Source organism: Bubalus kerabau, chromosome 8, assembly GCF_029407905.1.
Source record: "Bubalus kerabau isolate K-KA32 ecotype Philippines breed swamp buffalo chromosome 8, PCC_UOA_SB_1v2, whole genome shotgun sequence".
NCBI classification, from domain to species: domain Eukaryota; kingdom Metazoa; phylum Chordata; class Mammalia; order Artiodactyla; family Bovidae; genus Bubalus; species Bubalus kerabau.
Genome location: NC_073631.1, coordinates 23,766,867 through 23,911,045, shown reverse-complemented (window position 1 = coordinate 23,911,045; position 144,179 = coordinate 23,766,867). Strand labels below are relative to the sequence as shown.

Sequence of the window (144,179 nt, the reverse complement as noted above, 5' to 3'; positions counted from 1 at the left end):
AATATAGATCTTTTGGAATGTGTTTTAAAATAAATGACTACCAGTTTAAAACAAGTAAATATACTTTTAGGTCAATATATACAAGCCCCATAGTAACCACAAATCAAAAACCGACAACAGATGCACAAAAAAGAAAGGAACAAACATACAACCACTGAAAAACAAATCTAAACAAAAGGAAAGAAACAAAAAGAAATTCACAGAGAATTTTAAAAACAACCAGAAAACAATAAAATCATAAGTACCTACTTATCAATGTACTTCATGTATTAATTATCAGTAGACTAAATACTCTGACTGAAAGATACAGAGTGGCTGATTGTATGAAAAAACAAGAGTTTTCAATTTGCTGCCTCCAAGAGATTTGTATCAGAGCTAAAGAAACACAGACTGAAAGTGAGAGGACAGAAAAAAGATATTTCATGCCAACAGCAATAAAAAGATAGTGGAGCAATACTCAGACAAAATAAACTTTAAAGCAAAGACTATAATAGAACAAAAAGAAATACATTATATAATGATAAAGGTATCGATAAAGAAGAGGACATTATAATCATAACAAATATATACTCAATATCAGTTCAGTCAGTTCAGTCGTTCAATCATGTCCGACTCTTTGCAACCCCATGAATTGCAGCACTCCAGGCCTCCCTGTCCATCACCAACTCCCAGAGTTCACCCAAGCTCATGTCCATTGAGTCGATGATGCCATCCAGCCATCTCATCCTCTGTCGTCCCCTTCTCCTCCTGCCCCCAATCCCTCCCAGCATCAGACTCTTTTTCCATTGAGTCAACTCTTTGCATGAGGTGGCCAAAGTGCTGGAGTTTCAGCTTTAGCATCATTCCTTCCAAAGAAATCCCAGGGCTGATCTCCTTCAGAATGGACTGGTTGGATGTCCTTGCAGTCCAAGGGACTCTCAAGAGTCTTTTCCAACACCACAGTTTAAAAGCATCAATTCTGCGGTGCTCAAATTTCTTTATAATCCAACTCTCACATCCATAGATGACCCTGGAAAAACCATAGCCTTGACTAGACAGACCTTTGTTGGCAAAGTAGTGTCTCTGCTTTTTAATATGGTGTCTAGGTTGGTCATAACTTTCCTTCCAAGGAGTAAGCGTCTTTTAATTTCATGGCTGCAAAATTTGGTTTTTAGGATTTTGCAATTATGTAACACTGCAATACTCATCATCTCCCCATTAAAATTTTTTACTTACATAGAGCTTTTCTTGGAACTTGGGTTTGTTCAAATACCCATATTTCTTTTTTTATTTTTTGCAGGTTTTTAACAAATTAATTAATTTATTTTAATTGGAGGCTAATTACTTTACAATATTGTGGTGGTTTCTGCCATACATTGACATGAATCAGCCACGGGTGTGCATGTGTTCCCCCATCCTGAACCCCCTTCCCACCTCCCTCCCCATCCCATCCCTCAGGGTAGTCCCAGTGCACCGGCTTTGAATGCCCTGTTTCATGCATTGAACTTGGACTGGTGATCTATTTCACATATGGTAATATACATGTTTCAATGCTATTCTCTCAAATCATCCTGCCCTCGCCTTCTCCCACAGAGTCCAAAAGTCTGTTCTGTATATCTGTGTCTCTTTTGTTGTCTCACATATAGGGTCGTCATTACCATCTTTCTAAATTCTCCATATATGCATTAATATACTGTATTTGTGTTTTTCTTTCTGACTACTTCACTCTATATAATGGGCTCCAGTTTCATTCACCTCATTAGAAATCGCTCAAATGCATTCTTTTTAATAACTAAGTAATATTCCTTTGTGTATATGTACCACAACTTTTTTATCCATTCACCTGCCGATGGACATCTAGGTTGCTTCTCTGTACCAGCTATTGTAAACAGTGCTGCAATGAACATTAGGGTACACGTATCTCTTTCAATTCTGGTTCTTCGGTGTGTATGCCCAGCAGTTGGATTGCTGGGTCGTATAGCAGTTCTAGTTCCAATTTTTAAAGGAATCTCCACACTGTTCTCCATAGTGGCTGTACTAGTTTGCATTCCCACCAACAGTGTCAGAGGGTTCCCTTTTCTCCACACCCTTTGCAGCATTTATTGTTTGTAGACTTTTTGATAGCTGCCATTCTGACTGGCCTGAGATGGTACCTCATTGTGGTTTTATTTGCATTTCTCTGATAATGAGTGATTTGGAGCATCTTTTCATGTGTTTGTTAGCCATCTGTATGTCTTCTTTGGAGACATGTCTGTTTAGTTCTTTGGCCCATTTTTTGATTGGTAAATACCCATGTTTCTATTGAGTTTACGTAGAATATCAATAGGCATTTTGGAAACAGCTAGAAAAGTTTAATACAACTTATTATAAGCTATATGGCTATTATTTATTTTTTTATTTATTTTTAATTGGAGGATAATTGGAGTAGTAAGTGTTGGTTACTATGTACAACAATGTGAATTAGCTATATCTATATCTCCTCCCTCTTGAACCTCCCTTCCACCCCGACCCGTACTCAATCCCACCACTCTCGGTCATCACAGAACACCAAACTGAGCTCCCTGTGCTATACACTGGGGTCCCACTAGCTATCTTCTTACATATGGTACTGTAAATATGTCAGTACGACTCTCTCAAGTTTGTCTTACCCTCTCCTTCCCCAGCTGTGTCATAAGTCAATTCTGTACGTCTGTCACTCTATTCTTGCCCTGCAAATAGGTTCATTAGTACCATTTTTCTAGCTTCCATATATATGCATTAATATACAATATTTTTTTCTTGCTTTGATTTATTTCACTCTGTGTAACAGGCTCTAGTTTCATCCTTCTCACTGTGACTGAGTCAAATTCGTTCCTTTTTATGTATGGCTATTAGTTTAAATTCTGTCCAAAATGTTAGTATGAGAAGCATTGTATCTGACTTACAAATCTAAAGAAACTTTGACCACTGCAAGAACGTAAATTGTGATAAAATTGAAAATTCCATGAAATAGTTAATAGAAAATTTGAGATAATTCTGTTTGAGTAATTTTTTTGATTTTTTTTTCTGAATTTATTGCTGGGCTTCAAAACTAAGTTTAGAATGCTAATTAAATCAAGGTCTGATTACTATTCCTTTCTTTTTGAAGACTATATAAATTGCTTCTAAGATCTAGATTCAGTGCCCCCAGATTAAGTCATTAGGAATAAAATATAACTATTTAAAGATAATTTTTCTCTTTGGAATTTCATGATACTTTAATGATACCTTTTATGTCAACCATGCTTATAGTAAGACTGAAGGAAAGTGATATTTTTTTCCCATGGTTGAATAATAAATCTGACATATTTGGGAGTGGGATTCCCAGGTGTCTCAGTGGGAAAGAATCCACCTGCAATCAGGAGACACAGGTTAGATCCCTGGGTCAGGAAGAACACCAGGAGAAGGAAATGGCAACCCACTCCAGTATTCTTGTGTGGGACATCCCATGGACAGAGGATCCTGGTGGGCTACAGTTCATGGAGTCACAAAGAGTCAAACATGACTTCGCGACTAAACAACAGCAATATTTGGGAATAATGTCTACACTCTTTTTTTAAAAAAGAGAATTAAACTTTATTTTTTAAATTAAATATAGTTGATTTGCAATATTAGTTTTAGATGTACAACCTAGTGATTCACTACTTTTACAAACTATACTCCGTTATTACAAAATAATGGCTATAATTTCCTGTGCTATATAATATATACTTGTTGGCAATCTGTTTTATACATTGTAGTTTGTGTCTGTTAATTCTATACTCCTGTCTTGACTTTCCACAGTATTCTCTCCCCACTGGTAACTACTAGTTTGTGTTTTATATCTGTGAGTCTATTTTGGTTGCTATATACATTTGTTTTATTTTTTTAGATTCCACACATAATGAAATGTAAGTATTCGTCTTTCTATCTAATTTCAGTATGCATAATATTCTCTAGGTCCATCCATATTGCTACAAATGGCAGCGTTTCCATTTTTATGACCAAGTAATATTCTTCTGTGCATGAACTTGTGTATGTGTGTATACCACAGCTTCTTTAACCATCTGTCTGTTGAGGGACACTTTAATGTTGCTACAAATATTGGAGTGCACATATCTTTTTCAAATTAGTGTTTTAATGTTTTTTCCTGAATATATACCCAGAAATGAAATTGCTAATAGTTCTATTTTTCAATTTTTATGAGGAGCCTCATACTCTTTTCCATAGTGCCTGAACCAATTTACATTCCCTTCAACAGTGTACAAGGGTCCCCTTTTCTCTACACTTTGCCAACTTTTATTTGTGGACTTTTGATGATAGTCATTCTGACAGGTGTGAGGTGATATCTCATTCTGGCTTTGTTTTTTACTTCTCTAATAATTAGCAACTCTCTAATAATGAGCATCTTTCTATATGCCTGTTATCCATTTGTATATATTTTTTAAAAATGTATATTATGATCTTCTGCCTATTTTGTGATTGTAGGAGCAGTGTATATATTTTTGATAGTAACCCTTTTTAGGTCATGTCAATTGCAAAGATTTTCTACTCTTCTATAGGTTGTCTTTTTATTGATTGTCTCCTTTGTTATGCAAAAACTTTATAAACTTAGTTAGATTCCATTTGTTTTTGCTTTAATTTCTTTTGTCCAAGGAGACAGATTCATAAACATAATGCTATGATACATCTCAGAGAGTGTTCTGCATATATTCTCTTCCAGAAATTTTATGATTTCTGGTCTTTTTTGTTTGTTTGTTTGTTTGTTTTTGATTTCTGGTCTTATATTTAGGTCTTTGATTCATTTTCAGTTTGCGTATGATGTGAGAAAATGTGCTAATCTCATTATTTTACAGTTTTCCCAGCATCACTTGTTAAAAAGACTGTCTTTTCTCCATTGTCTATCCTTGCCTCCTTTGTCATAGTTTAACTGAAAGTAAGTGTATGGATTTACTTCTTGGATTTGCTTTGTTCCATTGACCTATGTGTCAGTTTTTGTGCCAATACCATGATGTTTTCATTACTGTAGCTTTATAATATAGTCTGAAGTCTCCTATTTCCAGCTTTATTCTTTGTTTTCAAGACCACTTTGGTAATTTGGTGTCTTTGTGGTTCCATATGAATTTTAGAACTATTTGTTCCAGTTCTATGAAAAATGTCATGGATATTTTGATAGATATTGCATTAAATTGGATTAGATGGCTTTAGGTAGTATAGCCATTTTAATGATATTAATTCTTCCAATCTAAGAGCGTAGGATATCTTTGCATTTCTTTGTATCACCTTCAGTTTCTTTTATTAGTGTATTATAGTTTTCAGAGTATAGGCCTTGACCTGCTTTGTTAAGTTTATTCCTAGGAAATTTTTTCCTTTTTGATGCAATTTCAAATGCTGCTACTAAGTCACTTCAGTCGTGTCTGACTCTGTGCGATCCCATAGACGGCAGCCCACCAGGCTCTGCCGTCCCTGAGATTCTCCAGGCAAGAACACTGGAGTGGGTTGCCATTTCCTTCTCCAATGCAGGAAAGTGAAAAGTGAAAGTGAAGTCGCTCAGTCGTGTCCGACTCTTAGCGACCCATGGACTGCAGCCCCCCAGGCGCCTCCATCCATGGGATTTTCCAGGCAAGAGTACTGGAGTGGGGTGCCATTGCCTTCTCCAAATTTCAAATGGGATTTTAAAAAAAAACTTTCTCTTCATTATTGTTCATTTTTTCATGTATATAAACACAACAGATTTCTGTATGTTAATCTTCTATTTTGCAACATCACTGTAATTCATGTATTAGTTCTAATAGATTTTTGTTGATTTTAGGGTTTTCAATATAAAATATCATATCATCTCCAAATACTTATAGTTTTACTTCTTCCTTCCCAATTGGGATGCCCTTTAGTTCTTTTTCTTGTCTGAGTGCTGTGTCTAGGATTTCAAATACTTTTTTAAATATAAGTGGTGAGTGGGCATCCTTGTCTTGTTCTTGAATTTACAGGAAAGCCTTTTAGCCTTTGTGTGATATTAGCTGTGAGTTTTTCATAAATGGCTTTTCTTATGTTGAGGTATATTCCCTCTATACCCACTTTGAGAGTTTTTTTTATCATGAATGATTATTAAATTTTGTCAAGTGCTTTTTCTGCATCTATGGAGCTGATCATGTAGTTTTTCTTTTTTATTAACGCAGTGTATCACATTGATTTGTGATATCGAATCATCCTTGTGGCCTTAGAGTAAATCCAACTTATCATGGTGTATGGTCCTTTTTATATATTACTAAGTCAGTTCACTATTATTTTGTTGAGGATTTTTGTATCTATATCAATCAAAGATATTGGCTTGTAATTTTTTTTTTCAGTAGTGTCCTTGTCTGGGTTTGGTATCACGGTAACGATGGCTTTACCCTGAATCTGGGAGTGTTTTGTCCTCTTCAACTTTTGGGAATACTTTAAAAAGTATAGGTATTAGTTCTTCTTCATGCATTTTGTTGAATTCTTCTGTGAAGCTGTCCAGTACCAAATTTTTGTTTACTGGGTGATTTAAATTACAAATTCAATTTAATTACTGGTGATAATTTGTTCAAACTTGTCTGTTTCTTCTTAGTCTTGAAAAGTTGCATGTTTCTAGAAAATTTGTCAATTTCTTTGGATTATTCAATTTGTTGTCATGTAACTGTTCACAGTACTCTTATGATTTTTTTGTATCTCGGTGGTATCATTTTGTATGTTTCTTTTTTGTTTGTTTTTTATTGTGTTTATTTGGGTCCTTTCTCTTTTCTTCTTGGCAAGCCTGGCTAAAGGTTTATCTATTTTTCTTTTTTAACTTTTCAAAAACCAGCTCTTTTAATTGATCTTCTCTATTCTTTTTGGTCTCTATTTTATTTATTTCTTCTCTGGTCTTCATTTCCTTCCTTCTGTTGACTTTTGACTTTGCTGTTCTTTTTCTAATTCCTTTAGGTAGTAGGTTAGGTTGTTAATTTGAGGTTTTTCTTGTTTCTTGAGAAAGGCCTGTATCACTATAAACTTCCCTCTTAGAACTGCTTTTGCTTGCTGTATCCTATTGATTTTGGAGTGCTTTCATTTTCATCAGTCTTGAGGTATTTGGTGAATTCTCTTTGATTTCTTCATTGACCTATTGGTTTTTTAATAGCTTGTTATTTAGTGTTTATATGTTTGTTCTTTTCCTATTTTTCTTTCTGCAATTTTATGTAAATTATTTCTAGTTTCGTACCATTGTGGCTTGAAAAAATGCTTGAAATAATTTCTGTCCTCTTAAATTTGTTGAGACTTGTTTTGTGGCTTAGTATGTGATCTATCTTTGATAATATTTGCATGCACTTAAAAAGAATGTGTATTCTTCTGCTTTTGGATAAAATGTCCTGTAGATATCTATTGAGTCCAGTGGTCTGATTTGTCATTTAAGACCACCATTGCCTTAATGATTTTCTGTCTGGATGATCTGAGCCTTGTATTAGTGGGATATTAGAGTCCCTTACTATTATTGTATGACTGTCAGTTTCTCCTTTTATGTTTGCTAGTATTTGATTTTGATATTTGTTATTGTTGCTTAGTCACAAAGTAGTGTCCAACACTTTGGACTAAGCCTGTCAGGCTACTTTGTCCATGGAATTTTCCAGGTAAGAGTACTGGAATGCAGTGCCATTTATATATTTAGGTGGTCCTATATAATACCAGACCACCTGACCTGCCTCTTGAGAAACCTGTATGCAGGTCAAGAAGCAACAGTTAGAACTGGACATAGAACAACAGACTGGTTCCAAGTAGGAAAAGGAGTATGTCAAGGCTCTGTATATTATCACCCTGCTTATTTAACTTATATCCAGAGTACATAATGAGAAATGCTGCACTGAATGAAGCACAAGCTGGAATCAAGATTGCCAGGAGAAATATCAATAACCTCAGCTATGCAGATGACACCACCCTTATGGCAGAAAGTGAAGAACTAAAGAGCCTCTTGATGAAAGTGAAAGAGGAGAGTGAAAAAGTTGGCTTAAAGCTCAACACTAGAAAACTAAGATCATGGCATCCAGTCCTGTCACTTCATGGCAAATAGTGAAAATGAATGAACTACAGTTTTTCATCTCACATAAAAGAATCTTTATAATGTTTTAAAAAAGCAAGTGCCAAAGAACACATATTACTACTCTATGTAAATTTCAAAAATTGCATATCTGGAAAACACTGACATGAAATTATCAAGAAAATAAGAGGATGATTAATTTCTGGAGCATGATGGTAAGGTGGAAAGATAGAAGACAGGCACATTGGAGACTTCAAAATTCCCTTAAACAGGTTTCTGGGTTAGTACTACCCTACATTCTTCATGTATATCTTTTATTTTATACACATGCAATATTTAATTTCAAAAAATATAAGTTCTAATAAGATCCCGTATGTGTGCAAAACAAGGCTGTTTAAATGGATTATTTCTAAAATAACTAAATATACAATTTAGTTATTAGGGAGTATAATTAAATAAACATTTGGAAAGAAAATTTAGAAACTTATCTTAAATAACAAACCAAATATATTATACTTCAGCTAGAGTGAAAATTTGAAAACCACTTTAGAGGGGGAATTTACAGAAATTTATAGAATGTTTATAGTATCTAGAAACAAATGATTAATTTGTCAGGAGAAGAAATTGCTTAAAGACATCACTGACAGATTAAAATGTTAAATTTCTATACTGTTATAAAAATAAAGATATTAAGAAAATATTTTAACAAATAAGATAAGCTTAATGGCAAGTTCAGGGTTCCTTAATTTAAAATAGTTTTTAAACATTCTATTAAACGAGTGGAGAATCTTACAGGAACATATATAATTATTTAGGAGAGACTTACAAGTTTGTTTCTTTTTTAATTTACTACTTCTGGGTTTTAACTTTCCAAGTCTATTTGTCTTCCAATAGAATTAAAACTAAACTAAAGAACAAATAGGCTTATAATTTCTTTATTATCTCATTTACACAGCTTCAGATTTCATCCACCCATTAAGAAGGAAAGTCAGTAAATACTACTGGTTCTTGCCACTAATCCAAAGAAAAAGCAGACCTATCATTTTGCATAATATTATGCTTACTTCTATTCCATTTATCTTGGCAAGAGAAAATATCCTTGTAAAGAGAATTAACCACAAAGATCACTTAAAGTCTATGACACATGCTGAAAGCTCTTTCCATAGTTGTCATTAAATTGGATTAACAACAACAACAAAAAGAAATCACATTGTTGTTTTTCTTCATTATATCATAGATTGTTGTTGTTTAGTCACGGAGTCCAGACAGACTCTTTTGCAACAACATGGACTGTAGTGGGCCAGGCATCTCTGTTAATGGGACTTTCCAGGCAAGAATACTAGAGTGGGTTGCTTGTTTCCTTCTCTAGGGGACCTTTCCGACTCGGTGTTTGAACTCATGTCTCCTGCTTGGCAGGCGGATTCTTTATGACTGAGCCACTTTATCCTAGTGTAAAAACATCACTCTGTCCTTGAGAGGCAAAGTTAAATTATGATGATTATGCAGAATGCATGTACAATTTATATCTCAGAATTCTGAGCTCCCCAGGAAAAAAATTAGCCTTAGGTAAAAAAGAAAAAAAAAAGTTACAAAACACTTTTTTATGAAACTTTAGAATTGAAATGCAAATTGAAGTTAATTACAAATAAACATATTGCTTCTCTAAGATTACTAATAGGGGTATTGACAATATATAAAAATGTATCTTTGCAATTTATATTAATTCATGTTTCATCAATCTATGTATAGAACACACTGGAATATTAAATATTTTATTGATTAATTTGATTTAATGCCATACCAACATTTCTTTGAATGTAGTATACCAAGCTATTAAACTATTCCTGATAACAGTCACCTACATTTATCCTAGTTGAGTAGTTAGGAGAGAAGAATTAATATGCAACTTATCTAAATCATCCAGGGAAGTATTATTAGCATCAATTTTGATATTCAATGAGATTTCACATTTACCTATAAATGAAGGAGATTCTAAGGGGAAAAGCTTTCCCCTTCATTTTTATATTGTATCTCTCTAGTTGCCAAACACAGGTTATTGTTTTATTCTCCATGCTTTATAAATGAACTACTGCTGTACAAGAATTTATTATGGTTGGGGTGGGTGGAAGGTAGAAGAAACAGGCTGAAGGACTGGGGTGGGATAATGAAGTTCACGATGACAAAGGATATAGTTAAGGGTTGGGAAGTGAGCTGTACAATATTCATGTGGAAATAAAGTTTGAATTTTGACATTTCAGATCATTTATTTTTGATCATAATATACTGATTATATTTATATGTAATATATGTTAATGACATTTACTGATAACAAATTAAAATCAATTTATTAATTATTTTCACCCATTGACCAAAGACAGGCAAGAAGTTAGCATGAGGAATACAGCATGAGATATGCTAGAAATTCAATACACATTAGCAAGTATATGTTAATGGGCAAGGAAAAACTGCTGACAGAAAATCCATGTACAGATTAGTTTTTGAAACACCTACAGGAAAGGAAGTCATCAGCATGAAGAAAATCTTTCCTTAGAAGGCAAAGCATATGACTACCCAACTTCAATAAGAGGAAAAAGTATTATATAAAAGTGGAGACACACATGAAAGGGATTTTAGGATATTGAAAAGAGTTTACAACAATGAAAAGGAGTTTATCAGGACAAACTACAGTAGGAAGAGATGAGCATACCAAGACTAATATTCCAGCACAGGGATACAGAAGTGAGGATTTGGGTACAAATACTGATGTTACAGGTTGAGTTTCAAAAAAAGAAACATCCTACAGATCATAAAATGGGAACCAGTCTAAATAGCGTGGGAAAGGTAAAATACAGATTGTAAGGCTGCTGCTGCTAAGTCGCTTCAGTCGTGTCCGACTCTGTGGGACCCCATAGACGGCAGCCCACCAGGCTCCTCCGTCCCTGGGATTCTCCAGGGAAGAACACTGGAGTGGGTTGGCATTTCCTTCTCCAATCTGTGAAAGTGAAGTCGCTCAGTCATATCCTACTCTTTGCGACCCCATGGACTGCAGCCTACCAGGGTCCTCCACCCATGGGATTTTCCAGGCAAAAGTACTGGAGTTGGGTACCATTGCCTTCTCCGGATAGTAAGGCTAGAACTCCTTAAAAACATCGCCAGCCCATGTTAAGGTTAATACTAGAAACAATAGTGAGTACTTAGACATTCAGGATTAAGTATACTCAGGTACTGTGAAGAAGATGCAGAAAAGCCCACCAGGTACAGCTTAATAGAAACTAAAGGTAGGTCTTAAAAATCAATTAGATCTACATCATCTCTCCTAACATGAAAAGTTCATCCACTTGTCTGCTATGCACCTTGTTATGTGAATAATCAAGAGTTTCTCCTGTGATAAATCATAGTGGAAAAGAATCCAAAAAAGAATATGTATATATGAATAACTGAATCACTTTGCTGTGTGGGCAGAAATTAACACAACACTGTAAATCAACTATAGTTCAACTGAAAAAAAAAAAAAAAGTAGAGTTTAACATACCAGTGGGTGAGGCAGAAGAAAACCAACAGAGATTGGAATGTGATCAACAATTTCTTAAAAGAGTAAGTGCGTGTAGGAGGGGTAGAGAGAATGTTTCTCTGAGGAGGTAGCTTTAATACTGCTGGCAAACAGTCATCAGATATGGAAACAAGTTAGATAAGGCAAATTTAGCTACAGCAAAAATACCTGAAAGTATAGCAAAATTATGGAGGTAAAATGGAGTGTTGAATAAGAAGCTTCTTTTTTTAATATTATTTATGGGCTCCAAAATCACTACAGATGGTGACTGCAGCCATGAAATTAAAAGATGCTTACTCCTTGGAAGGAAAGTTATGACCAACCTAGATAGCATATTCAAAAGCAGAGACATTACTTTGCCAACAAAGGTTCATCTAGTCAAGGCTATGGTTTTTCCTGTGGTCATGTATGGATGTGAGAGTTGGACTGTGAGAAGGCTGAGTGCCGCAGAATTGATGCTTTTGAACTGTGGTGTTGGAGAAGACTCTTGAGAGTCCCTTGGACTGCAAGGAGATCCAACCAGTCCATTCTGAAGGAGATCAGCCCTGGGATTTCTTTGGAAGGAATGATGCTAAAGCTGAAACTCCAGTACTTTGGCCACCTCATGCAAAGAGTTGACTCATTGGAAAACACTCTGATGCTGGGAGGGATTGGGGGCAGGAGGAGAAGGGGACGACAGAGGATGAGATGGCTGGATGGCATCACTGACTCGATGGACGTCAGTCTGAGTGAACTCCGGGAGTTGGTGATGGACAGGGAGGCCTGGCGTGCTGCGATTCATGGGGTCGCAAAGAGTCGGACACGACTGAGAGACTGATTTGATTTCATCTAATGGGTTTGAATTCTAATCCTCCTTCCACCAACATCATGCACAGCAACAAACATCTAATTTTATGATCTTAGAGGTATCGTTCTGTTCATTTTTGTCCAGGTTTTCTTATTGGTTAAATGGACAAAACATCTGCCGTACACATCTAAAAGATTTTCTTAAGGCTCAAGGTCAAAAATATGTAAAACACCATAAACATGCAACCTATTTTTATAAGGCTGCCTGTTTTTGAGATATAGATCTACACAGAATTCCAGAATAGTTCAACATGCCTTTCATTTCAACCTTCCCACACAAAGAGTGGGAGAAGGGGGAATCTAAGGCCACCTCTTTCTGGGATTGTCCAAAACAAGGGCATACATGTCTTAGAACTATCCAAATGACAGCTATTTCCAAGTTTAAAGATGGAGAATACCTCTGCACTCATATGCTTTATGATTCATATCCCAAGTTCAAGTTTCTTTTCAAGGTTTAGGTTCACTATTGCTTGGACCAGAGTAACATGGCAAAGCCAACAGATCCAGATGAAGAAATCAAAACAAGCTGTTGTTTACATAACTAACATCAAGTCTTCCTTGAAACTTATATAGGGCTTAATTACTTGCCAAGCATTTTTTCCTACATTAACTCACTTAGCCCTTCACCCAGTGTTTATAGTATGGAGGGCAAGTGTCTTTATTCCCACTTAAAGGGTGACTAATACAGAATCTTCTCAAGTGACTTACACAGGTCAGACTGTGGTGAAGACTATATATACTATATATATACTACGTATATACTATACATATACTATACATATACTATATATATAGAGGCTGCTCAGGGTCTCCGTTGCTGCATGGGCTTTTCTCTAGTTGTGGTGAGCAGGCGCTACCCTAGCTGCGGCGCATGGGCTTCTCACCGTGGTGGCATCTCGATGCAGAGCACAGGCTTTAGGCATACACACTCAGCAGTTTTGCACGTGGGCTCCGTAGGTGCCACTGCTGGCCTCTAGAGCACAAGCTCAATAACTGTGGTGCATAGACTCAGTTGCTCGGTAGCATGTGGCATCTTCCCAGATCAGGGATCGAAACTATGTCTCCTTCACTGGCAGGCAGATTCTTTACCCATGAGACACCAGGGAAGCCCTACAACTATTTTTTGCAATTAAAAGTTCAGGGGTTGTTTTTTCCTACTATGGCCAACATTCTGTCTAAATATTACTTTAATTATGAAAGAAGCAATGTACAGATTTAAAATTCCATTTTTCTTTCAAAGTTCACTTAAGTTTCTGCTTTCGTTTATTGGACAAGTAATTCATTTCAAAAGAGTTAAAGTGGATTAAAAAATGCTTTATTTTTTCAAAAGCACTTCGTATTTGTAAATAAACAGTGATCACTGTGTCATTCTTAGAGCTAACTTTTAAGAGAAGAACATTTGTCTTATGTTTAACCAACTCCTATGTAGTCCATGCTGCTGCTGCTGCTAAGTCACTTCAGTCGTGTCCGGCTCTGTGTGACCCCATAGATGGCAGCCCACCAAGCTCTGCCGTCCCTGGGATTCTCCAGGCAAGAACACTGGAGTGGGCTGCCATTTCCTTCTCCAATGCATGAAAGGGAAAAGTGAAAGTGAAGTCGCTCAGTCATGTCCGACTCTTAGCGACCCCATGGACTGCAGCCTACCAGGCTCCTCCATCCATGGGATTTTCCAGGCAAGAGTACTGGAGTGGGGTGCCATTGCCTTCTCCATATGTCCACAGGAGTAGATAAAGAGATGGATTGGGATCTCGGCCAATAATTTGTACTGTATTATAAAAGCCCAAGAGACGAAAGGACCAAATATTGTATTTAAATGTCATAGATTCCAAGTGGATAAGGATTTGCATCCCAATTGACACTTTTATAACCATATTTTCTGAAATACTTAAGTACCTTGGGAAGCAGAAATACTCTGCAGCTTGGAAAACTTTTATCTGCATCTTTATGTCTCATAGAATACCCCTGCAGGGGGAAATAAAAAAAAAGGACAACCAAGTATCTCTTGAGATGTCAAAATTTTGGTTTTTATGTAAGTAGATTACTCTTATTTTAGGTTGCTCTTAAAAGAATCCACAAGCAAATAACTCCCAGAGTTAGACAAAGATATTTTAAGCCCAGTTCAGGTAGGAGGAACTGTACAAACTTGTTGAGGTCCTGGCTGAGTTTGCACGTGTCCTTCATTAAGTTTATGGATCAGCCTGAAGGGGAGTCAGTTCTGCTTGTGCAATTTAGTATGTTTCTACCTTTCTGTTTGACAAAAGGTTGTTTGTTGTTTAACTCTACCTGTTCATGCAAGTCAAGGACAGATATAATTTCAAACTCATAAAGAAAAAATGAAATTGCGGTATCCAAATGTAGAACTTGGTGTGTCATCTTATGTTTCCATCTAGCTTTGAGATGCCCTCTTATTCATCAAGGACTGTAAAGTTGAATAAAAATAAACATATGTGTATTTCTAGAAAGCATCAATGTATTCAGAATTAAACATAGAATTACCATATTATCCAGCAACTCCACTTTTACCTGTATACTCAAATAAGTGAAAGCAGAGATTCTAACTGGTGTTTGTATACCAGTTTCATAGCAGTATTATTCATAATACTGGAAGATGGAAAACAACACAAATGTCCATTGACTGAATGAATAAAGAAAATGTGGCATAGAAATAGTGAAATATCATCCAGCCTTAAAAAGGAAGGTTATTCTGAAACATGCTACAACACAGATGAACCTTGAAGTCATTCTGTTAAGTGAAATAACCCAGTGGAAAAGCACAAATATTGTGCACAGATATTGGTACATTCCCCAGTCATATTTATGCTGTGTTTTTTTTTTCAACTTTTCAAAATACTACGAATTAATATTGTCTATTAAACAAACCTTAGCAATACAGGTAGAAAAAGAAATCACCTAACTCCTACCACTCATACCCAGGCATGCTGACGTTTTGAACTTTTCTTTCCAGGCTTCTTCTAAACAGGTCTTTCTTTGTTTATCATAATATAAGCACCTTTTTCATCATGTAATTTTCATGTCTTAAGCACTCTCTTCCTATTTTCCATACATATGAGTTCATTTCCTCATTCATTTATTGCAATCAGAAATATGGATTAGGTGTGAAATACAGGCTGGTACTCTACCAGATGCTGGAAAACACAGTTTTTACGCACACAGGGAACAAGCCTGTGAGTGGTAGAGATGTGTGCACTGGAAGTTACCATCCAGCTTGATAAGCATCAGAGGAAGAAAATTACAAGACATTATGGGGACCCACAGGCAGAGTTAGAGACTTCCTGGTAAGATAACAGCAAGTGTAAAGCACCAAGAGAGCACATGATTTTAGAAAACTGGAAATAAATTCAGCATGACTAGGTCATAGAGGTTAACTGGGGAGACTTCAACAACAGAAGGATCTTCCATAGCTCAGATGGTAAAGAATCTGCTTGCAATGCAAGAAATCCAGGTTCGATTCCTGGGTCGGGAAGATCCTCTGGAGAATAGCAATCCATTCCAGTATTCTTGCCTGGAGAATCCCAAGGACAGAAGAGCCTGGCATGCCACAATCCACGGGGTGGCAAAGAGTTAGACATGACTGAGATACTAATACCAATACTACACTACTACAACAACAGAAATGACTGGCAAAATAACCTTACTAGCTCATTCTTATCACTAGTTAGCAAATATTTATTGAGCATATACCTTATGCACCCGGGATACGTTAATGAAGAAAGTACCACCATGGTTCCTGCCCTTACAGATCCCCAGAGGTCATAAATGTGTTGATTCTTACCACAAGAGAGTGAACACCATTGCTAAACACGTAGCCAATCCAAATCTAGTGTAAGGGATGAACAAGTGTCTCAATACACATCCCTGATGACTCAGACAGTAAAGAATCTGCCTGCAAAGCAGGAGACCTGGGATCAATCCCTGGGTTGGGAAGATCCCCTGAAGATCCCCTGGAAGTCTTCCAGGGGATCTTCCCAACCCAGAATACCCACCCCAATATTCTTGCCTGGAGAATTCCATGGACAGAGGAGCCTGGTGGGCTATAGTCCACGGGGTCACAAAGAGTCAGACATGACTGAAAAACCAATGTATTATTGGGACTTCCCTGGTGGCTCAGATGGTAAAGCATCTGCCTGCAAAGCAGGAGACCCAGCTTCAATCCCTGGGCTGGGTTGGGAAGATGCCCTGGAGTAGGAAATGGCAACCCACCCCTGTATTCTTGCCTGGGAAATCCCATGGACAGAGGAAATTGTCAGGCTACAGTCCATGGGGTCGCAGAGTCGGATACAATTGAGTGACTAACACACACACGATTACCTCAAAGAAAGACTGGCAAACAATTTGAACCTTAAAATGGGGAGCCAGATCTGGCCAGGTAACTGAGAATTAAGGAAAGAGAAGCCAGAAGAAAGAACTATCTGGAGGCTTCTACATCATGTCAAAAAGCTCAGGTTTCATCGTAAGAGTTTGAGCATTTTAAGGAAACACATTACATCCTCCAGTTTCCATTTGGACAAAAATTGTGATGCAGAGATTGGATTAGAGGTGCAAGAACAGAGACAGAGGAATGGACCATGAGGCAATTGCACTGGTCCCAATGAAAAATGCCAGTAGCCTGCGCTACGGCTGTGCAGTGGGTTGGTCATATCAAAAACTATCCAGAAGACAGAATCAACAGAAACTGTAACTAACAATATATGGAGAGAGAGAAAGAGGAGAAGTTTAGGGTAAAGTTCACCCTCCTTAAAGGTAATGACTTGGGCCAAAGCCTGGACCACTCCAAAAGAGAAAAATAAGTGATACAGTGGTGTGGAGAAGAAGAAGGGTAGCTCAGCTTGGTGTGTGTTATTTCTGAGATTTTTTGAAACATTTGAGTGAAGTTGTCCAGTGTTACACTATAATTATTAAAAATAAGCACAATATGGGTAATGCCAATACTGAATTCCCTTGCATCTCCAAGAAAGAAAAAGAAAAGTTGTCTTGCTTTCTCCTTTAACGAGAAGGCGAATATGGCTAAGCAAGATTACGATCTTTGCATACCTTTGATTACTAAGATTGGGGACGCCAAGCTGTTTGTCTAGAGGTATAGTGGAACCCTAAATAGGGCCCAAGTGGACTTGAAACAAAAGAGGTGCTACTCTGCCATCCGTGCCTGGACTGGAGAGCAGTCAAGGATGTTTTGCACAGCACTGGTCACCTTTCCTCACAGTTCCTACTCCAGTCCACTGGAACCTCAGGAAAGGAACAAGCTGTGAGTTACCTTTTCCTTGCTCTTCCTGGATCCCCACGTCTATACCTGTCTGTGTCGTCCACGGGCCTCCAAGGATTGCATTGACCTTTAGTTTTGTGACTGCTCATTCGGCAGCAGTGACTTATGTGTATATATGAGCCTGAAGCTTAAGAGCGATCTTTTTTCAATGCATTTATTTAATTGGAGGATAATTACCATATTGCGATGGTTTTTGCCATACATCAATATGAATCAGCTATAGTATACATATGTTCCCTCCATCCTGAAACCCCTCCCACCTCCCTCCCCACCCTATTCCTCTAGGTTGTCACAGAGCATCAAGAGAGTTCTTATAGTGTAACATCCACCTATTTTTGACATATGACTCATAATTTTTATTTCTAAAAGTGTGAATAGGAAAAATATTTCAAAATCTTGTCAGTTTACTTATTGCAAAGTATCTGCTATCCTCAAAACATAATTATTTAACAATCTGACCTGGAAAAATTTTTAAATGTACTTTTTAATAACAACTATTTTCACTTAGATTATAACTAAAGGTAAGCGATTCCTTAAATTCACCTGAAGTTTTAACAACAATAAATAACACACACTACTTTATTCACTTGCTTGATTCTACTTACATGATTTGGACAACATTGTGGCTAGTTCAAAAATTAAATGTAACAAATGAATATGAAGAATACCAATAATCATTTCCATTTTTTAACAGCACTTCATGAATCAAATCTAATCAACTGAGAAAGTAATGAAATGCTTCCTTTACAATTATAGAAGGTATTTCAAAGGCTATAAATTCTCTGAAATGTAGTGAAGGCTTAAAGTTAGTCTATTGTTTTTAAATGTTTTATTCATCACACCAAAATATGAAGCTTTTACAAATAATTATATATGGAATCTCACATTTCCTGAAGTTAAGAAGCATTAATTTTCAGAATAATTTTTAATGTGACTTTTTATTCAGAAGGTAAGATATGGCTGAGAAAAAAACAAGTGTATTTTAGATATGCTAAGAATATTGTATATCTTTTTCCTCTTCTTTTTATTTATGTAATACATGAACATATTATGCTAAAGAATCATATAATTCACAGTTATACAGAACAAAACATGAAAGTCACTTCACACTATTATAAACTCCTGACTCTTTCCTGCAAGACCAACTATCAACAATTTAGGGTGTCCTATTCAGTCTCACTAGCTTCCCTGGTAGCTCAGTTGGTAAAGAATCTGCCTGCAATGCAGGCAAGCCCAGTTCAATTCCTGGGTCAGGAAGATCCCCTGCAGAAGGGACAGGCTACCCAATCCAGTATTCTTGGGCTTTGCTGGTAGCTCAGATGGTAAAGAATCTGCCTGCAATACAGGAGACCTATTGCAATATGGGAGACCCAGGTTCCATCCCTGGGCTGGGAAGATCCCCTGGAGGAGGGCATGGCCATCCACTCCAGTATTCTTGCCTGGAAAGTTCCCATGGACAAAGAAGCCTGGCTGGTTACAGTCCATGGGTTGCAAAGAGTCAGACATGACTGAACAACTAAGCATTCATTCAGTCTCACTCCTCTTTTCCCTACCCTGATTTTCTTTAGCATTAAAGATTCATTTAACATAGCCACGAATCTTCAAAGAAAAGCATTTTTACACACTGATTGCAAATATTTGCACCATCATTTTCATTTCAATCTCTTACAAAATTAGCATCTAGAATATGCAAATATAAACTGAAAAAGGAAACATTTGTGTACTCACCCCTTGCTTAAGCAATAGTTACCAAAATATTTCAAAGCTTGTGGATATATTTCCCATTTGCTAATTCTTTCAACCTCCTCATCCCAAAGGTAGTAGCTCTTTTGAAATGATTTCTCACATATAGAACAGACTTCCCAGGAGGTGCTAGTGGTAAAGAAACACCTGCCAATGCAGGAGACTTAAGAGACATGGGTTCAATCCCTGGATCAGGAAGATCCCCTGGAGATCATGGTTATCTGGGTCATTAGATCCTTTTTATATAGCTCTTCTGTGTATTCTTGCCACCTCTTCTTAATATCTTCTGCTTCTGTTGCTGCTGCTGCTATGTCACGTCAGTCGTGTCCGACTCTGTGCGACCCCATGGACTGCAGCCTACCGGGCACCTCTGCCCATGGGATTTTCCAGGCACGAGTACTAGAGTGGGTCACCGGTGCCTTCTGCTTCTGTTAGGTCCACACCATTTCAGTACTTTACTGTACCCATCTTTTCATGAAATGTTCCCTTGGCATCTCTAAATTTCTCAACAAAAGTGACCAAAATGCAGCACTTGGGTGCAATCTCAAAAATGACAGGATGATCTCTTTTGGTTTCCAAAGCAAACCATTCAATATCACAGTAATCCAAGTCTATGCCCCAACCACTAATGAAGAAGCTGAAGTTGAATGGGTCTATGAAGACCTACAAGACCTTCTAGAACTAACATCAAAAAAAGATGTCCTTTTCATCATAGGAGACTGGAATGAAAAAGTAGGAAGTTAAGAGACACTTAGAGTAACAGGCAAGTTTGGCCTTGGAGTACAAAATGAAGCAGGGAAAAGGCTAACAGAGTTTTACCAAGAGAATGCACTGGTCATAGCAAATACCCTCTTCCAACAACACAAGAGAAGACTCTACACATGGACATCACCAGATGGCCAACACCAAAATCAGATTGATTATACTCTTTGCAACCGAAGATGGAGAAGTTCTATACAGTCAGCAAAAACAAGACTGGGAGCTGCCTGGTTCAGATCATGAACTCCTTATTGCCAAATTCAGACTTAAAGAAAGTGGGGAAAGCCACTAGGCCACTCAGGTATGACCTAAATCAAATCCTTTATGATTATACAGTGGAAGTGACAAATAGATTCAAAGGATTAGATCGGACAGAGTGCCTGAAGAACTATGGACAGAGGTTCATAACATTGTACAGGAGGCAGTGATCAAAATCATAGCCAAGAAAAAGAAATGCAAAAAGGCAAAATGGCTGTATGAGGAGGCCTTACAAATAGCTGTGAAAAGAACAGAAGCTAAAGGCAAAGGAGAAAAGGAAAGATATATCCATCTGAATGCAGAGTTCCAAAGAACAGCAAGGAGAGATAAGAAAGCCTTCCTCAGGGATCAGTGCAAAGAAATCAAGGAAAACAATAGAATGGGAAAGACTAGAGATCTCTTCAAGAAAATTAGAGATACCATGGGAATTCCAAAGGTTCCTAATTTATTTTTAACCTGAAATTTGAGAGTTCGTTTTGCTCCATACAGTCAAAAATTGTTATTCTCAGAATTTATTTCTCATCAATTTGGTATGTAAGAAATGATTTTAATATATATTTTCTCATTATCTTTGTTAAACAGTATCTTTCAAAGTTAAATTTTAATGTAAAAACCTACAACGGTCCAATATTTACTAATCTCTTTTGCATAAAAGAAGAAATGAGTACATCAAATACAATTCTATGTTGCTTAACAGAGAATATTTAGATACTTGTATACCTGAGGGCGAAAGACCAAGAACTATACTTTTTATATGACCGATATCTGTCGGATATTGTTGCTTCCATTTCACAGATTACTTCTTTTGTGGCCAAAATTCTACAAGAATATTTTAGAAATGTAAAATAACATTATTTATCTGTACATCTCTTTTCTGTAGATTAAAATCTGAATAGAATTATCGAAAGCAAGAGAAATCTACATGACATGACAACTGGGAATCAGTTTTCATAGAATTACTTTAAAAAATACATCTAATAAGTAGGAGTTTTATCCATTTGTTTTATTTCATGAACCATTTGGATTATTCTTACAAGTCATATTCTGTTTCTGCCTGGATATGGCTTTGATGGAAAGAAGAAATGTGATGATCTATTTATTACTGAAGCTCCCTTTTTCTCGTTTTTCACAGGCAATTATTCATTTTGAAAAATAACCACACTTTCCAGTTTGTGTACATACACCATGCCACTGTTAATGTACGTGCTTTAGGCAAATGAAGCAACTGTTGACAGGCCTGATCACAGGATGCCTCTCAAGACCAGCAAACGGCAGCCTTATCTTTCACTTTGAGTTTACATTTCCTTGTTAAGAAATCCCCCAAGAGAACCATATTTTGAATGGTAGCCCACCAGGGCATGTCCATGGGATTTCCCAGGCAAGAATACTGGAGTGGGTAGCCATTCCCTCTAGGGCACCTTCCTGACCCAAGGATTGAATTCAGATCTCCTGCGTTGCAAGCACATTCTTTATTATCTGAGCCACCAGGAAAGCCATTCACATGCTAATGGTTAGCTACTCTATAGGAATATTGTCTACATTTTTATATTTATATAAATATATATATAGTACACTATATGAAAGTGAAAGTCGCTCAGTTGTGTCTGACTCTTTACGACCCCATGGACTATAGAGTCTATGGAATTCTCCAGGCCACAATTTTGGAGTGGATAACCATTCCCTTCTCCAGGGGATCTTCCCAACCCAGGGATTGAACCAGGTCGCCTGCATTGCAGGTAGACTCTTTACCAGGTGAGCCACCAGGGAAGCCCAAGAATACTGGAGTGGGTAGCCTATCCCTTCTGCAACAGATCTTCCTGACCCAGGAATCGAACCAGGTTCTCCTGCATTGCAGGCGGATTCTTCACCAGCTGAGCTACCAGGGAAGCCCCAGTATTCTATATACTTATAGTATATTTATACTAGAGATGGTGTAGTCAAATATATGCACTCTTATTTTTGTTTTCTATATGCTACATATTTTTCAGTATTCTTACATTCTATATAAACTATAGCCTATGGCACTGAGTAGTCCTCATAAATATTTTACCAGCAAGATGAAGTTCCTACGTAACTTTGTTACAAAGTTCATATCTACAGTCAATACGAAAATAAGTATTCCCAAAGTGTATTAAACAAAAAACAAACAAACAAAAAAAAAAACCTCTTTGGATGCTTAAAATTAAAAGCTTTACAATGTTGAAAAGTGATGCAAACAACTTTTCCTATGTGAAAATTGGAGTAATACACAAAATAACAAGGGCTTTGCTCAGAAATCACATAAAAATGGATTTGGAGAACAAAGTGAAAGAGAGTAGTTGCTGCCACTTAACCTCTCAACTAACCATTAAACCAAGGGCTAGAGCCTTGAAAATGCCTCTGCCTCACTTCAGAAAGGCAATGCCAAAGAATGCTCAAACTACCACACAATTGCACTCATCTCCCATGCTAGTAAAGTGATGCTCAACATTCTCCAAGCCAGGCTTCAGCAATACGTGAACTGTGAACTTCCAGATGTTCAGGCTGGTTTTAGAAAAGGCAGAGAAACCAGAGATCAAAGAGCCAACATCCGCTGGATTATCAAAAAAGCAAGAGAGTTCCAGAAAAACATCTATTTCTGCTTTATTGACTATGCCAAAGCCTTTGAATGTATGGATCACAATAAACTGGAAAATTCTGAAAGAGATGGGAATATCAGACCACCTGACCTGCCTCTTGAGAAACCTATATGCAGATCAGGAAGTAACAGTTAGAACTAGACATGGAACAACAGACTGGTTCCAAATAGGAAAAGGAGTACATCAAGGCTGTATATTTTCACCTTGCTTATTCAACTTATATGCACAGTACATCATGAGAAATGCAGGGCTGGAAGTAGCACAAGCTTGAATCAAGATTGCCAGGAGAAATATCAATAACCTCAGATATGCAGATGACGCCACCCTTATGGCAGAAAGCAGAGGAACTAAAAAGCCTCTTGATGAAAGTGAAAAAGGAGAGTGAAAAAGTTGGCTTAAAGCTCAATATTCAGAAAACTAAGATCATGGCATCTGGTCCCATCACTTCATGGGAAATAGATGGGGTAACAGTGGAAACAGTGTCAGGCTTTATTTTGGGGGGCTCCAAGATCACTGCAGATGGTGATTGCAGCCATGAAATTAAAAGACGCTTACTCCTTGGAAGAACAGTTACAACCAACCTAGATAGCATATTGAAAAGCAGAGACATTACTTTGCCAACAAAGGTCCATCTAGTCAAGGCTATGGTTTTTCCAGTGGTCATGTATGGACGTGAGAGTTGGACTGTGAAGAAAGCTGAGCGCCAAAGAATTGATGTTTTTAACTGTGGTGTTGGACAAAACTCTTGAGAGTCCCTTGGACTTCAAGGAGGTCCAGCCAGTCCATCCTAAAGGAGATCTGTCCTGGGTGTTCATTGGAAGGACTGATGCTAAAACTGAAACTCCAATACTTTGGCCACCTTATGCGAAGAGTTGACTCATTGGAAAAGACCCTGATGCTGGGAGGGATTGGGGGCAGGAAGAGAAAGGGACAACAGAGGATGAGATGAGTTTGAGTAAACTCTGGGAGTTGGTGATGGACAGGGAGGCCTGGCGTGATGCGATTCATGGGGTCGCAAAGGGTCCGACACTACTGAGCAACTGAACTGAACTTCTTATTGAAATCCAATGGTTTTATTTATATTATGCTTCCAAGTAATGCATGTGAACACACACACACACACACCACTTTTTCCCACCAATTTCTTCAGGACTGTTTGTTCAAATAATTTGAAACAAAACCTCTACAAATGGGCTCTCTGGAGAAATACTTTGATGAGCCAAGTTAGTTCTACCATTGCTGCTAGATTGACCCCCAAACTAACATATAAGTGTGTGTGTGTGTGTATATATATAAACATACATACACATATATAGCTTATAATATTTTACATTTTTATTTTGTGATAAATGTACATTGGTTTAAAATTACACACAGCAAGATCTTCAGGTTCCTTTATACCATGTTCTGATCATGTAATTCCTGACATACTCAGGAGATATGTTTATATTTTTCAACAGTAGACCATTCATGTCCGGAAATAGCCTCCTGGTTATATTGCATAACTGTTTTCAAATTTAGGCTTTAAAGATGGAGATAAACTTGGCCCCATAGTCTACATATGTAATAGATAATACCTGTCAGTTTTAGAAAATGAGCCTCAAGAATGAATTATATTTGCATGTCAGAAAACTGGCTAGAGTTCATTTTGCAAGAAAAGCATGAAGACAATTAATATTTCATATTTTCAACAATGTAAATTGTTTAAGAAAACACTCATTTGTTGTCACATATTTTAAAATTGTATTGCTATAGAGAGCAGCATAACATGTAAATTTCATAAACCTTCATATTTTGTGCTCTTATTGGTTAAGCACCAGAGAGTTTTTTTCAAAATTAAATCCTAAAACAACTAGGAAAACAGGTTTAACCATCTAGTATATTTTGACTCATTTGCTTAATGCAATAATATACACCATTATGAAAATGAACCAAATACAGTGAGAGGGGTCTTATATATCTAGTTTTACATATATATATATATATGTATGTACATTGTATATATATGTATATACAATATATATACATTGTATATATATTGTATATGTGTGTGTGTGTGTGTGTGTGTAATATATATATGTAAGCTGCTTATTATTTCTTAATGACAGTACTACCCTGGACAAAGAAACTGTATTGGAGTTAATATAATGCTGATGTAGTTAAATCCACATTTATTTTGTTTCTTTTTTCAGATACAATGCAGAATCTAGAAGCAAGTTTTTGCTCAGAGTACCTTACACATATACCTCCTGAGATCTCTTTCTGCAAAGATCTTTTTTGCTTCACCAGTACCACCCTCTATTCTCTTTTTAATTCAGTCCAGGATTATTGAAGCCTTTCCTCTTCTTCTTATTTAAGATTGGCCTTCTCCATACTTGTGGTTTAGCAGGAATAAAAGGAAGAATTATTTTTCAATTAACTGTTTCTTATTCTTTAAAAAATTAGAGTTAAAAATTCCCTTATACACAAGGAAAAAATACAGAACATTTCATCAAAATGACCCAACCAGAGCTCACTTTTCTTCTCTGCGTCCAATCCCTGTCTCATAACACCTTGCTTGTGTGTGTGTTTGCTCAATCATTCAGTCATGTTCAACTCTTTGACACCCCATGAACTGTAGCCCACCAGGCTCCTCTCTCCATGGGATTTCCCAGGCAAGAAAACTGGAGGTTTTCTTCAATTAGCTTTCCATTTCCTTCTCCAGGGAATCTTCCCAATCCAGGGACTGAACCAGCATCTCCTGCAGCTCCTGCATTTGCAGATGGTTTCTTTACCACAATGCCTTGCTGTTTGTCTTTAAATATGGCATGTCTTCCCAACCTCTGCTTCATTCTAAAGCCCATGAAATCAATATACCTAGAAATTCACTTTCCTTCTTTGATCTCAGATCATACATAATTGTAAGCAAATCATCAACTGACTTTCTAATCAGTAAAATTGGAGTATTGATACTTGCTTTAGTCCCTCATTGTATAAAAGAGATGACGTACAAAATGAATCACCACAGGGCTCCCCTCATGATCCCGTGGTTAAGAATTCACCTGCCAATTCAGGAGACACAGATTCAAACCCTGATCTGGGAAGATCCCCCCTGCCATGAAGCAACTAAGCCGGGGAGTCGCAGCTACTGAGCTTGCACGCTGCGACCACTGAAGCCCACACGCCGAAAGCTTGTGTTCCGCAACAAGGGCATGCCATGCACTGCAGCTAGAGAGGAGACCCTGCTCACCGCAGCTGGAGAAAGCCATGGAATGCAACAAAGACCCAGCACAGCCATAAATAAGTAAATAAATCTTTTTTACAAGTCATCACCACAATTATAACCATTTCATGAACAGTATAAGAAAAAGCCGTATGTTACATTCCCGGCCCCCTCTATGATATTAAGCCTATGTAAATTTGAGAGTTCCACCTTGGCTTGGAATACATGAACTAGGATACACTATCCATAAACATGCTTCTATTTGGGAAATTGAGTACATGGGATGTACATAATTTATTGAAGATCTCCTGGAAGGCTCTACACATTATATGCATCACATCAACCTCTGCTAAGTTCATTTGTCACCAGGGAGCAGCTGTGTCACATCAAGTTCGGGTGTGAGTTATTCACGTCTTTGATGCTGGACTACAGCAGAGTCTTGTGAGATAAACCCGCTGTCCTCACATCTCGATGAAATTCTGTCAAAGAAACTACAAAGCACTTTTATACCATTCAGTCTATGTTCTACTGCCTTTTTTTTCCTTCCCTTCCTAACAAAGAAAGAAAAAAAAATGAGTAAAAGACATCAGCTAGGAATGCAGATCCAGCAAGAATATGTTATCAGAATGATGTCAAACTATTGAGTTCGATGTAATGATCAAGGATTATAAACTTGATGATCATAATCATGTGAAAGAAAAATGATTTTTTTTCAACACTAACATCCTTACCATGTCCATCACTACAAAGTTACAAATGAATTCATTTATTTTTTTTCCTAAGGATCATGTTTCCCAAGAAAATAAATGGTATTTCTAGGCTACATTTCTAAATAGGTATTGTATGGTATCTACTTAGGCAGAGTTAGACATTAACACAAGTCACATAAAACAACCACAAGAGTTCAACTCAAAAATGACGGACAGCTGTACCAAACTTTATAGCCAAAGGACCTGGTCAAAGACTCAGACATGAAAAAAATTCACAGCAATTGGGCTTGACGGTCTTTGTCCTCTCAGACCTCAAAGTTTCCCATGTAAGGGTTAATCCTCTGTAGACCTCACACAGTGGTGGTTTCACTGAAAAGGACATTTGATAGATACTTATCTTCAAGCCGGAGAAGGCAATGGCACCCCACTCCAGTACTCTTGCCTGGAAAATCCCATGGATGGAGGAGCCTGGTGGGCTGCAGTCCATGGGGTCACTAAGAGTTGGACACGACTGAGTGACTTCACTTTCACTTTTCACTTTCATACATTGGAGAAGGAAATGGCAACCCACTCCAGTGTTCTTGCCTGGAGAATCTGAGGGAGGCTGGTGGGCTGCCATCTATGGGGTCACACAGAGTCAGACACGACTGAAGCGACTTAGCAGCAGCAGCAGCATCTTCAAGCCAGAGATAGCCAACCATCTCACTGGTTTCAACCATCTCACTATTTCAGTCCAAAGCCAAACCTGAGAGTCTAGAGGCCCTTCAACAATCTAACCTTCAACTGAAAGGAACAGAAGTTTAAAATAGCTTTTGACCTACAAGTAAGTTTGCTATTGATACTTTGTGGGATATACTTACACAGTGTTGTCAGAAGCATCTAGTAGACTATGAGATAGTGCATTTGAATGACTATTTCACTTCAGCTGACCTTCCCAGGTTTAGCACTGTTTCCTTGCTGATCATCAGTTACTCAGCTTACTGAAAGTGAAATTATCCAAAAAGGAAGTTTGAGAAACAAAGACACGCCCTAACAATATTCACAGGCCAAAATTCCAGCTAGTACAAAAACCTCACATTCATCTGTTTAATTATCAATACACATGAAAAAAAGGAGAAGGGGTCTCTTCTAGATTTCTCAGCTGTGACAAAATTCCTAGACTTCACCATCGGTTCATAGCTGTAATATTTCTTAAGTGAAGTCTTCTCTCTCACTCTATATCCTCTCTCTTCCTAGTGTTCTCTAGGTTTATGCATGCAGTATTTCTGTCTTCCCCTCTCAAAATTATCATTTCCCTGCAAATGAACCCAGAGCCAGAGCTGGGGTCTTTGTAGTCCAGAAGTATAACATTGTCTGCCATAGAGTATGTAACCATCTATGCGGAAAGGCATGACTTAATTTTGTTTGCCTTTCCCCCAGTATGAGGCTTGGAATTTCACGTCTATTATCACTATCCATAAGTAGTTTGAACTTAATGTAAGTTTTCATCTCTGTATGACATGTTTCAAATGCCATTTCAGGGCTCCTGAAAAATATTAATATATTTCCTATGACAGTGTGACTTGTTTTTCAGCAAATGAGTTTAGCTGCTAAGATCCCTGGAGGGTGTAGTGAAAGGAGTACTGGGTGAAGGAAAGGCAAAATGTGGAGTGTTGTGTTGCAGGGAAACACAAGACAAAAATCAGTATTGTAGAGAAGAGGAGTGAGCCCTGTGGGCAAAAGACGTGGACAGTCTCCACACTCACTGCTAAGCTTTCAAATTCAGACACATGCCCTTAGCTGAAGAGTCATTAAGATGTGAAGCCTCTTTTTTTAAAAGAACATAACCTTATTGAAGGCTAGTGGGATTCATTCTATTTGGATGTAAGTGGTTTTATCAAAACTAGATGGTGGGAGAAGTAATTTTGAAGTTTGAGTCATTCGAAGGGAGGCATGCCCGTGTGAGTGATCCTTGGCAGAGAGAGAACAAAGAAACTGGAGAAGAGAATATATTGACTTGGCAATTTTGCCCGCTGTTGGCAGCACTTTCCCTTGGATCAGAAGTCTATAGCAAAAAGAGCACAATCTAGTTTAGAAAGGAGACAGAAGACAATTCTATCACTTAAACAATAAAAACAACAACAAAGCCACAAAAGAAACACACTGCGCATCGGTAGCTTCCCCAAACCAGACACTAGCTTTTGTCTACTGTACCAGATGTTACTGTTTGATTTCTTTCTAAGTTCAGGTTGACCCCTCTCCACTTCCCTTTGAAAAATGCTTTTCTAATTATGTTGGTGGTGGTGGATGTGCCAGTCTTGGGATGCTGAGAGTCTACAGAAAGGCATGACCACTGAGCTAACGCTGGCCAAGCTTGGTAGTGGACCTTATCACATATAAAAAGAAAACGATTCAGAAATTGGCTGAAGGCCCAAGCAATTGGAACACTCGGCAGTATTTTCCAATCTGGACACAGAACAAAGGAAGCTTTCTTCTCTCTAACAGCAAAACTGTAAAAACGCGAGCCCTAGGGATGCGATGATTGTAACCTTCACCTCTTGGAGCCACATACACAAAGAAAGAAGCAGGGAGCAAGAGAGGATGAGAGGGGGTCTGGTGGGGTTTGGGCATATACTTCATAACCCTAGCGCTTTCCTAAGACCCAGCTCAATACTCCCTTTTCTACCCTTGGTTATGTGTGTCAGTAATTTCATCTTTTTACTCACTTTGAATCTAAGTCCTTTCTTCATTTACAAACGTACAAGGACCATCTCATTTACTCCTCACAACATTAAGCCCCAATTTTACCAATGAAAAAAAATGACTACTGAAGAAGGGAAAATAGTTCAATAACTTTCCTCAAGGTCATGCAGCTAGTAAGCTGTGGCCCACGTTCAACTTCCAGGCCCCTAGCTCTTAACTCCTAGGTTTGTCAACCAGATCCTTAACTATCCTAGGCTTTGTTCTTTAACGTCAATTTTATTGGTCTTTTCTTCTTTTTTAATCTCAAGAGTATCAACTACCAAAGAAAATAACTTTGACTACTGCAAAATGCCATAAGCAAAAGTACTTGTTTCCCCTGGTCCAAGTGCCTGATACTGTTGGGGGCTATCTGGCTTAAAACTGAATCTATTCTACTTTAAATTCGGCTTGTGAAATTATTTACTGATTCTACCATGTATATCTTGCTTGTCTGTTCAATATGAGGCTTTATTTACTCATGCATGACAATAAAAACATCACAGATGATAAATGATGGCAACATTCATTTAGATTTGAAATCAGAGACAGTGCAGACTTAAGTCAGGGCACACACAACTTTACATCTCTGTACTCAACATAAAAAGATGCAAGCAACAGGAGAGCATTAGAATTAATACCCTAGAACAGTGGTCCCCAGCCTTTTAGGTACCAGGGACTGGTTTCGTGGAAGAATATTTTTCTATGGTGGAAGGAGGGATGGCTTCAGGATGATTCAAGCACATTACACATTTATTGTGTACTTTATTTCTATTATTATTACATCAGCTTCACCTCAGGTCATCAGGGATTAGATCTCAGAGGTTGGAGACCCCTGCCCTAGAAAATAAATGACAGCTTTCCTAATTTCCAGGGGGAGAAAAAGGAATACTGCCTTGTTCCAAGAAGAATATAAAAATTCCTTACATACTATTGTTACTGACATGTAAAAGACAAGACAAATATCTGACAAATGTGTAAACTATGAAAGAAAAATACTGTTTCATATTTGTTCATGATACTACTCATGCAGAAAGGGTTAATTTGTCACTAGAGCATTAACAATCAATTTAGAACACTGAAATTACTTTTTCATTACACCTAGAGAAATAGAATGCAGTTATTAATATCTTATGTGCATGTCTTTGATGGAAACAGAAATTACATATGAATTGCCTGAGTCATGTACTTATTTAAATCATGGTCGGTAAACAGTTAATCATATTCTCTTGCAAAGAAACAGAAATGTAACTTTGTATCCATAATGACTAAACAGACAAATGGGAGCTAAATTTTATCAAAAATTTTAGGGTATTTCTGTTCAAACAATAAATACTGATTATGAGCAATATCTGGATATAAGAGAAATCAGCTTGACCCAAATAAATGAAATAAGCAAGGCTAAGCATCATCCCCAGTTGTAACAGAAAATAATAGTCCTTTTGTGTCTACACATCTCCTGTCTGTAAACCTCAAGATTGTGTAATGAAACCCTCTTGTACTTTCTCAGCCAGGCACAAGTTAAAACTGTCCTCAGATAGCATGACATGATTTCCAAAGCGGGAATCCAGTGCCCTGGGCTCTTCTGGAAAGCTGATAACTTTTCAACGCAGACAGTAGGGAAGCTCGCCCAGACTGCTTTCTCTGTGGATTTCATGCAAAGATACTGCCAGGTTGGATAGTGCTACCCAGGGTAGCAAAGTAGGACAGTATTCTTTCAAGAGTCTACAATTAGATGGAAACCCTTCTACATGCATATTTTATTGGCTCCTTTATTTATCTACACATTTTTAAATAAAGAATGGGTAATATGAGCATTGGGTTATCAACTGCTACCCTGGAAAAATTAGATTTTCTTCCATCTTTAATTAATTCAAATCTGAGAACATGTGAGGTAAGGCAAATCTCATTTATTTCTATGTCACCCCTAGCTGAGAAGTCTATGACGTAACTCATGGTAGGAAAGCCCCAGAAGCCACCAATTAGTTGCAGAAAGATGGTGTCCATCTGGGCAAGCATACTCTCTATAACACACAGCCAGCTTTCCTATCCAAAAATTATAGATCTGCTCTTGGTCAAAAATAGAGTATCTGAGTTTTAGAAACTTATTAGCTTTTGATGAAGCTACTGATTTGTGTTTCCAGACAAAATCCCAATTGTGAAAATACACATTCAAGAGATATTAAAAGACAGCTATTCAATTGTTTTTCAAGATCAGTTCAGTTCAGTTCAGTCGCTCAGTTGGGTCCCACTCTTTGTGACCCCATGGACTGCAGCACTCCAGGCCTCCCTGTCCATCACCAACTCCTGGAGTTTACCCAGACTCATGTCCATTGAGTCGGTGATGCCATTCAACCATCTCATCCTCTGTCGTCCCCTTCTCCTCCAGCCTTCAATCTTTCCCAGCATCAGGGTCTTTTCAAATGAGTCAGCTCTTCACATCGGGTGGACAAAGTTTTGGAGTTTCAGCTTCAACATCAGTCCTTCCAATGAAAACCCAGGACTCATCTCCTTTAGGATGGACTGGTTGGATCTCCTTGCAGTCCAAGGGACTCTCAAGAGTCTTCTCCAACACCGCAGTTCAAAAGCATCAATTCTTTGACACTCAGCTTTCTTCATAGTCCAATTCGCACATCAAAACATGACTACTGGAAAAACCATAGCTTTGACTAAAAGGACTTTGTTGACTAAGTAATGTCTCTTCTTTTTAATATGCTGTCTAGGTTGGTAATAACTTTTCTTCCAAGGAGCAAGCATCTTTTGATTCCATGGCTGCTGTCACCATCTGCAGTGATTTTGGAGCCCCAAAAAATAAAGTCTGCAGTGGTTCTCAAATTCTGTATTTTTGGTGAAAATACAGATATACACACTCACTGGGAGTCATATTAAAAATCTATATTTCTGGTTCAACAGACATCACAAAAGATGGTGAAGATTACATTTTGAGAAGCACTGCTAGGATCCTTAAGCTTCATTCATTTACTAAATCATATCAGAGAATCTACATCTGAACCAATTACTGTAATTTACCACAGAAGTGGCTTCACAGAATTGTAATTCATTTTTCTTTTCTGATTTTTCTTAGAGGTTATTTTGTGAAGTGACTGCATAAAGAACCATTTTACCTTCTGTGAAGCTCAGATTGACAACATTATTCATGTTTTATTCAATGTTCTTTTTATAATGAGCAGTATATTTCTCACAGCGCTTAGTGTAAAGAAAATGAATTTTTCTCCAAACAATCTGCTACTGAGGGTTGTACTTTATCATAACAATATTTACTTGGCTTCCTGAAAACGTTAGGAGAAACCCTGTTCTGAACCATCCTAATTGTCATCGACCCTTTACCCTGTCTTTAATACTGTTTGCCAAACTTCCCTGGTGGTCTGGTGGTTAAGATTTTGCACTTTCAATGCAAGGAGTGTGGATTCAACCCAGTCAGGGAACTATCCCACATGCTGTGCAAAGCAACCCAAAACAATAAATCTAAAAAAACAGTTTGTTTCTCTTTAATCATAATCCTTTTTGGATGTAATCATGTGAGTAATAATAACTAAAATGGCAAAGGCAGATGTCATATTGTGATGAATGTCCATTCACCAGGGCTAGAGGTTTCAAGCAAGTTTGTTGACCTACTTTATTATCTAAATACTCAAAACCACAAATTGAAGTGGTACAAACACAAAGTCAAGACAGCTTACCAAGGTACAACAATATGTTTAATATGTTTATACACTCAGTTCCATTAGCTCTGATAATGGCCTTTGTTATGTTTTTCTGCTAGGACCCCAGTAATATGATTACTAACCCTAGTAACGAGTAGATGAGTTATGTTTAACAATGCTTCTCATGTCCTCCTGTGTGGATGGGATTTTATATCCCAATTTGTATTTTATTCAATCCAAGGGGCATGACAAATTTGCACCATTCACCCAGATTCTGTCAGTCCTGTAATGTGTCTTCCCATGCCAAAACCCTTCAAACACTATGGCCACATTACACTTCCTGGGGACTAATTCCAGTAATACTCACATTATTTAGCCTGGCTTTGAAGGCCTTCTGTACTCTTAATACAACTTGCATTTCAATTTTTCACTATTCCTCCTATAAGCATTCTCATCTAGCCAAATTCATTTTGTCCTCTATTCCCCCTTGCTTTTCCAGTCCAAGGTAGAAGGCCATTTAGTTGGTCTTGCAACACTTCAGTTATACTTAGTCTTAAAGCCATCAAAAATCCTTGCAGTAGAAGTCTTTTCTTTTCCCTCTATAACTCTCAGAGCACCTTTTATATTTTTCCTTACCACGGGTATGTTTCATTAGCATCGTTAGGTTATAGATCTCATTCCCCCTGCCAGACAGAAACCAGGATGTTATAACCATAAGATAATCCAATATATTTTGTATTACACAGTGGGCAGACACTCCACCATTTGTAGCATGAATTGAACAAACTGCCTCATTTTCAGGAAGCTGCTCACTGTGTGTATTTGTCTCAGCAACACTGCATACACCAAAGATGCAAAGCAACCTGAGGAGCACTGTGCAAACAGGGGCATTATACAAACAGGGCACGCATGTGATTGTGCTCCCTGGGGGAAGGCTCGTGGATTCGGGGTCAGCAGCAGGTATACTAGTCTCCCTCACTCCATCACTCTCTCAGGGAGCCCACAGCCACCTCACAGGGCCAGACAGCTGACTCTGAAATTCAGACAGGCACCTCCCAGGTGTGTCCTGCTGAGGACCTTAAGAGCACTGTATGCTATGGCAGAATTTTGTCTCCAGCCGTAGCTTGCCAGCTCAGCCTAGGGGAGAGATAAGTACTAGGCTTCATCACAAGCCTTAATATTGCAGATCTAAGACATAGGAAGCTGGCAGCAGGATTCATCACGTCAGGAATCTGCTGAGGACAGCACTAGCCCTGCCCTGGCATGATGGGGGACCTGTGGTCTAAGCATAGTGGCTGACCAACACTATTAGCAAGAAGCTGTGCCTGGTTTCCATGGTGTTGGCAGGAGGCAGTTCTTTTAACAAAGAAGCTTATAGGAGGACTGGTTTTACACAAATTCACTCTTATCTTTCATATACAGTCATAGTTCTGAGAGAATTTGAATTTTATTTGTTATATAAATTGTATATATTAGGGCTTCCCTGGTGGCTCACTGGTGAAGAATCCACCTGCCAATGCAGGAGATACAGGTTCAATCCCTGGTCTGGGAAGACCCCACATGCCACGGAGCAACTAAACCCACGTGCCACAATTATTGAGCCCATGCTCTAGAGCCTAGAAGCTGCAATTACTGAGCCCAGGTTCTAGAGCCCAGAGGCTGCAATTACTGAGCAATTATTGAAACCTGCAAGCCCTCGAGTCTTTGCTCCACAGCAAGAAGCCTGCACACCACAATTAGAGAATAGCTTCTGCTCTCTGCAACTAGAGAAAAACCTGCACAGCAATGAAGACCCAGCACCACCAAAATATAAAATAAATAAATTTTAAAATATGTATATTAGACTTCAGATGCCCCTAACCTTCTTGGCACTGGGGACTGGTTTTGTGGAAGACAATTTTTCCATGGACTGGGGACAGGGGGATGGTTTGGGGATGATTCAAGCGCATTTCATTTATTGTCCCCTTTATTTTTAATCTAATACCACCACAGATCTGACAGGAGGTACCAGTCTGCAGCCTGGAGGTTGGGGACTCTGTATTAAAGGACAGACCCAAGACTTGTACCATGTGAGCCACTCCCAGAACTTGATGTGTGTGTGTGAAACCCCAGATGGTGGGGGTGAATCCCTTCACCAGAGTAAAACTGATCAACAAGCTAAATCAGCAGAAATCCCAACTTGGGTTGGTGCCTCAAGTGTCCTGGTGACCCCACTTCCAAAGACACACAGTGGCCCTTTTTCAAGATCTTCCTCAGGAATCAAATGAAGGGGTGGTCTCCCAGGCATTTTCACAATACAGAGAAATAATAGCATTCATCTCCTATGAGATATCAAGACTTGTAATTACAAAGCATTCTGTTTTATCATTGCTCTGAAGTCTGGAGAAGCATGCTTCTGGTTGTCATCAATTTTAAAGGGCTAAAGATCCAAAAAACCACCATCTGAGTCAACTACCTATCTACCTACTGGCCCCATAAAGACATAGAGCACGAGGATTACTAACCTAATCGCTCAAGGAGTAAACCTGTGGTCCTCATAAACTATGGCCAAATTCATACCCTTATCAAATTTCCTTCTCAAAAAGCAAGAATGAAAGCAAGAAAGACATAGGAAAGATTTTTTCTGTTAGTAGCCAGGAAGTGTGGCCAGAGCAGCTATGATTGCATAGTAACTGAGAGGCAAGATGGACCTATTTGCAGGACATGAAACATGGATGACAGATGAAACTTGTAGCCATGGTAGAGGGGGAGAGGGAAGCTGAGATGAATTGAGAGAGTAGCCTTGACATATACACATTACTACATGTAAAATAGATAGCTAGTGGAAGCTGGTGAGCACAGGGAGCTCAGCGTGGTGTTCTATGATGACCTAGAGGGGTGGGAATGGGGATATATATACATGCATTTATATATACATATATATATACACACACATATATTATACATATATACACATATCAGTGCAGTTCAGTCGCTCAGTCATGTCTGACTCTTTGCCACCCCATAGACTGCAGCACACCAGGCTTCCCTGATCATCACCAAATCCCAGAGCTTACTCAAACTCACATCCATCAAGTCGGTGATGCCATTCAACCATCTCATCCTCTGTCGTCCCCTTCTCCTCCTGCCCTCAATCTTTCCCAGCATCAGGGTCTTTTCCAATGAGTCAGCTCTTCACATCAGGTGGCCAAAGTATTAGAGTTTCAGCTTCAGCATCAGTCCTTCTAATGAAGATTCAGAACTGATCTCCTTTAGGATGGACTGGTTGGATCTCCTTGTAGTCCAAGGGACTCTCAAGAGTCTTCTCCAACATCACAGTTCTAAAGCATCAATTCTTCGGCACTCAGCTTTCTTTACAGTCTAACTCTCACATGCATACATGACCACTAGAAAAACCATAGACTTGACTAGATGGACATTTTGTCAGCAAAGTAATGTCTCTGCTTTTTAATATGCTATCTAGGTTGGTCAGAGCTTTTCCTTCCAAGGAGCAAGCATCTTTTAATTTCATAGCTGCAGTCACCATCTGCAGTGATTTGGGAGCCCAAAAAAATAAAGTCTCTTATTGTTTCCATTGTTTCCATTGTTTCCCCATCTATTTGCCATGAAGTGATGGGACCATATGTCATAATCTTAGTTTTTTGAATGCTGAGTTTTAAGCCTGCTTTTTCACTCTCCTCTTGCACTTTCATCAAGAGGCTCCTCAGTTCCTCTTTGCTTTCTGCCATAGGGGTGGTGTCATCTGCATATCTGAGGTTATTGATATTTCTCCCTGCAATCTTGATTCCAGCTTATGTTTCATCCAGAACAGCATTTCGCATGATGTACTCAGCATATAAGTTAAATAAGCAGTGACAATATACAACCTTGATGTACTCCTTTCCCAATTTGGAACCAGTCTGTTGTTTCAGGTCCAGTTCTAACTGTTGCTTCTTGATCTGCAGACAGATTTCTCAGGAGGCAAACCAGGTAGTCTGGTATTCCCATCTCTTGAAGAATTTTCCACAGTTTGTTATGATCCACACAGTCAAAGGCATTAGCATAGTCAATAAAGCAGAAGTAGATGTTTTTGTGGAATTCTCTTGCTTTTTCTATGATCCAGAGGATGCTGACAATTTGATATCTGGTTCCTCTGCATTTTCTAAATCCAGCTTGAACATCTGAAAGTTCTTGGTTCACATAATTTGGTTCACTTGGAGAATTTTGAGCATTATTTTGCTAGCATGTGAGATGAGTACAATTGTGAAGTAGTTTGAACATTCTTTAGCCCTTTCTTTGGAATTGGAATAAAAACTGACCTTTTCCAGTCCTGTGGCCACTGCTGAGTTTTCCAAATTTGCCAGCATATTGAGTGCAGTATTTTCACAGCATCATCTTTTAGGATTTGAAATAGCTCAGCTGGAGTTCCATCACTTCCACTAGCTTTGTTCATATTGATGCTTACTAAGGCCGACTTGACTTTGCACTCCAGGATGTCTGTCTCTACACACATACGCACACATATGCACATATATATATACACATATATATACATACATACACACAAACACATACATATATACACACACAGGGGCTTTCCTGGTGGCTCTGATAGTAAAGAATTTGCCTGTAATGCAGGAGACCTGGATTTGATTCCGGATGGGGAAAATTCCTTAGAAAAGGGACTGGCTACCCACTGTAGTATTCTTGCCTGGAGAATTCCATGGACAGCAAGAGCCTGGCAGGCCACAGTCCATGAGCTCACAAAGAGTCGGACATGACTGAGCAACTAAGATTTTCTACTTCTTCTGTCTTTCTATACACACTGCAGGCAGATTCTTTATCACTGAGCCACGAGGGAAGCCCCATTTCCACACACAGACACACACACACACACACACACACACACACATATAGCTGACTCACGTTGTTAAACAGCAGAAACTAACACAACATTATAAAAAAATTATACTCCAATTTAAAAAAAAATTTAAAAATAGTTGATGTAACAAATAGCTATATGGAAAAAATAAAAAAGGAAAGGACAAATTTGACTAATTTATGCAGGTTTAGGTGTCAGGTGGGGGAAAACTACCAGCATCTCTAAGTCCAGAAATCCAGAGAAAAGCAAAGACATCATTCCAACGTCCCCTGAGCAGGCTTACTGGCCACAGTGCATTAGTCGTCGAGGCAAGGAATAAGGAGAGGAGCCAGTACTCAGGCACAATTTCTCCAGCAACTGCAGGAGAGAGAGAGAGGAAAAGAAAGTAAGGACAGAGGTCAGCGCTCAGATACACCCCAGCTCCTTGGATGATGGGCTGAAGGGTGTTAGCACAAGACAGAGGACATCCCAGAGTGTATAAAGCCTGGCATCTCTGGCAGGGCCAGCATCTCCATCCCAGGGACCACCGGCCCCACATGAAACCTTGGTTTGCCTTAGTCTCTCAGAAGACTTAGAAACAGAATGTGATTTTTCCAAAAGTCACTGAAAATTTTTTAAAATTTTAAAAGTTTGCTATTTTGGCAAAGTCCCTACAACTGAAAAAAAAAAAAAATTAGTTCTTATTTAGGCTTTTTGTTGTTCAGTTGCTAAGTCATGTCTGATTCCTTGCAACCCCATAGACCACAGCACGCTAGCTCTCCCTGTCCCCTACCATTCTCCAGAGACTGCCCAAGTCCACATCTATTTAGACTACACCGTTTCAAATAAATATTATTCAAATAAATATTCAAGAGAACTTGAATGTTTATAATGTTCTCAATGATGGCCATGAAGCTAATTGTTTGAAAAAGGAAATAATGTGGGAATTTTTATTAATGAAAAATATATATTAAAATGAACAATGTTTCTCAGCAAAATTATTGGCTCATTCCCTTTTTATTCATATTTAAAAGGCTATGGTTTTTCCAGTGGTCATGTATGGATGTGAAAGTTGGACTGTGAAGAAAGCTGAGTTCCGAAGAATTGATGCTTTTGAACTGTGGTGTTGGAGAAGACTCTTGCGAGTCCCTTGGACTGCAAGGAGATCCAACCAGTCCATTCTAAAGGAGATCAGTCCTGGGTGTTCTTTGGAAGAAATGATGCTAAAGCTGAAACTCCAATACTTTGGCCACATCATGCGAATTCACTCATTGGAAAAGACTGTGATGCTGGGAGGGATTGGGGGCAGGAGGAGAAGGGGACGACAGAGGATGAGATGGCTGGATGGCATCACCGACTTGATGGACATGAGTTTGAGTGAACTCCGGGAGTTGGTGATGGACAGTGGCATGCTGCCATTCATGGGGTGGCAAAGAGTTGGACACGACTGAGCGACTGAACTGAACTGAAGAGGTGTCAAATATTGCTAAATAGAGTCCTCAGAAATTTCTAACTTTGTGCACTTAACGAATGGAATTTCTACTACTACACTGAATATTGTACCATTTTCCCAATATGTACTCCCTGTAAAATTTTACAGCTTGACTAGAGGAGGATACAAATTCATAATTAAGGTAACCCATATTCCGGGGTTGATCATACTATATTTTCTGCTTTTCAGCAAAAGATAAAAGTTCTCATTTTCTTGGTTTACCAAGCTTTCTTAGTAAAATTTCTCTTTAAAAATTTAAGTACTCAGTACTCTGAAATACACTGAATATTGCCTTTCCCTGTGAACTGGTAGTATTCTAATTAAAGCAGGAAGGGAGTTAGATTTTCCTTTAATTGATTTGCCAGATTATTCAGTTCAGTTCAGTTCAGTCACTCAGTCGTATCCGACTGTTTGTGAACCCATGAACCTCAGCACGCCAGGCCTCCCTGTCCATCACCAACTCCCAGAGTTTACCCAAACTCATGTCCATCGGGTCAGTGATGCCATCCAGCCATCTTATCCTCTGTCGTCCCCTTCTCCTCCTGCCCCCAATCCCTCCCAGCATCAGGGTCTTTTCCAATGAGTAAACTCTTCGCATGAGGTGGCCAAAGTATTAGAGTTTCAGCTTCAGCATCAGTCCTTCCAATGAACACCCAGGACTGATCTCCTCTAGATTATTAGCACTTAAAAAAAAAAAAAAATCTATGTCCTAAAAACCCTCTGTCACTGATTCAAACTATTCTGGCATTTCACTTACACTTTTTTTAAATATGGAAATTTTTACTGAAGTACTTTTTAGTGAGTATAAGACAGAAACTCATCTACTACTCTCTATTGTGTCAGAACTACTAGGCTAAATCTTTCTCTGGTCTTTAACAAATGGGGCATTTGCAATTATATAAATTCAAATTCTCCATGCATTTTTCTCAGGAACTGGAACATCCACTATGAATAATTTATCTGCCTTCACCAAGATAATACTTTAAGAAAAATCAGCTTTTAACCTCTGGAAAAATAATCAGATTTTGATATTTCCTTTTAAATTTTTAAATCTATCCATAGGTATCTCAAATTTCTAAAACACCTGAATATTATGTCCTCTTATGCCACAGTGGACTTCCCAGGTAGCACCAGTGATAAAGAATCTGGCTGCCAATGCAGAAGATGCAAGAGACACAGGTTTGATCCATGGGTAGGGAAGATTCCCTGGAAAAGGAAGTGGCAACCCACTCCAGTATTCTTACCTGGAAAATTCCGTGAAAAGAGGAGCTTGGTGGGCTACAGTCCATGGGGTCACAAAGAGTCAGACATAACTTAACACACAGTACTCATGCCACATTACCATTCCCCATGTGTGTGCATCTTAAGTCGCTTCAGTCGTGTCTGACTCTTCTGTGATCCCGTGGACTGTAGCCTGCCAGTGTCTTCTGTCCATGGGATTTTCCAAGCAAGAATACTGGAGTGGGTTGCCATTTCCTTCTCCAGGGGATCTTCCCAACCCAGGGATAGAACCCATGTCTCTTATGTCTCCTGAATTGGAGGCAGGTCCTTTACCACTCACTAGTCACTTCATGGGAAATAGATGGGGAAACAGTGGAAACAGTGTCAGACTTTGTTTTTTTGGGCTCCAAAATCACTGCAGATGGTGACTGCAGCCATAAAATTAAAAGACGCTTACTCCTTGGAAGGAAAGTTATGACCAACCTAGATAGCATATTGAAAAGCACAGACATTACTTTGCCAACAAAGGTCCGTCTAGTCAAGGCTATGGTGTTCCAGTGGTCATGTATGGATGTGAGAGTTGGACTGTGAAGAAAGCTGAGTTCCGAAGAATTGATGCTTTTGAACTGTGGTGTTGGAGAAGACTCTTGAGAGTCCCTTGGACTGCAAGGAGATCCAACCAGTCCATTCTAAAGGAGATCAGTCCTGGGTGTTCACTGGAAGGACTGATGCTAAAACTGAAACTCCAGTACTTTGGCCACCTCATGTGAAGAGTTGACTCATTGGAAAAGACTCTGATGCTGGGAGGGATTGGGGCAGGAGGAGAAGGGGAGGACAGAGGATGAGATGGCTGATGGCATCACCGACTCAATGGACGTGAGTTTGAGTGAACTCCGGGAGATGGTGATGGACAGGGAGGCCTGGTGTGCTGCAATTCATGGGGTCGCAAAGGGTCGGACACGACTGAGCGACTGAACTGAACTGAGTGCCACCTGGGAAGTCCACCATTCACCACAGTGCAGCAATTTAATACGGTCTCACAATGATACCAAGTCATCTGACTAAGCACAAGACAGAAAAAGGAAAGAATGGAAGAAGTGGGACAGAAGGACAGATGCTTGTGGTGTGGACGCTTACTGTCATGGCTGTCCGTCAAGCTGGACCAACTTTTCAACCTTTTGATTTTTCCCCATGTCGTGAGTCCCAACCTTCACAGAGTAGAAACAAGAGAACTTCTGGTGTTCACGTTCAAACCTGAGAGGAAACACACAGTGGACTACAGCCCCAGAGGTATTTTCATGCCTAGCTCCTGGCCTCTCTTCTGCAAGCTCAGCAGCATCCCATCCTGGTTCCTTTAGCAAAAAAGGAGGATCCTATCACACACGGTTTGTTTGTGGTTTTCCACTGTGTTTCCTTTTATTTCTCTTTGACATTTTGTTGAGGGTAAAAGAGGTCTTCACACATACAATTATCTGAACTCTTACTGCAGCAGAGAACTGCTTGAGAAATATCACCCACACTGTGAATGCATGGTTTCCAAGCTACCACAAATTTTAATACAGTTTGTCAGTCTTTTTCGTAGCATTTCATGCTAGAATGAGCATACAATGAATATATGTAATAAGTCAAATGGGCTTTAGATCAATAGCTATAAATAATTAACATCTACTTTTTGCAGGACATTTGATGGGATATTTACAGTTTTAAATCATTGTCCCTACCCAGTATTCCATCTTCTTCTTCTCTACCTGGTGCCCAAATAAACAAAAGTGAAATAAAAGTATGCAATAAACAGGTCTCACTGGACTAGGACATTCTGAACATCATGTATAACAATGCCAGCATTATTCTCAACAGCTATGCGAGCAGTTTAACTGATTTCAAGGGGAAATTCCGCCATCAAAGTGAAGAGAAGTCTTTTTTGCTTTCATGATCCTTAATTAGGTGGATCGATGGAGTAGCTGTCACATTATGGAAGGCCATTCAAATTCGCTAATTAATCAAGAGTGAAGTTCAAAGTCTGGAGTGTATTTATTGAACTTCATTTTCCACTGTGGGTGCTTAAGACACTGAAGAGATTTCATTTCTAATTATCTTCTTGTCTAATTAATTCAATGATGCCACAGTCTTGTTTTTATCATAAAGCAGTTACCTATCATGTCCACAGTCACTAGCACTGAGAAGGCACCAGAGACAGGCTCTACAGACCCAACTGGGACTTATACCAGTGGCACTGGGCCCAGTATGCAACCTGGACCTCAGGCTTTTTGTGCTCTAGAGGGTGGAGGTCATTTAGTTTATGAACCACTTTGAAAAAACAGAACCCTGCTAAGTGGTATCATGAGATCATGGATTTTAAGTATCCAGAATCAATCAGCTGGAAACATTTAGAAGGGCAAAAGTATTATAGAAATAATGCACTGAAGCAAATAACTAATCCTTATCTTTTGCTTTTATTAGGTTTAAAGTTACAGTTCTTTTCATTTGTATCATTTTTATCACCCCCTGCCCAGAAAAAGAAAGCTCATTTTCAAGACCTCTCAATTTTCCAATGTATGAAAGAAAAAATATATACATATACAGGAGACATGCATGTAGATCACTTTACATCAAAGAACACTATGAATGTTAATTCAGAAATAGATTTTGAATATAGACTGTCCTTATTACTCCCTCCACCAGAGTACACACCTTGCCATCCATTTAGTTAACAGGACTTTTTAAACACAAATTAGGTTCGAGGTATAGAGACACAGTGATTTAAGGGCATTGTCCCTTTCTTTCAGTAAAATAGAGGAGACAGTCAAGAAAATAATAATATTGGAAGAGCAATAAAGTATATAAAATGTTGAAGGACAGAACGGATCAGATGTGTCTGGAAGGGGTCAGTTCAGTTCAGTCGCTCAGTTGTGTCCGACTCTTTGCGACCCCATGAATCGCAGCACGCCAGGTCTCCCTGTCCATCACCAACTCCCGGAGTTCACTCAGACTCACATCCATCGAGTTAATGATGCCATCCAGCCATCTCATCCTTTGTTGTCCCTTTCTTCTCCTGCCTCCAATCCCTCCCAGCATCAGGGTCTTTTCCAGTGAGTCAACTCTTCGCATGAGGTGGCCAAAATACTGGAGTTTCAGCTTCAGCATCATTTCCTCCAAACAAATCCCAGGGCTGATCTCCTTCAGAATGGACTGGGTGGATCTCTTTGCAGTCCAAGGGACTCTCAAGAGTCTTCTCCAACACCACAGTTCAAAAGCATCAATTCTTCGGCGTTCAGCTTTCTTCACAGTCCAACTCTCACATCCATACATGACCACTGGAAAAACCATAGCCTTGACTAGACGGACCTTTGTTGGCAAAGTAATGTCTGTGCTTTTCAATATGCTATCTGGAAGGGGTACCTAACTCAAATTGAGGGAGAGGTGTCAGGGAAGGACTCTTTCAGGAGGTGACTCTGATGAAGCTCTTGAAGACTAAGAAAGAATTAAAATGTAAAGCTGGGGTAGGGGGCGGGCAGTGGAGGAGGGCAGTGACCACAAAGGTGAAGGGACAGGCATTCCAGGAAGAAGGAACATCATTTATACAAGTTCAGAGGGAATGGGAAGCCTGTTTTGTTCTGAAACAATTTTTTAATTAAGGGATCAATTTTGTCTTTGGGGTTTTTTGTTTTTTGTTTTTTCTGAATGTGAAAATAAGACTTGGGAGTTCAAACATTAAGAGCACACCAAGCAAAGGAACTCAAACTATATTCTGTAGGTGGTGAAAAGCCACTGAAAAAAATTTAGAGCACTGTGTCATGACTGAGTTTTGGGTTTTTATGATTTGGGCAACAACATGGCCAAAATACCCCATAGCCAGCACCACTAATTTCAGGATAGATTCACATGTTCAGTGATGTCAGTGACACTGTTTCCGATCAGAGTGCAGAAGAGGAGGACATATAAACAGAATTAACATTTTGTTGGTGTTTATTGTGTTCTTGGCACAGCATAGGGTGTACTTTTCTTAAAATGAAGATCTTTACCTATCTCAGTGTTATCTACAGTGTGTGGTCCTTGGAGGCTGACCTTGTGAAAAATCCATCCTTATCACCGTTCTTTGCACAGAAGACTTTGCAGGAAAATTTTTTTTTTTCCTAATAGAATACAAGAGTCTAAGCAATATGACCTTCTGTAGTGAAGGTGTAATATTTTTAAATTTGGAGGTGGTTAGGGACTCATACATATTCTGTCCATATTCTTAAAGCTAATGTGTTTTTAAGTGCTCTGAACTCCATCATGACTCTTTTGGAAAAAGGCAATTAATGAAGGAGGGAGGTAATAAGGTTGAACAGAGGATACTTGCAGAGAGTGGTAATTTTAGCACAATGCCCTATTTATTATCCCAGATTACTGAAATGACAAAAATAGAACAACAAAGCACTCATCATGGAAAATAAAATGGGCTATATGTGTCCTCACTATCATCATGTGGTAGACATTTTCAGTGTAGGTTTCAGTCCAAATCCCACATCTAAATACCATTAACTCCACAAAGAGTATGATCTCACCCTGAGAATAAGGCAAGAAGAGGCAGAAGTAAGGAAAAGGAGATTGCCAGCAAGTCAGGCCAAGGACAAAAATATGAAAAAAAAAAAAAAGAAAGAAGGAAGTGATGGAGAGAAGAAATAATAAACCTTGGGGAGAAAATGCCAAAAGGAATTTTTTTTTTTTTGGTTTTTGAAATCAGTAGGTTGAATACATAATCAAAATATGCAGCTGCTATTTAGTACTCTAAAGGGCCAGAAGAAAATTTAGCTAAAAATGAATTATTTCTGGACACTTACTATTAATATAGAGTATCAAATTTTCCAGGGGATAGAGCCAAATTAGATGTTTTCTAAGATTTTTTTTTTTAATTTTTGAGGACTTTTTATACTAAGTGTAACACTTTGGGTTTATCATTTTAAAGTACAACATATATTGTAAAAGATTTTCCTTTTGCGTTAAGCCATATTTTTTTCTGACAAAAATGGCGCTAACTTTGTCCTTTACCTTATCAATTTAATATTTTTTTATTCAGATAAAGTTTTCATAAACATTACAACTTTAGTGTTACAACTTTCATGAACAATATCAGCCAATGCTTACAATTTCCCCAGGTATGTCAATGTAGTCAAAATAAACATTTTTAAGGATCCAAAACTGAGGTTAGTTTAATAAATACATATCTAGTGCTATTTCAGAAGAATCTTCCTATTTCCAATTATCTGTGTTATTAATATATACTTAGTTGTGCTCAATTAACAGGCAAGCTTTTTGTAAAATAACTTCCACTTCTATGTGATTCTACTAGATAAACTTTAAAACTGACTCCAGTTCAGTTCAGTTCAGTCACTCAGTCGTGTCCAACTCTTTGTGACCCCATAAATTGCAGCACACCAGGCCTCCCTGTCCATCACCAACTCCCAGAGTCCACCCAAATCCATGTCCATCGAGTCAGTGATGTCATCCAACCATCTCATTCTCTGTTGTCCCCTTCTCCTCCTGCCCTCAATCTTTCCCAGCATCAGGATCTTTTCCAATGAGTCAGCTCTTCATATCAGGTGGCCAAAGTATTGGAGTTTCAGCTTCAACATCAGTCCTTCCAATAAACACCCAGGACTGATCTCCTTTAGGATGGACTGTTTGGACCTCCTTGCAGTCCAAGGGATTCTCAAGAGTCTTCTCCAACACCACATGTCAAAAGCATTAATTCTTTAGCGCTCAGCTTTCTTTATAGTCCAACTCTCACATCCATACATGACTACTGGAAAAACCATAGCCTTGACTAGACAGACCTTTCTTGACAAAGTAATGTCTCTGCTTTTTAATATGCTGTCTAGGTTGGTCATAACTTTCCTTCCAACGAGTAAGCATCTTTTAATTTCATGGCTGCAATCACCATCTGCAGTGATTTTGGAGCCCAGAAAAATAAAGTCAGGCACTGTTTCCACTGTTTCCCCATCTATTTGCCATGAAGTGATGGGACCAGATGCCATGATCTTAGTTTTCTGAATGTTGAGCTGTAAGTCAACTTTTTCACTCTCCTCTTTCACTTTCACAATCACTCTAAAATTCAACAAGCTGTGACTTATAAAAATTTACCAGTTCTCCTAATAAGTCTAGTAGGCAGCATAATTTTTAATCCCAATTTTGTTTCTTAATACAATAGGTAAAATAATTAAAGAATATAAAATAGCAAATATAAAAGACAACAAATACAAGGGGAACACATTTCAATCTGAAATGACCTATGCTCTGAAAAGCAGAAGACTGATTTTTTAAAAATTGAGAATGATATGAAAAATGGAAATATATCCTAAACTCTTAGATTGGAAGAATACTGTTACAGTGTCCGTACTCCCCAAAGCAATCCAAAGATTTAATGCAATCCCTATCAAAATTTCCAGGATGTTTTTCACAGAAATAGAATGAATAAATCACAAAAGACGCTGAATTCCCAAACCTATCTTGAGAAAAAAATAACAAGGCTGCACATATCATACTTCCTAGATTCAGACTACACTACAAAGCTACAGAAATCAAAACAGCATGATGCTGGCACAAAACCACATAGATGAATGGGACAGACAGAGATGCAGAAATAAACCCATGCATCTATGGTGAATTAATCTATGACAAAGGAAGCAAGAATATAGAGTGGAAAAAAAAGACAGTCTCTTCATTAAGTAGTGCTGAAAAAACTGGACAGCTACTTACAAGGCTTCAGATTAGAACATTTTGTCACACTATATACAAAAACAAACTCAAAATGAATTAAAGACCTACATGTAAGATTGGGAACCATAAAACTCCTAGAAGAAAACATAAGGAGAATGCTCTGACATAAATTGTACCAGAATTTCTTTAGATTTGTCCCCTAAGGCAAAATAAACAAAAGCAAAAGTAAACAAATGAGAACTAACTACACTTAAAAGCTTTTACACAGCTAAGGAAATCATCAACAAAATGCACACGCCATCTATGGAATGCCAGAAAATATTCACAAATGATATGACCAACAAGGGATTAATATCTAAACTATATGAACATCTCATAAAACAGAACGCCAAAACAAACAACACAACCCCATCAGAAAACGGGCAGAAGACCTAAATGGACATTTTTTTTTCCCCAAAGAAGACATATAGGTGGCCAACAGGCACATGAAAGATGCTGAACATCACTAAATAGAGAAATACAAATCAAAACCACAAAGAGGTATCACCTCACATCTGTCAGAATTCTAACAGAGAATATCAAATCTGAGTCCATAGTAGATCCGTTCCTTTAGTGCTAGCCTTGTGTTCTATTGTCATGCTTGCGCATGTTGTCTAACCTTGTGCTCACTTAATCATGCTGCCTCTGAACCTCTGTAAGGAGTGTTGCCTGGAGCCTGCAACATACATTACAGCCTATTCTCCAGGCTCTGACCTTTAAAGGTAAAACACTTCTAGAAATAAAGTAACAACTGCCTTGTTGGAAATTTACAGGAACATTATGATCAGACCCACATGGACAGCTGCAAGAACAGAGGATTCCTGCACCAAGAAGTTTGCAACAACCAGCCACACTCTCTCCCCTTTTAGTATAAAAGAAGCCTGAACTACAACTTTGGTAAGATGGTTGTTTGGGACACTAGCTGACCATCTTCTCAGTCTGCTGACTTTGTGAATAAAGTTGCTATTCCTTGCCCTAACGACTTGTCTCTTGATTCACTGGCCTGTCATGCAGCAAACAGTATGAGCTTGGACTCAGTAACACAATGGTTACCATCAAGATATCAAAATTTGTTGAAGATGTAGAAATAAGGGAACCCTAGTACACTGTTGCTGCTGCTAAGTCGCTTCAGTCGTGTCCGACTCTGTGCGACCCCATAGACAGCAGCCCATTAGGCTCCTTTGTCCCTGGGATTCTCCAGGCAAGAACACTGGAGTGGGTTGACATTTCCTTCTCCAATGCATGAAAGTAAATAGTGAAAGTGAAGTCGCTGTTGGTAGAAATGTAAATTGATGCGACCACTATGGAAAACAGTATTTAAAAACTACAAATAGAACTACCATAAGATCTAGAAATTCTGTTCCTGGGTATATATCCAAAGAAAATGAAAACACATTTTCTTTGGATATAATCTGAAAAGATATATGAACCCCAATGTTCATTGTTTACAATTGCCAAGATATGGAAGCAAGCTAAGTGTTCACCAACAGATGAATGCATAAAGATGTGGTATATAAATATATATACAATGAAATATTACTCAGCCCTTAAAAATGAAATTCTGCCATTTGCAACAAGAAAAAACCTACAGGGTATTATGCTTAGTAAATAAGTCAGAAAAAGACAAACACTGCATGCTTTCACTTATACATGGAATCTAAAACATAAAATGAATGAAAATAAAATTAAAAATAAAATTAATTAATACAACAAAACAGACACAGACTCACAGATATAGAGAACAAACTAAAGGTTACCAGGGGAAAGAAGGAATGAGGGGGGTGGGGGGGGCTTCCAAACAGGTGTACAGGATGAAGAGATACAAAATACTACAGATAAAACAATAAGCAACAAAGGTACATTGTATAGTACAAGGCAATATATCTATTTTATGACTTTAACTGGAGTCCAATATATAAAAACACTGAATCACTACATTGTAACCTTAAACTAATATTGTAAATGAACTATACTTAAACTTAAAAAACAAGAAGTATAATGTGGCTATCAAGTCTCTATTTATAGATTGTCTGGATTGGAAATCTGTTTTAATTAACATTTTCTTGATGTGAAAATTAAGATTTAGGCTATTTAATAATTTTACAAAAAACAAACACAGTTCAACCAAATGACCAGACATCATTTTCTAAGCATTAAATTACTTGACATAAATGTGTGTCTATGTTTTATAAGTGACAGTATTATTATTGGTAAGGATATAATTTAAGAAAGATGGGAATATAAACTGTCACAAGTTTACCAGAGGAAACAGACAATACTAGTAAATATCAGAAATGTGCACATATATTTTGAATTAACAATTCTACTACTAAGAAAGTTTAATTAATAATGATATTAAAGTGAAAGTCGCTCAGTCGTGTCTGACTCTTTGCGAACCCATGGACTATAGTATAATCCATGGAATTCTCCAGGCCAGAATACTGAAATGGGTAGTCTTTCTCTTCTTTACCAACTGAGCTATCAGGGAAGCCAATGATATTAAACACATCATTTAAAAATTACAATGTATTGTCAGTATTCTCTTATGAGTCTTAACAACTGGATCATCAGGGAAATCCCAGTTAGTTACTCTTGAATACTGCCATCTTGCCTTGTCCAATGCCAAAATATAGATCCTGATTAACTTCATTTTTATTAGTGATATCCAAACTTTTACATATTGATTCTTGTTACAAAAACTGAATCTGAGTAATTAGTCTTACTGCTTCCTGGGTAGCTCAATGACTAAGCACACACATACAATTAGTAAGTACAGAAGAGGAGATAATAAGAGAAATATGCATTTATTACTTCAAAAACTATTTTGAGAATAATCAAAACCAAATGATTTTCCTCAGTGGGGGGAAAAACATATAGTTTGGTTATACAACCTATGAAAAGCAGTTTTCCTATAATATGAAGAATCTTGAAACTTCTCAAAGATATTGAACAAATTCAAGGGTCTAGATCTGTATATCTAACTAAATGAATGTCATCGAGTAGTTTCTCTGTTGCCGAAGTGCATGACATGGTTTAAGATCCTAAAATCTCACTTTTTTCCCAGAAAGTTAAAAGTGCTTGAACATGTACAATTTCAGCTGTGTGCTTAGTCATATCAACTCTTTGCGACCCCATGGACTATAGCCCCCCAGGTCCTCTGTTCATGGGGATTTCCAGGCAAGAATACTGGAGTGGGTTGCCATGCTCTCCTTCAGAGGATCTTCCCAATTCAGGGATTGAACCCAGGTCTTCCACATTGAGGTCAGATTCTTTACCATCTGAGCCAACAGGGAAGCCTAGAATACTGGAGTGGGTAACCTATCCCTTCTCCAGGGGAACTTCCCAACCCAGGAATTGAACTGGGGTCTCTTGCATTGCAGGTGGATTCTTTACCAGCTGAGCTACCCAGGAAGCAGCGTCACACAAAAGCATGTGTGCACACGTGCGCGCACACACATACACAATCTTTTACAGATTTCAATGAAAGATTTTTCTTTCTTCATCACAAACACAAGAGCCCAAGGTCATTAAAACATTTATCTTCTAAATCACATACTGTTAGAGCAAGAAAAATATTCATAACACAGAAATAGTACACAATATTTATTTGAAGTTTTGAGCATTTGTTTTTGAATAAAAATGTATAAACTGTCCAATGGTTTATTGAGGTACTGAGTAATAAAGAAGACAATGAACAAATTGGAGTACCAAAAGGAACAATGAATGCCTCTCTGAAGTTTAATCTGGAATGAAACTTAAGTTAAATAGATATAACTATCTACCCATTGCTTTTCCTCACACAAAGGTGAAAACCTTGGCCAATGAAACTGAACTGAAAGACTTTTTCTATCAACTGATGAAAATGGAATTTGAGTTTCAACTCCTTGTCCCCAACAATACCCTGCTACTCATTTTGATACCTAGAAAACTATGTATGTCTTCTAACAATTAAGTATTACAGAATATTCCTTCTGATTATCGCACCCATTCACCAAAACAGAATCTTTTACAGAGAATGTGAGGTCTGTATTTTACTGACTTCAGAGGAGCAGTTGACAATGCTGATCACAATCATCTTTTTTAAAAAAGTTATCAGCACATCCACACACTATGCAATTTTACAAATTGGCATCTTACCATTCTTGCTATCATCAGGGTCCTACCCTCATTACCATCCTTCTTAGGGTCCTATATAAATCCTTGAGCAAGGTCACCTTTTGAGATATTTTCCCATATCTTCTTTCTCCTAGTCCATCTCCATTCCCATAGGCTGCTTGAGTTGTTTCCTTTACTCACCTTTTATTCCTTTTCCATGACTTCTGACACCCACAACCCCAAATTGGGCCAAACTTCACACGATGAGGGCACATCCTTTACAATACTGCCTTTACTTCAGACACCAAACCCAAGTTTCAGGTCCCCAGGCCACATATACTTCTGACCAGCTAGCTACAAATTTGGGGGTATCCACTACTCTCTTTGAAGAAGGCAATGGCACCGCACTCCAGTATTCTTGCCTGGAAAATCCCATGGACGGAGGAGCCTGGTAGGCTGCAGTCCATGGGGTCACCAGGAGTCAGACACGACTGAGCGACTTCACTTTCACTTTTCACTTTCATGCACTGGAGAAGGAAATGGCAACCCACTCCAGTGTTCTTGCCTGGAGAATCCCATGGACAGAGAAGCCTGGTGGGTTGCCATCTATGGGGTCGCACAGAGTCAGACATGACTGAAGCGACTTAGCAGCAGCAACTACTCTCTTAACAATGAAAATTCACTATAGGAACTCATAGAATTCTGGAAAGTCTATATTTACGATTGCCATTAAAATGTACAGCAAACGGATTGCCGTTAAAACGTACAGCAAAAGGATACAAATTAGAATCAGCCAAGAGATACATAGGAGGAGGAGAGGGAATGTCTCGAAGACAAATTTTCCACTGTCCTTCCCTGTGGAGTCAGGATGTGCGTGTCACCCTCCTGGCACATCAATGTGTGACAATATAGAATATTGCCAACTAGTGAAGGTCATCTAAACTTCAGTGTCCAGAATTTTGGGGGGAGTTTTATTACACAGGTATAATTAATTGAATCATTGGCGCAAGGTTCGATTTCCAGAGGTTGGGTTAATATCTTGAAACTCAAAGCTCTAACCGTCTAATCATGTGGGTGGTCTTTCTGGTTTGGCTGGGCTCCATCCCGAGTCACCTCGTTTGCATAAACCACCTAAGGGCCCACAACAAGTCACTAAATTAGCATAAACTCTCAGGGCCCAGCAGGAATAACAAAAACACTACCATCACTCAGGAATCTAAAGGATTTACAGTTGCTACCTCTAGGAGCCAGGGACCTAAGGGAGTCAAATAATTATTACACAGGATCCTCTGGTGGCCCTTTAAATGCTTGTTTCCCAGGACTGAATGAATGGAAAAGACACTAGTCTTCATAACCTTCGTGTGAGAATCATTCTGCCTTTCTCATCATCATCAGGATGAGCCCATCCTGTAAAATGAATTTTGTGGTCCTCTTTAGACAGATGTCTCCCACCTCTGTGTATCAAGATGGACCCTCTTCTGTCTTCCACATCAATTCTCAAAAACAATGGTGCTTGAATCAGCAGTAACAATATCACCTCAGAGTGGGTTAGAAATATAAGTTCTCAAGGCCCAGTCAATACATACCAAATCAGAAACTCTGGGGTTGTGCCAAGTAATCTTTATTTTAACAAATCATACAGGTAATTCTGGTTAAGTATAAACATTTGAGAAACGCCACTCTAGATCTGTACTCTAGGGCCATTTTCGATGTCCAGACACCTCAAACCCAACCAGTAGCAAATTATAACTATCTTTCCTCTCAGAGCATTTTTCCACTCCTATTTTCCCTGTTTCATGAAATAGCACCTCTAATTCATTTACTGAGCAAGTATTTGTTTTTATTCAGTGCTTATTACATATTAGCAAGGACGGTCTCTATCCTCGTGGAGCTCACCACCTGGTAGAGGTAAGACAAGGTTGTGAAAGTGAAAGTCATTCAGCTGTGTCTGACTCTTTGTGACCCCATGGACTATACAGTCCATGGAATTCTCCAGGCCAGAATACTGGAGTGGGTAGCCTTTCCCTTCTCCAGGGGATCTTCCCAACCCTGGGATTGAATCCAGGTCCCCTGCATTGCAGGGGGATTCTATACCAGCGGAGTCACAAGGGCAGCCCAAGAGTACTGGAGTGGGTAGCCTATCCCCTCTACAGGGGATGTTCCTGACCCAGGAATCAAACCACGGTCTCCTGCATTGCAGGCAGATTCTTTATCAACTGAGCTATCAGGGAAGCCCTGGGTCGTATAAGTGTTCTCGCCTTGGGAGAGATATGAACTACTACTAATGGAGGACTCGGAGGATTTTCCAGAGGAAGAGAGATTTAAACCAACACAGATGGCAAAGAATTATCTGGAGGATTAAAGAAAGAAGCGCACCAGACAGAGGAAACCACATGTATAAACACTTAAGATTAGACCAACTGTGACATATTTCAGGAGCTGAAGAGAGGCCCTTCTGGCTAAAACATTTTGAGTGGGAGAAAGAGAAACAGATGAGGATTGATATTTCTTCTAGAGAGAGACTGTGCTTAACCTTGCAGGCCTGTAAAGGATTTTGGTCTTTAAGAGCAAAAGTAAAGAGTTACGAATAGAGACAGGTATGACTGGATTTTTTAAAAGGTCACTCTGGAAAAGGTGAGCTGATTGAAGAGAGGGAAATATGGGAGCTACTCCTCCAGTCACTCATAGACACAAGGGAGAAGCTTAGAATAGGAGAGGGCAAGGACTAGAGAGACAGACCTACTTAGAAAACACTTGGTTCTTCTCATTAAACCACTCTTACTAGGCCTTCCATAGGGGTTCAGTGGTTAACACTGCTGTGCTTCCCCTGCAGGGGGTATAGGATCAGTGCCTGGTTGGAGACCTAATATCCTGTACGCCACAGGACCAAACAACTGTTATCCTTGATCCTTCTCTTATTCTTTTTGTATCAAATCAATCTTACAATTATGCCATTTTGATAACTTAATATTCTTTTATGTCTAATTTTCTAATTCAAACAGCTATATCCTAGGCTAGCTTAGATCTTACAGTCACCATCTAACATAGCAACTTTCAAGGCCATACAGCAAGAGATCTCAGTAAGACGTTACTATCCTATCACCTCTGGCTTCTAATGTTTTTATTTTTGCTAGGAGGAGAATGAAGTCCCAATTGTGTAACATGGCTTAAAGGCCTTCATACAACTCAATGAAGCTCATTAAGCCACATCTTTTAATACATCTTACCTCTAACTCTATATCCTAGCCATACTGAACAGTCCTAAACTCCTCCTCTCAAAATAGGTTTTGTTCCCACCCTCTGCCTGGACACTGCCCCACAACCACCCATAGATATTTCACACCTCACCCCCAACATGCAAACTAGATAAATCCTGCTCAAGCTTTAGCTCTTGATATAGATGTGACCTCCTGCCCCTGGAATCTTTCCATGGCCTCTGGATGGAGTATAGTTGCTCATCCTTTGTTCTCTATAACACTAGATAGCTCTGCTGCTGCTGCTGCTAAGTCGCTTCAGTCGTGTCCAACTCTGTGCGACCCCATAGACGGCAGCCCACCAGGCTTCCCCATCCCTGGGATTCTCCAGGCAAGAACACTGGAGTGGGTTGTATTTCCTTCTCCACTAGATAGCTCTAGTGTGTGATTTATCACACTAAGGGATGATATCTATCTACTAGTATCTTTCTCCCACTAGCTTCTTGAATTCAGGGAATATATTTTATTCCTTATTATGTGTGATATGCCTTGATACATACCAAACTCACAATTTGTCGTTCTGCTGTTTAGTTGCTCAGTTGTGTCCGACTCTTTTGCAACCCCATAGACTGTAGCCCACCAGGCTCCTCTATCCATGAGATTCTCCAGGCAAGAATAGTGGAGTGGGTTACCATTTCCTTCTCCAGAGGATCTTCCCAACCCAGGGATCAAACCTGAGTCTCCTGTACTGGCAGGCAGATTTTTTACCACTGAGCCACCAGGGAAGCCCCAAACTCACAATAAATATGGGTAAATGATTACCCATGTTATTAAGCCTTAAATTTAGTTACAACTTTGCATTTCAACAACTTTGTAATTTTAGTTAATTTGGTATCCTTTCATCTTCAAAATCTAGACAAGACCCTGACTTTTAAAACTAAGAGTTATTGCAAATAATGGACATGGATTTTAAACTGCAAATGTATCAATTAAGATGATCTGCTTATATTTAACTTCTTGGTACCTTCATTTCCTCTTCTATAAGATAAGGAGAGTTTGACTAGAACTGGTTTTTAACAGGCGCTCAATAGACATTGAATAACTGACTAAATGAATGGATAAATACCAAATATTCCATAATTATATGGTTCTTTGTCAAAAACTTTGTACCTAGTTATTTCTTGAACCCTTTAGGAAACTCTACTCTTGAAGCCTTGTCCCTCTCAAAATCCTTGATTGTTGTATTATTCATTTTCACTGTAATTTATACAACCTCAAAAAAGAAAATTAATATCCTTACATTTCTTCTAAGAGTGAGTCTCTGGTTAGGAAAGCAAAGCAAAATACTATGCAAAAAATACAGTCATTCTCGGTATTTTTTGCTTTCTCCATTAAAAAAAGTTCACTTCCTACACACCCATACCTCACCTTTGTCATACCTTGCAGTATTCCTTTAGAAATAACTTACCCTACGTAAAATAATGTAATCTCTCTCTACAACCAGTGTCACACAGGAAACAGTAAGCAAAAATTGCATTTCTTTTTTTTTTCTTTTTTTTTAATTTTATTTTATTTTTTAAACTTTACATAATTGTATTAGTTTTGCCAAATATCAAAATGAATCCGCCACAGGTATACATGTGTTCCCCATCCTGAACCCTCCTCCCTCCTCCCTCCCCACACCATCCCTCTGGGTCATCCCAGTGCACCAGCCCCAAGCATCCAGTATCGTGCATCGAACCTGGACTGGCATTTCAAAAGACTTTTCAAAACATAGGATCTAAAACAAGAATTTAAGAACAGTTTAGCTGACCCCACTGTGCTTCTTCTATAAAGTTAGTTTAAATATTAATTTAGCATGTAAGCATTAAGTATCAAGTCAGAAGGAGAGCCCCTGATACTTTCATCAATGCTTCTCTCCTCCCATTGTGACCTCTGGTCAACCCCGAGTCACTGATTTCCTAGAGCAGTAATGGAAGGTGACATCAGATATGCCTCACAAGCTTCTTTAATCTCTGCTCATCTGTGCAAGTAAATCTACTTCTTAGAAACTTTGTTCACAATTAAAACCTAGTTGCCAGTTTTCCTCTTCCCAGAGAAAAGGCTTTAAGCACTTGGTGAGGGCCACGTGTTCATCATTATGCTAATTTACGTTACATGGTATATTTTAAGCTTTTAAACCAACTCTATACCTATTTCATATAAGACACATTTCATGTTTATTTTATGTGTAAACTATAAATGTGAATTCTCATCAACTTCAAGAGGCTTTGAAAAATAGAAAGAAGGGGAGAGAGAGTGAGAGAGGATGGTCTTCAGAGACAGAAGATTCCAAACATCAGTAATTTCTTAAAATAAGATTATGTATCAGGAACATATTTTCTCTCTTTAATTATTAATATTTTAAGTCAGATGTTTATTAAGATTCTCAAAATCCTACAGGAGAATCTGAACATGTCTCTTCACTTTGAGTCTAGATTAGAAGTCTAACTCATGCGTATGAGAAGAAGACCCCATTAAAATTTCCCCCAGCTTTCTCCTGGTGGCTCAGATTCATAACCTAGCAAAGCCCCAAGTATAAGAAAAAGAATTCTGAATAATGTGCAACAGAAAAAAGCAAACTGTAGATAGTTATTATTTACGTTCAGGGTATCCTGTGAATGAAATCCTTAATCTGCATGCAAGCTGTTTCAGCCATATCTCTTGGTGAGTTGATGGACTGTAGCCTGCCAGGCTCCTCTGTCCATGGGATTCTCCAGGCAAGAATACTGAAGTGGATTGTTATGCCCTCCTCCAGGGGATCTTCCTGAGCCAGAGATCAAAACTGCAGCTACTGCATTGCAGGAGATTCTTTACTGCTGAGCCACTAGAAAAGCCCATCCATAATCTAGTAAATATTTATTCATCTGCATTCTGAGAACTCATGTTTTCATGGCAGATCTGGATTTAATTTAAAGTCACTATGATAGGCCTCGGAGAAGGCGATGGCACCCCACTCCAGTACTTTTGCCTGGAAAATCCCATGGATGGAGAAGCCTGGTGGGCTGCAGTCCATGGGGTCACTACAGTCGGACACGACTGAGCGACTTCACTTTCACTTTTCACTTTCATGCCTTGGAGAAGGAAATGGCAACCCACTCCAGTGTTCTTGCCTGGAGAATCCCAGGGACGGGGGAGCCTGGTGGGCCGCCGTCTACGGGGTCGCACAGAGTCGCACACGACTGAAGCGACTTAGCAGCAGCAGCAGCGATAGGCCTATCAATATTAATTCCATTTAAGATTTACCATTCTAAGAAGGTGCCCGTATGTGTTTAGTTGCTCAGTCGTGTCCCACTCTTTGCAACCCCGTGGACTGTAGCCTGCCAGGCTCCTCTGTCTACGGGATTCTCCAGGCAAGAGTACTGGAGTGTGTTGCCATGTCCTTCCCAACTTAGGGATCAAACACGCGTCTCCTGCATTGCAGACGGATTCTTTACTGTCTGGGCCACCAGGGAAGCCCAATAATTGCAAAGGTGGGGCTAAGAGGAGCTCAGGGCAATATGGGGACTCCCGAGAGCACTGGACCTCCCACTGCATTCCTCTGCACTTACAGAACCGAGTCTTGCTTGGCCCTGCAAACCCATCGGTCTTAAACCAGAACACAGGGCTGGCAGGATTTCCTATGGATAAGACTTTGTGTACTTCTGCTACCACGCAAACTCACCTGCTTACTCCAGTCTGCTTGTCTGAACATCATGCCCTAACCTTTCCTTCACGCTAGGTTTGAGTGCCAATCCCTGCCTCAGCACCTTATTCTTGGAATCGGTTACTGCCTCTGCTGGCTTTCCAGCTTGCCACTGCCAAGCCAAGTGAGTCCCTGCTTGTACAATCTGATTACACCTTTGTTTGGGTGGCATATCTGGGTTGAACATATGGAAAATGATGATAATGGGCACGATAGTAATTAATACTTGTAATTGCTTCCAATTTTTTGCTTAAATTCTTTTTTAAGAATTAAGGAGGAGTCTGTTTGTTTACATGATAAGAAAAACAGCAGAATCAGATACCATTCTGATGTAAGAGCTCTTACATAAGAAGAAGACCCTATAAAATCTTAAATCCCTACAATGAAAAGAATTTGGAGCACCTTGAAGTATGTACCTTAAGACTGCATTGGATGTTATTTGCATTTGAGGTATTTTAATGCTCCAAGTGAGAGCTGAAATGTCAACATATTTATCAAGCCAGTTTGAATTATTTATTTTCTTAGGAGAAATAGCTGTAAGTGGAGTCTTTTCAGAATACTGTCATTTGTAAGGTACCCACTTACAACCTGGGACTCCAGATCTCTCTTCCTTATATGTTTTGCCCATCCTCTCCCATAACTATTGGTGTTGGTTTGTCAGGAGTTTTATACTCCATTGTGCATTGGTTTGAATCACCTGGGCCTCAACCCCAGAGATACTGATTTAATCCTAGGCATTGAGAACTTTTTCAAACTGCCTGGTGATCCAAGGTCATCAATCTCTACTGCAGTGCTTCTCCAACTGTGGTCAATAATACCACAATACCAGTACACAATACCAAAACCAGCATATTGGCAATAATACCTAGGAGTTCCCTACATGTGTGAATGCTCTGACTACTGTTCACACATACTGACTCAGTCCACATAGCTGCAGTTCAGCAATGTATTGTTTATAAATAGCTTTGAGATTTAATGTCATACAACTCACCCATTAAAGTATACAATTCAATGGCTTTCAGTGTATTGTACAAAGTTGCACAATTTTTAATCACAATTTTAGAACATTTGCATCATCTGAAAAAAAAACCCTGTTGGCCCTAAATCACAACCCTTCAAAATCCCTTCATCCTCCCACCTCTTATCAGCCACAAATGTATTTCCTGACTCTACAGATTTATACTTTCTGGACATTTATTATAAATAGAATCTGACAATATGTTGCCTCCCCTGACTTCTTTCATTAAGCATGTTTCCAAGGTTCATTCTTGTTGCAGCATGCATCTGAGTTTCATTTCCTTTTATTGTTTAATATTCCATTTATGGATATACCACATTTAATTTATCCATTCATCAGCCGATGGACAACTGGACTGTTTCCATTTTGGGGCTACTATGAGTAATGCTGCTATGAACATTCATGTGCAAATTTTTGTATGGATACATATTTTCTTCTTCCTCTAGTATACATATCTTGGAGTATGTATTTGCTGCATCATATGGTAAATGTTTAATCTTCTGAGGAGATGCCAGACTCTTTCCTAAAGAAGCTATACCATTTTACATTTCCACCAGAGGTGTAGGAGGGCTCTCACTTGTCCACATCACTGCTGATACTTCTTATCTGACTTTGATTCTAGACATCCTAGTAGGTGTGAAATGGTATCTCACTGTGTTTTGATTAGCATTACCATGATGAATAATGATGCTGAATATTTTTTCTTGTGGTCATTGGTTATTTGTGTTTCTTCTCTGGAGAAATGTTTATTCAAGCTCTTTGTCCATTTTTTAATTTGGTTGCATTTTAGTGAGTTATGTTTATTCTAGCCACAAGCCTCTTATTAGGTATAAATTTATTAGATATAATTAGACTTGCAAAATGTTTCCCATTCTATGGATTCTCAACTTTATTTATAGTGTTCTTTGAAGCATAAATGTTTTTAATTTTTATATTATTCAGCTTCTCTTTTTTCTTTTATTGTTTATGCTTTTGGTATCCTAAGGAACTACTGCTTAACACAATGTCAAAAAGATTTATGCCTAAGGTTTATTCTAAGTGTTTTTATAATTTCAGCTCATTTCATTTATTTTGATTTATTTTTATATATAATGTGAAATAGGGCTCCAGCTTCACTCTTTTGCATGTGAATATCTAGTTGTCTCAGCAAGAGTTGTTGAACAATTTGTTTTTCATTAGGCCTTACAGGGAATTTTGACACCTGCTTAACTTTGAGGACTACTGTTCAATGTATCGGAGAAGGAAATGGCAACCCACTCCAGTGTTCTTGCCTGGAGACTCCCAGGGACGGGGGAGCCTGGTGGACTGCCGTTCATGGGGTCACACAGAGTCGGACATGACTGAAGCGACTTAGCAGCAGCAGCAGCAGCACAATGTATGCTAATTCTTCTCTTTAATTACTGTGAGACTCCTCTAAGCATGGCATATAGGATGTTCTATTAGAGAAAATTATCAATTCTCTCATCAGAATCATATAGATCAGTTAAGTGTAACACTGTAACCATACGTCCACAGGTAGGAAAAGAATCAAATCTGATGTATTCAGAATCTTTTTTCAAAGCTAGACAAAAAAAAATTTATACTTTGCCATATTTTGGGTATCATGTGTCTTCCAGATTTGACTAGCAATTTGCATAGCAATTCGCTATCCAACTGACTCTGTTAAGAAACATTCAATATCGGTTGCATACTCTGCATGAGCCAAACTATCTTGTGAGCCCACTGCAAGACTGCTCATGCACGAAGGTTGGACACGCGTACAAATCCAGTTAGTTGTCCTCCACCCTACTTCTTTTTCAAAGGGAAATGGAAAGGGTCTATTTTGTAACAAAAGAGATTGTTTTTGACATGATGAGGATCAAGTATTTTCCCAAGCCAGCTCTGGAAAAGTTTTAGTTGTGCCCAGCTGAAAGTGAATTGTTTAAACTTAAACATGGCCGTTGTGAAAGCCATCTGTCAGGCAAGTGAGTTTTTCTTGAAAACACTGTTTCATGTTTGCTACCATCTTTAGCAGGGTGGGGAGCTTCACTTGGCTTATACATCTTTGGAGAAGCTACCTTGTCCCATGTCTTTCAATATCGGTACCACCAAAGTCAAGTCATTACACTGAAGGCTCAGAATTATTTTAATCTAATTAAATTTTAGGCAAATTCCTTAATCACAACTAGTAGATAGGCATATCAACTATAAAAAATAGTTAATATAGAGGGCTGTATATTTCTGGCATTGAACTCATCTTTTTGACGCAGTAGGTATTTTCCCACCATTTTACAAGTGAAGCCCTGCAATTTACCCATGGTCACCCAACTAGAGTGTGATGAAGATTTGAACAAAGGTTCTTCAGACTTCAAAGGCCAAGTTCTTCACACTAAACTGCCTGACTTCACATATGCATATATGTGCAATTAAACTATACAAAGGTTAAAGTCAAAAATGTCTATTTTAGATTATATACAGGGTCTTCTTACAAATTCATTATTTGACGTGATATGCTCTATAAATCTGGCTTCCATTCCAGCGTTAGTGACTCAGCTGTGTCCAACTCCTTGTGACTCTATAGACGGTAGCCCGCCATACTTCTCTGTCCATGGAATTCTCCAGGCAAGGATACTGAAGTGGGTTGCCATTTCCTTCTACAGGGGATCTTCCTGACACAGGGATAGAACCCAGGTCTCCTGCACTGCAGCCGAAAATTCTTTATCATCTGATCCACCAGAGTTCTAGAGATACAATTAATAAGCAAATACAGGGGCACAGTTTTCATCCTTGAGCTCAAAATTATAATGATAGAAAAGGAGTTCATAATGATAGAATGAAAGAAATGCCTGGCTTCCATCTGGACAGAAGGTCAACACACACCCCATTTATTTATCTACAACAGTTGGTTTACGTCTTTTGTCCAGCATAATTATTAATAGCATCTCTTTTACTCTCAAGAATTTCCCATTTTATACAATAAATTATGTGGTCACTTCATGGCTGGCACAAGCTACTCATCAAGGCCCAGCCCTTCTCCAGGAAACTACTTAGAACTACAACTCAGTGCACCAGAAATGTGTGCCTGTTTAATTCCTTTCCTCCTACCAGCTTACCATAGAATGAAAAATATACCATTAGAACCATCTCTTCAAGACACTGTATCTTCAGATGACCTGTATTGGACAATAACATGGAATAGAATCTGTTGTCAGGCCCTATTCCATCAAAGGGGATTATTTATCTGAATATCAAACTATGAAAACTGAGGAATAGGATTAGTGGTTGAAATGGCATGAAGCATGGGTATTTACTTGAGGGGAGCAAAAGGCTTTTCCATGAGCCTCCCTGTTAGTTCTCCATTAACTAAAAAGAAACCTTAGTTTGTGAAGAGAAAATGATGACTGGAGAAAACAACGTGAATCTAGCTTACCGAATGTCAAGACTACGGTGTTTCTTAAATGTAATTCTGGAAGCCAGCACTGCCTCTGCAGTATTGCAGGTTGCTGGATAAATTTAACAAGTGACAGTGTCTTTCTTCAAAAAGTGTCAAATGAATTAAAATAGAAATATGTATGGCTGAGTCCCTTTGCTGTCCACCTGAAACTATCCCATTGTTAATCAGCTACGCTCCAATATAAAATACATAGTTTAAAAAAATAGAAATTATACTGACACAAGACTCCAAAGGGATGTAGGGTAGATGTGGATCTCAGGAGTTTCATTTCTGAAGTTAGCTGAGATGTTGGGGGATCCTTTGTCCCGTGGGAAATATTAGGGAGCAAGCTGGCAGGATGTAGGCAGTCCCAGGCTGCTGTTGCTCCAGGGCTTCATTCATAAAGAGGACAACGCAAAGTGAGATGTTAGGAGAGAACACAGTGGGGAAGCCTCTACACAAAGGCCTCGGGCTCAGCCCTGGATTCCAGGTCTGGGTGGCAGCAAAGGAGGCACAGAATGATCAGGCCCCCAGACAGAGAATCTGGGAATATGTTTTGTCTCCACCTTACTCTCAGAGAAGGCAACGGCAACCCACTCCAGTACTCTTGCCTGGAAAATCCCATGGGTGGAGGAACCTGGTAGGCTGCAGTCCATAGTGTCGCTAAGAGTCAGACATGACTGAGCAACTTAGCAGCAGCAGCAGCAGCACCTTGCTCTGGCCAGGGCGTGCTAGCTGGGCCCGTGGGTGGTTTTAGAGCTAATGACTGAGGAGACCCAAAACAGAGAAAAGCAGGGAGACTGACATATGAGCCACAGGAAGGTTTGGGTTCTCCCTTGATCTCAGAGATGGTTACAGTACAGCACGAATGTTCAGTCTTGTTCCAGCGATCATAATTACTGCAAAATCCACTATGTTACATTGAAGTTATCAACATAAAATGATATGTTTTTCTATGGCATTGAGATGGGGTACCAGATAGGATATTTTAAGAGACAAGCAGAAAAAATTCGGAGAAGGCAATGGCACCCCACTCCAGTACTCTTGCCTGGGGAATCCCATGGATGGAGGAGCCTGGTAGGCTGCAGTCCATGGGGTCGCTAAGAGTCGGACACGACTGAACGACTTTGCTTTCACTTTTCACTTTCATGCGTTGGAGAAGGAAATGGCAACCCACTCCAGTGTTCTTGCCTGGAGAATCCCAGGGACGGGGGAGCCTGGTGGGCTGCCATCTCTGGGGTCGCACAGAGTCGGACACGACTGAAGTGACTTAGCAGCAGCAGCAGCAGAAAAATTAAGATAATTTAAAATTAATCTTTTGAAAATTCAACTCAACTGAAAGCTTCAGAATAGTAAAGTGGAGAGGTATAGATGAAGATCCAGAAATCCACCCTCCATGACATTCCCAATTACAGTCATTTGAACTACATATCAGTTCAGTTCAGTGGCTCAGTCGTGTCCAACTCTTTGCAACCCCATGAATTGCAGCACGCCAGACCTCCCTGTCCATCACCAACTCCTGGAGTTTACCCAAACTCATGTCCATTGAGTCGGTGATGCCATCCAGCCATCTCATCCTCTGTCCCCACTAAATGCCACCATACAACACAGCACTTTTCATTTCTGACAATTTCAATTATTAACATATCTTCCTTTATTGAAGGGAAATCTACCTCCTTGTAAGTCAGGATAGTTTACAAGGCATTCCTTTCCTTCCTTGGATCAAATAGTGCAAATATATCAAGTTATAGGTTTATCTGATTGACCTACTGTATTTAGGGTTTACCACAGTACTGTTTTAACAGTGAGGATTTTGTGTATGCTTTAAAAGTGCTCTTAAAAAAACTATTATCTTCAAATTCTACATGTAAATTAATGATGACAAAAGAGCGTTTTATTTTATAAATTTATCAAGCCAACTCTTGCTCCAAAGCCAGAATGGTTTTAATAGAGCACAATACTGGAACCAATCAGTGGTTACAGCTATATTTCTAAACTCAATCTAGCTATTTGAACATTTAAACCTACATCCCTTTGGGGTTTCATATCAGCATCGTACCTCCTGATGCTGAGAATTATCTCAACTACATCTCAATGTATTGGCTTTTGGGGGCACTGTCTTCAAACCCGACTGCCTGTATCAGCAACCAAACCCTAGTCCTGTGCCCTATTGAGTGAGTATGTTGCTCCCCATAATCAAGGACCCCTTCTTCTTCTTGTTCTGCTCATATGGCAAGATAACTGATACGAGATTTGTAAAATACAACACGTCTTACTTGAAAGTCTAATATGTTCAGGCCAAAAATTACGAGGACAGAATTCAGTGATATGCAGAATTTACTGTAGAAACATTGTTATCTGATGATTATTCACAAAGGGTACTATTTTAGATGGTAAATCAGATAGAATATGCTAATGTATGTCAAGGCAGTACACTTCATGCAAACGCATGTGAAATTAATGCAATAAAGGGAATAATAATGTATACTTCTATAGTATAAAATAATATAAAACATGATAAAAGAAGGAATCATATAATAAATTCAGTACCAGGTTGTTTATTAGACTATTATTAAAGAAACTATTAAGTGCTTTTGATTTGGAGAAGTAATTGACTAAGCGGTTCATTCAAAATGTCAGCTTTTATTCCTTTCCTATAATATATTTTGATAAACAAAGCCAAAGTGGAAGCCAAATAATCCACCAAATCTTAATTTCTGGGATCAAATGTATCCCATGATGTTTTGGTGATACTTGTGGGGAAGGGTACTGGTGTTGTTTCTCAAGCAGTGTAGTGACAATGTTGCCTACGCAAATCTATCTACACATTTGTGTTCTCATGACCTCCAGGAAAGGTGCCTTACTCTCGCCTCCTGTCTGGGCATTATCTGGGATGTCAGCCATCCTACTCTCTCAAATAAATCCACAGATACATGATAACAAATAGAAATTAATTTCCTTTTAGAGGGCTGGTGACTTTATTTGGATATACTAATCAAGCTATTTTCCCATCTCTGAATCCAATTTTACTAACCAATAACTGACTTCAAGAGCAGTTTCTCTATTTAGAAAACTAGTTTCCTAATATATTCCTAGAGAAATATTACATATTATTCTTCACCTTAGTTAAGGGCTGTCAGAGCTCAGCCTGTGTTGGAAAAGAATTGTATGCACACGGTACCAGAAAGTTAGTGCCATAAATCTGTTCGTGCTTCCTGATAGCCAAGAGACATAAAGATGATCTATCTTAACAGAGCCTCAATACAACAGCATGACTAGTTTATTAATCATTTGCCTTGAAAATTAGGTCAAGTTATCTGATTTCCTGCTTTGAAAATGTCAAACTTTTCTTCTCAAATGCAGCCAACCCGAAATTACCCAGAAGGCGTTATAGCATTGGGCTTGGCTCTTTTCGAGACAAGTTAGGGCAGACTCGTGAAATTCCAGGAAACCCTCTTTTGACACTCCACCTTGCCCTCCCTGTTGACAATCTGGAAGAGATCAGAAGCCTTTATTCTTCCCATATTATTCAGCCATTAAAGAGAATGAAATGATGCCATTTGCAGTAACATGGATGGACCTAGAGATTGTCATACTGAGTGAAGCAAATTACAGAGAAGGAGAAATAGTGTATGACATCCCTTATATGTGACATCCCTTATTGTATGACATCCCTTACATGATACAAATGAATTTACTTAGAAAACAGAAAGAGACTCACAGACTTATAGAATGAAATTACGGTTGCCAGGGGGAAGTGATAGATTGGGAGGGACATGTACACACTGCTATATTTAAAACAGATAACCAACAAGGACCGACTGTTTAGCACATGGAACTCTGCTCAGTGTTATGTAGTAGCCTGGATGGGAGCTGGGTTTGGGGAGAATGGATACATGCATATGTATGGCTGGGTCCCTTCACTGTTCATCTGAAACTATCACATCATCATTAATCAGCTATAATAGCTATAAATACCCTAATAAAATAAAAGTTTTTTAAAAAAGCCTTTATTACTCCCAAAGCCATGAGGCCCTTCACTATGCACTCCTGCTATTTCAGAAGTGAGCCTTTCTTACAATCAGAAAAAAAGGTACATACTTTCATCTTTATAGATCCTCCCCATACCAAAGTCCTTTTCATCAAATAGGAAAAATTTTTATACTCATCTCTGATTAAAATTTTTCCTATTCTTTCACTTTCCATCATTCCTTTAAATTCACCTATTAAGTCTTTAACTTCCTTCCAAGAGTCACATGAATTTTCAATTTTCTCCTCCACACTTTCCTTGCTTTATTTTGCTTTTCTTTCTCTTGTCACATTGCTATCTTTTCCTATTTAAGAAGGAGGTCTCTTGTTATGTGCCAGTATTTGACTTACACTAATAACATATTCCTTTATAACACTCTTTAGAAGCTGTGGAATCCTCTTTCGGTATTAACACGAGTTACTGTGTTGTGTTTTCCCATCCAACCTTGTCTTATGTTACCAGGCTGATTTTTGCAAACTGAGGTCTGTCCTAAGACTTATTCATAGAAACAGTTAACAATGTAGCACTTATTATGAGCAATACAGGATTCTGACTGTTGTGCATATATTACCATATGCAATCACGTAGAAGCCTATGAATTGAGAACTACTAATGCCATCTGCATGTGCCAGACAAATTTGAGACTCAGAAAGACCAAGTGCATTGTCCATGGTGTAAGAGGCAATAAGAGACCGCACTGGGCACCCACCCAAGGCAGGGTCATTTGATAGCACACTCTCAACCGCTGCCTGCCCCACACTGCGTCACTAAGAGTGTGACTTACGTGAGATCGTACTTTGCCAAGTTAAAAGTCATACCACTCTGACATCATGTTAATCTATGCATATTTTTCAATACGTGTGTCTCAAAGTAGAACTTCATATCCATCTGATACATGACAATAAAAAGGGAAAAAAAAACAGTTAATTTCACAGAATCTTCCTATGAATCATGGTAGAAACTATAGAAGAGATGTAATCTGTCTGGGCTCCAAGAGTAAATCACTTCAACCTTTGAGTATAAATAAATGATTAGTGAACTGTTTTCATTAAATGCAAATATTCTATGTGGCAACCCAAGAAAGATATTGTTCAGAAACAAGGAAAATCTTTAGGAATTAAAGTTTACACTACATCTTGCTTCTGGTCAGCTGTCTGCCACATTCCTTTTATGTTTAACATTCTCTCTGCTCCCTTCCTGCCATTAGACAGTCTATCCACGTCTCATCCAAAGAGAATGTTATCACTGAGAAAGCAAATAGACATGCTTGACACAGAGAAAAATATATAAAGTCCTTTACATCATTTTAACAAGTTTGATACAGAGTTGTTGCTATTTCAAGAATCTGTCTCGACACTGTAATAATCAATATATGGAAAGTTATTAACACCATTTCAAATATAAAAATAATTTAGCCCTGAATTTCTCCCATTTAATCAAACTGTCAAAGTAAAACATGCAAATCATGGAAATAATTTTATAAAGACAATGAAAAGTATTTTAGTAAAACCTGCTTCTATTATTCAATGCTTGATTCCCCATTAAGTTATTACATCCTCTAGTTCCATATTGTTTTTTCAAGAAACTTTATTACATGGTATCATATATACTGATAAATAGAAATGATCACATAAAACCTTAAAATTAATGTGCTTACCTATATGTCACATGTGATGAGTGTGACATAAATTTTTATGACTTTTTTTCATTAAAAAAATCAGTAGAGTAAAAGTATTTATTTTCAATTTTCCATTCATGTAGTCACCTAAATGTATATAAATGTATAGTCACCTAGATATTTCCTAAATTATTTAAATAACATAGGTATGGCTTTTTGTTTCTCAAATTTTCTTACATAGTTTCTGATTGCATTGTTTACCATTTTCCAAACCAGATTATCCGAGAAGTAGAGTCAATGTGAAATTTAATGAGTGTGCTATACTATTATATAATTTAAACATTTGTATTTATTTAATTTAAATAATGGTACAGCTCAAGTTCATGATTGTTCCAACTTCTCTAAAGGATAACAAGTACAGAAATAATATTCCAGTACTGTGAATTCATCTCAAAAAGCACCTTGCTTTTTTCCAGAAGCAAAACTGTATTTTCTCCAGAGTCAGTGAACTTTCAGACTTTCATTCCTGAACAAGTAAAGAATGCAAAGCTGTATTTTAAAAGCACTGGGTCAAGATCAAGGATATTATGAATTTTGTCAGGCTCAGAGATCTGTTTACTAATGTCATGGACATCAGTGATGCTGACAATAGCCATTCTTCAGGAATAAGGATGAGGATCCTTTCTTCAGGGAGCGCCTCTGCATATTTTCATCTCCAGACTACACTTACCGCCGGAGACTCAACGAAATACTTCAGACAGTTTAAGAATTCCCCTGGCCTTGCCTGCTCACTCATTAGCTCTCTGTTCTGCCATGAAGGGAGATTAGAATTTTCCATTTTTTTATCAAAAAATTTCTATATCAAATCTTTTTATCAAAAAGTTTATCTATCCAACTTACATGTATAACATTCTTATTCAACAACCCCATTCCTTCAACAGGTGTTCCATTTTTTGAGCATGTCTTGTGCAACCGACTCTCATACCACTGCTGGAATTCAAAGATCATCAAGATTAGCTCCATGCTGAAAAACACATTGAGTACAAACTATGCGAGATGTTGGGGAGGTACAGCCTATACCAAGGGAGGATGAAGAGTCCGGCCCTGAGGGTTTATAGTCCAGCTGAGGATGTCAATAAAGCAGGGCTTCCAGCAGTGCTATGATGTAAGCAGATACAAAGTAGTGGGAGTCCGCCCAGGAGCAAAGGAGCTCAATGTCACCTCCTGAGCACTGTGTATCTTTGAAGGAATAAACAAGAGGAGCGATCTACAATGGATGTTAGGGAGATAAGGAATTTCCAGGCAGGAGCAATGCACATATAAATGCAAGGAATGGCTTGCATCTCTCTAGGTAATACCAAGCGCTTCCCTGTAGCTGGAGCTACAACTTCAAGCAGGTGGGGAGGGGACGAGAAGGGAGAGGCACTCCTGGAGAAGAGGGCAGAGCCATTAAGGGCTTCTTTTAACAGGAAGCCCCAGGGAAACCAGGAAAGGATGTTAAATAGGTCATTGAAATCGTCCCATTTGAATCTGAGATGCTTGCAGTTGTGCGGGAAATGGATTGGAGCAGGTGAATGAACCTAAGGAGGCCAGTCAAGGTCCTCATGGTGATCCCTAAGGAGGCAGGGGGATGCTGGGGCGGGGAGGTAAGACTGCTCTTCACACCACACACAGCACAAGGTCTCACCTCAGAGCATGGCCTTGCCTTGCTGCTTCTCATAAGCCAACTGAGAGAAATTACATTTACAGAAAATTGTCTACTAGAAAACCCAGAGAAGCACACAGCTACGTGTCCTAAGCCCTGCCCTTGAAATAAAGTACACTAGAAAGTCATTAGCTGAACCTCATGCAGAAAAGTCTGAGTTTGATTATAGCAACAACAGCAACAAAATGCCCATTTGCTATTGAGTTTTTTTTGGAGACTAGTTAATATGCCGCATGATTCTTGTATAAGATCCCGCAGATTCTTTAATATCTGAGCCACCAGGGAACTACTTTTTAAATATATGTGACTTCCTATAAATTAACACATGCCCATTTTGGAAATACTGAGTGTATAAATATGAAATTAATTATATCAATTTCACATTGATAATTCCTACAGAATTCTTTTAAGATCCTAATTTCTTGGGCTCCAAAAATTACTGTGGATGGTGACTGCTGCCATAACATGAAAGACACATGCTCCTTGGGAGAAAGTGAAAGTGAAGTCACTCAGTTGTGTCCGACTCTTTGCGACCCCGTGGACTGTAGCCCATCAAGCTCCTCTGTCCATGGGATTCTCCAGGCAAGAATACTGGAGTGCATTGCCATTTCCTTCTCCAGGGGATCTTCCCAACCTAGGGAATGAACCCAGGTCTCCCACATTGCAGGCAGATGCTTTAACCTCTGAGCCACCAGCTATGACAAACCTAGACAGCATCACTTCGCTGACAAAGGTCCATATAAGCAAAGCTATGGTTTTTCTAGAAGTCATGTACAGATGTGAGAGTTGGACCATAAGAAAGCCTGAGCACCTTCCATACCACATCTAGTGTCTCTGTCAGAAAGCTACTATTGCCACTTAAAGTTATTTTATTCCAACCACTTAAAGTTTTTATAGACGTGATTCTTAATGATTCCAAATTCTCAAGGTCAATTCTAGAAAATACTCTTTCTAGAGTATTGAAATGCATAAACATTTCAATAAATTTCATGTCATTTATTTAATTTTGGTTGAGAGAATTCAGTGTAACAGTTTATGAGTAGGTTTGCTATGTGTTTGCCTTTTAATATATATAGCTCAGAAGATCATAAGTCACGCTGTATAACCAGTCAGTGTCAGGGGCTCCTCCCTTGTCACACTGTGTAGACTACCTTTTGCACAGATGGACATCTAACCTGAATTTAGGCAGTGAATATAGTTGAATACCTTCATGCAACCTTGTTTTAGTAAGAACAAGTCAAGAGTCTTACTCATCCTATTTATAGTTTTATCCTCAACTAAAGGATACTTCTGGCACACTAAAGATGGTTCAGTTCTTCTCAAACATTTTAACTCATAATATATCAGTCCCTACCTCCTGATGGTTGTTTCTTTCCAGAAATGAGTCTGTTGCCCAGGTCTTGGAGTTAGGTGTGCCTTAAAGCATGCTAACCCATTTAGTTACTGAGCTGCCTGTGCTTTTACCAATCTGATCCAATCCCTGCTTCCCCTGATTTTCTCTTTGCCCTTGTCTTTCCTAAACAAGTTAATAAAAAGAAGTTTTAGGAAGCTATGGAAGATTGAGGGCTTCCCTGGTGGCTCAGACAGTAAAGAATCTGCCTGCAATGCAGGAGACCTGGGTTCTATCCTTGGGTCACGAAGATCCCCTGGAGAAGGAAACGACAACCCACTCCAATATTCTTGCCTGGAGAATCCCATAGACAGAGAAGCCTGGTAGGCCACAGTCCATGGGATCACTAAAGAGTTGGACACGATGAAGGACTAGCACTTTCACTTTTCACTTTTCCATGGAAGGTTGAAAGAAAGCAAAAACAAAAAGAGAGAGAGAGAAAGAGAGAATTTAAAATTAAAAAAAAGGCAATAACTTTTTTAGCTTTTTTCTTTTACCCAGTATTAAGTTTCCTGATTAAGTCAGCTCTTCAGCCTCCTTCTCCCAGTGTGAGAAGTCACTCCTGCTTTTATGTCACTCAGACACACACACACACACACACACACACTCTCTCTCTCTCCTCTTTCTGGCCAGTTGCCCATACAGGATCAAGAGGGAGCTGCTATCTGGGGCTCCACCTACATGCATTAGGAACATCCATTTCTGAGCCCTTGCACCCCACTTTTCTTTAGTCTTTGAAGGTTTTCTGGCTCATCTTTCTCCCTAGAGTAGATTAGAGTACGCTCTGCTCCCTGGGCCTTGTGTTGAGTAGCACTAGTCCTTCCTATCACCCCAACTACATCCTTTTGCTCCTCTGGCCAGGTTCTTCAGCCAAGACTCAATTCTACTTAACAACACATATCGAAAAGTATATTGCCACACATATACAAATTTAACTGCACTATCAGTCAATGTAAAATTAAAATATCCAATGCAGTGTATGTAGTCTTGTCTAACTATCAGTCCCTCCTATGCTAGGATAATGACTTGGCTAAGTCATGCCTAGTCTCTGGCCTGAATAGCTCCTCTCCCTCTTTTGTTAGCCAGTTCTATTTCTTGCTGAGCCTCTTGTGCATTACATTTTGATCTACATTTCATACAACTCCAGTGACAATTTATTTTTGTCATAGGAAAAAAAAGCCTGTTTGAATTGCTCAATAATCTGATTAATTGTTCACAGATTGAAAATTGCTCCTATAGAACTAACATTTCAGCTCTTCTACTACTGAACACACCATTTATATTTTGAAAATATAGTATTATGGTTTTCCAAATACACAAAATAGTCCTTCAGTTCCCTCTGAGAGAAGTCAAAGGAGTTATATAATGCTTTGTTAGAGCAAAGGAGGAATGATGTTTTTCTGATGCTGCCTGTGTTAAATTTCATCAAACACACAGAAATCGTTTAAACTAGGAAAAATATTTTCAACAAGAGCATTAGTGGTAGAAATAAAAGTTAAAAATTTATTACCCCTGCTCCCCTCACATCTTGCCTCTTTAAGCTATGGAGACGTTGCTTAAGCATTTAAAATGTAATTAACTGTACCATTCCAAAAAAATGGAGAAAATGTCATATATGGCAAAGGAGGAAATGCTAATCCTAATGAGAATAAAGAAAATAAAGTGATTACCACTATTAGAGGGAATTACTGATAAATGTAAGAAAACCATTTAAAATGCATCAAGAGGTGAGCCTTTCAGTGGGAAAGAGACTGAAGATCAGGCAGTTAGAAATTGTTACTATGGTACAAAAATACTTCAGTACTTAGAAAATGGTCAGGAAACATAAAAACACAAGAGTCTCTGTGAAACCGTGCTAAAACACAAGAGATTCACAAGGATAAAATTCATCAAAGGATTAAGAAATAGACAAGTGAAACATGTTCTAGCACTTACTCTAATTCAGCATTCTTTCAAGAAGGTTGTTACAGATGATATTAAACTGAACATATATAACCTAAGGCATAAGTTAAATTAAGCCACAGAAAAATGGTAAATGATTGGAAAGTGCAACCATTTATAAAGTATTAAAAGGACACAGCTGGTATTTGAATTTAGCTGGCATATGAATCTAGCTTTTTAATTTTTAAAATTATTTTAAGGAACACACTTGATTCTCCTTGACTGTGATAGTCAGTTATGAAACAAACTCTTACAGTAAAATGCATGATTTCTTCCGATTGTCAATTTCAGTATCCACAAAACACTGGTTCAACATGAAGTCTTTCTTGCACATGATCCCCAGAGAATGCTTGCTGGGCTGTGCTCGGTCACGTCTGACCCCTGCAACCTCTTGAACTGCAGCCAGCCAGGCTCTTCTGTCCATGAAATTTTCCAGGCAAGAATACTGGTGTGGGTTGCCAATTCCGCCTCCAGGGGATCTTCCTGACACCGAGATCAAACCTGTGTCTTTTTCATCTCCTGCACTGGCAGGCAAATTCGTCACCACTGCGTCACCTGGGAAGCCTAATGGTTAACTAGAAGAATTTCAGATTTTTGAATAATTTTCTCCTTGAGAAGTAAAAGCATACCAGATAATAATCACATTGTAAGAAAATTCAGCAGTCATGAAACTCCTCAGGTAAAATACTCAAGACCATTGGATTCCAGCCCTTCCCCAGACATGGGTCCAAAAGGATGACTTCTTCCTACAGTAAGCTGAAGATCAGCCAGCCTGAAGTCTGCCTCATAAAATCCAAGCAGGTGAAGGATTCTGAAGGCTTCCCATGTGTTCCATTATATAATGTACATAACACCCCTCTGAGGAGAGCTTTACAATTTGTCCCACATTTATAGCTCAGAAAACCGAGCCTTGGTTAAGTTGAATTCATTCAGAATGAAAACTAAACAAACAAACAAGTCACCAACTGAAAATCCTGTGTACTTTCCAAGAGGCTATCTAGAATTTCTCTCAGTGCCCTACATCCCTAATCTAAACTTGCAGAACTTGGAGAAGATGTCTATACGATTACTCATTAAGAAGAATCTGAAACAATTCATCACATACAGGTAAATAACAGGAAAAGTTACATGTTGAGTCATTTTATGTTACAGGGCCAGACATGCTTCAAGTGTGTGGACTACAATGTTTCATCTGCAATTTCTTCTTCTTAGTTTTCCTCACATTCTTATTAAACTGGTTGATCATAGGTATACATAAGCAACATAAACCTGTTACTTTAAGTTTAGTACCTATAAACAGTAACAGAGTGTCATTCATTGGAAGTTTGGGGATTTCTTGTTCTCTTCCGTGTTTTGAAAGATGGCCAATGTGATTTGCCTCACCCAGCTTCTCCTAAACTAAGGACAACATGTTCTTAGCACAAAGCCTCCATCGTGTACAAGCAGAGACTCGAAATAGAAACCAGAGTAGAAGAAAATATGTTAAGAAGTAGCTTTCACTTCATATGTTCTACAAGGACTCTTAAGATTCATTCATGTGGCAAAAGAATTTTCCATTAGTCCATGAAAATAAGCAAGCCATTAGTAACAGAATGAAGAAATTGTTTCAAAATTTCAAGTCACTTGTCTGAAGTCTCAAGTCACTTGTGTCTCAAGTCACAAGTCACATATATCCTATGTATGGGATATAGTCTTCTGAAAAAAAAAATCGAGGAAAATTGACTATATACATATGGAATGGAAGTCATTCATACCATCCAGCATGCTAGACACAGGTCATATAAAAGAGAAATAAGATCCGGCTCATGTCCTAGGGAAATTCTTTATGGAAAAAAGGAAGAAACTTGAACTATTATCATAATTATAGTACAAATTGATAAGTGTCATTGTGAGCTGTTAAAAGCATTGGGGAGAGTACAATAGTAAAATGAAAATATGCCTGTAGATATGGGGAAAAGCTTCACAACTGAAACATGTTACACAGAGTGCAATGGAGTTAAGTCACACCAAAAAGAGATAAATGAGGAAACGAAACAGCAAAATGGAAAGGTATCAAACTGAAAGACCAGGATGTCATCAGGCAATGATTGCTTAAATGAGCAATGAGGAGGGAACTGGGAGATGAAGGTGAGGAAAAGGTGAGACACTTCACCCCCATGAAGTCATTATCCAGATCCCAGGAATGGTCAACAGGTCTGGGCAGCCCTGGAGACACGCAAAAACAGATTCTCACCTTATCATCTGACATTCTGACCCAATGGTCATGAACCTACTTTCAGTCAGTCCACAGGGTGAATTTGATGCTGGGTAAATGAGAAAAGTTATGACCAACCTAGATAGCATATTGAAAAGCAGAGGCATTACTTTGCCAACAAAGGTCCGTCTAGTCAAGGCTATGGTTTTTCCTGTGGTCATGTATGGATGTGAGAGTTGGACTGTGAAGAAGGCTGAGTGCCGAAGAATTGATGTTTTTGAACTGTGGTGTTGGAGAAGACTCTTGAGAGTCCCTTGGACTGCAAGGAGATCCAACCAGTCCATTCTGAAGGAGATCAGCCCTGGGATTTCTTTGGAAGGAATGATGCCAAAGCTGAAACTCCAGTACTTTGGCCACCTCATGCAAAGAGTTGACTCATTGGAAAAGACTCTGATGCTGGGAGGGATTGGGGTCAGGAGGAGAAGGGGACGACAGAGGATGAGATGGCTGGATGCATCACCAACTCGATGGACATGAGTTTGAGTGAACTCTGGGAGACAGTGATGGACAGGGAGGACTGGTGTGCTGCAATTCATGGGGTCACAAAGAGCTGGACACGACTGAGTGACTGAACTGAACTGAAATGCAGAACACAGGCTTCCCTGATGGTTCAACAGTAAAGAGCCCGCCTGCCAATGCAAGAGATGCTTGTTTGATCCCTGGGTCAGGAAGATCGCCTGGAGAAAGGAATGGCAACCCACTCTAGTATTCTTGCCTGGGAAATCACATGGACAGAGGAGCCTGGTGGGCTACAGTCCATGGAGGTCACAAGAGTCAGACATGACTTAGCAACTAAACAACAACAACAAATAATGGAGGACATGCTGTGAAGAGTACCATCCTACAGCTTCAAAGTGAAGAGACTTGGAGCTCCCACGGATTGATGGATTGGTTGAGGGAATCTACAGAAAGGGATAATTCCCAACACTGATGGAAAACAGATTTCCACTTCATTACTGTCTACAAGAAACAAGCTCAAGGGCTTTGCAGATTTTTACCTTACTGTAAGTTGGAGTGGCAAACATGCATCGACTAGGTTTAGAGTAATAATTCTTAAGTTTCAGTGTATCCAAGAATTGTCCAGAAGATGTGTTTAAAAGTGCAGGTGGCTGATTACTCACTCCTAGGGTTCCTGATTCAATAGTGTCGGGTAAGGCCAAAGATTCTGCACTTCTAATAAAAAGTTACATGTTAGTGATTCTGATGCAAGTAATCCTCTGAAGGAGGTGACTGACCATCTGAAGACACTGTGAAACACGGCTCCAAAGCTTCCTTGTAAGCATTTTACAGCATCAGTGTTTTATCAACTGGTTAGACATCTAGTCTGATTTATAGCAGGCAAACTCTATTTTAGGCCTTGAATGTGCTTAGCTGCTCAGTCATGTCTCTCTGCGACTCTGTGGACTGTAGCCCACCAGGCTCCTCTGTCCATGGCAGATTCTCCAGGCAAGAATACTGGAGTGCGTTGCCATGCCTTCCTCCAGGAGATCTTCCCAACCCAGGGTCAAACCCAGGTCTTCTGCATTGCAGGTGGATTCTTTACCATCTGAGCCACCAGGCCTTGAATAGCTATTAACATTTAGAATTTACAAATAAACAGATAAATTAATCTGTTATCTGGTTATCTTTTAGCTTCATTTAATGATCACTTTATACACAAATGTTTTGCTTCTTCAGCATTATAATTGTCTGTAAAAAGAGTTATTTGTCTTGATCACTATCCTATAGATTTTCAGGTAATCAGTAGGGGGAATCTATTTTCTTTTCATCAAAGTGCTTCTTAGTGAGCCATGATCTCTAGCCCCTTAGAGATTTGTTTCATCTAGGTGAATGGGTATCTATCAGGCCATGCAAGCCAGTATTTAGGATAATGCCCCATTAGAAACTATAAGAAATTTAAAGTACATTTCAATAACTCAATTATATATACAAATTCACACATAATTAAGTTACTGTCTGCTCTACCATAGAAAGATTTTTAGGTTTGATTTCTCATTAGTGAATGACTCTGCTAGATCAGAACCCAGTTTTCAAATATTCTTCATTGAATATATATAATTTATTAGTTCAACAAGCTGTGTAATTTATAAGCTCAACAAATTTTGGAATAAGAGACCACAGTGAGAACCAAGGCTGTGTACCCATTGCAAACATGGGTGGTTATGACCAGGCATGATGGCCTCCAGGAAAGGGGGATGAGAGTTCCTACCCTGCAGAAGGTCCCAGTTATCTCATGGAGGAGTTCAGCTGCGACTGGGACCCCAGTAAGTACCATGAAGGCAGTCATCACATCTGTCTATTCACTACTCTATCCACAGCAACTAACATTGAGCCCAACACATATTAAGGATTTAACAAGGTATTTTCTGTGTCAAATCTGAGTTTCAACAACTGATAAATGATAAACAGCATTTGGCTTCCCATACAGTATAACTGAAGAAGGAGCTCCTTTTCTATGAGGGAGTCCAAATACACCAATTATCAAAAGACATGGCTCTGAGAATAGACTAGGGCAAGACATGCATGATCATGGGGATTTATTTCCTCATGTAAAGCCTGAGGAAACCAATTTTACTTATACTAGATTTCACTAGAAACCATATGTATCAATCATGATTCTAAAAGATTTTCTTAAAACTTTGCTTCTAAATGTGAATTTTCACTAATGCTCTATCTTTTTTCTGCACTCACCTTCAAAATATTACATTGTAGACACACTGAAAAGTGGTTCTTATGATGAAACAAGAAGGTGGCAGCAGTAACTCCTGTAGTTAATCTTTCTCAGAGTGCTCCAAGCGTCTTTCCATACCACCAAAGTATGTTCAGAGTCTACACCAAACTGCTGTGATCATTTGTAAGGCAAAATGACCTAGGTTGTTATTCACACTGGTGCTTTAGAAACTTAAATTTTACATTTATCAAGTGGAAAAAAAACTCAAACATCTAGGTAGTTAAAAAAACAACTGGAAAAATTATATGCTTATTAAAGTTGAAAGCAATGAAAGTGTTAGCCGCTCAGTGGTGTCTGACTCTTTGTGACCCCATGGACTATAGCCCGCCATGCTCCTCCGTCCATGGGATTCTCCAGGCAAGAATATTGGAGTGGGTTACCATTTCCTTCTCCAGGGGATCTTCCTCAGCCAGGGATCAAACCTAGATCTCCTGTGTTACAGCTCAGTATAAGACAGAATATCAAGTATTTTTATAAAGTGTTTCCCAGGGTCAAGGAAATCAAAGTTATGTATCATCCCTTCTTCACTGGTCCATTACTCTAAACTTAGTCTCTTCCTTAAAACTGGAAGAATTTTAAAGCTTTTTTTGGTTTGATTCAGAACATGAGACTACACTGAGTTTGAATGGGACCAACTACCCAAGGCCCAGTACCTTAAATATTAGAAACACGAAAGCATACTATTCTCTCTTCACTATCAAGTGACTTTCTCATGGTCAACCCTGCTCCTCAGAATATAGTAGGTAAAGGAATTAATTCATAATTGTCCCATAGTAGATGAGAGAGGTGGAGAGGGAAATGGCAACCCACTCCAGTGTTCTTGCCTGGAGAATCCCATGGATGGGGGAGCCTGGTGGGCTGCCGTCTGTGGGGTCACACAGAGTTGGACACGACTGAAGTGACTTAGCAGCAGCAGCTGCAGCAGCAGATGAGAGAGGACAATAAAAATGAAATAATGGAGTAGAAAGGTAACAGGCATGTATTTTTTCCCCTCTGTTGCTTTTGCCTCCTCTCCTCTCTTCCTCATGTACAGGAATCAAAAGTGAGTGGCTTTAGGTAATAAAAATATCAGTTTGGATCTGTTTCAAGGCAAGAAAGAGCTATACAACCCGAATTGCATCATGAAGAGTTCTAGAACTCTGTTTTATCTTGCATGGCTGTAATAATTTAGGCCAACATGTGATTTAGTTTACAAATACTACTTTTTTTAATTAAAAGAAAAAAAGGAGTTTAATGAGTCACTGTATTGTTACAAGTTGACACTTTGAGCATTTCAAACTAGAAAATGAGACGTGGCTATTCAAACTTCAATCTCTTGAAAGAGAAAATGGCATAATGTGAATAAAGCTTCTTCGCTTTCAATCCTATCTACCATCTACAAACATGAAAATAACACCTGAATTCCCTTTTTCCAATACAACTAGCTTATATTCCTAAGAGTTTTTAAATATTATTTCAGCCTGGGTTCAAAAAACTTAGTGAGCCAGAACAGTATATTATGATACCTATTGAGATGTGTAGCAAGTAAAGATAAACAACTAACAGTTTGTTAGAAGCAAGTCACAGATTACTATCACTACATCATTAAAAAAATGTATTAACAACTTGCTATAGTTATAACATTGGATTAGACCTGTTGTTAGAATGAATCAAAGAGATAAGCCATCTTGACCTTCAGTAAACTTCCACTTAAGTAAACTTTCAGTAAATTCCAGTTCACTGTTTTAACTCTCAACAACACCCCTCACCCTACAGAAGTGAAGGACTGAGCTTTGTTTGTTTCTTTATATTTTTTGGTCACACAGGGTGGCATGCGGGATCTTAATTTCCTGACCAGGGATTGAGCCTGTACCCCTGGTAATGGAAGCTCAGAGTCTTAAGCAGTGGACCATGAGGGAAGTCCCCAGAAGTGAAGTATTGATAGCTACACATTTGAAGGACCAAAATAACTCTGCCAAACTTGTTCTCAAGTCAATCATTTTAATAAAGTAGCAATATTTCTAATTCCATTTGCACGTAACTATTTGTTGTCAAAAGCATCTAAACACGATGAAAAATAAAATAGAATTCTTACACACTTTTTACATGCAAAATACACTGAGGAAAGTATTCATTGAGATGATTATGGAAACGGAACCTTAAAAGATGTGAACCATGTAATTAAGTGCCCTATCAACAAGATTAGCAGCCAGTAATTTGTCACAGGACAGTCACATTCAATTCAAAGACTAAAGTTAGTAAATCGCTAAAGGAGCATCATTTGGAAAATTGAAATCGTCCTCTGGTTCAATTTAATATACTAGGAAATGACCCTGTATGACATCTCACTCTTGTAAACAATTTCATTTAGAAATCCTTGTAATTTCCTTCACAAGTTCTAAATGGAACTATAGTCTGCTAAAAAGCCATTTGAGTAACCATGTAAAATTTGAGCCTTTGATAAATTACAGCCTGTTTCTTAAGAAATCTGCTGGGTTTCCTAATTTAATCATGATCAAAAGATTCCCAGTGGGTACACTTAATTTTAAGAGTAAGTCTCAAAGTAAATTAACTATTTCTTCTGTAATGTTCATTAAGTAAATTGTACTTCGCTGCCAATTACCATGTTATTAAAACAAGAGAAACGCCCATCTCCATTCACAGATAGCACAGAATTCTCTTCCATATTGCAAGACATATAAGAATATACTGGGGTGCTCACTCCTTCCCAACCCCCACTACTGGTAACCATTAATTTGTTCTCTGCATCTGTAAGTCTGCTTCTGTTTTGTCATATTTATTTATTCATTTTATTTTTTAGATTACACATAGAGCAATAACATACAAAATTTGTCTTCATCTGATTTATTTCATTAAACATATTTTTAAAAGGAAACTATCAGTACTTAAATCACTACCAGCTTCATTTACCATATGTAAAACAAAGTTCTAAAAATAAAAAGGAGTCCCAACAATACACTTGCAACACACACACACACACACACACACACACACACACTCTCAATCAAAAATACGATGTCCACAATAGAGGCTTGAGGAATTTCGAGGGCGACTTCCATGGTGAAACAACCATAATAGCTTGAAATTATTTAGAAAAACATGATTTAAAGTCCCTGGAAATTGTAATAAAGTCATGCAGCCAATAAAGAAATTAAAAAAAAATAAAAATAAAGACTATACTGGGATGGAAACAAAATACCATAGCCAAGAAGAGGAACAGAAGCCAACTTGTGTTTTGAAAAAACACAAGTTTGAAACACAACTTCCAAAACTTTTTAATACGTGGCATTCAAATTGGGAAGGAAGATCCATTACTATACATTCGTTTATGTACAAGAAGTATCTAGCCACCCAGGAAAGTGAAGCAATATCCTTGTCATTAGGGAAGGCTAAGGAGAATTCCTCTCCCTGTATGATTGGCTATTTGGATCCCAAGAACAGAGACTTTATCAATTACATTCTATTTATAGTAAATGTCCTGATATTTAGGTACTTGCAGAAGAGCTCTAGACTTCCCAGGTGGCACAGTGGTAAAGAATCTGCCTGCCAATGCAGGAGACATGGGTTTGATCACTGGGTCAGAAGATCCCCTGGAGAAGGAAATGGCAAACCACTACAGTATTCTTGCCATCCCATGGACAGATGAGCCTGGAGGGCTACACTCCATGGGGTCACAAAGAGGCAGCATCAATTGAGTGACTGAGCAAGCATATTCATATACAGAGGATCTCTAAGTTCCAGGGAAGCAATGACTTCGTTATCTACATCTGAAACTTGTAGTTCAAATGTATATATTTGAAGATTATTTCCCCCTTGATAATGAGGGTAGTAATGCCCTATTCACAAATTCATAGAAGTCACTTCAATGTTGGTGGATTCTTTAATTCTATTAGTGATAAAGTAGTAGTTACCTAGTTCCTGTTGGCCGTGCAGTAACTCATTCTTTTAATTCATTTGGAAAAGAAAAAAATATTAACTCCAAGATATTCACATCTGATATCTAGGATGGCATATGGGCTTCCTATCACTTGCCTGCTCTACCTGATAGGTAGTGGTTGCCCAGAGACGCAGGCTGAGAAGATTGGGGACTGCATCAAGGCTCCACCATAATGAGTGCCCTAAATGGGTAGCAATTTTGTCTAGCATGGTGAAAAGCAGAGGGTCCTATATCAGATACATGAAGAACCTGTCTTAAATGATGTAGATTTACTGCTTACAAATTCACTGAAGAACACAACATCTTTATTTCATAATTTTTGTGTATATTGGAAGTTTGTACCACTCAATGAAATACTTTTCCATAAGCCTTCAACTTGCTGCTTGAATACGGTGAAGAATGAGAGAGAATGCTAAGGTAGATAACATAGAAAGTATAGAAGTGGAAAATAGAAATAAACCAAATATTTAAGCATTGGAAAAGTGAATGATATAGTATTGTAACAAAGATTACTTGTTTCCCCCAATATTTAATAATGTTTCAACTGTCAACAAAAACTAAAGTATCTGTTCTGAAATTTAGTTTTATTAACTGGCAGTTAGGTGAATATGCTTTATTTAAAAGTTTTTAGAAGCATAAAATACATGAAATGATTTAAATCTCTATAGTTTAAAAAATTTAAGTAATTACACAAATATGCCTGAGTTCATTATCAGTTTTATTTGCCTTTAAGTTCTTCCAGATAAAATAGGAGCAGGACAACATTATTATGTTGTTATAATGGCAACATAAATAGACTATAACAAAAGTATCTATATAAACATCATTTAAAGTAGTAATAGTAATTGAACGATTAGAAATCTGCACATACAATTTTGATTTTTCTTACTAAAAGCTACAGAGAAGGCAATGGCAACCCACTCCAGTACTCTTGCCTGGAAAATCCCATGGACAGAGGAGCCTGGTAGGCTGTGGTCTATGGGGTCGCTAAGAGTTGGACACGACTGAGCGACTTTACTTTCACACACAATGAAAAATATAAATACACACAAATAAAATGTAAACCCAGAAAATTTCACTTCGTTTAAAGCAGAGACATGATAGAAAAGTAAGTCCTAAAGATCTAGTGATTACAGACAACAATGATGTATTAGGAAGTTCAAAGTTGCTTAGAGACTAGATCTTAGTTGTTCTCACCACAAAAAAGACACAATTACGTAACCAGATACATGTGTTAACTAAAACTACAGTCTTAATCATACTGCAATATATAAATGTATCAAATCTACACCTTGTACATTTTAAACTTACCAATATTATACAACTATATTTCAATTAAAATTGTGATTTGATAACAATTACCTACATTAACACGAATGTTGGACATGAATATAAAGAAATGAAGAGACACATGAGTTATGTGTTCCAAGACATTTAAAAATTCTACTCATTATCCCACATTTTTTACATTGCTGTAAATTTCAACTTTAATCCAGCATACATTCTAGCATGATCTAATATCTTAGCCCACTCATATATATTTATAACCACACTCCTCTGTTGAATTCCACACACACAATGCAAGGTATTAGCCGTACATGACTAAATATGGGTAAACATCTAATGCCCAAGCACTTGCACTAAGTAAGATCTTTTATTCAGTAACATTTCTCACACATACAAACCTGTGATAATAGAATATAACAGCCAAGTCAAATTTTTCTAATGATTTCCCTTCATACTATTTCTTTCTTGGTAGATTTAAAGAGAACTTGCTTTTCACCATCAGGGCTGTTCTTCCTCCATCATGCTGAAATCATGTTCCTCTTTCAAGGACCATCATTTTGACTCACTCCTAACCCTCTTTCAACACATATGCTAGCCAGAGAAGAGTGGGAATGGGAAAGAATGGAACTAATATTGTGGTGCTAGTGATAAAGAACCTGCCTGCCAATGCAGGAAACATAAGAGATGCGGGTTCCATCCCTGGGTGGGCAAGATCCCCTGGAGGAGGGCATGGCAACCCACTCCAGTATTCTTGCCTGGAGAATCCCATGGACAGAGGAGTCTAGCAGGCGACAGTCCATGGGGTCACAAAGAGTCAGACATGACTGAAGCAACTCACCTAGCTAGCAAGCTAAGAAATATTTGGAACCAGGATGCTGAGCTTAGTAGTATACATATAGTAATTCAGATAATAAAATTTTATCTTTTATTTCAACAGTTTTTTTATTTCTACCTTCAGTTCTGGTATGTTTTTATCAGCCTCCTGCATTGCTCCTTACAAGCCGAATTCTGGATCTAACATGGCAGAGTCAGCTTAGTTATCCTTATGATGTGTGCTCAGTCATGTCCAACTCTTTGCGACTCCATGGACTGTAGCTCGCCAGGCTCCTCTGTGCATGGAAGTTTCCAGGCAAGAATACTGCAGTGGGTTGCCATTCCCTTCTCCTGGGTGGGGAAGATCCCCCACCCAGGGATTGAACCTGTGTCTCTTGTATCTCCTGCATTGGCAGGGAGATCCTTTACCACCAGCACCACCTGGGAAGCCCTATTATCCCTACTGTTTGCAAAGTTTCCCAAATTTCCAAGCAGGCTTTCACTCTCCCATATCTTTACATTTCACTTTAGAGTTTTTAATCAGAATGTAGCATAATAGCTTCTACATAGTAAATGCTCTGAGTAGCTTTAAGTGCTAAATTTGCTTAAGGTGTAGAAGTTACCCTTACTCTCATTCTGTACCTGAATTAACTTAAAACCAGACAGCTAAGTAACTTAGCTAAGGTCAGTCAGTGAGCTAGGTAATCTGGTTGTCTGGATCCGAATCCTGTGTGCTGAATAAATGCATTTGAAATAGAGGCCCAGGTTTGCCAGAGGTGGGAGGATCACTGTGGCTGTCCAGCAAGCTGGCACAAAAGTCCAATCACACAAAAATGGCTCACTAGCCTCCTGATGGGCCCACCAGGCACTACCCTGTAGGTGCTGGTGATGGAATGAACCAACCAGGCCTCCAGTATACAAGCTGTACCTTTCACTTTGTCAAGATATTGAATTAACCAGTATATTTTCTTCATCTTTTATCATTTTTTAATTTAATCCCAGAAACAAATTGCACTGGCGAAGGAAATAGCAACCCACTCCAGTATTCTTGCCTGGGAAATCCCATGGACAGAGGAGCCTGGAGGGCTACAGTCCATGGGGTCGCAAAGAGTCAGACATGACTTAGTGACTGAAACAACAACAAAACCAAATGGTAAGTCCAGGGAAAACTGTCTGAAAAGAAATTCTACCTTACTTAATGTTTATCTATTCTTTAAAAAAAAAAAAAAGCAGAGACATTACTTTGCCAACAAAGGTCCATCTAGTCAAAGCTATGATTTTTCCAGTAGTCATGTATGGATTTGAGAGTTGGACTATAAAGAAAGCTGAGTGCTGAAGAATTGATGCTTTTGAACTGTGGTGTTGGAGAAGACTCTTGAGAGTCCCTTGGATGGCAAGGAGATCCAACCTGTCAATCCTAAAGAAATCAGTCCTGAATACTCATTGGAAGGACTGATGCTGAAGCTGAAAACTCCAATACTTCAGCCACCTGATGTGAAGAACCGATTCATTAGAAAAGACCATGATGCTGGGAAAGACTGAAGGCAGGAGAAGGGGACGACAGAGGATGAGATGGTAGGATGGCATCACTGACTTGATGGACATGAGTTTGAATAGCCCCAGGAGTTGGTGATGGACAGGGAGGCCTGGCGTGTTGCAGTCCAAGGGGTTGCCAAGAGTTGGACACAACCGAGCGACTGAACCAATTGATTCTTTTTAAAATGTTAATGAGATTATAAAAATTAATGAAGCTGTGTTTTATAAAGAATTTAACTATTTCTACATAAAAACTTCAAGTTTTCCTAATACTGTTTTCATTTTCTAACATTTACAGGAAGAAGCCTCTTGAGTGAAGAAAATGACAATGTATCAAAGATACCAGCTTTAATCTTAGTCCTGATTTTGCCAGAATTTTTCGCATATACCACAGTCAGTTATAGGAGCAGTTGACTGCTTAGTTCAAATTATTCAAAAGTACTGGGAAGCTGAGGCCAGGTCTTAGGGATAGTCTCCAAACAGGGTATTCATTTATTCCCAAGAGAAAAGATGTAAACTACAGGCTCACAAAGACTGAGTGTTTGAAATCAGAAGTATTAAATCCATTGAGTTTGGTTGTAAACCTACCTTATATATCTTGACCATAATAACGCCCATGTGTTGTTTTTCACTTTGTTTGGCCTCAAGTGTACATTAGTGAATTTTATCATGTCCTTTAGTAAATCTATCCCAGGAATAACCTGTTTGTCGCACCTGAGAAAAGACAGTTAATATTTGTTACCCAGAGTGCCATGGGGATCAGGTTAGCCACCGAGAAAGTCGAGGGGTTGCAGATATGGACGCCTCATACCTCAGTGTGATTCATCTTTCAAAGGGGAACTGAGCAGCTGGGTTGGAAACCCCAGAGAAACCAGACTACAAATGAGTTTCATCATAGGTAGAAGGTCATCAATGGAATCTTAGTATATAAAGTTTTATTACTGTAAATAATTTGTCTTCGTGTATCTCATTATTTTTAATCCTTGAAAATTCATAGAAACAAATGGATATATTTTGAGTATTATGATTTTAGTTTTCATTTCATAAATGACTATATATCTCTATAATTCTTGAACTTACATGGAGGATCCCCAGGGAGAGCGCAAGAGTTTAAAGTTAAAAGGGGACTCATCATTTAAGAAAAGAGCAAAACTGTTAGGAAAGATGGGTTATATTCATAGATATGGCTGTTTAGCAAATTAATATTTATAATGTTTCCATCTTATAAAGCCACAACTGGCTTTATTCTCCATGTTTATTTGACTAAGTTACTATTTTTAGAAAACTAATATAATTCTATTTTAGGCATAAAAACGTCCAAAGCTTGTTTTCTGAATCAATTACATTAGAACAGAGCTCCACTGAACAGTAAGCACTTTATGTGTGAATAGTATGTTACTTTTTATTTCTTCTTCATTTATCACAGCACCTAACATGTAACAACTGAATGGTCTGAGGTTTTCCCTACTATCTTCAATTTAAGTCTGAATTTGGCAATAAGGAGTTCATGGTCTGAGCCACAGTCAGCTCCGGGTCTTGTTTTTGCTGACTGTATAGAGCTTCTCCATCTTTGGCTGCAAAGAATATAATCAATTTGATTTTGATGTTGACCATCTTGTGATGTCCATGTGTAGAGTCTTCTCTTGTGTTGTTGGAAGAGGGTGTTTGCTATGACCAGTGCATTCTCTTGGCAAAACTCTATTAGCCTTTGCCCTGCTTCATTCCGTACTCCAAGGTCAAATTTGCCTGTTACTCCAGGTGTTTCTTGACTTCCTACTTTTGCATTCCAGTCCCCTATAATGAAAAGGACATCTTTTTTGGGTGTTAGTTCTAAAAGGTCTTGTAGGTCTTCATAGAACCATTCAACTTCAGCTTCTTCAGCATTACTGGTTGGGGCATATGCTTGGATTACTGTGATATTGAATGGTTTGCCTTGGAAACGAACACAGATCATTCTGTCGTTTTTGAGATTGCATCCAAATACTGCATTTCGGACTCTTTTGTTGACCATGATGGCTACTCCATTTCTTCTAAGGGATTCCTGCCCGCAGTAGTAGATATAATGGTCATCTAAGTTAAATTGACCCATTGCAGTTCATTTTAGTTCGCTGATTCCTAGAATGCCGACGTTCACTCTTGCCATCTCCTGTTTGACCACTTCCAATTTGCCTTGATTCATGGACCTGACATTCCAGGTTCTTATGCAATATTGCTCTTTACAGCATCAGACCTTGCTTCTATCCCCAGTCACATCCACAACTGGATATTGTTTTGCTTTGGCTCTATCCCTTCATTCTTTCTGGAGTTATTTCCCCACTCATCTCCAGTAGCATATTCGGCACCTACTGACCTGGGGAGTCCCTCTTTCAGTATCCTATCATTTTGCCTTTTCATACTGTTCATGGGGTTCTCAAGACTTAAATTGAAGAAAGTAGGGAAAAACAATAGATCATTCAGGTAGGACCTAAATCGAATCCCTTATGATTATAAGGTTGAAGTGAGAAATAGATTTAAGGGACTAGATCTGACAGACAGACTGCCTGATGAACTATGGATGGAGGTTCGTGACATTGTACAGGAGACAGGGATCAAGACCATCCCCATGGAAAAGAAATGCAAAAAAGCAAAATGGCTGAGGAGGCCTTACAAAGAGCTGTGAAAAGAAGAGAAGCAAAAAGCAAAGGAGAAAAGATATTCCCATTTCAATGCACAGTTCCAAGAATAGCAAGGAGAGATAAGAAAGCATTCCTCAGTGACCAGTGCAAAGAAATAGAGGAAAACAACAGAATGGGAAAGACTAGAGATCTCTTCAAGAAAATTAGAGATACCAAGGGAACACTTCATGCAAAGATGGGCTCGATAAAGAACAGAAATGGTATGGACCTAACAGAAGCAGAAGATATTAAGAAGAGGTGACAAGAAAACACAGAAGAACTGTATAAGAAAGAGCTTCATGATCCAGATAATCACGATGGTGTGATCACTCACCTAGAGCCAGACATTCTAGAATGTGAAGTCAAGTGGGCCTTAGAAAGCATTACTATGCACAAAGCTAGCGGAGGTAATGGATTCCAGTTGAGCTATTTCAAATCCTGAAAGATGATGCTGTAAAAGTGCTGCACTCAATATGCCAGCAAATTTGGAAAACTCAGCAGTGGCCACAAGACTGGAAAAGGTCAGTTTTCATTCCAATCACAAAGAAAGACAATGCCAGAAAATACTCAAATTACCACACAATTGCACTCATCTCACACTCTAGTAAAGGAATGCTCAAAATTCTCCAAGCCAGGCTTCAGCAATACGTGAACCATGAATTTTCAGATGTTAAAGTTGGTTTTAGAAAAGGCAGAGATCAAATTGCCAACATCCACTGGATTGAAAAAGCAAGAGAATTCAAGAAAAACATCTATTTCTGCTTTATTGACTATGGAAAAGCCTTTGACTGTGTGGAGCACAATAAACTGTGGAAAATTCTGAAAGAGATGGGAATACCAGACCACCTGACCTGCCTCTTGAGAAACCTGTATGCAGGTCAGGAAGCAACAGTTAGAACAGTTAGAACATGGAACAACAGAGTGGTTCCAAATAGGAAAATGCGTATGTCAAGGCTGTATATTGTCACCCTGCTTATTTAACTTCTACGCAGAGTACATCATGAGAAATGCTGGGCTGGAGGAAGCACAAGCTGGAATCAAGTTTGCATGGAGAAATATCAATAACCTCAGATATGCAGATGACAGCACCCTTATGGCAGAAAGTGAAGAGGAACTAAAAAGCCTCTTGATGAAAGTGAAAGAGGAGAGTGAAAAAGTTGGCTTAAAGCTCAACATTCAGAAAACTAAGATCATGGCATCTGGTCCCATCACTTCATGGCAAATAGATGGGGAAATAGTGGAAACAGTGTAAGACTTAATTTTTGCAGGCTCCAAAATCACTGTGGATGGTGATTGCAGCCATGAAATTAAAAGATGCTTACTCCTTAGAAGGAAAGTTATGACCACCCTAGATAGCATATTAAAAAGCAGAGATATTTCTTTGCCAACAAAGGTCTGTCTAGTCAAGGCTATGGTTGTTCCAGTGGTCATGTATGGATGTGAGAGTTGGACTATAAAGAAAGCTGAGCACCGAAGAATTGATACTTTTGAACTGTGGTGTTGGAGAAGACTCTTGAGAGTCCTGTGGACTGCAAGGAGATCCAACCTGTCCATCCTAAAGGAGATCAGTCCTGGATGTTCATTGGAAGGACTGATTTGAGGATGAAACTCCAATACTTTGGCCACCTCATGCGAAGAGTTGACTCATTGGAAAAGACCCTGATGCTGGAAGGGATTGGGGGCAGGAGGAGAAGGGGACAACAGAGGATGAGATGGCTGAATGGCATCACCGACTCAATGCACATGAATTTGGGTGTACTCGGAGTTGGTGATGGACAGGGAGGCCTGGCGTGCTGCAATTCATGGGGTCGCAGAGAGTCAGACACAACTGATTGAACTGAACTGAACGTGTAATACACTTGAATGTTGCTGGAAAACAAGTAAAGTAAACATAAGGATAACAGATAGAAGGGTGATTGGTATATGCCTTGAAAAATGTCCTACATGAAGGGGAATGGTTGATGGAACGATGAGTGGAGTGATCTGAAAATGACCAGGAAGCCCAGTCTGGCTTGCCTGTATAAGGAACCTTAGTCGTTCTTCATGTCTGACTCTGCGACCTCACGGACTATAGCCTCTATCCATGGAATTCTCCAGGCAAGAATATTGGAGTAGGTTGTCATTCCCTTCTCCAGGGGATCTTCCCAACCCAAGGGTCAAAAGCAGGTCTCCCATATTGCAGGCAGATTCTTTACTGTCTGAGCCATCAGGGAAGCCTCAGGCTGCACCTAAACTCAGTTTCCAAAGGGACCAGTGTTTCCCTTCCCCCAGTATGAAGGGCCACAATACCCCACTGGTTCAAAGAATCCTGGTCTTGAGCAGCTAGCATTCCCAGGTAACTTACTAAAGAGCTGTACCCTAAATTCAGACTGCCAGGTATGTTTTATTCCACAGATGAGGTGGTTCTCAGAACTAAATTGGAGGTGAGGTCTGTCCATCAGAATCCACACCCACACAGCTGTTCCCCATCCTTTGCATGGCTCTCAACCACATGATGTGGGGATCACGGAAACTCATGCTTTCCTTTCTCTATATGAAATTTTCCTTTTCCCAGTAAAGCCTATTCCTTAACCTATACTGTTACATAAGATGCAATTTGTTCCTCTCATGCGACATGACAGATGGAGACCTAAATAGATGGATTTTACTAAACAGATACCATCATCTCTTTATGTTATTTCTACTCAATGCAATTAACACTTTACTGAACGCATCAGCCATACAAAGTCCTGGAAGAGACAGTGTTGTGAATATTACCTTCAATACTTTACTTGGTAAGTTATAATCCAGTTGTACCCTGATGCTGGGAAGGATTGGGGGCAGGAGGAGAAGGGGATGACAGAGGATGAGATGGCTGGATGGCATCACCGACTTGATGGACATGGATTTGGGTAAACTCCAGGAGTTGGTGATGGACAGGGAGGCCTGGCGTACTGCAATTCATGGGGTCGCAAAGAGTTGGACACGACTGAGCGACTGAACTGAACTGAACTGAATCCAGTTATACAAAACTTTGAAAGTCAGTCTTTAATCAGATGAACGAAAGGTATGACCAGAAGAAAAATAGAGCAAAAAGTAACTGATTCTAACAATATAACTGAAAAAGGATCTCTTGGTAAGCTTTGCCAAGGAAATGAATTTGAATTAATCATGAATATTAAGGGAAGGACTTCAACCGAGTAAGAGCATTCCAGGAGCTATATAAAACCTGAGCACAGAATGCAACTGTTTCCTGAATAGTCAGAAGCTCTGAAAGTCTCTGAAATAATCTCAGAAGGCTAAGAGTGTAGAGAGAGATGACATATGTTTGTGTGTATATGTGAGTTATTTATGTTTCATTTAAACAGTACTTCTGTTTTTAAGGAAACAGACAAAAGCTAATGTCTCTCCTCGTATAACACATAGGCCCTCCCCCAAACAAAATGCTAGGTATAGGTTAATGAAACACAATAGTAATCAATAGCATATGAATTATGAATTATTCTACAAAATCCTAGTAAAAGATTCTCTTCCTCTGGCAGGTAGAATGCTGACCTGAAGAGACATTTAACTTCAATACTTAAAGTAATTATATCCTGGAGAAGTTTAAACCTGTACAAAATTTCTGGAGAGCAACTTAATATATACCATGTGTGTGTGTGTGTATATGTATATATATATATATATATATATACACACCATGTATATATATATATATATATATATACACACACACCATGTATATATATATATATATATATACACACACACATATATATCAAAGATCATAAAGACACTCTTGATGCTAACCTACTAGTTCCAAATCCTGAAAGTTATCCCAAACAACTAATTAGAAAAATGCACAAATAAGAGTGTATTTACAGATCTATTTATAATAATTGGAAATATTCTGAATATCAAGTATTCAGTTAAGTTTGGTCGCTCAGTTGTGTCCGACTCTTTGTGACCCCATGGACTGCAGCACGCCAGGCCTCCCTGTCCATCACCAACTCCTGGAGTTTACTCAGATTCATGTCCATTGAGTCAGTGATGCCATTCAACCATCTCATCCTCTGTCGTCCCCTCCTGCCCTCAATCTTTCCCAGCATCAGGGTCTTTTCCAATGAGTCAGCACTTTGCATCAGGTGGCCAAAGAATTGGAATTTCAGCTCCAGCATCAGTCCTTCCAATGAATATTCAAGACTGATTTCCTTTAGGATGGACTGGTTGGATCTCCTTGCAGTCTAAGGGACTCTCAAGAGTTTTCTCCAACACCACAGTTCACCACACGTGAATATCACATATTAGAAAGTGGTTTAAAAATAACATGATACATCCATATTACTGAGTTACCATACCTCCATTAAAAAAAAAAAAACCACACTTTCAAAGAATACTTACTGATATGGGTTCATAGCATGGATACAATCCTGAGTTTAAAGTCCAATTTTATATAGAAGGAAAAGGGAAATAAAGGAAAAAAGAAGCAAAGACATATGAATAAAGGAATATAATACCAAAAGCTTAGAATATCTCTGAGTTATGTGATTGCATACAGTGTTTAATTTTTGCCTGTGCTGTATGAAGAATCACCTGCTCACATTTCTTTTTACAGGAGACGCGGTTTAAGTCTATCAAGAGAAGAGTGTCATAATAATGTTGGATCTTTAGGTTATCAATGGGTTTTCTAGTGAAGAGGAGACTGCAATGTGCATTCTACAGAGGAACTGGGATTCTACTCAGTATATTTTATAAGTAATAATGAGACTATATAAAGATAGTTGAAAGCCCCAGACATCGTTGTCTTCTTCCTCTCATAATGTATAAAAGAGAAAACTAGCGAGAACCTACTGTATAGCACAGAGAGGAAAAAAGGAACAATCTCTTTGTAAGACATATATTAAGTTAACCTTTAAAAATGCATTCCAATACACAGTAGATGCAAAAACACTCTGTTTGAGTTCACTTACATGAGGTACCTAGAATAGTCAGTTTCACAGAGTCAGAAAGTACACTGGTAGATGCCACAGGCTGGGGCTGGGGAATGGAGATTTAGTATTAAAAGGAAACAGCTTCAGTTTAGCAAAGTGAAAAATTCAGATGGATGATGGTGAGAGATGCACAACAATGTGAATGTACTTAGTGCCACTGAACCATACAGCTAAATATATTAAAATGGTGTGTTATTTTCTGTGACTTTTACTATAATTTAAAAAAAAAAAAAAACATTTTTTTAAAAAGCTGGATGACTGTTATACAAATATCTTAAGTTCAGAGAAAAACAGGTTAACTCTTCTAATCCAGCTGCTTATACTGTTCCAGACAATCTAATCACAGTGGAAAACTAAAACCCTTGAAAAACTAAATGGTGAGCATACATACAAAAAGATAAGAGGGAAAATGCCTTTCTAAAAGAAAATGAAAGCGTGAAGATTTTTCTTCTTCACTGGCTTTGTCAAACAGCAAATCAGATAGCCTCAAATAATGTATCTTGCTTCTTTACATAACAAATGACACTTCGCACAAGAACACCAACCTTGACTTTGTAAACTCTAAGCAAAATTTGATGACCTATGTGTACCTCAAAGCTGTCGGGAGCCACGTTAGGCATTACTGACAAAATGGAGGCACGGCTTCAACCCCCTCTCCTCACCCTGCAGGCACAGTCCCAGGATGAAGGAGTTAGGTTTTGTGATTCTGACTTGTTCTTTCCTTTTTTCAGATGAGTTGGCTGGAAAGAATGTTAAGGTGCTTATTGTTCTTGAGAGAAGCACGAGAAAGCACAAAGCCTTCTGCAGTTGTTCCCAGAAAATAATCTATAAAGTAACCATTGATGTGTGTTCAAGGATTTTTACAAAGAATGTCCCAGGATGAGCACGTAGGCTGCAGCTTGAGGCCATGGGAAGGATTGTTATCTGAGACCTGTTTGTGAGGGGAATGTTTATGGCAAAACCCTAAGCTTAGTTTGCTGAGCTTAGGGTTTCAGAATAATTAAGAATAGCTAGAAGCCTTTTTAGGCGACAGACAACATTAAGATGCTAGGGGCAAACAGGATTTAGAAAGATAAGAAATAAACTGAGGAATGTAGCATGAGTTACAATGTAATCACAAGTTAAGTATAGGACACATAAGAGGAAGTAGATAATAGATTACGGTCATTACCGTGAAGATCGCTCAGTCGTGTCTGACTCTTTGCGACCCCATGGACTGTAGCCTACCAGGCTCCTCTGTCCATGGGATTTTCCAGGCAATAGTACTGGAGTGGATTGCCATTTCCTTCTCCAGGGAACTTCCCGACCAAGGAATCGAACCCAGGTCTCCCACATTGTAGACAGACAGTTAACCATCTGAGCCACCAGGGAAGTCCAATTCTGAGAGAATCGCTGAAGCAGGAACTCTGTTTGTGGGGCAATAATTTCTGAAGACAAAACCTCTGACCTAATGCTTTTGTCAAAGTATAAAAGAAAACCTGAAGCTTGAAATAAACATGTAGTCCCGTACTTTGAGTCAGAGGCTACATCATCCCCCGCTGACACTGCTCATCACTTCAGGCTGATTCCCCTGGCTGCTGGAGCTGGACTCCGGCACAAAGCCTCTCAGATTTTTCTCTCTGAAGATATGCCATCAAATTTTATTAGTGTGGGGTTTTATTTTTTTATCATGTTCACAAGATTTGGAGTAGACTGATTTTGGTGCAGTTTACCATATCAGTACTTCTGTTTTCCTGTTTAACCGGCTCAAGGCAAGACCTGATACACTTATGGCCAGGATAACAATTTTGCCTGGGCCTTGCATTCAGGAAAGGATTTGAATGTAGACTTTGGGTTTTACCCTAAATGACTTTATTCCTATTACTTTAGGACTCTACACTATTACAAATTTTGTTCTTATGAAAAAAGGCTTAGCTGTAAATGGAAATATGGTGAGAATATTTTCACTTTGCTCAAGTATCTTCTATATTTCGGTAATCCCCTTTTGAATCATGATTGTACATCCATTTGAGGAATAAGCCAGGGTAACCTTGACCTCTCACCTCAGACAGGTGAGCTCACAGCTTACCCATGCTGCTGCTGCTAAGTCGCTTCAGTCATGTCTGACCCTGTGCGACCCCGTAGACGGCAGCCCACCAGGCTCCCCCGTCCCTGGGATTCTCCAGGCAAGAACACTGGAGTGAGTTGCCATTTCCTTCTCCAATGCATGAAAGTGAAAAGTGAAAGTGAAGTCACTCAGTTGTGTCTGACTCTTAGCGACCCCATGGACTACAGCCCACCAGGCCCTCCGTCCATGGGATTTTCCAGGCAAGAGTACTGGAGTGGGGTGCCATTGCCTTCTCTGAGCTTACCCATAACAGGGTGTAAAAAGTCAGACCTTGACCTTTCCACTTCAAAATAAAAGTTAAAGTTCTGGCAGAGACAGTAAGATGAAACAAGTATCTGCACAGGTAATACATTTGAGAAGAATAAATGATAACATTAAGTGTTAGTTTTTTGCTACCATAAACTGAAGAATCCACAAGTTGGGGACAGAAAAGGAAGCAGCAGCCAGAGTAAGATCTTGCTTGCCATGTCTCTCTGAAGTCATCCGGCGTATATCACCACCTCCTCCCCCCAGGATTATGCCCAAAGGGAAAGGAGACAGATAATGCAGCACAATCAGGTACATAATATATTCCTTAAAAATTCAGATACTCAGAGATGAGAATGTGCCTGGTATCTTTCTAGAAATATGATGCCTTGGAAATTGTTTGATATGACCTAATGGAATAAAAGTAATAATGCAGAGATTGCTGAAAAGGTTGTTCATGGTCACCAATGGCCCAAAGCAACTTATAATCTTCTATCAGCCTCAAAAAGGAGAGGAATCATCTGAACCTTCCGGGTGTTTCAGTGGAGAGGACAAGGTCAGTGGATTCCAAGACAGAAACCCAGGTTCCAACTCAGAAAAGTAGGCTGAGGAAATGAGCATGGATTGCAGTTTGAAGCCCAGGTTAAAATACGTACTTCTCAGCATATGCCAACTTGAAGCAGGCAGACACCAGAGAACACAATGTAAAACTGAACATCTCACTTTATGCCAATTTGAACAGAAGCTGAGACATGAAACAGATGCCGTCCCCCTAAAGAGAGGCTTTAGATACCACCATAACACATGAGAATTGAATACATTTTATGCCTAAAGGTAAAGAAACTTGAAATCGGAATTAAATTGAGCTATACAAAAGTTTCTTTATGCATATTTAAGGTCAGATAATAAATTGACCAAGACCATGTTTTCTGCCATTATAAATAAATAGGGGCTTGGAGATTTTGATAACTTCAGGAGAAATATTTTCTACATTCACATTCATAGTTTGACATATATATATATGCTTATTATTTTATGAAATTATCCACAATTTTTATAACCCTGTTTTGATATTGCCAATAGTCTCAAAATGTGAGAGAGGCCCTGATTTCCCATTATATCCTTTCATTGAACATGGGTTTGCTCAGTGGTACTGCTAGGATTTCACGAAACCTATTGATATCAGTGCAGTATCACCTAATAAGTAGAATGGAATCGAGCAACATACCATTATGTAATTTTTTTTTAGTACCAGATACGGTAAGCAACAAACTAAAGACTTAATTTCAGCACTGGTATGGCTGGAATGTACTAAATCTATTCTAAACTGGATAAATATTAGTCATATAATAGAAGATCATCATTTTTATAGAATGAATTCTACATAGAAGAAAACATGACTGCTTATGTATTTTGTTTCTTATGTTTGAGGGGAACTTTAAAAAGCAGAGACATTACTTTGCTAACAAAGGTCCATCTAGTCAAGGCTATGGTTTTTCCTGTAGTCATGTATGGATGTGAGAGTTAGACTATAAAGAAAGCTGAGCGCCGAAGAATTAATGCTTTTGAACTGTGGTGTTGGAGAAGACTCTGGAGAGTCCCTTGGACTGCAAGGAGATCCAACCAGTCCATCCTAAAGGAGATCAGTCCTAGGTGTTCATTGGAAGGACTGATGCTGAAGCTGAAACTCCAATACTTTGGCCATCTGATGCAAAGAGCTGACTCATTGGAAAAGACCCTGATGCTGAGAGGGATTGGGGGCAGGAGGAGAAGGGGACGACGGAGGATGAGATGGTTGGATGGCATCACTGATTCAATGGACATGGGTTTGGGTGGACTCTGGGAGTTGGTGATGGACAGGGAGGCCTGGCATGCTGCAGTTCCCGGGGTAGCAAAGAATCGGTCGGACATGACTGAGCAACTGAACTGAACTGAACTGAACTAAATATATCATTGAGTTGTTTACTGCCACAATATCTTGAGAGATTCGAATTTTGCATTGCATCTTATAGGTAATCAGTTTCAAACAAAAGTTTAGAACCCTGAATCAGAGAGTCCCTACAAAGTTGCCTCTTAGGAGGCAACTCCTAACTCTTTATCAAATTACTGAAAGTTACATAGCACTAAAACCATTTTGTCACTAGATAGATTTTAAAAAACAGAATCACAGCTTAGTCAGAGCTTCCTATTTGTTCTACCCTTGGCTTAAATGTATACATGTGAGGATATTTTAAGTAGCTTTTCTGTCTATATATCTTTCCTCAAATTCTCTAGGTAAATGACTTTACTTCATGAAACCTTACTAATGTCGGTGTAGGTTCTCCAAGCTTTCCTGCTTGCAGTCTTAAAAATATCAAAATGTAACCATATGAATTAACTCCAAACCTGCTCAATATCATTAATAATACACAGTCCTGACATTTTAAATTTTCATTATTTGAGCTGAATTTTCTTCATTGTTTGAAAAAGCAGAGTCTCATTCCCTTCTCATTTCCACACTGAATAGTATGTAACCACCCCAATCTTTCATCTTCCATGCTACAACAAGAAGCTGTAGTATCAGCTAGTTTTTCCAGACTCCCCTCCACTCCCACTTGAAGAATTTTACTATCACTGTTTCCACAGCTGCCTGCTTGATTTCTTCAACCTTGAACCGCTGCCCATACACATGCTAGATTTTACTGAGCCATTACAGCGGAAATATTATCTGAACCTACTCTTGAAGTATTTTCACTGATAATACTGTAAGTAAAGATGCAGAATTTATGTGTATGAGAGTCCAAATATATTTATAGATTGAACAGAACAGACATATTTGACCAAAAAGATACTACTTATGTGCCCACAAATAAACAATGTTTATAGAACACTTTTTTCAAGACTAGTCTCACTGTCATCTTGGCCATTTTTAATCAGTTTATTAGATAATTCCTTACAAAAAAATACTATAAAATACCATATAATGACTCATTATGTTATAGCTATTAATATTACGATGGAGTGTAGTATTCATTAGACAAAAGGATTATAGTCAAAAATCCATAGGATTTTGTACAACACAAAGAAACGCGATCTCAAGATGACATCCATGAGCTTTGTTTCATATGATCTCTACTGTGTTTAAAACAGTTATCTGGACATCCATCTCTCTTAACATTTATCTTTCATATAACAGTTGATATCCACCTTCACTGGACAAAATATATAGACAGCTTATTCATCCATGATGTCACTATCAAATGTCAAGGAAATGAGCAGGCAGAGAAGACGGTCAACACTAGGATTCCTTGAACCAGAGTTGAAGCCAACAAGCCAGCAAGACCTTATTATACCACTTTTACTTTTAACAAGCTAGATTATCTTATTATATCACTTTTTAGATGAGATTGCCTGGTGCCTCAACCACCTCTTTGAAGATTTTGATAAAGCATGAACAAAAGCATGTTTTAATTATTCTTATTTCACTTAAGAGCCTTCACTCATTTGTACCAGGGTACGTTTCTACAATGGAGCTAAACTAAGATAACTATGAAAAAGTGTTAGTTGCTCAGTCATGTCCCACTCTTTGCCACTGCACAGATTGTAGCCCACCAGGCTCCTCGGTTCATGAAATTCTCTAGGCAAGATTACTGGAATGGGTTGCCATTTCCTTCTCCAGGGGATCTGTCTGACCAAGGGATCGAACTCAGGTCTCTTGCTTTGCAGGCTGATTCTTTACCATCTGAGCCACGATTCAGTTTTTTTCAGGGGCTACCCAGGTGGCACAGTGGTAAAGAACCCACCTTCCAATGCACCAGGCGCAATAGACACAGGTTTGATCCTTAGGTCTGGAAGGTCCCCTAGAGAAGAAACTGGCAACCCACTCCAGTATTTTCACCTGGAGAATCCCATGGACAGAGGAACCTGGCAGGCTACAGTCCAAGGGGTTGCAGAAGAGTCCCATGCAACTTAACAACTGAGCATGGTAAAGGGCAAAAGAAAAATAAGATACAAGATAGCTATGGCCATTGTAATTTCAATAAGACCTGTGCCAATTAAGATCCAGAAGATCAATTGATTCTCATCATAAAACTAAGCTTCAGTTCAGTTCAGTTGCTCAGTCGTGTCCGACTCTTTGCGACCCCATGAATCCCAGCACAACAGGCCTCCCTGTCCATCACCAACTCCCGGAGATCACTCAGACTCACATCCATCGAGTCAGCGATGCCATCCAGCCATCTCATCCTCTATCGTCCCCTTCTCCTCCTGCCCCCAATCCCTCCCAGCATCAGAGTCTTTTCCAATGAGTCAACTCTTCACATGAGGTGGCCAAAGTACTAAGCTTACTCATTTGTAAAAGAAATTTATGAAATGATTTGAGTAAATCCTAGAAGAGTAAATCCTAGAAGATCTTTCTAGATTGAGAGGTAAATATTACTTCTAAAAGAAATTATAATGCCACAATGCTATTAGGACTGTTGAATTTTCACCAGGTATCTATATGCAATATATCTTTAATGCAATAAAAACAGCCCTCACAAGGTTAAAAGGGTAAATTTTCTCCAAGTTATCTATGTAGTAGGATATAATTCTATAAAATGTTTATAAAGTATATTTTCATTCCCTATCAAAGTGTTGATATTGCAAATTTATAAAGAATAAAACTAAACCACAGAATGTCATGAATAAAAAGCATTTTTTTCCTATGAATGTGTATGTCATCACACTGAACACCATTGTTAATTAGAAGTGTATATTGCATACAAATGCACTCCTTTCACAGTGACTATAGAAACATCCCTTTACCTTCAGGACATTCTACATCATTATTATTTATTCACTTAAAGTAAAAATCTTTAATATTGTTTTACAGTTTTGGAAATTTTATTCATATGCAGTACAAATCTCCTATTACAGAGTAGATTTATTTCCTACTGACAATATTATCAATTGGGAGCGAGATAAAAAGAAGAAAATTAGTATATGTCCTTCTTATTCCCCTTTGGGGAGTAAATGAAATTGAACCTATTTTGATGCATATGAGCAATATTGAAATGTATATTACTTTGAATAGAGTATTTTATTAAAAAGGACTCTGTCATTGTCTCACTCTTAAAATCCAAGCATGACATTTCATAATATATTACTCCCTGACATTAAAGGTTTTATGTAAGGCCTTAGCCTTTGAAATGTTCCAGTTATGATGTTTCAACACATTGTACTGGTTGATATTTAAAGTCGCTACAAGCTCATGTGGCATTTTAGGCCTGACTGTCATTACTCTGCTGCCTGACAACAGATTTTCCTCAGGAATGAAACTCAGTGACCCAACTGAAACCACCAAGGGGGTATGAACTCATTAAGTCCAAGCAGATCTAATTAACCAAATCAGTAATCCCTCAAAGTATTTTGCTTCCCAGAAATCTTTTGTTCCTAATGATTTAGCGTTAATGGGAGATCATCCACAATCACTTTCGGTAGAGCCCTTCCAAAGAGATCTTTCTAAATTAAAGCTGTCTGAAACAGTCTCTGATCCTTGCCTTCTCAGAAGCTTTTTTTACGGATTTTTAAGTGACTTTCTTCTGATGAATAAAGAAACACTAAGGATGATCTTATTATTCGGCATCACCTTCTAAGTTTTCCTTTCTTCATCCTACGCTATTTTTACTTAACCACTTCCATGCTTTTCTGAAGCTTTTGCATTTGCTTCATCCCCCATCTCCCTCCCAAATTATCTCAACTGTGTCCCAGTTACTGCATTTAGTTCCGCCTTTTCCTCTTTCCTTCCTCCCCTTTGCACTTTAAAAAAAAGTTTTGTATATACCTAAAACATGTTGTAAAATCTTACTCCCTTTCAAATTTTCATATATATTGTCTGCAATTATTAGACTGCAGTTGTTCGGGTATGACCTAAATCAAATCCCTTATGATTATACAGTTGAAGTGAGAAGTAGATTTAACGGACTAGATCTGATAGACAGAATGCCTGATGAACTATGCACGGAGGTTCGTGACATTGTACAGGAAACAGGGATCAGGACCATCCCCATGGAAAAGAAATGCAAAAAAGCAAAATGGCTGTCTGGGGAGGCCTTACAAAGAGCTGTGAAAAGAAGAGAAGCAAAAAGCAAAGGAGAAAAGGAAAGATATAAGCATCTGAATGCAGAGTTCCAAAGAATAGCAAGGAGAGACAAGAAACCATTCCTCAGTGACCAATGCAAAGAAATAGAGGAAAACAACAGAATGAGAAAGACTAGAGATCTCTTCAAGAAAATTAGAGATACCAAGGGAACATTTCACGCAAAGACAGGCTCGATAAAGGACAGAAATGGTATGGATCTAAGAGAAGCAGAAGATATTAAGAAGAGGTGGCAAGAATACACAGAAGAACTGTACAAAAAAGATCTTCACGACCCAGATAATCACGATGGTGTGATCACTCACCTAGAGCCAGACATTCTGAATGTGAAGTCAAGTGGGCCTTAGAAAGCATCACTATGAACAAAGCTAGTGGAGGTGATGGAACTCCAGTTGAGCTATTTCAAATCCTGAAAGATGATGCTGTGAAAGTGCTGCACTCAATATGCCAGCAAATTTGGAAAACTCAGCAGTGCCCACAGGACTGGAAAAGGTCAGTTTACATCCCAATCCCAAAGAAAGGCAAAGCCAAAGAATGCTCAAACTACTGCACAATTGCACTCGTCTCACATGCTAGTAAAGTAATGCTCAAAATTCTCCAAGCCAGGCTTCAGCAATATGTGAACCGTGAACTTCCAGATGTTCAAGCTGGTTTTAGAAAAGGCAGAGGAACCAGAGATCAAATTGCCAACATCCGCTGGATCATGGAAAAAGCAAGAGAGTTCCAGAAAAACATCTATTTCTGCTTTATTGACTATGCCAAAGCCTTTGACTGTGTGGATCACAATAAACTGTGGAAAATTCGGAAAGAGATGGGACTACCAGACCACCTAACCTGCCTCTTGAGAAACCTATATGCAGGTCAGGAAGCAACAGTTAGAACTGGACATGGAGTGCTCGCTTCGGCAGCACATATACTAAAATTGGAACGATACAGAGAAGATTAGCATGGCCCCTGTGCAAGGATGACACGCAAATTCGTGAAGCGTTCCATAAAAAAAAAAAAAAAAAAAAGAACCGGACATGGAACAATAGACTGGTTCCTAATAGGAAAAGGAGTACATCAAGGCTGTTTATTGTTACCCAGCTTATTTAACTTATATGCAGAGTACATCATGAGAAACGCTGGGCTGGAAGAAGCACAAGCTGGAATCAAGATTGCTGGGAGAAATATCAATAACTTCAGATATGCAGATGACACCACCCTTATAGCACAAAGTGAAGAGGAACTCAAAAGCCTCTTGATGAAAGTGAAAGGTGAGTGAAAAAGTTGGCCTAAAGCTCAACATTCAGAAAACTAAGATCATGGCATCTGGTCTCATCACTTCATGGCAAATAGATGGGGAAACAGTTGCAACCGCGTCAGACTTTATTTTGGGGGCTCTAAAAATCACTGCAGATGGTGATTGTAGCCATGAAATTAAAAGATGCTTACTCCTTGGAAGGAAAGTTATGACCAACCTAGATAGTATATTGAAAAGCAGAGATATTACTTTGCAAACAAAGGTCCGTGTATGGATTTGAGAATTGGACTGTGAAGAAAGCTGAGCACTGAAGAATTGATGTTTTTGAACTGTGGTGTTGGAGAAGACTCTTGAGAGTCCCTTGGACTGCAAGGAAATCCAACCAGTCCATTCTGAAGGAGATCAGTCCTGAGTGTTCACTGGAAGGACTGATGCTAAAGCTGAAACTCCAGTACTTTGGCCACCTCATGCGAAGAGCTGACTCATTGGAAAAGACCCTGATGCTCGGAGGGATTGGGGGCAGGAGGAGAAGGGGATGACAGAGGATGAGATGGCTGGATGGCATCACCAAACACATGAGTTTGGCTGAACTCCGTGAGTTGGTGATAGACAGGGAGACCTGGGGTGCTGCGATTCATGGGGTCCCGAAGAGTCAGACACGACTGAGCGATTGAACTGAACTGAGCTGATTCACCTTCAGTTTTGCTAACTTATCAACTTAACCATTTCAAGATCCTTATCATAAGTAGTCTGAAGTTATAGCTAATAAAGATAACGAATATATACTGTCTTAATGTGTATCAAGCTCATAATTGTCAACATGAGATTGACATTTATTTTTTGTAATAGATAAATGGCAACATAGATGATTGATACCTCAGATATGAATGGATAGATAAATCTAAAGATGTAAAGACAGATGGAATTTTCTGTATTTTTTATTTTCATATGTTTCTCCATCAATTATTTCATACCTATGTTTGTTTTACATTGTTATTCCATAAAGTTGAACAAACTTAGCTGTCATGTAAATTCCCTTTGTCTCTCAACTCCTACATTATGGTTATAATAAGTTTGTAATTATTTTAAACACAGAGCTGACTGGTGAAGTATCACTCTTCTTTCATTGAAAGGGAGTTAGAAATCCTTTTTACCAAGTACTTTAAAAAGAAAAAAGACGTCAACCAACCACATGTGTACACAAACACACTACCCAAACCTCACATCCAAGAAGAAAGACTCTGGGCCCATGTGCCTAGATCTCCTTCATTTTGTTCCCCAGGCACTGTGGTGAAAGAGGGGAAAATTTTAACTACAGGAGATGTGGACACATTTTTTTCTAGTGAAAATGGGGATAGAGTCTATAAAAAAAAAAAAACTCTGCAATAATCAGACCCTTACTTTCTTAACTCAGCGGCTATACACTACATCAAAGTATGTCATATCACTAATACACCCACCTCATCCAACTCAAACAGTATGAGGTAGCTAGCTGACAGAGTTGCTACTCCCAATGCCTAAATCATTTTGTTGGCCGTTGTCATATACAAGGAAATCATATCTTCCAAGAGCAAATGCAAAAATGGGGCTGCTAACCTAATAGCTTATATTATATTTGATTATTCTAGTTTCCCCAAATTCTGCTATATTTAACAGTGAAAGTTACTTTCTCCATATCTTTCCTCACCACAGTAGTAAAAGATATGAAAATTGCTACTTATAGAATACAGCAAGGGTAAAAGCAGGTGAATGAAAAACTAATCTTTAAAACCAAGCTTGCATGCAACAAGGAGCATTCTAACATAATCAAACTCCACAACAGATACACTGCATTTGTCTTGCTTTTAGAGCAGGGATTCTTAACTGTGGTTGATTTTGGTCCCCAGGGGCACATGGAAATATCTAGGGACATTTTGGGTTATCCTAACTGTTCTGGGCCTCTAGTGGGTGAAGAATAAGAGGCCAGGGTTGCTGTTCACCATCCCACAATGCACAGCACAGTCTCCCACCACAAAGAATCATCTGGTCCAAAGTTTCAATAGTGCCCAAGCTGAGAAAGCCTGCTCCATGATGAAGTTTGCAGTGCATATTGGATTATATGTTAATATTAGAACATGTGAATACAGCAAGTAATTCGACAAAAGAAAATGGTAATTTCCCCTTTTGTCTTTAAAAATCCATTTGGAGAAGGGGGGAAAGACATAGCGACAAAGATAAAAAAGACCCTATTTAGCTGTGTTTTCTCCCTCAGTAATTCAGACTTTAGAACTTGATTATTTTGTCTTCAAAACATGTTTTGGATGCACTTGAGGATATTTACCAAATAACTCAACATTTTAACAAAGTTTAAATAATAATGCTGATGATTTAAAAAAAATGTGGGCTATAGTTCATTACAGTTCATGCACAATCCTCCAAGTTGTCTGAAGACACGAATATTCTCTCACCTTTTTGCCAACTGCTTCTTCCTCCGGCTCTACAGGTTCTCCAGACCCTCTCCTCCTCCCAGCTCCCAGCCCCCACCCCCATATCCTACTCTCAATTTCTTCATACATTCAGTAGGAAAAATAAAAAGCACTAAATCACTGATCTCAAATTACTAGGCAGGTATCAGTTCAATGATAAATAGAGCAATTAAGCCCACGCACATTTACCTAACTTACCTTTATCAATATGTGTATGTTTTTTCCATACTTAGCAGTTTTCTCATCTTCTGCCTCAGAGACAACCATGATATTACAATTTGTTAACAAACACAGCTTTTATTTTATGATTCTGAGTCATCACTGACTTCTGCATCCAGATATCCCTGAGTGGTTGCATCCCAAATCCCTCTATTTTGGTTACAACAGCTGAATTGAGTTTAACTTTATAATTTTGGTATTTCCTAATAATAACAGTATTGCCACTTCTAACTCTCCTGATCATTGAACAATTGAAAAACGAGCTAAGCAAACGAACCACAACAAAACATAACTTTCAAAATCATGCCGTTTTTTTTTTTCCTGTCCTTAGCCATAATGAAGGTAATTTCCTTAGTCTAGATTACTTTGAATTTTCACACTTTTATTACCATTTGCAATTCTTCCCTTTGACTCCATTTTTAAAATCACAGGGTAACTCCTTCTTGGCTACTACGAAAAAGTTTTAAGTTTTTAAAAATTAAGTCATTTGCACTAATTTCTAGTCTTTCCCAATCCATCACTTGATAGTGGGCATTCTTTTCCACAGCTCTCCCAAGTTTATATGAAAAATCAAATTCTTGCTCCACAACTGCTCTAATTTCACCATTATTAGCAGCAAATATGAGAAACAGCAATAAGAACTTTCATATAAGTGGGAGTAGAGAAGCAAAACAGAGATAAAGATAAGAAAGGCACTTGTCACAAGCCAAAGTATGAGCATTTCAGGCAATATTTTTTCACATTACATATCATACAAGCACTTGTATTAGCTTCCATTACTGCTGTGACAAACTACTGCAAACTCAATGAGCAAAAACAGCACCAATTTGTTAACTTACAGTTCTGGAGGTGAAAAGTTCAAACGGTCTCGATGAGCTCAAATCAGGGTGCTGGGAGGCCAGGGCTCCTCTCTGATGGCTCCAGGGGAGCATCTATTTGCTTGCTTTCTCCAGCTTCTAGAGGCTACCCCTACTCCTTGGTTTGTGGGCCCTTCCGCCATTTGTAAAGCCAATAACCGCAAGCCAAATCTTTCTTGCACTTCCTCTCTCTGAAACGCCTCCCTCCTTCGCTTAGAAGGACGCTTGTGATTACCTTCGGCGCACCTGGATCATCCAGCATACACCCAGCGTCGCAAGGTCAGCTGATCAGCAATATTAATTCCACCTGCAACATGAATGCCCCTTTGCCTTGTAACACAACACATTCACAGTTTCTGGGAATTAGAAGGTGGACATCTTTGGACAAGGGATTATTTTGCCTCCTATAGTGCTTATTTGTTTTGGAGTGTGGTGTGTTTTTCTTTTCTTTCAACTGTAAATCAGAATAATTTAAAAATTAGACAGTTCTAACTAAAAAGTTAGATAGTATCTTCTCTCAATTCCTCTTAAAATCCCAGCAAAGTGGCACTCTCTCTCACAACAAAAGTGGCAAAACACTTTACAGAATAATTAGTAGGCTTTTCATACATTGGTAAAACAAAACAGCAAAAAGAAAAAAAGAATGTCAAATAAATGCTTAATGGAATCAAACTGGCTTTACAATTTAACTGATTTTTGTTGTCATAAGCATTTTTAAAAGTTTTAATATAAGTAATACATAATAGAGTTACAATTACAAATAAAAGAAAATTATAAATTTCAAATTGTCATCATAAGCGTTTTTAAAAGTTTTAATCTAAGCAATACATAATAGAGTTATAATTACAAACAAAAGAAAATTATAAAGTTCAAATTATTTCTAAACCCACTACAATGCTAGGCACTTATCTTTTTTATATACATTCATTCATATCATATTATCACAGAAATATTTTTATGTCAGGAATTAAAAGTTTTAAATTGATGACTAAATAATATTTTGTTAAAATTTACAGTGCATATTTTCTGCAATCGGGGCTACTTTCAGAAGAAGTGGTAAATATCTTTTATCATATAAAAGATACTCATGTGAATATCTGTGTTCTCTATCCTTAATTACTAGGAGTAAAAGTAAATCAAAGACTATGCTCATTTTTCAGTAGTCATTGTTTATGCACACTACATGGTCGTTTATAACAGGTGGATTCATCAACTCCTTAGTCTGGAAGTAATGTTTAATTTTTGTCTATAATACAAAGTATTCCAATGCTTCTAATTTTGTGATGTCAAGAAAATTTTTCATGCAAATGGCAGCATTATAAACATAATTATAAGTACTCAGTAAAGAACATAGTGTATAGTGAGTAGTCAGTGAATGGATGAATGACCATTTTTGCTTAGGGCAGGTGGCTCAGTGTTAGAGAATACATCTACCAATGCAGGAGCCACAGGAGATGCAGGTTCGATCCATGGGTGGGAAGGATCCCCTGGAGGTGGAAATGGCAAACCCACTCCAGTCAGTATTCTTGCCTCGAAATCCCATGGACAGAGGAGCCTAGTAGACTGTGGTCCATGGTGTCACAAAGAGACGTGACTGAAGTGACTGAGCACACATGCACAGATGGCATTCTTACATGCACGCACTTCAGCACCAACATATCCACAGATCTCCTTAATGTTTTTTGTCAAATGACAGATTATATCGTTTTGGAACAGTGACTCTCACAACCTTGGCAGCACATTTGTTGTCACCTGGCAAGTTTTAGCAAATAATGCAGACTAGGCACTGATTTTATAAGCTGCCCAGCTGACTCTGCTATGCAGTCAAGGTTTTATATTTTACTACTCAGGCTCTGTACTGGACTAGACCATTAAAGCAGACTCTCCAAGGGTAGGGTGTGGGCAACAGCACTTTCTAGAGATCCCCAGGAGAATAACTGGTGCAGACCAAACTGAGAACCACTGAAACAGTCCTCAGGGACAATTATCCAAACTATTTGTTTTACAAGTATAACTGAGGATAACTGAAACCCTGAGTGCCCAGCAGTCTTCCCCCAAGGTTAAAGACCTAATTGCTATAGATTTTGTATTAGAAGTCAGGCCACATTTAGCATAGAGATTCAAAGCACAGCATAAATCATTAAAAAAAATAAAAACGTTTTTCAAACCACCAAAAATAGAGGAAAATATAACATCATTTAGAATCTTCTAGAACTCATCTATTCTATTTAGGTGCTCAGTTGTGTCCAACTCTGCAACCATATGAACTGTAGCCCACCAGGCTTCTATGTTCATGGGATTCTCCAGGCAAGAATACTGGAGTGGGTTGCCACTTCCTTCTCCAGGGGATCTTCCCAACCCAGGGATCGAACCCACATCTCTTGCGTCTCCTGCATTGGCAGGGGGGTTCTTTACCAGTAGCACAACCTGGGAAGCCCAGCTAATTATATGTCTTATCTATTTATTTGGGCTTCCCTGGTGGCTCACACCATAAAGAGTCTGCCTGCAAGATGGGAGATCAGGGTTCAATTCCTGGGCCTTGAAGATCCCCTGGAGAAGAAAATGGTAACCACTCCAGTATTCTTGCCTGGTAAAATCCCATGGATTGAGGAGTCCATCAATTTATTGCTGCTAAACTCCTTGGTCAGATTATCTACTGACTCATCAAAGCTCACCTTGCACTTTAAATGATTCTGAAAGGCCTTCCTTTGAACTAAACTGGGATAGAATCTTGGGGTTATGAGTGTTATACCCATGTGGGGTCCCATGTCTCAGTAACTGGTCCACTAATGTGTTAATGGCTGGGAGTTTAACAGAATGAAAACAATAGGAAAAGAGACGATATATAGTTAGAGGACTGATTGTTCCATGCCGTGTTTCCTGTGTGGGAAATCAAACGACTTGCTGCGAATTGTTTGTGTGCAAAAGTCTTTGGCAGTGAAGCCAACAAAAGCACTGGCTAGTGTGTCGGCTCAAAGCAAAACACATCAAATTATGTATTCAGCAAGTCCTCATAATCAGAACCCTGGTCATGTGATCACTTCCTTTCCACTTAGGCTTTGGGAGGCCCTTCCTGTGAACAGAACGTCTGGCCTATTAAGCACAGAGCTGCCAAGTCAGAGCCACAGGTGGCCCTGACTTGGCAAGCGATAAAGCACCAGCTACGCTGCAGACAATAAAAAATAGACAGGGCTTTTCATCTGGTTTTCAGTATATACATACAGAACAGAAGTTTCTTGGGGAAAAGTTGAGTTTTATGATTAAACATAATGCCCAGTGTATTTCCCTAATATATTACCAAGCTCCTATTTAAGGTTTCGAAAGTTTTTATTGAAAGTCACTGATTTGAAAGTCTATACAGAAGACAGCATTGGAGCTGAATAATAAGTAGCTATGTTCTTTTATTTTTCCCCATTTCTTCTTATGTTTTAAGTACTCATCATTGATATCTACATTTTCTGCAACCTTACAGAAAAGGCATACAGAATGTGTGTACTGAGAATTTTATAAATCCCTCAACTTCACCTTCTGTGTCACTCCCAGCCATGATACACAGCTAAAGGATGCTCACAAGATGTCATTCACCAAACTCTATAGACCTTGTACTCTTTTCTCTCTTAACAGATATGTTCATTGTATTTATCAGTCTAATCCTTCTCAAGTTCCTGAAATACCTATGTTGACCTAAACATTATTGTACCTACTTAGCTTCACCCTACATCATGTATACAATCCCATCTCAACACCATTTATTTCCTCTAATGTAAGTTCTCCAAATGTATGTATATATAACCCTAGTACCTGCATCTGGTTATCTATTTGCTCCTCCTGTTCTCTGGGGATATAAACTCCAGTCCCAGAAATGTGGTGACTGAAAAACAGGATGTCTGCCAGGGAAACTGCAATATATTCCAGGCTCTGCCACTTTATAGATTTATCAGAGTAAAAAATTTCAGGACCTATTTTCTTCATCCATAAAGTAAAATACAATTTTCACAACATTTTGTTCAGAGTGGTTGTTAAAGTCATGTAAGTCAATGGAAAGTGACCAGCTTAAAAAGACATATGATTAAAAATTTGTACCAGAAAGAATTTCCATATTTCCAATTTTCTTATAGTTTAAGGAAATCTTAAAATGTAACTAATCTAACTTACAGTGAAGTACAAAATTTAATTCTTATTCTCTGCTAAAAGGTTACCAGTTTCTGCTTGAATATATTTAGTGATAGGAACTCTTTCTGTCTGAAGGCAACTCCTTCCAGTCTTAACAATGTATATTTATCTGTGATAGTTTTCTTTCAAAAAAACCAAAACAACCATATCTGATATAACTTATAAACTGACCAATGATTTACCAAGGATATTATGAAAAAAAAAAAGCAATTTATTTCCTTGTTTCTTTTTGCTTTTCAATATTATTACCAAAAAAATAATTTACAATTAGGTTTAAGTAACAGGCAAATTTGGCCTTGGAGTACAGAATGAAACAGGGCAAATACTAATAGAGTTTTGCCAAGAGAATGCACTGGTCATAGCAAACACCCTCTTCCAACAACACAAGAGAAGACTCTACACATGGACATCACCAGATGGTCATCACGGAAATCAGATTGATTATGTTCTTTGCAGCCAAAGATGGAGAAGCTCTCTACAGTCAGCAAAAACAAGACTGGAAGCTGACTGTGGCTCAAATCATGAACTCCTTATTGCCAAATTCTGACTTAAATTGAAGAAAGTCGGGAAAACTACTAGACCATTCAGGTATGACCTAAATTAAATCCCTTATGATTATACAGCAGAAGTGAGAAATAGATTGAATAGATCTGATAGACAGAGTGCCTGATGAACTATGGATGGAGGTTCGTGACAAGGTACAGGAGACAGGGATGAAGGCCATACCCAAGAAAAGAAATGCAAAAAGACAAAATAGTTGTCTGAGGAGGTCTTACAAATAGCTGTGAAAAGCGAAGGAGAAAAGGAAAGATATAGCCATTTGAATGCAGCATTCCAAAGAATAGCAAGGAGAGATAAGAAAGCCTTCCTCAGCAATCAATGCAAAGAAATAGAGGAAAACAATAGAATGGGAAAGGCTAGAGATCTCTTCAAGAAAATGAGAGATACCAAGGAAACATTTCATGCAAAGATGGGCTCAATAAAGGACAAAAATAGTATGGACCTAACAGAAGCAGAAGATATTAAAAAGATGTGGCAAGAATACACAAAAGAACTATACAAAAAAAATCTTCATGACCCAGATAACCACAATGATGTGATCACTCAACCAGAGCCAGACATCCTGGAATACAAAGTCAAGTGGGCCTTACAAAGAATCACTATGAACAAAGCTAGTGGAGGTGATGGAATTCCAGTTGAGCTATTTCAAATCCTGAAAGATGATGCTGTGAAAGGGCTGCACTCAATATGCCAACAAATCGGGAAAACTCAGCAGTGGCCACAGGACTGGAAAAGGTCAGTTTTCATCCAATCCCAAAGAAAGGCAATGCCAAAGAATGCTCAAACTACCACACAATTGCACTCATCTCACACTCTAGTAAAGTAATGCTCAAAATTCTCCAAGCCAGGCTTCAACAGTACATGAACAGTGAACTTCCATATGTTCATGCTGGTTTTAGAGAAGGCAGAGGAACCAGAAATCAAATTGCCAACAATTGTTGGATTATCAAAAAAGCAAGAGAGTTCCATAAAAACATCTATTTCTGCTTTATGAATATGCCAAATCCTTTGACTGTGTGGATCAACACAAACTGTGGAAAATTCTTAAAAAGATGGGAATACCAAACCATCTAACCAGCCTCTTGAGAAATCTGTATGCAGGTCAGGAAGCAAAAGTTAGAACTAGACATGTAACAGTAGACTGGTTCCAAATAGGGAAAGGAGTACATCAAGGCTGTATATTGTCACCCTGCTCATTTAACTTATATGCAGAGTACATCATGAGAAACCCTGGGCTGAATGAAGCACAAGCTGGAATCAAGATTGCTGAGAGAAATATCAATAACCTAAGATATGCAGATGACACCACCCTTATGGCAGAAAGTGAAGAAGAACTAAAGAGCCTCTTGATGAAAGTGAAAGAGGAGAGTGAAAAAGTTGGCTTAAAGCTCAACATTCAGAAAACAAAGACTATGGCAATTGGTCCCATCACTACATGGCAAATAGATGGGGAAACAATGGAAACAGTGGCAGACTTTATTTTGGGGGGCTCCAAACTCACTGAAGATGGTGATTGTAGCCATGAAATTAAAAGATGCTTGCTCCTTGGAAGAAAAGCTATGACCAACCTAGACAGCATATTCAAAAGCAGAGACATTACTTTGTCATCAAAGGTACATCTAGTCATGGCTGTGGTTTTTCCAGTAGTCATGTATGGATGTGAGAGTGGGACTATAAAGAAAGCTGAGCACCAAAGAATTGATGCTTTTGAACTGTGGTGTTGGAGAAGACTCTTGAGAGGCTTTTGGACTGCAAGGAGCTCCAACCAGTCAATCCTAAAGGAAATCAGTCCCAATTATTCATTGGAAGGACTGATGTTGAAGCTGAAACTCCAATATTTTGGCCACCTGATGCAAAGAACTGACTCACTTGAAAAGGCCCTGATGTTGGGAAAGATTGAAGGCAGGAGGAGAAGGGAATGACAGAGGATGAGATGTTTGGATGGCATCACCAACTCAATGGACATGAGTTTGAGTAAACTCCGGGCTTGGTGATGGACAGGGAGGCCTGGCGTGCTGCAGTTCATGGGGTCGCAAAGAGTCAGACACGACTGAGTGACTGAACTGATCTGAGGTTTAAACTTTCAATTTAAAACAAAATTAGTAAAACTCAGACCATTAACTAACTTTGTTCACTAACTTTGACTCTTGAACTCGAGATATTAGTGGGTCCATCCTGCAGTGATTCTTATGTTTAGCAACTCTAGGTATAGCTTGTAAACAGCTAACAAAAAAGAAACTATGACAAGGCTATTGCGGCTGCTGCTGCTGCTAAGTTGCTTCAGTCGTGTCCAACTCTGTGCAACCCCATAGACGGCCGCCCATCAGGCTCCCCCGTCCCTGGGATTCTCCAGGCAAGAACAATGGAGTGGGTTGCCATTTCCTTCTCCAATGCATGAAAGTGAAAAGTGAAAGTGAAGTCGCTCAGTCGTGTTCGACTCTTAGCGACCCCATGGACTGCAGCCTACCAGGATCCTCCATCCATGGGATTTTCCAGGCAAGAGTACTGGAGTGGGGTGCCATTGCCTTCTCCGGACAAGGCGATTAAGAGGTAATTAAAGACTAAAGACCAAAAGGAATTTTTGAGTAATCATAGATAACAACAAAAAAACAGTATTAGAGCCAAAATCATATGGAAACGTGCTCAACACATTATCAGGAAAATGCAAATTGAAACTACAATAATACATCAATACATACAGCAGATTGTTGAACAAGAAAATAACTGACAAAACAAAGTGACAGTGAACACATGGAGTGACTACAAGGCTTATATATTGCTGGTGGGAGTGACAGTCAGCACAACCACTTTGAAAATTTAGTTGACTATATAGTAAAATTAAAAATACCTATGACCTAACAACTCTAACCTGGGAATGTACTCAACAATGAGTTCTTAGTTTGACATGAACAAAAATGTTAATAGAACCTTTATTCATAATTGTCCAAAACTGATTTTGACTCAAATGTCCCTCACTAGCCAAAGAAATAAATTATGTAGTATTTTTGCTCTCAAGTGTGAGAAAGAACAAACCATTGCTACAAGCAAAAACTTAAATGAATCTCCCAGACATAATATTAAGCAAAATAGACGACTCAAAAGAGGAAATACTGTACAATTCCATTTACGTGAAGTTCAAAAATAGGAAAAATAAACTCATGATGATAAGTTATACTAATGATTACATTTGTATGTTGACAGGGGGCATGAGGGAACCTCCTGAAATGCTGGAGATATTTTGTATCTAGATCTATAAGGTGGTTACCTAGGCATTTACATTTATAAAACACTTAATTTGTATATTTAAGGACTGTGCACAGAAAAACTACTATCAGTAGAGACTTGTAGTTTTATTATGCTGCTGCTGCTCAGTCGCTTCAGCATGTCCAACTCTTTGTGACCCTGTGGATTGTAGCCCACGAGGTTCCTCTGTCCACGGGGTTCTCCAGGCTAGGATACTATGGTGGGTTGCCCTCCCCAGGGGATCTTCCCAACCCAGGGATCAAACTCCCATCTTTTATGTCTCCTGCTTTGCAGGCAGATTCTTTACCACTGAGCCACCAGGGAAGCCTGTAGTTTCACTATATTATATTCTAAAATATAATTCACCTTCTTTTTCCATCTCAGTCTCTTTAGAATATACCAAAATAATATCGTGTGTAGTAAAGTCAGTTTGGAAAGAGTTGTCAAGAGCTTAATTTGAATTAATTATTGTGTTTAAGAAGAAAAGAAGCTCCATAATTTTATATCTTGATAGTAAGAAAATATAGTTAGTACTTCTAAAAGTCCTTCTGTTTATTTAATATTTATTAAAATGAGTTGCAGAGTTTCTCACTGATGAAAGAATTTGTGAAAAAATAAGTGTATTTTAACTAGCAGTTACTATTCACTATGAAGATCAATTAGGATGACCTGGGTCAACAAATGGATTTATCTGAGATGGACTACCTTTTAATTGTGGAATTCTATTAGCCAATTTGAACTAAAATGACTTTTACCACATAACTCTCTTGAAAAAAAAGGGGGGAATTTACTAAAGAAAGCAGTTATTTACAAAAAAGCATTCTAATAGTATATACCCAAGTATCATGAACTCCAGGAAGTAAAATTTCTAGTCACTAATTCCCCTAGGCAAACATTTTGGGAGAAAAGCAAACGTTCATCCTGCTGTGGATTTCCCTTCTATGAAAACTACACAGCTGCCTACGTATCCAAGTGCACTCAATACTTTCCTTATTCAAAACTATTCATGTGATTTTCATTGGAAAAAAACACTATCCTAATCGCATCTAGCCCCCTTAGAGACGAGTATGAAAATAAAAGTAACCTTCTTTCATTGTTAATAAGATAAAAATTAAAGAAAAATAGAGAAAACCAACTACTTAAAACACATAGTACTTTAAAAATAAACCACAAAAAGAGAGAGAGAGAGTGTGTGTGTGTGTGTGTGTGTGTCCCCGCAGAGTAAAGACAGACAGAAGAAAGTCTAGTTTCTTCCATGAGAATTGTTTTGAAATGAATGGGACAGAAATTAATCAGACAAAGGAAGGAGGAGAAAGAGTCCATTACAGAACTGAAGGTCAAATGCCTTTATGATATATGATGTTACCTAAGTGGGGCCTATGAGAAAAAAAAAAAAAGTAATATTTCTAGAAAGGGCACAGAAACCCTGTTCCACGGGGGAGCAGATAACTTAAGTCCTGTCTTTTAGAGAAGTCTGGGCTCCATCAGAGAGCAAGCTTTACGAATCTCCCCCCATAGGAAGGGCTGCTTGCTTTGAGCACCACCACTCACCTCTATCATCCTCTTAAACCCCTGCCTTTCACATCCCTACCCTCTGCTTGTGTTGCTTTTGGGTTTTATATTGGAAAAGCAGAAGGTATGCTGTAAGTTGAAAGGAAAATGTTCAACTTTCTGGGCATTAGTCCAACTCGTGGTTTTACTAAATAAACATTCAATATACTTGTACTGTGTGCAAGCCACTGTGATAGATCTAGGAGAAAAAAAGACAATTAAAGGAAAATAAAACACATTCTATGAAAGGTTGACTTCAAATTGCTTAAAATCCTGTGGAAGGCAAAAGGGTGGTGGGGATATTTAAGACCAACAGAAAAACATGAATACAATTAAGGAAGTAAACGAGGGAAAGGATATCCTAAAACGCATCATATCTGGAACAATTCAACTTTACTTTTCCATGGGAAATAAGGGTGTTTTAAGTCAGTGAAGGTTATTTAAAAATCTGGCCTCAGAGTCATGGTGAAGGTAGAGTCCAGGATGGTCTCCAAAGATGGTCGTGTAGAACAGGGCTGAACACAAAATGTTGTATGGAAAAGTAAGTGTAGGGAAAAACAAATAATTTGTTTGTTTTTAATGAGGCTGCTGCTGCTAAGTCACTTCAGTTGTGTCCGACTCTGTGCGACCCCATAGACAGCAGCCAACCAGGCTCCACTGTCCCTGGGATTCTCCAGGCAAGAACACTGGAGTGGGTTGCCATTTCCTTCTCCAATGCATGAAAGTGAAAAGTGAAAGTGAAGTCGCTCAGTCATGTCTGACTCTTAGCGACCCCATGGACTGTAGCCTACCAGGCTCCTCCGTCCATGGGATTTTCCAGGCAAGAGTACTGGAATGGGGTGCCATTGCCTTCTCCATTTAATGAGGCTAAGCACATTCAACTGTTATGCTGTATTCAGTCAGTCAGTCGTGTCCGATTCTTTGTGGCCTCATGGACTGTTGTCCACCAAGCTCCTCTGTCCATGGAATTTTCCAGACAAGAATACTGGAGTGGGTTGCCATTTCCTACTCTAAGGGATCTTCCTGACCCAGGGACCAAAGCTGAGTCTTTTGCATCTTCTGCATTGGCAGGCGGATTCTTTACTACTGAACCACCTAAGAAGCCCACATTCAACTGTTGCTGGCACTAATTACTACCTTGGAGGTTCAGAGCTTCCTAGGTAGATGAGTCTAGGGGAGAAATTTGGTTAAAGAAAGGTAAGCCAACTTGTCTTCAAGCTTAATTTTCATAGCAAGCAAATCATTTTGTTTCATTTGTTTATTTAGGATGGCTCAGGAAAGGCTGGTGGACACCAATCTGGCCTCCCATCCCTCTTCCCCTTTCCCCTTCCCCACATCATTTTTCCTCACAGCCTCCACTGACTGTGAATAAAAATAATAATACAGAAAATGAAGAAAATCCAAACAGTTATTTCTTTTTAAATTAATTTTTTGGAGTACAGTTGCTTTACAATGTTGGGATAGTTTCTCTTATACAGCAAAGTGAGTCAACTGTATGTATACATATATTCCCTCTTTTTTAGATTTCCTTCCCACTTAGGTCACCGCAGAGCACTGCCAAGCAATTATATCTCAATTAATAATTTTAAAAGCAATAGAATAACTAGATACTATTTATCATTTCAGAATCAAATGATAATTTGCATAGCGATCTGCAGGTTGGTTGTTTTTCAGCTGCTAAGTTGTGCCTCACTCTTTGCAACCCCATGGACTTCAGCACACCAGGCTTCCCTGTCCTTCACTGTCTCCAGAATTTGCTCAAACTCATGTCCATTGAGTCGATGATGCCATCCAACCATCTCATCCTCTGTCACCCCCTTCGTCTCCTGCCCTCAATCTTTCCCAGCATCAGGGTCTTTTCCAATGAGTCAGCTCTTCATATAAGGTGGCCAAAGTATTGGAGCTTCTGCTTCAGCATCAGTCCTTTCAATGAATATTCAGCATTGATTTCCTTTAGGATTGACTGGTTTGATATCTTTGCTGTCCAAAGGACTCTCGAGAGTCTTCTCCAGCATCACAGTCCAAATCTTCAGTTCTTCAGCGCTCAGCCTTCTTTATGGTTCAACTTTCACACTCATACATGACTACTGGAGAAACCATAGTTTTAACTATATGGACATTTGTTGGCAAAGTTATGTCTCTGCTTTTTAATATGCTATCTAGGTTTGTCATAGCTTTTCTACCAAGAAGCATCTTTTTTGTTAGTTACAGAGGCTTTTGAGAATTAAAAAAAAAAAAAAAAAAAGGTCTCTTCCTTCCAAACTACCTTTATTTGCCTCTGCACACATATTCAAATTATATCAATTTTATGGAGTTTATGGGTCCCTGGGAACTCATATATTATTTTAGCCTTCCCTTCAGCTTCCCATCCCCTACCCCTATGTTTGGAAGGCATAGATTGTATTTCTATTTTCTTACTGCTTTCTTTATATTTTTATACAAATATCCTTCACTATAAAAGGAAATACAGAAGAGGTTTGTAGACACTAAGCTTAAATGAAAATTCAAGAATTTCTGTATGATTTTTTTATTTGGTGTTCATTATTATCACTGATCTTGATTTTTTAATAGCAATAAGGAGACAAAAGAAGATTCACAGATTATTTGGATGAAAATTTTGACTTTGGTGTTGGTAATAGGCTGCTTTTATATATTATGGCTTTTGAGATGTCTAATAATTTAAATAGAAGTAAATTATTAAAGTAAAATTTGGTCCCATCACTTCATGGCAAATAGATGGGGAAACAATGGAAACAGTGACAGACTTTATTTTCTTGGGCTCCAAAATCACTGCAGATGGTGACTGCAGCCATGAAATTAAAGACGTTTGCTCCTTGGAAGAAAAGTTATGACAGCATATTAAAAAGCAGAGACATTCCTTTGCTGACAAAGATCCTCCTGGTCAAAGCTATGGTTTTTCCAATAGTCATGTATGGATGTGAGATTTGGACCATAAAGAAAGCTGAGCACCAAAGAATTGATGCTTTTGAACTGTGGTGTTGGAGAAGACTCTTGAGCACTCCCTGGACTGCAAGGAAATCCAACCAGTCCTTCCTGAAGGAAATCAGTCCTGAATATTCATTGGAAGGACTGATGTTGAAATTGAAACTCTATTACTTTGGCCACCTGATTCGAAGAACTGACTCATTGGAAAAGAACCTGATGCTGGGAAAGATTGAAGGCAGGAAGAGAAGGGGACAACAGAGGATGAGATGGTTTGATGGCATTACCAACTCAATGGACATGAGTTTGAGCAAGCTCCAGGAGTTGGTGATAGACAGGGAAGCCTGGTGTGCTGCAGTCCATAGGGTTGCAAAGGGTCGGACATGACTGAGCAACTGAACTGAATTGAACTGGTTAAAGTAAAATAGGCTCATGCCCCAGTTGAAGTTCTCTTAATAAAAAATACATGTCTGAAACCATAGTAACAAAATGCTCAACAGTAATAATTTATTTGACATAATAACTTCTATCAGACTTACAAATGCAAACAAGACAAATAAGAATATGAAAATTAAAATCCTTTCCTTCAAAATATTTTATTTATAACCAAAAGACTTAGACATTTATACCCAATAAAAATAAATTTATCAAGATATTATATTATATATAATAATTATTCCAATTCCTTCTAAAAAGTATCTCTTAGACATAATCCCATGGACTAAGTTTTTAAAAGAAATAAACCAATTTGCTAGTCAGTGTTTAATAAAATGTTGCTCCATACTTCTTTTGAGATTTTGTAGCTAAAATCAAAGTAATAGAGAACAGACATTAGAGCATAAGTCACTCCATTATGCTAGTTAAGTAGATGGGTAAATAACACATTACAAAAATGATCAATTTTGCTATTATAATAAGAGGCAAAACAGTAATTAAGGAATTATATTTTTTTACTTGAATGGACATTATAATTATTTAATAAAACCTAGTTTTAAAAAGAAGGACTAGGACTACAAGGCATAGATTGGGAGTTTGGGATTGACATATACATGCTGCTACATTTAAAATAGGTAACCAACAAGAACCTACTGTATAGCACAGGAAACTACTCAATATTCTGTGATGACCTAAATAGGAAAAGAACTTGAAAGAGAATAGATAAATGTATAGGTATAACTGAATCACTGCAGTATACACCTGAAACTAACACAATGTTGATCAACTACACACCAATATGAAATTTTAAAAATTCTTTTAATGAAGAGGGAGCAGGAGATGTTCACATTAACAATATATTTACAAAACAAATAAACTCTACTTGGAATCGGATAACTGATTCAAAAGCCAACGGAGCATCTAAACAGTTTGTGTCCTTGGACAAGACATTCGACCTGCCTAAAGTGAAGTCGCTCAGTTGTGTCTGACTCTTTGCAACCCTATGCACTGTAGCCTGCTAGGCTCCTCAGTCCATGGGATTTTCCAGGCAAGAGATTTAATTTATCAGTCAAAAGAGATTTAACAAATTCATAGGATTGTCAGCCTTATAGAATAGTCAGTTTAAATAAGATGCTCCACACATGCATGATAAGTCACTTCGTGTCCGACTCTTTGCAACCCTATGGATTGCAGCCTGCCAGGCTGCTCTGTCCATGGGATTCTCCAGGTAAGAATACTGGAGTCAGGATGGGTTGGGTTGGGTTGCCAATCCAGGGATTGAACCTAGTTCTCTTATGTCTCCTGCACTGGTTCTCTACCACTAGTGCCACCTGGGAAGATGATTTATGATTTGCATTGTTTCCACTCCAGTACTTTTGCCTGGAAAATCCCATGGGCGGAGGAGCCTAGTAGGCTGCAGTCCATGGAGCCTGGTAGGCTGCAGTCCATGGGGTCGCAAAGAGTCGGACATGACTGAGCAACTTCCCTTTCACTTTTCACTTTCATGCATTGGAGAAGGAAACGGCAACCCACTCCAGTGTTCTTGCCTGGAGAATCCCAGGGACGGGGGAGCCTGGTGGCTGCCGTCTGTGGGATCACACAGAGTCGGACACGACTGAAGTGACTTAGCAGCAGCAGCTCAAATATCAGTTATAATTTTGAAGCACTGGGTCATAAAGCTATTGAAGAGGCGGAACCAGGATCAAAAATGCAGGTGTCTTCCCTCTCAGTTCTGTAGGTTTGGTTAGAGCACAGTACTGCTTGGAGGCTTTCTAGGTAGTGCTAGTGGTAAAGAACCTGCCAGCCAATGCAGGAGATATAAGAGACGTGGGTTCAATCCTTGGGTCAGGAAGATCAGCTGGAGGGGAGCATGGCAACCTAATCCAGTATTCTTGCCTAGAGAATTCCATAGACAGAGGAGCCTGGCGGGTTACAGTGCATAGGGTTGCAAAGAGTTGAACATGACCAAGCATGCATGCACAGATCCCCTGGGTTTCCTGTGAGGCCGGATAAGCCTAAAGGGCTCACAGCTATGGCCTGGTGGCTCTGGCTGCAGTCTTTGGCCTTTTCCCCCAACAGAAGTACAAATAGAAACTCCTACTTGTGAAGTTCCAGGACAAAGTTAGAGAGCAATACTTCATTAACATGGATCCCTCCTGTAGGCCCTCTAATGGTTTCTCCTGGTTGTCAGGTCCTCATGCTTGTGTGCTAAGTTGCTTCAATTGTGACTTACTTTAGTTACTTAGTTTCATTACTTGATACTACATTTGCTATCACTGAAGTTTTACATAGTTATTTTAAGATAGCATTTCCAGAATATAAATGGCTTTAATATAATTCTTAACCATGAAATGTTCCCAGTTCATTAGACCCCCTAAAATTAGATTTCATATGCATTACACTATAATTGGTTCACTATTATTTAAAATATAATTGAAGTCTGGTGTGACCTGGTAGACAGTACAGTTCAGTTCAGTTGCTCAGTCGTGTCTGACTCTTTGCGATTCCATGGACTGCAGCATGCCAGTTTAAAAGCATCAATTATTCGGCACTCAGCTTTTTTTATGGTCCAACTCTCACATCCAGACATGACTACTGGTAGAGACAAGTGAAACATGAAAAAATATACCGTAAAATGTGATAAGAAATCTCTACAAGTAGTCTCATGTTTATTTCAACAAATGTTGGTTATAAAACAAAATAAAAAATCAAATCAACTATCACCCCCTTGTCAATTTATTTATCTTATTTTATTGATTGATTTATTTTATTTTATTTTATTAATTTAGCCTTAAATTCACTGATCAATTTGGGGGAGTTGACGTTTAGTAAGCATCTGTTTGTTTTTTAAAAATCATGTTGTTTCTAATACACATTGTACTTTATAAATTTCTAAGTTATGTACAGTCAAAATACAGTTTCCTTATATGACTTCTAGTTTTAGTTTTTTGCTTGGAAACAATTTCCTCCAAGAATTTTTAAAAATTTTTCCTCTTTGGTATTTCTATGTGAAATGTGAATTTCAATTCAGCAAAGATTTGTCAGATACACTGCCAAAATACTATACATATGTGTGTGTATATTTTGTTGTTTGGTCACTAAGTTGTGTCTGACTCTTTTGCAATTCCATGGACTGTAGCCCACCAGGGACCGCTGCCCGTGGGATTTCACAGGCAAGAACGCTAAAGTGGGTTCCATACACACACACACACACACACACACACACACACACACATAAACGTGCATGTGCACACACACACACACACATATCATATACATACATATATATATATATATGCTGGACTTTCAAAATTAAAACTTTCTTCTCTGTGAAAGACAGTGTTAAGAAATTGAAAACTGAAGCCATAGGAATTACAGAAAATATTTACAAATCACAAATCTGATAAAGCTCTTGTATACAACTAAAGTATAAATAGCTCTTAACACTTACAAGAAAACAACAAAAATAGAAAATCATGAAAAAGATGAAAACAAATGCTTCACTAAAGAAGGCACAAATGTGTCAGTGAAACATATAAAAATATATTCAACATCATTTGGCAAATTAAACCACATGGATAAATCACTACATATCTATTTTAAATGATTTTTAAATAAAGTAACAACTCCAAGTACTGGTAAAGAGGAAAAATAACTGGAACTTTCATACACTGATGGTACAATGCAATGGCACAATCTGGCAGTTTCCCATAAGGGAAAAGATTTGCTTACCTTATGATCTAGCAATCCAACTTGGCATTACTCAAATGAAATGAAAACCTGCATTCACACAAAAATCTGTAGGCACAGTGTATAGTAGCTTTATTTGTAATCACCCTAACCAGTCCATTCTGAAGGAGATCAGCCCTGGGATTTCTTTGGAAGGAATGATGCTAAAGCTGAAACTCCAGTACTTTGGCCACCTCATGTAAAGAGCTGACTCATTGGAAAAGACTCTGATGCTGGGAGGGATTGGGGGCAGGAGGAGAAGGGGATGACAGAGAATGAGATGGCTGGATGGCATCACCGACTTGATGGACGTGAGTTTGAGTGAACTCCGGGAGTTGGTGATGGACAGGGAGGCCTGGCGTGCTGCGATTCATGGGGTCGCAAAGAGTCGGACACGACTGAGCGACTGAACTGAACTGAAACTGGAAACAGGGTTTCCCTGGTAGCTCAGCAGTAAAGATTCCTCCTGCCAATGCAGGAGATGCAGGTTAGACCCCTGAATGAGAAAGATCCCCTACAGAATCCACTCCAGTATTCTTACCTGGGAAATCTCATGGACAGAGGAGCCAGGCTGGCGATAGTCCATGGGGTCACAGAGTCAGACATGACTTAGTGACTAAACAGCAAACTGGAAGCAATCTGCATGTCATTCCACTGGTGAAAAGATAAACTGTAGTACACTGCACGCACCAATAAAAAGGATGAAGAACTGATACGTGCAGTAAAACAGATAAATTAAAATGCATTAAACTATGTGAAAGAAATCAGATTCAAAGGCTGTAATACTGTTTGATTCTATTAATATGATATTCTTGAAACAGCCATACTATTGGAATAGAGAAGAGAGATGTGGAGTGGGGAAGGATTGCCATCAAAGGGAAAGAGTCTACTTGGGAGGCGGTGATGAAACTGTTCTGTATCTTGATTGTGATGGTAACTACATTTTATCAACATTCATAGAACTGTATACTTAGAGTAAATTTCACTGTATTTAAATTATATGTTAATGCTTTAAATGAAGAAAAGAAAAAAAGAGTAGGATATTGGTCTCACTCATGATTCATATCCATAAAACAAAATCTCTGGATAAACTCCAAGGTACTGTTATACGGCACAGGGAACTATATTCCACATCCTGTAATAAACTAGAATGGAAAAGAATATGAAAAAGATATTGAAAAAGAATACGGAAAAATATAACTGAGTCACTTGCCGTATAGCAGAAATTAACACATTGTAAACCAACTCTAGGATCATGTATCAGGTCAACTAAGATCATGTGTCTTCAGCTAGATCATTTGCATGTTTTTTTTTAATTAATTTCTTTATCATTAATTTTGTGTGTTTACCTAAATAAGCATTATATTTGAACACTTTAGGAAATCTAAGAATTGTAAAGTGATCCATGTTATACAGTCTAGAAAGTAAATATTTCTCAGTAATTCTCTTGGGTTCATCTCCCTGCTAATCCAGGTTTCTTAAATTAGCGACAGTAATAGGAATAATTTAGGATGATCCATTGATTCATAGATTTAAAAACTACTAAGATTAGCTTGTACTGGAAAGGGAACACATTAGCAAATAATGATTGGTAAAAGCAGGATCAGGACCAGAACAAAGGCCATAGGATATATAAATTCCAGAGGGAGCAAAAAAAGAAGTACTTAGTTGGGACTTCATGCTGGCAGCCTGGGTACCTTGCAAGATACCAGGAAGGCTGCTGCTGGATGCCATGCTCACATCAGGGCTGTTTCCTGCCATGACTGCAGAAGAGCATGTGTTTCCCAGGTCTGCTGCCAGACTGTCTGCTGATTAATACACTAGTCTCAAGCATGGCATTGGGTGGCATTGTCTCCTCACCAATGCCCCGAAACTGTGTGAACCTGGAGCAAACCATCATTGCCAGTGAAAAGATTGACTTTGTGAATTTGGGAGAAAAAATACTGTAAAGAACCATCCTCAATCTCCAACTTCTTATATATCTCCTAGCAAAAATGTCAAATGGTGGGAGAGGGAACAAGAAGAGGATAGGAAAGTGACATTATACAATTATAAGTTATAAGTTGTATATACAACAAACTTCATCAAGATTTTGATCTTTGCAATGAAAATCATAGTGCATGTGAAAGTCTTAGTCACTCAGTTATGTCTGACTCTTTGCAACCCCATGAACTGTAGCCCAACAGGTTCCTCTGTCCATGGAATTCTCCAGGCAAGAATACTGGGGTGGATAGCCATTCCCTTCTCCAGGGAATCTTCCCAACCCAGGGATTGAACCCAGGTCTCCTTCATTGCAGGCAGATTCTTTACCATCTGAGCCACCAGAGAAGCCCATACAAGAATACGGGGTGGATTGCTATTTCCTACTCCAGGGGATCTTCCTGACCCATGGATTGAACCCACAGCTCTTGTGCTTTTTGAGTCATTGCAGGCTGATTCTTTACTATCCCAAAATTACCAAACTGTAAAAATCAGGCACTGACGTTTTTTCTGCAAAATGTTTGTTAATAGAAACAAAAAATAGAAAAACAAACAATGAATAAATTAATAATAAAACAGACATTTGTCACACACAGCCAGGTTGGTTACATGAGTGATCTCATTCAAAACTCAAAACAATGCAATGGGATTGGCAGTATTAACTACTTGGAGTTTTAAGCTGACAAAATGAAATCTTGGAGATGTCCAATAACTTGCCCTGAATTGGACCTGGTAACCTTATCCCTTTCCCCCTTTCAAGTTAGTGCTGCTCCCAAAGTATGAGGAATGAGCCTCCTTTTCCAATAAAAGCAAAGTGCCCTCCAGGGCACTTATCAAGATTCACCAACCATGATCTTAGGAGGTGATAGTTCTAGGAAGGAAAATTCTCTTTAATTTTCTTATGCCTCATGAAGCTTAACATCATCAGAGGAAGTAGAGTCATCTCTTCCTTTTAACACTAATTCATCTGCAATGTGAATATCAGAGAGATGTCTTGTACCACAATAGCACAGAACATAAGGCAAGAATTAATTTCCAGCCCTAATTTCACTTATCAAAAAACAAAACCATAATCAGTCCTTTTCAGCCTATTCTATAGTATCAAGGATATAGCGAATCTTCATTTAGAAGGCCAGAATAGCTACCAAAATATTTTCAATATCCACCTAAGTATAAACTCAAACTAACTCACAAAAGTTTTTAATCCCTAAGTAAAATATAACTTGAAACATTATTTTTCTATTTACATTTTCTTTGGAGAAAATACAAAGCCAAAGCCAATTATACATTAGCCAAAGTACAAAAATATAAGACTCAAAAAGTACAAATATTATATGAATAAAATGTGAAATCATAAACCAATTTATTACATTTACTGGGTTTATTTACATCTTAAATATATTTGACTTGATGACTACAATTCCCAGTACATATCTTTTTGCAAATAAATGCTTAATTGACATGATTTCCACATTACTAGACTTGGAAATTTTCTCTTGTGCTCTCCTGCCCTTCAGAGGTTATTTATCATTTTGGGTAACTGAGTCTATGGTTCTTTCATTAATGTGTTTTCTTCCCATTTATGTGTGTATTGAAACTTTAAAAAATTTCTGGCATGAGTTAAAAAATTTGTGAAAATGGCAAATTATTCATGATCCTCCCTTTTTGCTTTGGCTCACCTGTCTTCTTTGAGGTTTTATTCTCTTTAATAGACCAGCAGATAGTAATATGTTAGCTCTCAGAGGTGATGATGGTGATGTAACAGGAGTTTCTGCAGATTTAAAGGACAGATGCTATTGCTGGGAATATCAAACTGTGTGAAGTTTGAGATGAATGGCTCCTTGTAAATGCCAACAACTCAAATTGTGTCTGGGTTCTAAAAAAGCAAAAGCAACTTAGAAAAGCAAAATTATTAGGGTAAAAAAAATTCTGTATTATTTTTTTAAAAATCAACTCTCTACTCATAATCCTACAAATCAATCCAACAGCATGAACGAGACACCTGTTAGGAACTTGTCTTTCTACTAGAGATGCTAATAAAAAGGTAAATACAGTCTTGCTCTCGGGGAAGTCCTAAAAGAACCTACACAGCAATCATCACAGTGGCGCTGTGCTGTGCTGTGCTTAATGACCTCAGTCGTGTCTGACTCTGCAACCCCGTGGACTGGAGCCGGCCAGGCTCCTCTATCCATGGGATTCTCCAGGCAAGAATACTGGAGTGGGTTGCCACGCCTTCCTCCAGGACAGTGGCACTATCAGTTCCATATTAGGAGTAGATGGAACAGTAGAAGCACAAACAAGTAGAAGCCAAAATCTTCCAAGTGGGGGCAGAATGAGAAACATGATGAAAGTCTTTGGAAAAGGGAAAAATACAAAAGGTGAGTTTTAAAAAATAAAGAGATATGGCATGGTGACAGGGACTTTAGGTGTTCGGGAAGCATCAGGTGTCACAGCTCAGCAAGGCAATGATGGAACTGTGAGTATTCAGAAGAGCTGGGAATGTCAGTGAAGTTGCAGAAAGAGACCCAATTATGAACGGCCTTAGAATTCATGTTGAGTTTGATATTATCCTCTGAGTAATGATATAATGGTTAATGTGTCACTGCTTCTCTGGAGAATCCCATCTAATACAGAGAGGAAAGCATAAAAAATAATAACCAGAGAGTAACATGATCAGTTTTACATTTTGAAGAATAATTCTGGTGATAGTGAGTGGAGTTTCATCTTTTTGTTAATTTTTAAAAGATGTGTGTGTGTGTGCGTGCATTTAGTTATCTACCATGTGTTAGGCATCGAGATGGCATTAAAGTTATAAACAAAAAATAAACACAACAGTTGTCCCCATGGAGATAGTCAAAGTAGTTACAAAATGTATTTATTAAAAGGAAATCAAATAAGAGATTAGTGGAAAGCCCCATCAAAAAATAATGAAAGCAGAAGTGACAAGCTAGTTATGACATGGATTCAGGAGATATCATTGTCAAGACCTAGCTAAATAACTGAATGTGGGGTAGAGATGGTTTAAGAGAGAAAAATAAGTTGAAGATGATACCCAGGTTTCTATCTTGAGAACAGCTGAAACATAGCATTTAGAGTAGAAGATAAAGCAATTCATTAAAGAGTTAAACTTTATTTGCATACAAATCTAGGCCGTTTATAAAGATTATTCATTTAACTTATAGAACAATCCAACGGGGTAGATGTTCCATTATTATCTCATGATTCTTTTGTGGATAAAGAAACTGAGTGTGGGGAAGTTTATGATGTTTAAAGTGAAAGCGAAAGTTGCTCAGTCGCGTCCAACTCTTTGTGACCCCATAGAATATACAGTCTACAGAATTCTCCAGGCCAGAATCCTGGCATGGGTAGCTTTTTCCTTCTCCAGGGGATCTTTCCAACTCAGGGATTGAACCCAGGTCTCTGGCATTGCAGGCAGATTCTTTACCAGCTGAGCCACAAGGGAAGCCCAATAATACTGGAGTGGGTAGCCTATCCCTTCTCCAGTGGATCTTCCCGACCCAGGAATCAAACTGGGGTCTTCTGCATTGCAGGTCAATTCTTTACCAACTGAGCTATCAGGGAAGCCCCTATGATGTCTAAACTAACACATTTTGCAAGGAGCAGAACTGGATTCAGACTCAGATAGGGCTGAAGTCAAACATGCCCTCTCAAGGGTAGCACAGTGACCATAGCTGGTGGCTCTCATTTGGTTCTCAGATGCCTGAGTAAATAGAAAGATGCAGACTTAGAAGTTCTCTCAAAAAATGTAACTTTATCACCAAAAACATTGTTTCCCTGTTTGATTCTCTGGTATATGAGTTTAGGTTGATTAATTAACAATCTCTTGAAAGTCATAGGCCAACACACACTTTCTAATTAACTGGTTAAGGTTTTCTTTTAATAAACTATTTGCAAAATGTTCTTCCAACATTTCCTTTAAACTATTTCCGCCACTGGAAATGATATCTCTTAGATATAATCACTGACCATATGCATGTACTGGTTCTGATTTGTCATTAAAATCAACGTTCAAAAAACTAAGATCATAGCATCTAGTTCTGCCACTTCATGGCAAATAGATGGGAGGAAAGTGGAAGCAGTGACAGATTTTATTCTCTTGGGCTCCAAAAGAACAGTGACTGTTAAAGAGCCACGAAATTAAAAGACACTTGCTTCTTGGAAGAAAAGCTAAAACAAACCTAGACAGCGCATTAAAAAGCAGAAATATCACTTTGCCAAAAAAAGGTTCGTATAGTCAAAGCTATGGTATTTCCACTAGTCATGTGAGAGTTGGACCATAAAGAAGGCTGAGTGCCAGAGAACTGATGCTTCTGAATTGTGTTGCTGGAGAAGACTCTTGAGAGTCCCTTGGATAGCAAGAAGATCAACCAGTCAATTCTAAAGGAAATCAGTTCTGAATATTCATTGAAAGAACTGATGCTGAAGCTCCAATCCTTTGGCCACTTGATGCAAAGAGCTGGCTCACTGGAAAAGACCCTGATGCTGGGAAAGATGATGGGCAGGAGGAGAAGGGGGTGACAGAGGATGAGATGATTGGATGGCATCATCAACTCAACATACATGAGTTTGAGCAAACTCTGGGAGGTAGTGAAGGACAGGGAAGCCTGACGTGCTGCAGTTCACAGGGTTGCAAAGAGTCGGGCATGACTCAGGGACAGAACAATAAATGTGCATGTACTTGGTCCTGATTTACAGGATCAGATTTACAGGATCAAATCATAGGATTATCATGATTTACACATGATAATCCTATGCCAGTGCACAATGATTTGGGTATATTTAACATGTGTGCTCTTGTTATACTTGTGAACAGTCTCTTTAGGCTTAACAATGATAGGCTGTGCCACTATTTTCAAAAATGCAAAAATAGTTCTTCAATGCCAAATGATACCCAACATTTATGTAGCACTTATGTGACAGGTACCATTGTAACCACGTCATAAATATTAGCTCATCTATTCTTGACAATGGCCTTATGAAACAGATACTATTATTATTATCCCCATTTTATAGATGGAGAAACTGAGACATCGGGTAACTTCATGGTCACAGGGCTAGAAAGCAGCACAGCCAGAAGTAGAACCCAGAGTCCATAGTCCGCTTCTAACCACTATTCTACACTGCCTGTCACATACAGGATCTTCCTCTTTCAATCTTCAGCCTTCCACTTTCAGAACCAGTTGTAGTCCATCTTAGGGAATCCTGAGACACAATGGTGATGAAATTCTTTCAAGTCACAGAATAAGAGTTGGGCATGGGCTAGAATTCTGAGTCACTACAGATTCTGCAGCACAAATTTGGAGGAGCTCTACATCACTTAGGTCTCATTTATTTTCCCCTCCATGTAGACCCAGGAACTGAAACCCTGAGTGGACTTCATGCCCCACCTTCCGCTCAGATGATCCTGTAGAACCATGACTAAATTCCCTACTGCTACATACGGGGCAGGGTGAGAGCTGACAAAAACCAAATGCGACTGTGGCAGAGAAGAGAAAGATAACATGGCTGAAAATGCGCCTCTCTGCCAGTCATTTAACTGCCAAATGATCAATATTGCCTCTTTTCTTTCTGTTGCAAGATTGAGGCAGCTTGCGTTACAGGAAAGAGAAAAACTTTTGAGTTTAGACAAGCCAGATGTTCAGGCATGGTCCTGCCACCTGCTTGGTGAATGACCCCACAGAACACATGGATCTTCCCAGAGTGTCTGTTTCTGCATTTGCACAAAAGGGATAGAAATAATTTCACAATGCTATCTGACAGAATAAGCGGAAGAACTATGAAAACCGTAAAAGCACTGCTCAGAGATCAGATGTTATCATCACGGTTCAGCAACCAGAGTTCATCACCCTCAGTTGCTATGCACATTATCCAATTGGCTACCCCATTTTGTGTGTGAACTGCTGGCTTGGAACATTTTTCTCTATCAGATGGTTCATGTTTCATTAATATTTACATGCATAGAAAATACCTTGTGAATATACATGTATACATATTCTTATTAAATGTTTGCTTTTCAGAATAGTGTTTTTCAATAATTTGCTGGCTTTATTATATTTTATAATTCTCCTCAGTATCTTAAACCTACTGATACTTACCCAATGATACCTTTTTTGGGGAGATGTAAGAAATGTGGGGATATTATAAAAGAGGAGATATATATAGCACAGAGGAAATATTTTTGGTGGAAAATTTTCACAAATAGCTTGTTTACAACAAAAGTGTTTAAATTACTGTTTTCCTTAGATATTTATTATTGAAGATCACATGTGTATATGTTCTGGGGAAACCTACACATTTAAAACTTCTTGAATTACTTTCTAAAATTATATTACTAAATATTTCATAAGCAAATAACAATGAGAAAAGAATTCATGTACAATTGTTTGTCAGAAGAGAAGATCATTCAAATGTAAAAAAAAATAGATTTTTACAGGTTGTATACTGGAAATTAAGTTTAAATTCAGTAAGAAATTGCTCTTTGTTTTAAGGAATAAGAAAATTGTTGCAATAGTAACTTTCAAGATTCTGTTTCCTTGGAAGAAAATAGTTTTTAGTGGCAAAGGCCCAGCATACTGAAAAAGATTTATCTTACTGTTAAAGAGAAAAGTAATTTCCAGGTAAAATCTAAATACAGGTAATTAATTTAGTGAAAAATGGCCATAATATTATCTACTTTTAGGACCTGTGGAACTCAAGATATGATATCTGAATAGGGAAAAGAAAGGTCTGGAAGGAAACACAGCAAAGTTCAAGATAATAGCTGCCTTAAGAAGGGGGCAGAAAAGGGAATAAAGTCAGAGATGATGTTTGCACTTTATCTGCAATGGAGAAATTTCATTTATATTAATGCAAGGACATTTTAAGTATGACTATAAGCTTTTTGGCTTCATTAATTTTATAACTTAAATTTTAACTCTGTTTTGCCCCTAGTATTTTTGGAAACTGCTCAGATATAAAAGATAATGATTATGGATAGCCACACTTTTAATATCAGCACTAAAATAATGTATCATTTCTACTACTCTTTCATTCAACTGAAATAATATATTTTGTATTTCTGCCATATTTAAAAGTATGACCTATTTCTCAAGTACTTTCTAAGTGGGGAGATACAAATGAAAATATTTCAAATACAGAAAGATTTCTGAGGTAAAACATAAATAAATATGATATAGTATACTTTCACAAACCTAGTCATGTCCCTGGATAGAGAGATGCTCATTTTTATTTTAAGTTTTGAATAGACTGCCTGGTGTCACAAAATGACATACCACTGCATTTAAAACTGTGGTAATATCCCAAAGACAAATTCAGAGACATAGCATTTTCCTTCATCACAAATGCAGCCCCCAAAATAACAACACCTCATGGTGAACAGATTGGGCACCTGGTGTAGTCACGTGAGTATCAGAATGAGAACAACAACCTAGGTTTCAATGATCAGATACTAACATGACATCTGCAGGTAATTCCTTGGGTCCTGGAGTCTACCAGTGATTGCACTGACCTGCAGTGAAAATCGGAGAAGGCGATGGCACCCACTCCAGTGTTCTTGCCTGGAGAATCCCAGGGACTGGGGAGCCTGGTGGGCTGCCGTCTGTGGGGTCGCACAGAGTCGGACACGACTAAAGCGACTTAGCAGCAGCAGCAGCAGTGAAAATGGTCTGCATTAATATGAATACCAAAAAAATATTAATAAAAATCTTCAGCTTTGCTGATCTTATTAACGAGTGCGAAATTAGACCCAACACTGGCAGTTTTTTGTATTTGGAGATGAGACGTTGAGAATATCTTTGTAATTGAAAATTCATGTCCACTAAAAAAAAAAAAAAAAAACTTGACTGAACAACAAATGCTGTGGAATTTTTCTTTATATACTAGAGGGATTTTTTGAACTAGGTACACTAAAATTTTTTTTCTAGCTATTGTCTTTTATATTTACTTGCTGCTGCTGCTGCTAAGTCACTTCAGTCGTGTCCGACTCTGTGCAACCCCATAGACAGCAGCCCACCAGGCTCTGCCGTCCCTGGGATTCTCTAGGCAAGACCACTGGAGTGGGTTGCCATTTCCTTCTCCAATGCATGAAACTGAAAAGTGAAAGTGAAGTCGCTCAGTCATGTCCGACTCTTAGTGACCCTGTGGACTGCAGCCCACCAGGCTCCTCTGTCCATGGGGTTTTCCAGGCAAGAGTACTGGAGTGGGGTGCCATCGCCTTCTCTGTATATTTACTTACTTGTTTATTAAAATAATAAATCTAGGGATAGTTACCAACTCCTTTATATGCCATTAAAAATAATCCATATTTTATATTTTTGTTAAAATCTGATCTGTAGATCTAGGAAAAAGCTATCATGAAATACAAGCATAAAAACTTAGGATACAAGGATTTGTCTTCTAGAAGGTCAAAGCTAAGTCTACTCAAGATTTTGTTAACCTTGGAAGGCTAACAAATTGTGATGTAATTATGATTATTTTCTAAGATGGTAAAGGGTAGCCAGAATAGGCCACCCCAATATATGCCACTTTGGCATATGGATTATTTTGAGCTGAAGTTACTTGAAAAACTGGAAATATAGGAAGACGATTTCTCTGAACTCCTTATCTGCCTGACGACAGATCCTCCAAAGTGATTCAATGGTCATAAATCCTCTCCCTGGAAGTTTCATCAACCAGGGAAGGCTGACTCTCACCATAGGAGAGAAAACAGGAAGCTAATACCTAACCCCAACAAACTTTGTCATACCTTCCCTCCCATCTGTTCTTTGACTGCCCATTCGTCTTTCCTAAAAATCACTTATTCCTCCCTGAGACCTAAATCTCCTCTCCCATTTCCTATTAAAATAATGTTTAAGTCTGAATTCTAAGCTACCTCTTTGAGTTACTCACTTTTCCTCAGTATCTCTCAGGTATACACAAGTTATACATGTTAATAAATACCTGTTTGTTTTTCCCTTGTTAATCTGTCTCTCATTACAGGATCTCAGCTAAGAAATCAGGAGAGTAGAAGGAAATTTATTTTTCCTCCCTTATGGAAGAACACCAGAAAGGTTATAAATATTAAACAACAATATCACTTACATCAAGTGAAGTATGGGCTATATCTGATACAGCCTCTGACAATTTGATTACAGTTCCGTGTGGAAATAGGAATGAGAAATTAATTTGATATGAAATTCACATATGTCTTCACGGAATTTTATTTTCAATCAGAATTCTACACACCTGCTCCAAATGGCAACTTCTAAAGTCAAACTATAGTTATGCTGCATTTATTGAAGGCCAATAAGGGGTAAGTGCAGGCGTTATTTTCTCTTTTCTGGAATCATTCAAGAGAACACCAGGATCATTTTTTAAATTTATTTTACTATAACAGTAAAATAGGCTCATAGTAAAAATTTCAAAACTATTCAGAGGCTAAAAAGGAAAAGTTAAAATCTATCTTATCCAAAACAATCCTGCATTTTCACTCCACAGAGATAAACATTTTATAGTTTTCCTGTGCATCTTTCCAAAACTCTTGTAAAATCTGCATTAATTTTTAAGACTCTACAAAGGTTATAATTATCTAGCCTTGGACTAAAATGAATAGAAATCAATAATGAATATGATGCAATTAATGTGTCAATTGGCAACTCTCTTACATAGAATCTTTTGATTTTTCTGTGCATACATATAGGCTACCTATGCAAACAATCATATAGGAATGATGTAACTATCAAAAATGATCTAAAGCTACTAAAAAGTTTCCAGAAATTTATTGTTTATCACATAGAAAATCTATTATATTGGCAAAATTGTAAAAATCACTTTAAATATTTTAATAAATATCTTTATTCTAAACTCTATGTGTTGATGTGTTAGTTTGTTCAGTCACGTCTGACTCTTTGGGACCCCATGGTCTGTAGCCTGCCAGGCTCCTCTGTCAATGTAATTCTCCAGACAAGAATACTGGAGTGGGCAGTCATTCCCTTCTCTAGGGGATCATCTCAACCTGAGGATTGAACCCAAGACCCTGCATTACAGGCAGATTCTTTACCATCTGAGCTACCAGGGAAGCCCAAACTCTACAGGGAGAAAAGCAACAACGACTGTCTGGGCTTAGACAAAATTGTGGCTGTTTTTAACACAATCTGTGTAAATCCCGGGTGTCATAGAAAAATGTTTGCCTACTCAAACCATCTGCAGCACCATTTAGAAAAAACTCAGCAACAAATGGCAGTATTAATTCCAAATCACAGTTTCCAAATAGGCCAGCGATTTCTGGAGAGAAATACAACTGGCCCAGACATTAGGAAATCTCTTCACCGACATGAACAAAAAGGTTCCAAAGAAAGCATTTTTTATCCTAAGGTAGGAAAAGAGGGGAAAGTACAGTAAGAAAGAATTATGAGAGCCACCCTTGCCCTCTGAGATGGTCCACACTCTCTCTGTGGAGTGTGTTTTTCTCTAAATAAATCCACGTCTTACCTATCACTTTGTCTCTCAGTGAATTCTCTCTGCGATAAGGCATCAAGAATTTGAGCTTCACTGGGTCCTGAAACCAGGCATTCTTCTCATCCTAGGAACTTAGGATCCAGGGGTAAAACTGCCCTGGTCTAGTGGAGGAGACATCCTGGCCATATCAAGTGGAGGAGATAGAAAGGAGGCTGCTGTATAGTACACAGAAGACAATGCATCCAACTACTGGCTACCGGCCTGCTGGATACAATTGCCAGGCTACCAACTTAGGACTGTTTTTGAAAGAGTGCAAGAGAAAGAATACAAGATACAAGAATACAAGAGGACGTCTTTGCTCCTCATCCCCTGTCCCTGACGGTGAGCCCTCCTCTTACATCATCCCCCAGAATCTTCACAGAAAGGGGGCATAGTTGGGGCACAAGGATATTGTGTTCTCTCTTTCTGAGGATTAAAGCTGCCTTCTATTTCCTCCAAAAAACACCCCAAAACAGAAAGAATTATGAGAAGAGAATAGAATCGGTAGGATTTCAATTCACTTAATTATATCCAATTTATCTTTCTTTGCCATGTAAATTAATTTTCATAATGAAATTAAGGCTTTCTCAAACTTACTAATAACTACTTCCCACAAGTGCACAAATAATAAAACAGTAGATAATAGCATTTTGTTGACTTTCTATAGACTAAAATTAAATTACCTGAGAATAAAGACAAATGATAAATAATCAACAGTGGTAAAATAGTTCAAAAAACCTGGTCCTCTGCTAAGTAAGTAAGTTAGCAATTTTAGCAGGATAAGGAATCTTAAAAGAACGCATAGTTCTGGTAATGTTTCCCTATCTTTATAAGTTTTCCACAGCAAATACATTTATGAGAGCTTTTCCTCTGTTAACTTTATAAAAACATATTTGTATATGAACATAAGGACATATATTTATCCATTGCTTTGTTTGCTTGTTTAGTCGCTAAATCATGCCCAACCCTTGCAACCCATGGACTGGAGCCTGCTAGGCTCCTGTCTGTGGGATTTCCCAGGCAGGAATACTGGAGTGGGTTACCATTTCCTTCTCCAGGGGTTCTTCCCCACCCAGAGATCGAACCTGCATCTTTGGTGGCTCCTGCATTGGCAAGCAGGTTCTTTACTACTGAGACACCAGGGAAGCCTATATTTATCTATCCCTCCTCTTTATTCTTTCATCACAGCAAATCATTATGAATCACCTGTAGCTGTTAGCTGGGCTGCATATCTACCTGAGCCTTCAGAATACATCCTGTCCCTAGAAAAACTCATCTGGATAGAGAAAAAAGTCTTAAAAACAAAACACAGTTACGGAAAAATAAGTTGTTTTAATCTTGTTTTGCCTCTGACTTCAAAGGACTCATATATGAAATAAATATTGTGAAATATGAAAGGAAGAAAAGGATTTGGCCAAGAGAACAGAAGGATAGGATCAAAGTACAAAGTTGTGAGAATGCCTGAAAAAACACTTCACTGCACTCAGAACCCCTGACTGTGCACTTTGAATAAAACAAAACTCACCCAGACTTGTCAACTAAGATAAGCAGCAAATGATGCTAATGATGGCATTTTAATTGTTTTAATGGAATGATTTAAGTTACTTAAGCATAAAGAAACTTTTCTTTTCTTCCAAAGCCAAAGTTACCTGATGTATATTTTTGGATATTGTAAATTTCTATTTGCCATTAATTTTGAATGTGGAGGTTAATTAATAATTCAAGTATGCTTGGGGTAAAAAAAAACAAACAATATTTTGTGCTTGTATGGATTTCTAAAAATAAATCAACACATATAAATAAATACGAGTCGTATCTGACTCTTTGTGACACCATGGATTGTAGCCCACAAGGCTCCTCTGTCCGTGGAATTTTCCAGGCAAGAATACTGGACTGGGTTGCCATTTCTTCCTCTAGGTCATCTTCCTGACCCAGGGATCCAACTCTCATCTCCTGAATCTCCTGCATTAGCAGGGGGATTCTTTACCACTGAGCCACCTAGGAAGCCCATAAATAAGTATAGTCTTACCTTAATTATATGAAAGCTACTCAAAGATGTCATGTAATCATTGTTCCAGTAATGTTATTGTCACTCAAAATATTTTGTGAATTTTCTTTATAATGAAATGTGGAGCCCCTGAAGAAAACTGCACTCCAACTTCCAATTTTTTAAAGAGAAATAAATATTTTGTTTTGAATACAAACTAGTATTTCCCTCATGCAAATTTTTTTAAATTAAAAAACATGTCTATATATAATGGAAATAAAATCACTTATAATTCCCAATCACATTAACTTTTTAATATACAGTGGATCCTTGAACAACATGGGTTTGAATTGTAAGGGTTTGCTTATACTTGGATGTTTTTCACTAAATATGTACTATAGACTATAAGACTTGTGGTTGGTTGAATCTACAGATGTGGAACCGCAGCTACGAAGGACTGAGTGTAAAGTTACATCTGAGTTTCCACTGCGCAGAGGGTCAGCACCCTAGCTCCTGTGTTATTCAAGGGTCACCTATATATCCTTCCAGAATGTTCCTATGAATTTGACACATGGAGATAATATTTTACAAAGTGGTATCATTATTTTACTTAAGATATTATATATGGTATATATAATCATACTGACATATATATATAAATGCATATATAATATCTAATAGTATATTATACAATATATAATAGTTAGTAATATGATTAGATATATTACTAAGACTCTCTATGTTAATAAGCATGCCTTGTTAAATCCTTTGTAAATTGGTGACTACTGTTTTATTGAATTGATCTAACAAACTTTTTAACACTGTTTCTCAAAATACTCTCTGAAAGCTTTCCAAGATGTTCCAAATCATGGGAAGAGAAGATGAGTGATTTTTGACCAAACAAAATTAAAACATCTATAAAAGATCTTAATTAAAGGACTTCTCGGAGTTTTTAGTATGCTAATTCAAAATGTTAACTTTCTAAAAGTGGAATATATTTTGATGCATTTACAAATCTAAATAAGCCACTGGATTCTTTTTTTTTTTTTTTTTTTTTTGGTAAAGTCCTATTAATGTCCTGAATTACTTAAATTCCAGGGTATGTACCTATAAAATCTCTGATACAATTATCTCCCTACTATTGGATTTTAGGTAATTTGATTACTATCAAATTTGGTTAACTATCATTTGATTAACTATCATTATTTCCTTGATAAATATTTTTAGATACTTAACTTTAAGCATGAATATCTAAAAATATTATTACTTCTGGCTATTCCTTTAAATAAATTTTGAGACAAAGAACTGCCTGCCCTATTTTTAAGGATTTGATGTGTATCACCAAATTACTGCTAAAGATTTTATCATTTTCAGCCAGCACTTTCTGAGATTACATCCCATAAACTAAACAATATCTGTTTTCATTCCTCAAATTAACATTTTTTTCTCTACCCTATTGATTAGCCACTTGATTCAAAAGTCTTACCTCTAAATGACTTTAATAACCCCTTATGTACCAAACCACATTGGCTTGGGAATCTATACATATATAGAGAGCATCAGAAAAAATTAACCTTTGGAATCCCACAAACTTCTATTCCCTCTCCCCCTATTTCATCCCCCATCACCACCACTGATGCTCTCTGTTTCATAAACTTAATTTCTATGATACAGCAGGAAAGACACATATGAAGTCACACCTGTCTGATGTATCTAAGTAAATAACACCATGACAACATTGCAAAAAATAAAAATTAAAATGCCTGTATTGAAGGGTTTTGGATCCCTTGACTTCTACCTGGTAATTATATCTACTTTACAAATAATGTTGGAACAAATAGTAAATCTCAAAGACAAGAATTCCCCAAGCAAGAATTTCCGATCATTCAGGGAAAGACAACACCATGAAAGAGAGGCAGCAGATTAAAACCACGAGAAAATTTTGTCCAGTGAAATCATAGACAAAAGAGCAGACAAAATAAAACTCTGAAATAGTTACTAAAACATAAAAAGAAAAACAGGAGATAGGATAAACAAAAATATAATCTGATGTCTTCAAAAGGGAGGTATAGAATAGGCAATCTAATAAGATTAATAAACAGAGAGGGTATAAATAAACCAAAAGTAACATTTGATAATGTAGAGGAAAAAAATGAAACCTTGGAATCATAAGAGAATAATATAAACAACCTCATGTCAATAAAATTAGATGATATGAATAATTAGCTAGGAAAATATAAAGTTAATGAAATTGACTCAAGAAATAGAATAGCTGATTAGAGTTGAACCATTTCAAAAACTGAATCAGTAGGTAAAGATCTACTAGCACCATGGCCACAGTTTTACTCATTTCACTAAATCTCTATGGCAAAAGTTAATCCTTATCTTATTTAATTGTTCCAAATTATAGAAAAAGAAAAAAAGCTAACCAAAACATTTTATAAGGCCTTCCTAATATTGGATTCAAAATCAGACAAGGACTAAGTAACAGAAGAAAATAATGAACATAGATTCAAAAATCCTGAATAAAATATTAGCAAACTGAATTCAATAATACATAATAAATGAACATATTGTGACTATTCATAGTTTATTTAAAGAATAGAAAGATGGTTTAGCATGAGAAAATTTATTAGTCATTGCTAATTAAAAATTTAAAGAAGAAGTAATTATCATAGAAGTTATGCAGGAAAAATAATTTAAAATGTAAATTCATTGTAATGATGTAAATTCATTCATACAAAACAAGAAAAGCAAATTCATTCTTAACAAACCAGGAATACCTATTTTTATCAGAAATCTGCTGCAAACATTATAGGTAATACTGAGATGGTAAAATCATCTTGTTTAATGTCACAAGCAACATAAATTTATCACCACTCAGAAATGTTTAAAATAGTAAGAAGAGCTAAGAGTGGAGGGAACCTGGCGTTGTTATACACATTTTCTGTGACACAGACACTGGGGAGGGGAACTCTGCAGTGTCTGGAAAATAAGAAAGTATGTAAATTGGGAGACTGGGATTGAATCTACTCACTACTATATATAAAATAACTTATAGAAACTGCTGTATAGCACAGGGAACTGTATTCAACACTCTGTGATGGCTGATATGGGAAAAGAATCTAAAAATTCGTGGATATTTGTATATGTATAACTGATTCACTTTGCTGTGCACTGAAAACTAACACAACATTGTAAACCAACTACACTCCAATAAAAATTAAAGAAAAAAATGTGTGCTCACTTTGGCAACCCTCTGTATATTTCTGAACTAATACTTGAGCATTACAACAAAGAGGCCTGTGCAGGGATATAAACTGCAACATTGTTTATAATTGTTCAGAATTGGAAATAATTTAAATTAATTATTTAAATAATAACAATAATTATTTAAATAAATAATTTAAATGTCCATAAATAAAGGAATTGTTAAATAATTCCTGGTACATCTACTATATTACTAACATGGAAAATCTCCAAGACATATGGTTGGGGATAAAAAAAAAGTAAATAGCAGAAAATTAAGCAACTATGATATAATTTAAATTTCAAAACAAGAGCAAATAATATCATATATTTTATAGGCATGTAAATATGTGTGTATATACCTATAAATAGTTCTGAAACAATCCTCACCAAAATGATAATAGCTGTCATTTCTACTATGAAGGGATAATGGATGTGGTCATGGAAGACTTTTAGCTTCCCCTGCAATGACTGAATGAGTTGATATTAATATACTACATGTGTTGTTGTTGTTCAGTCGCTAAGTCATGTCCAATTCTTTGTGACCCCATGAACTGCAGCATGCCAGCCTTCCCTGTCCTTATTATCACCCTGAGTTTGTTCAAACTCATGTCCATTGAGTCAGTGATACCATTCAACCATCTCATCCTCTGTCACCCCCTTCTCCTCTTGCCTTCAATCTTTCCCAGGAACAGGGTCTTTTCCAGTGAGTCAGGTCCTTGCATCAGGTGGCCAAAGTATTGGAGCTTCATTCAGCTTTAGCACTAGTCCTCCCAATGCATATTTAAGGTTGATTTTATTTAGGATTGAATGGTTTGATCTCCTTGATGTCCAAGGGACTCAAGGGACTCTCATGAGTCTTCTCCAGCACCATAGTTTGAAAGCATCAATTCTTTGGTGTTCAGTCATCCTTATGGTCCAACTCTCACATACATACATGACTCAGGAAAAAGCATAGCTTTGACTACACAGACCTCTGTAGATTAAGTGATGTCTCTGCTTTTTAATACAGTGTCTGGGTTTGTATAATTACATGTGTGTAAGTAAGTAAGTGTTAGTCATTCAGTCGTGTCTGGCTCTCTGTGATCCCATGAACTGTAGCCCACCAGGCTCCTCTGTCTATGAAATTCTCCAGGCAATAATACTGGAGTGGGTAGCCACTTACTTCCCCAGGGGATCTTCCTGACTCAGGATAGAACCTGAGTCTCCCACATTGCAGGCAGATTCTTTACCATCTGAGCCACCAGGAAGTCCAATTACATGTGTAATTATACATAAATATATTTATAATTATTGGAGGCTAATAATTAACATTTTCAAAAATTAATAAAATATGGAATTTGCTACCTGAATCTTTAAGAGAATGTTTTCACTATAACAGTCATCCCCAAATTTCTTAAAAGATGATAAATTTGTGATGAGACCAGAATTAGACAAAAAGCTGAATTACTATAAGATCAGAATTAGCCTCAAAACAAAACAAAACAAGCTACAAAGAAAACTTAGGGAAGTTTTCTCTTAAACAGTATTTTTCAAACCTAATGAATGGAGAATATGAATTCTAGAACCTTCTAAACTGAGCAATCCTCTTCTCATGTGCAGCTACTGTAGGTTCCCCAAATTTTCCTGGGGAAAAGCTGTAAGAATTCTCACTTGAGATAGAACTTTTAGAGCCCTCCCAATGACCATACATCTTCACCTTAGCCAAGAATTAGCAACAGGGTTCTCTAAGACAAAGTGGACTCCTAGGCCAATTATCACTACAAGTCTATGGTGGAGAGAGAACACAATACTATCATCCATTACCAGCGCTTGGGCAGCAAGCCAGGAGGCTCCGGTACTAATCCCTACTTTGCCTTGTTGCTTGGTCAACTCCTGAAGTTTATTTTTCTCATCTGGAAAAATATAGTCACTAGATCTATCAGATCCCTTCCAATTCTCTAATTTGGTAACTTTATTGTTAACTTTGGTTAGCATGCACCTAGAAGGGGTTTCTCAGGTGGTGCTAAGTGGTAAATAACTCGCCTGCCAACGCAGGAGATGTAAGAGATGCCGGTTCAATCCCTGGGTCACGAAGATCCCCTGCAGGAGGGAATCCCACTCCAGTATTCTTAAAATTCCATAGACAGAGGAGCCTGGTGAGTTCCAAAGGGTATAGTCCATAGAGTTACAAAGAGTCAGACATGGGACTGAAGTGACTTAACATGTACCTAGGAACATGATTATCCCTTAAAACACCTTGGGCCAGCATCTGCAATGGCATTGTCAGTGCCTTCCCTCAAAAACTATATCCTCTGAGACACTAATCACTACCATAATTGCTAAATATGGGTGTGTTTTTGGATGAAACTCTGGTATCAGAAAGTCACCTAGAATTAGAAAGTAACACGGGAGTAAGTGGTAGCATAGTATGATCTATCAAAAATATTCAACCAGAAGTAGCAGGGAGATTGTGCTTACATGAGCCTTAATACTTTTCCCCTTAGAAAAACTTATTTGCATGAAAGCTTCTCTAAAATTATGCAAAAGGTCCTTTACTGGATTTCTCAGGAAAGATTTTTGAACAAGGATGTGAGTTATTTAACTCAAAGGGTAGCTGACCTTACTCACTGGCAGAGAAGACT

At 38.3% G+C, this 144,179-nt stretch overlaps 1 long non-coding RNA gene and 1 other non-coding gene across 2 annotated transcripts; one reads left to right on the top strand and one right to left on the bottom strand.

Annotated features, from left to right (window-relative positions):
* Positions 1–38,308: 38,308 nt before the first annotated feature.
* On the bottom strand, positions 38,309–107,535 carry LOC129658966 (uncharacterized). Its single transcript, XR_008717627.1, has 2 exons — positions 107,193–107,535; positions 38,309–38,573 (listed from the first exon to the last, which is right to left on the bottom strand). It is a non-coding gene; the product is annotated as an uncharacterized LOC129658966 (long non-coding RNA).
* Positions 103,319–103,425, top strand: LOC129659770 (U6 spliceosomal RNA). The gene has a single exon (XR_008718239.1). It is a non-coding gene; the product is annotated as a U6 spliceosomal RNA (small nuclear RNA).
* Positions 107,536–144,179: the final 36,644 nt, after the last annotated feature.